We start from the raw sequence: 144179 nt of genomic DNA on the forward strand, positions 1-144179 counted from the left end.
TAAATACGCATGAGGCTTGTTTTAAAGCATTAAATTGCCTTTAGAGGTGTTATTGTGTCCTCTTGTTGGTTTACATCTGGAGCCCTGGGAGATGGGCTCAAGCATGTAAGTAGGCCCGGGCCCGCCACCCTGCCTTCCCGCTAGCTACACCTCTGCTCCTCTACAAATCATGAAGTAGGTAAAAAACACTGTGGATATCTTGGATACTGCTACTAGCCAGTGAAACAGGATTTTGGATGCCTCCTCCTCCTACAGAACACTTCTGGCAGGATCCCCTCCGTTAGACCGAAACCTTTTAGAGTTGTAAAGAATATAGAGCAGCACTATAGGAACAGATTATAACTATCCAATTTGTTACCCCAATGTCACGATCTGAGGGTAGTGGACTCACTAGGCCGCTCCGCCGTAGTAGAGAGGCAGCTAGCCAAGTCACAGTCTATGCAAAGTCTATACAAGTTCACATCACAAGGGTATCTGAGAAAGTCCAGCCGTTGGCAGGGGCTATGGCACGGATGGGGCTATATGTGGCAGGTTGCGCCAGACATGGCGGATGGTACCAGGAGTGGCAGATGACACCAGACGTGGCGTATACCAGCAGGCATGTCAGGTTGTGCCAGGGATGACACCAGACTTGGTGTATGCCAGTAGGCGGCACAACAAGACTCCAATACTAAACAGGCTCAGGAGCAAAACACAGCATGGGATACAGGATACAGGTAGCAGGAGCAGGATAACACTAAGGGACCATTAGCAATACGAACATGGGAAAACTACAACAACACTCAGGCAAGGAGTGGAAGGGCAAGGAGTGGACTTTTATAGTCCAGGATGATCAGGGATGGATTAGGAAATTCTTTTATAGTCCAGGATGATCAGGGATGGATTAGGGAATTCTTGACAGGTGCGTGCGCTGGCCCTTTAAGGCTGGGACCCCAACAATGAGATCAGGGCCAGACAGACGCGAGTGCCGGTGTCTCCTAGGAGGGAGACGCTGGCAGATCGCAGGGGTCTGTATTCACGGCCGTCACAAGGTATGGAACGCCCGTGAGAGTACCCCCCCCCCTTGCGCTTCTTCTTCTTTGGTCTGGAGCATAAGTGGAATTTCCTTATGATGGTAGGGGTATTGAGGTTCTCTTCTGGCTCCCAGAACCTCTCCTCAGGACCAAACCCTCTCCAGTCCACTAGATAGAAAGTTCTTCCTCCAACTCTCTTATAGTCCAGAATCTCCTTCACCTCAAATACATCAGCAGAACCGCTGGGAGCGACTGCAGACCTAGGAGCTTTACTGAAGTGGTTCAGAACCACAGGCTTAAGGAGGGACACGTGGAACGAGTTGGGAATCTTGAGAGTAGGAGGCAACCAAAGTTTATAGGATACAGGGTTAATTCTTTGCAGAACTTCAAAAGGACCGAGGAACCTGGTAGCGAATTTGTGAGAGGGCATCTTGAGACTAATGTTTCTCGAGAATAGCCAGACTTCAACTCCGGGAGAGAATTGAGGAGGAACTTGTCTTCTCTTATCAGCATGCTTTTTCATGCGGTGCACTGCCTGGAGGATTGCAGACTTCGTTTGCTGCGAGATGTGAATAAGAGTCCCAAAAGAAGAATTTGCTGCTGGGACCTGAGTCATGGCTGGTACAGGAAGAGGAACTCGAGGATGCTGGCTGTACACAATGCAGAAAGGGGAAGAGGCAGTATTCACTTGAGTGATTGTTATATGAGAATTCCACCCAAAGCAGAAGTTGTACCCAATTGTCATGTTGGGCGGAAACGAAATGATGGAGATAATTCTCCAAAATTTGATTGGTTCTCTCCACCTGACCATTGGACTGTGGGTGATAGGCAGAAGAGAAGTCCAGCTTAACAGCTAGCAGGTTGCACAGGGCTCTCCAGAACTTGGACGTGAACTGTACACCCCGATCCGAGACAATATATAGAGGAAGTCCGTGCAGACGAAAGCTGTGTATTATGAACAGATTTGCCAGGCGAGGTGCAGACGGAAGACCAGTCAATGGAATAAAGTGTGCCATTTTAGAGAAACGATCCACCACTACCCAGATTGTAGTACATCCAGCTGAGGGGGGAAGGTCTGTGATAAAGTCCATAGCGATATGCTGCCAAGGTGCATCAGGAACAGGCAGGGGAAGGAGCAGACCAGTAGGTTTTCTAGCACATAGACTTATTCGAGACACAGTTAGTACATGAAGAGACATAGTCCGCAACATCCTTAGGCAGCGTGGGCCACAAGTACTGATGGGTTATGAAGTCCTGAGTCTTTCGAACACCTGAGTGTCCCGCCAGTTTGGAGCTGTGTCCCCATTGGAGAATTCTCTTCCTGTCTGGAAGGCGGACAAAAGTCTTCCCGGGAGGGATGTCTCTAATTTTCAACAGGCTAGAGATAATAATCCTAGACGGATCTATAATATATTGAGGAATCTCCTCAGAGTCATTGCGTTCTGCTGGAAATAATAATTTAGAGAAAAAGCCACAGGCCACCATATTGCTCTTAGAGGTTTTTTTACATAGTAGTGCTCCAGCACCAACGGAAGATGCATCCACTTCCAGAAAGAACTGCCGAGAAGCATCAGGGTGATGGAGAACAGATGCTGAGGTGAAAGCGCTCTTGAGCTAGTAAATGCAGATTCTGCCTCCTGAGGCCAAACCTTGGCGTTCACCCCCTTCTTGGTGAGGGCTGAGATTAGAGCAGTCATAGATGAGATGTTCGGTATAAATTGCAGATAGAAGTTTGCAAATCCCAGAAATCTTTGTATGGACCGAAGACCAATTGGACGTGGCCATTCTAAGACAGATCTCACCTTCTCTGGGTCCATTTTGAGGCCACGGTCAGATACAATGTAATCCAGGAAGAGGAGAGAGATTCTCTCAAACACACATTTCCCAATTTTAGCATATAGGCGATTCTCCCTTAAGTTGGCGAACATGCCTCCGATGTGTCATCAAATCAGGTGAGTAAATCATGTCATCCAGGTAGACCACCACACAGACATACAGCAGATCCCGGAAAATGCGGTTTTCCATTCGTCTATTTTTCAGATACGAATCAAGTTATATGCTCCGCGTAGGTCCAGCTTTGGGAATACATTTGCCCCATGAATTCTATCAAAAAGTTCTGAGATGAGCGGCAGAGGATATTTATTCTTTACCGTAATTTGGTTCACACCCCGGTAGTCGATACAAGGACGAAGAGATCCGTCCCTCTTCTTTACGAAGAAGTATCCGAATCCGGCCGGAGAGGATGACTTCTGGATGAACCCTCTCTCGCGGTTCTCCCTAACGTAGACAGATGTGGCTAGGGTCTCTGGCAGAGAGAGGATAAACTCAACCTCGAGGTGTTGGGGCGTCAGGACGTATTTCGACAAGGCAATCGTAGATGCGATGGGGAAGAAGAGTCTCTGCTTCCTTCTTACTAAAGACGTCTGAAAACTAGCATACTGTGACGGTAAATGGGAGAGTGACTGAGGCAGTGGAGGCAAAACAGGACAAACCTGTGGCAGGCAACGGCTAAAGCACCTGGGTCCCCATTGGAGAACCTCTCCAGAACTCCAGTCGAGGACCGGAGTGTGTAGACAAAGCCAAGGCAGGCCCAGCAGAACAGGGTTGATTGCTTTAGGCCTTATTTACACAAACGCTGCGCATCTCGGACGTGAAAAAACTTTTTCAAGTCCGAGGTGCATCCGTGCTCAGCGCTGCGGGACGCGATGTCACACGTCCCCCATAGTTGAGAGTCTATGGTGGGATGCATGATGCGCGAAAAGAACGGACATGTCCTATTTTCGCACGGACCCTTCACACGGTCCGTTGAAACAACGGCTGTGTGAACGGCCACATTGAATTACATAGGTCCGTGGGACGGCTGCTGTTTCAACGGTCGTCCCACGGACATTTAACACGTTCGTGTAAATAAGGCCTTAGGGAGCACGAGGAAGGTGATCTGTTCCGAGTTGAGAACCGAGACATTTAGTGTCAGTGAAGAAGAACTGTGGGTAGATGTAGGCGAACCAATAAATCCTGCTGGATGAAATTTTCAGCTGCTCCGGAATCCAGATAGGCAGAGGAGGAGTGGGATGTCTCTCCAGAGATGATTGTCACAGGAATAGATAATTTGGGAGAGGCTTTGACATTTGGTGTTGCCCCACCTTGGATTGTCTCTCCAACCAAACCTAGGTGCTAGAGTTTTGCGGCTTTAGTGGGCATTGGCGCACGAAATGGCCTTTAAGGCCGCAATACAGACACAGACCTGAGAAGCATCTGCGCTGTTTCTCCTGCTCAGACAATTTGATTCAGTCTACCCGTGTAAGTTCCTCAGGTAGAGCAACAAGAGGAGGCAGTAGTGGTCTCTGGAATGAAGTTGCCAGTCTGCCGAACCTCCTGAGCACGTTCCTGGATCCTCATGTCGACCCGGGTAGCCAACAGGATAAGGGCATCCGGGATAGAAGGAAGATCGCGGGATGATAACTCGTCCTGATGTGCGAGGACACTCCCTGACAAAATGTCGCCACCAATGCCTCATTGTTCCAAGCCAACTCTGCTGCTAGAGTACGGAAGGAGATAGCATACTCTCCTACCATGAACTCTCTTTGCTTGAGGGTTAGCAGAGTGGGCGCTGCATGGGATGTTTGACCTGGCTCCTCGAACACAGTATGAAAAGTACTAGGAATAACGCCAGGTTTGAAAATTCAGGGTCCTCTCGTTCCAAGATGGGGTTTGCCGACCATGCCAGAGCCTTACCAGCGAGGAGGGAAATGATAAACGCTACCTTGGCCACATCAGAGGGGAAGAGGGGAGCATGCACTCTAAAATTGATGGTACATTGGTTGAGGAAACCTCTATAGGCTTTAGGATCACCGTCATAGCGAGGTGGTAGAGGCAGCGAAACTGTAGATCCGGAACGACAGCAGGAGTAACAGGCAGTGGCGCGGCAGCAGCAACCTGAAGCGCAGCAGGAGGCTGATCCAAATCGGGCGATGATGAAGTTTACAGCCACAAGGAGTTGATCCAGGCGTGCACGCAGATCACGTATATCCGATTGCATTACCTGAACCGCGGTCTTAGGTTCTCCAGCGGATTCCATGGCCTGAGCGTACTGTCATGATCTGAGGGTATGTGGACCCACTAGGCCGCTCCGCCGTAGCGGAGAGCAGCTGGCCAAGTCACAGTCTATGCAAGGTCTATACAAGTTCGCAGCACAAGGGTACCTGAGAAAGTCCAGTTGGTGGCAGGGGCTCCGGCACGGAAGGGCTAGATGTGGCAGGTTGCGCCAGATATGGCAGATGGTACCAGGAGTGGCAGATGATACTAGACGTGGCGTATACCAGCAGGCATGGCAGGTTGCGCCAGACGTGGTGGATGATACCAGGGATGACACCAGACGTGGTGTATACCAGCAGGCGGCACAACACGACTTCAATACTAAACAGGCTCAGGAACAAAACACAGCACAGGATACAGGTAGCAGGGCACGGGAACACTGGGAGCAGGATAACACTAAAGGACCATTTGCAATACGAACCTTGGAAAAATACAACAACGCTCAGGCAAGGAAGGGAAGGCCAGAGCCTCTTTTAAAGTCCAGGATGATGAGGGATGTTTTAGGGAATTCTTGACAGGTACGCGCGCTGGCCCTTTAAGGCTGGCACCGGGCGCGATGCGCACCCTAACACTGAAATCAAGGCCGGAGTGCTGGCGTCTCCTAGGAGAGAGATGCTGGCAGGATGCGACCGTCACAAGATAAGGAACGGCGGCGGTCTGCGACCACGGTTGTGACACACAATAGGTGTAGTAAATGTTACACTGTGCCATCCTAGTTTAAGGTAATTTAGGAAGACTCAAAAAAACATGCATTGAGCAGATGAAACGTTGCATCATCTCTGTTTCACATATGGGAGAATAAATCTGGATTCTTGAAATCTTTGCTGGAGTGCTGCATCCTTTTCCTTTTTGCATATATGGACAGTGATGTCAGGGGCAACCCGAAAGCCAGAGTCCCGGGCAGAACACTAGTAGAGCTCTTCCTGGGACTCCAGCTCAGCTCCTAACATCATTGTCCATATATGGACAGTGATGTCAGTGGCAACTCCAGAGCCAGAGTCCCGGGCAGAGCGCTACTAGCATTCTGCCTGGGACTATAGCTCTGCTCGTGACATAGCTGTCCATATATGGACAGTGATGTCATGGGCAAACCCAGAGCCATAGTGCCGGCTACTAGCGCTCTGCCTGGGACTCCAGCTCTGCTCCTGACATCACTGTCCATATATGGAAAGTGATGTCATGGGCAACCCCAGAGCCAGAGTTGCTCTGCCTGGGACTCCAGCTCTGCTCCTGACATCGATGTCCATATATGGACAGTGATGTCATGGGCAACCCCAGAGCTGGAGTCCTGGGCAGAGCGCTACTAGCGCTCTGCCTGGGACTCCATCTCTGCTCCTGATATCACTGTGCATATATGGACAGTACACAAGAAAATAGTGACAGAACACTGCGAACACTAATGCCACTGAGCTACTAAATATAAATAAATATGCATTACTGTTAAATCTACTTACAATAGGGAGGTTCTTAGCGTACATTTTCATCAAATTGTGTGAGCCCATCTGCCACGACAAGGCGACCTCTGAGGTGGAAACCTACACTGCACATACACCCAGAACTGGGACTAAACCTACATATTCTGGGGGATAGTAGATACTAGCATTAAACTAACTAAAATCACCCACGGCAGAATGGGAGGAGTGCAAGATCAAAAAATGGAGGCAGTCACTAACCCCACATATATGAATCACATAAACAACACACAAGTTTAAACAGCACATTCAAACAAAATGAAAGAAAAGTGTATACACGTGCAAGAAAGCCTGTGACTGCAAATTTATACATTCGCCGAAGTACTCCTCCTTCAACCTGCTCTCTCCTCTTCCGAGGGAGCTACGTAGCCCCACGGGCCACAGATGACAGCCTCAGTGGCCACATGTGGCCCCCGTGTTTGAGGCCCCTGTTCTAGAGAGACCATTGGCAGTCACTTATGTGAATGGACAACATCTGCCCGATCCTATATTGTTCATGGCAAAACCGCTGAGACTTCAAGTCTGCATCCCCCATGCGGAACAGATTGTTTTCTTCGTCCTGCCTAAAGCGGTCAACCCTATTGTGCTGGGCCTGCCTTGGTTTCGTTTACATGCTCCGGGTCCTATTTATCAGCAGCAGTGACCGCAGGACACTTTCTTCATGCCAGTGTCTACCTCCCCAGAGAAGCCGACACACGCGGCTGCAGCTCCCCTCGGTGTTCTGTAGGGTGTGCACGCGCTTACTCCTGGCCTTAAGGGGCCAGCGTGTGCACCTGTGTTTAGTTCCCCAGCCAATCCTGTTACACCCTGGAATGTAAAAAAGGTTCTGTCCTTCCTCTCCTTGTCTGAGCTTTGTCGTGTCTGCCCATATTAGTCTTTCCTGTACCCCGTATCCAATAAATGTGTTTCCCGTAGATGCAGCGGAGAAGAGGACACTTTAGGGCCTTGTGCTGCTTATAGGGCTAGTGAAGAAGTCAAAGATTAGGCAATACTGGAGCGCAGATATTTTGTATAATACCCAAAAAACCTGGCCTGTGCATAAAGGATTGGTTCAAAGCGTACCACACCAATCCATGGATTCATTTTATTATTCATTTGTTATTACATCCTCCTATTATGCCCTGATGTACTCGGCACAGCTTACATATACCCTGATGTACTCCGCACAGCTTACATATGCCCCCACATTATAAGCTGAAATACAGTAAAACCCCAAGCAAAATCTGCGCTCGAAAAGCATAACTGGCGGTCTATCTGAGCCTGTCAGTGTCCCCAAACAGCAATTTATGACCACATACGGATGTAGCTGTCTTTATCTTGACTCTGATAACTTGCTGCAGCATTATATCACACAACAAAAGCCATTGAAAAGTCATTGAAAAAGTCAAGATAAAGGATCTTGCTACTGTGTATTTAAGGCTTTGTTCACATCTGCATCATTGTGCAAGGGTTCCGTAGTTTTGACGGAATCAATAGCGTAGTCGACTACGCTATTGATTCCATCAAAACTATGGGAACTTTGCACAACCAAGACAAATGGAAACCATTGGCACTGGAATCAGTCACCATTGAAATCAATAGTGATGGAAATGGAAACATATGGATTCCGTTTGTGTCAGTCAGGGACCTGTTCCGACAGAAAGCTCAGACGGAACGTCGGTACGGGACCCTGGCACAGATGTGAATGAAGCCTTATGCGTTAAAAGTCAAGATAAAGATGGCTACATCTGTATGGGGTATTACTGTATGGGGTGTGTGTCTCCAGTGGTACAAGCTGGACACAACACATTGGGCACTGAAATGGCATATATGTGGAAAATGGCTATTTTTAATCTGCAACATCTATTTTGTACTAATTTTTGCAAAACACTTTGCAAATGCTCACTACACTTCTAGATGAATTCCTTGAGGGATCTAGTTTACAAAATGGGGTAATTATTCAGGGGTTTCCTCTGTACTGGCACCTTAGCGCAATACAACATGGTGTCAGAAAACTAATCTTGTAAAATCTCCACTCCAAAAACCAAATGGGGCTCCTTCCCTTTAGAGCCTTGCTGTGTGTCCAAATAGCAGTTTACGACCACATATAGGGTATTGCCTTACTAAATTTCGCGGTGTCTTTTCTCCTGTATTCCTTGTAAAAATGAAATATATCGAGCTAAAACGACATTATTAGAAAAACTGTAGATTTAAATTTTCATGGCCCAATTCTAATAAAATGTATAAAACACCTGTGGGGTCAAGATATTCAAATATTCACTATAACCCTAATTTAATTCCTTCATTGGTAAAGTCTCGAAAATGGGGCCACACTGGGGAATTTCTTCTGTACTGGTACCTCAGGAAGCTTTGCACATGCGACATGGCGCCCAGAAACCAAATCAGCAAAATATGCGCTTAAAAACTAAAAAAAAGCTCGATTAATTCCTCAATGTAGTTTTCTAAATGGAGTCACATTTTAGGGGTTTTTATTGTACTGGTACTTCAGGGGCTCCGTAAATGTACCATGGCACACAGGAATCAATCCGGAAAAGAAGAGGTCTGTCCTCAAGGTCTCCAAACTATACAGAAATCTCTTGGATTTGCCAATTTTTACAGTTCATCCAAAATTTCTAGTCTCTTACTGCTCCCATCTCAGCTCTTACCAAGAAAGGAGTGAACACTAAGGACTGGACTCCTCAGGCAGCGTTGGAATTCTCCAACCTCAACAGCGCCTTTATTTCTGCCTCTGTTCTTCATCATCCAGATGTGAGTGGACAGTTTTCCTTGGAGGTTGATGCCTCTTCTATCAGTGCCGGAGGACTCTTGTTTCAAAGTAACTCCAAGGGTAAGCCAGTATCACGTGGATTCTTCTCCAACTCTTCTCTTCTCTCCTGCTGAGCGCTACTGTTCCATTGGGAACCGAGAATTACTTGCTGTCAAGTTGGCCTTGGAGGAGTGGAGACACCTGCTGGAGGGGGCTGCTCATCCCATCATCATCTTCACAGATCACTAAGATCTTACATATTTGCAGTCTGCACAGCGATTAAATCCTCGTAAAGCCAGGTGGTCACTGTTATTCACCAGATTCTGATTCCTTCTTCACTTCCGCCCTGCGGACAAAAACATTAAGGTAGATACACTGTCTCGGTTATTCGAGACAGACGACTCTGAAGAAAGTCCTCAACACATAATTTATCCTTTCAGGATTATTGCTGTAAACCCTCTACAGATCAAGGACATTAATCATGGAAAAATTTGTGTTCGCCCTGCAAACAGGAAAATAATTCTCCACTGGGGACATAATTTCCAACTGGCTGGGCACTCTGGTGTCCGTAAGACTCTGAACTTTATTGCTCATCACTACTGGTGGCCGACACTACCTAAGAATGTTTTGGATTATGTTTCCTACAGTACTAACTGTGCCTTAAACAAATCTACCCATTCCAAACCTGCTGGTCTGCTCCAACATCTGTCAGTGCCTGATGCCCCCTGACTTGTCTTCCCTCAGCCCCTCATCAGGGGGAAATTTGTTCATCCAGCAATTTTTTCGTCTGCACGGTCTACCCCTCCATATTGTGTCTGACTGGGGTTTACAGTTCACATTCAAATTTTGAAGAGCCCTATGTAGTCTGTTAGATGTGAAGCTAGACTTTTCTTCTGCTTATCACCCACAGTCTAATGGTAAAGTGAAAAGTATCAACCAAATACTCAAAAATTATCTTTGTCATTTTGTTTCTGTTCAACATGACAATTGGGTACAACTTCTGCCTTGCGCGGAATTCTCTTACAATAACCATACAAGTGAGTCTACTGCTTCTTCTCCATTCTTCATTGTATACAATCAGCATCCACGAGTTCCTCTTCCTGTGCCAGCTTTTTCTCAAGTGCCTGCAGACAATTCTTCCATTGGGACTTTTCTTCACATTTGGTAGCAAACCAAGTCCGCAATTTTTCAGGTAGTTGATCGCATGAAAATATATGCAGATATAATATAAAGAACATTCATCTTAAGATCCCTTCCCACAAATTCGCACCCAGGTTCCTCGGCCCCTTTGAGGTTTTACAACACATAAATCCTGTGTCCTATAAGCGTCGTCTGCCTCCTACACCCGAAATTCCCAACTCATTCCATGTGTCCCTCTTAAAGCCTGTTGTCCTGAACCCTTACAGTAAATCTCCTGGTTCTACAGTTGCACCCAACGGTTCTTCTGACGTATTTGAGGTAAAGAAGATACTGGATGAAAGACCTTCTATCTGATGGACTGGAAAGTGTTTGGTCCTGAGGAGAAGTCCTGGAAGCCAGAAGAGAACATTAATGCCCCAACTCTCATCAAGGAATTCATGCTATGCTCTGGACCTAACAAGAGGGAGTGTAAGGGGGGGGGGTACTGTTGTGCCCATGGTCGCTGACTGCTGGCCCGTCATACTCACCGGCATCCGTGACCACAAGACACTTGGAGCTTGCCAGCATCTCCCTCCCCAGTGACACCAGCACATGCGGCTGTAGTTGTCTACTGCTTCCTACTGTTTATCCTAAAGTGCACACGCGCGCTCGTTTCTGGCCTTAAAGGGCCAGTGTACGGACCAGTAAAATGGTCCCTACCCAATCCCAACGCACCCTGGACTATAAAATGGATACTGCCCTCTTCCTCCTCGACTGAGCGTTGTTGTTGTTGTTGTCTACCCATGTTCATTTTACAAATGTTACTTTCGTGGTATTCTGTGTTCCCGTATCCAGTAATTGTGTTTGTTCCAGTGCGAAGTCTAGTTTCGGAGTCAAGTTTTGTCATCTGTGCCAAGTGTCTGCCACACCAAGTGCTCTTGTCCTAAAAGACTTTTATTGACTATTGTTTGGCCAGCTGCTACTCCACTATGGCGGAGCAGGCTAGTTGGTCCACATACCCCATAGCCGTGACATATACTGTATGAAACCAACTAAGCCAATCATATCTCGAATCTTATCAACAAAGAAAATATCATCAAAATAACGTTTAAACATTTATACATTCCTATGATAAGGGTTACAGACAGAATAGATTAATTTATCCTCCCAGACTGTCAGGTACAGGTTAGCATAACTGGTGCAAGTTTCAATCCTATCGCTATACCAGCGGTTTGGAGGTAATATTTTTCATCATACCAAAAGTAATTCCTATTAAGGCTTAACTTAATTTAAAAAAAAGAATAAAATTGACTTGTGCCGGGGTATATTTTCATCACCTTCTAGTATAACCACTATAGCTTCAAGGCTCAAAATATGTGGCATGCATGTGGAAAGCAATGCCAACATTTGAGGTACATAATTTTGTGTTCACACCACCTTTATCCTCCTTGTGCCGCAATACACTTTTTAAGACCATATACACCACTTTCATTTTTATGGTCCTAGCCAATCCACCATCACGAACGCTCAGTATCTCTACCCTCCCTTTGCCTTTACTCCATAATTGTAAACATTTATTACATAAATCAAAATACATTGCTTTGCCCAAGTTTCATTCACCAGGGTAACTACTACATACACCATGCCCCACAGAAATATTTACATAATAGCCTTTTACTTCATACCCAGTAAAAACGAAACATAATTTCACTTCTTTTCATATTTCATCACCGAGATGTATGCCACTTCCACCACTACACTGATGTGGTGCCGGCCATACCATCTGAGGGTCTCTCCAGACACCCCCCTCTGACACCATCGCCAAGCAGTACTTACCTCTGGTACTGTACATCATACCCTTCTCGATCACAAGATTTCTATTCAAAATCAAATAAATAAATTACAAAATTAATAAATTTCAAAAATTGCAATGAAACTAACAAATGCTACGAGCAAACATTTGCTAGGCAATATTCTTACAGGATATCGCCACCTGTATACACACACATCAAATTCATGTCCTCTGGTCATCGCCTCTGAACAGTACGTGTATCAGAAAGTTAAGAAAACACAATGTAGCCAAGTTTTTGAATTTCATAAACCGAGACAAATTACTGGAACTTGTGATGAAACAGGGGCTTCTGAAACACACCAACCAAGATGTGAGAGTTCCTGACTTTTCGTAGGAGTTACAAAAACAGAGGCAGCGATTTACAGAGGCCACAAAATTTTGAGGGATAAAAAAAAATTGTCTATTTTATGGTATACCCTGCCAAACTCAGATTGGTGCACAATGGATCTGCAGTATTTATAGACAAACTGGAAGAAGTCTTTGCCTGGTTGGAACATCATGGAATCTGATTCCTTTGCTCCTGTATCTCCCTATGCTGTAAAGAACTATAAGGAGCCTCACACAAAAGATTGTTCGGTCCGTGATATACGGTCCATGCGTCGGCTGCATTTCCCGGACCGAACACACGGCAGGGAGCCGGGCTCCTAGTATCATAGTTATCTATGACGCTAGGTGTCACTGCCTCTCCGCAGAACTACTGTCCCGTACGGAAAACATGATTACAGTATGGGACAGTTGTCCCGCAGCGAGGCAGTGATACCTAGCGTCATAGATAACTATGATGCTAGGAGCCCGGCTCCCTGCAGTGCGTTCGGTCCGGGAAATGCGGCCAACTTACAGATTGTATATCACGGACCCAACACGCTCGTGTGTGGGAGGCCTAACAGTGCTTTACGCCGTGGAACGTGTTCCTAATTTTGCTCTTCTGTGAAGATTTCGATTTTCCTCGCTGAGGTCTTCAGTCGTGATGGGTGTCGGGAAATATACCAGGACTTTAATATATTACAGTAATACTCCTGTCTTCCATGTTATGGCTCTATTGAGCCTACTAGCTTTCTTTGAGAATCCTTGCTGCATTCTAGGGGAAGGGGTTTTCCCCTTTTTGCTAACCATTTAAGCATACCTTGTAGTTCTGTTTCTTGCTACATGCTGCAATTAGGTAGGAAACCTATCTCATGTTCGGGGGGGATGGGTAGAGTGGGTTTGGGTTGGGTTTATTTGTTTTTGTCCATAATTGTCTGCTTATATGTACTGACCTCTGGGAGTGCTGCAGTTTGACATTCCCAAGGAGGCCGTGGCTTCTCTATTCCACCCATGTGTATTATAACCATCCGGGTCTGTATTGACCTACATTTCATTCATGGAAACGTTACGCCATCTTAAAATTATCTCCTGGAATTTGCGGGGACTTAAACCCTTCCCGCTCCAGGACCTACTATTAGGTCACGCTAAGTACAATGTTCGTGCTCCGTGACCTAATAGTAGGTCATGGGAATAACCGCCCCCCCCCCCTCCCGGCACTTTTATGAGCTGTGACAACTGCTGTCACTTACAGCAGTTGTTACATCTCCTTCCCCAGGGACTGATCGAGTTGTCCCCGCCGATTAACTCCTTAGAAGTTGCATTCAATAGCGATCACGGCTTCTTAGGTGTTAAAGCATCATTAACGTCCCGCGACATGATCGTGGGCGCCAATGGTTGCTATGACAATCGGAGGACTAACAATGGCCTCTGGCTATGCCATCTATGGAAGCTTAGTAGGTCCTGACAAAGTCAGGACCCACTATGCTTGCTGGTGATGAGTAGCTGACAGCTCTAATACACTGCACTACACATGTAGTGCAGTGTATCAGAATTGCGATCAGGGCCTCCTGCCTTCAAGTCCCCTAGTGGGACAAAAAAAAAAGTTAAAAAAGTTGTATAAAAATAAAAGTTTTAAAGTAATAATGAATTGCAATATTTGTTGATAAAGAGTATTCGTTCAATTTTTATAGAATGACTACCTGTAACAAGGATTGAAAATAAAAAATAAATTTCATTGAATATAGTTTAAAACGGGCTATTTGCCAATAAACTCAGTAAACAGGCATAAGTAGTTCTCATCAGGCTGAATTGGGTGCGTAACTGACACTGAGCAGCTGCTCAGTTAACAATACCATATAATACACTCTCCTCAAGCACAGCAATTCTGACGTTGACTACCACTAAAGATTGCACCTATATAAAGTGTCCCTACGCGTTTCTACACTCTCAATTGTCAAGAGTGTGTCCTCAGGGGTCACAAACACTGATATTTTTGTATTCACCAGACAGTCCAACAGTATATTAAAGGACTCAACCCAGTGTGCGCTTATCAGATGTTTTTTGTGTACTGCCGGACAGCACTTAAAAGTGCTGTATCGTGTCTCCCGGCGTGCGAACGACACTGATATTAGGCCGCTCGCGTTCCGGGAGAACGCCGAGATTAAACAGACTAAGTCCCGCCCACAGCATCGGCGTCATCCTGCTTTATCCAAAATTACTGGTCTGTCTGACTACCCCCTCATACCTCAAAGAGTTAGAGGTTATGCCTCTAGATCAATACTATGATATATATGTTTATTCCCGCTATGCCTGCTATGGTGCTCTTACAGGGGGTGAATGCTTTGCACACAATCCCCCTGCTTTGTTGTTGTTTTTTTCACTTCTTTTTTTTCACTTCTGGGTCTTTCCCAGAATTGACACCCGTTATCTTTTAAGATTGGTTCAATGCATATGGTGGTTATTGCTCACAGATCCCCTATATTAGGCTGCAGCCTTCCTGTCTCTTCGTTCTCTACTCTACTTTTTACTCCAGTCTTTATGTAAACAATCCGCTTGGGCTTCCTTGGTAACTAGGGACGCTAAGACGTCCCACGTATCCCATTGGCGGCTCACTGACAGTGGGACCGTTCCAAGTCACGGACGTCCTGGATGGTAAGTGGTTGCGGTCCCCGATGACGCCGATGCTGTGGGTGGGACTTAGTCTGTTTAATCTCGGCGTTCTCCCGGAACGCGAGCGGCCAGATATTAGTGTCATTCGCACGCCAGGAGACGCAATACAGCACTTTTAAGTGCTGTCCGGCAGTACACAAAAAAACATCTGATAAGTGCACACTGGGTTGAGTCCTTTAATATACTGTTGGACTGCCTGGTGAATACAAAAATATCAGTGCTTGTGACCCCTGAGGACACACTCTTGACAAGTGAGAGTGTAGAAACGCGTAGGGACACTTTATATAGGGCAGGTGCAATCTTTAGGGTGTGTTCACACAGAGTTTTTTGCAGGAGGTAAATTCCTCCTGCAAAAACTGCTCAAGACGGTTTTTGCACAGTGGTTTGACAAAAACTCGTCAAAACACTCGTCGAGGCGTTTTTTTCCTCTTTCTGACTTATTGAAATGGGGTTTTGGAGGCAGAAACCGCCTCAAGATGGGTCATAACGCTTCTTTTTACCGTGACGCGTTTTTTTTACTCGCGGTAAAAAAACTCGTCCAACTCCCATTGAAATCAATGGGAGGCATTTTCGGGCGGTTATTGAGGAGTTTTGCGGCACGGTTTCCGCATCAAGAAACTCATCAAAAAACTCTGTGTGAACAGGGCCTTAGTGGTAGTCAACGTCAGAATTACTGTGATTGATGAGAGTGTATTATATGGTATTGTTAACTGAGCAGCTGCTCAGTGTCAGTTACGCTCCCAATTCAGTCTGATAAGAACTACTTATGCCTGTTTACTGTAATTATTGGCAAATAGCCCGTTTTAAACTATATTCAATACAATTTATTTTTTTGAATAAAAAAAAATAAATATGAAAATCATGTTCAGCCTCCCAAAAAACAAGTAAAAATACAAAGACAACATCATTCTTTATCAACCCAATACTTTATCACAAAACATAAAACAGACCATAAATAACAGTCAAAGGCAGAGTCTGTTAATAAATAAAAATAAACTCTTTTTGTAATTTCAGATCAAATTACAAATGATACAAGTCAGGAGGGGATGGTGAAACAGTTGATGGACTTGCCTCCATTCGCTCAGACGGTGGTTGCGCAGCACGTTGCCAAGGAGGTGAATTTCCGCAAGGATCGTGTGGATGGTAGTACCCACCACGATTAAAATTTGGAGGTTACGGAGCTATCTAGTGTTGAAAATATGGACGATGTTGCGGAATAGGAGGAGGTGGTGAAGTATAACTCTGTGGCAAATGTGACTGAGGGGTAGTGTGGCCAACTAGCCGCCAGTGTTCAAATGAAGGAAAGCACTCAATGGGGTCATTGGGGGGGGGGTGTTTCTGCTTCAAATATGATCATCACCGAGGATGGAGTTCTCAGGCGACGCTCCACAGGAATACGGCACAAAAAAGGAACCATGGACCGAACAAATATGTTTACCTTATCCTCAGGCTGATGTCGTGACAAGTAATTCAAAACCCTTGTGCCCACCTGGCTCGCTGTGGATGGCTCCACTCTTTTTTCTTTTTGGTGCAGCTCTGGAGCGAGAATTATTCTCTGGAGTGTTCGGGCTCTGAACACTTGGCCCAGGTGATGTCACATGAATCTCGCAATCCTGTTGTTCCTGTTCTGGACTTGTGGTGTCTTGCACAACTCTCCACTCCATCATCTCTGTACTGTCGTCTTCCTCCGTATCGCCCACTAGATGGTCCTCAGAGCTGATATTTAAAGAGAATTTATAGATATTAATATTACATTGACATGTTTTTTTGCATCAGGATCAAAATCTGCAATTGTGTCCAGGAGACCCCTTAAAGACATTGGTGCAGGTGGTGTGAAACAAATATCTCAGACATTTATTACATATTTAGTGCGACATTGAATTTTTCCCCCAGGCAGGGGAAAACTTTGAAACGCAATTTTTTTATATTTTAATGGATACTTACGCCCAAAGTTCCAAAACGGATTTGAGAAAGGCTAACTGCGGAGAAAACTGATATGCCCTTTTTTTTGCTCGGAGCGGAACCACTCTTCCCTTTGGTGTTCATTTCATGTCGGTATTGGTCCCTTGTGCTTCTCCACCTGACTTTCACATCATCAACTGAAATATTAAAATAAATATCGAACTGTAAAGTCATGAAAAAAAATAAAGTGTATATGTACTATGCAGCCCACATTTATTTTCTTTCTTTCAAATATTTGACTCCGTCTCTATAAGGGCCACATGCTGCACAAGTAATCAATTATTGACCAGACCCATGATCAACAGCGACACATGACAAAAGGGGCAAAAAGATACTGTGTCTATATGGAAAACATGGCTTGAAAAAAAATAAAAAAGAAATCGGCGTTTTTAAAAAAAATAGTGCAGCTACATACAATATTTACAGGCTGAACTATGCTCCTACTTACCAAAGTTATTTCTTTCCGCAGGACTGGCACTACTCCACTGTAGTGAACATGGCTTTTGAAACAGCCTCCCATGCCATGTCTTTCTTATGACGGTCATGGTACAAATCAGACCTGGTGTCCTACAACTCAGTCCTCTCCTGGACCAAAATTATTAACCTCTCAACGTCAATTGGCTGAGGCATCACTGATTGCTTGAGAGCTTGCTGCACACAAGACTGTTTTGTTCCTCCTCTGCCCACAGTGTAAACAAACACTTCCTGGCTTTTGTTCTAAAGTCCCAATGTGCTTTGCGACTCTGCATGACTAACGCGCTGGACACGGATGATACAAGTGTTCAGTGCGTTGTTTTCACGCACTCATACACTTCAATGGGCGAGTACGATGCGCAAACACGCACTAATATAGGACATGCAGTGAGTTTCACGCAACGCACTCAAACTGCGTAAATAATAAGAACTTATTTGAATTGGGCTGGGAATTTAAAAAATATATATTTTTTCCAATAATATGTCATTTTAGCTCAAAAATTCTTATTTTCACAAGAAATAAAATACTCCATTTTGTTGCCCAATTTTTCCTGAGTGCGGCAATACCCCATTTGTGGTGATAAACTGCCGTTTGGGCCCATGGGAGGGCTCAGAAGCAAAGGAGCGCTATTTGTTCTTTGGAGTCCAGATTTTGCTGGATTGGTTTTCGGGTGCCATGTCGCATTTGCAGAGCCCCAGAGGTATCAAAGCAATAGAAACCAACCACAAATGACCCCATTTTGGAAACTACACCCCTCAAGGAATTCATTTATGGGTGTTGTGACCATTTTGACCCCATAGTTTTTTCACAGAACTTATGTAATGGCAGGAAGGAGGTGAAGGGAAAGTGAGCCCTAATCTACCCACCGCCCTGTCCCTGCCTACTTGCAACGACCCGCCCTAGGCGACGGGGTACAACTGGGCGGCGGTCCCTACGCTGTCTAAGTGCATGGGAGAACAAACAGGGAACACGCAAGGGAAGGGGCAGTAGCCCACGGAACGCCGCGAGGAAACGGAGCGGTGAAAGAGCAGTCCGGACCAGGATGAAGTGGAGTATACCCAAGTGAGCACGGAGAAGGAAGCAAGCCAGAGGCAAAGCAAAGCAGGTTAAGCGGAACTGCAGCAAGGCAGAAGCACGGCAGAAGCAGGCTGGAGCAAGCAGCAGTGGGGCCAGGAATCCAGAAGAATTACAAGCACTGAGGAGGGGAACACGGCAGGTAATAAAGGACAGGGGGCGGAGCTAACTCCGACTGACCAGGCTGCGATAGGCTCTCCCACTCCTGAGCCTGCCACCCTGGTTGGTGGGAGATGGTGTCAGTCGAACAGGTCTGGCCTCAGGTGTGGATTGATTAATCCCAGGAGTATACCTAGACGTAGTACCTGGCAGATCCCTAACAGTACTCCCCCTTTTATGAGGGGCCACCGGACCCTTACTAAGAGGACCCGATTTAGTAGGGAAGAGAAGGTGGAACCTCCTGATCAATACCCCAGCGTGAACATCACGGACAGGTACCCAAGTCCTCTCCTCCGGCCCGTATCCTCTCCAATGGACCAGGTACTGGAGGGAGCCCTGGACCATCCTACTGTCCATAATCTTGGCCACCTCGAATTCCACCCCCTCAGGGGTGAGAACGGGAACAGGAGGTTTCCTCGAGGGGGACCAGGACGGGGAGCAGCGTTTAAGGAGGGAGGCATGGAAGACGTCATGTATGCGAAAGGATGGGGGCAGTTCCAGACGGAAGGATACAGGGTTGAGGACTTCAATGATCTTATAAGGTCCAATAAATCGGGGAGCAAACTTCCTGGACGGAACCTTAAGGCGCAAGTTCCTGGACGACAACCAGACCAAATCCCCGACGACAAACCGGGGGTTAGCAGAACGTCTACTATCCGCCTGAATCTTTTGTGCGCTCTGGGACGCCTCTAGGTTCTTCTGAACCTGGGCCCAGACAGTGCACAGTTCCCGATGAACATCCTCTACCTCAGGATTATTGGAACAACCAGGGGAAACGGAGGAGAACCTTGGGTTAAACCCGAAATTACAGAAAAACGGGGAGACCCCTGACGAGTTACTGACCCGGTTATTCAGGGAAAATTCAGCAAGGGGAAGGAATGAGACCCAATCGAATTGGCAGTCAGAGATGAAACACCTTAAATATTGTTCCAGGGATTGGTTAGTCCTTTCCGTTTGGCCATTAGTTTCGGGATGGAAGGCAGAGGAGAAGGACAGATCAATCTCCAACTTTTTACAAAAAGCTCTCCAAAATAAGGAAACAAATTGTACCCCTCTGTCAGAAACTATATTGACTGGGGCCCCATGGAGACGCAGGATGTGTTTCACAAACAAAGAAGCTAACGTCTTGGCGTTAGGTAGCTTCTTAAGGGGCACAAAGTGGGACATCTTGCTGAAGCGGTCTACTACCACCCACACCACCGACTTGCCCTGAGATGGAGGCAAATCGGTGATTAAATCCATGGAGATATGGGTCCAAGGTCTCTGGGGAATGGGCAAGGAACGTAGTAGGCCCGCAGGTCGGGACCTAGGGGTTTTGGACCTAGCGCAAACCTCACAAGCGGCGACGTAAGCCCTAACGTCTTTAGGCAACCCAGGCCACCAAAAGTTTCTGGTAATGAGGTGTTTGGTGCCCAAGATGCCAGGATGACCAGATAGAGCGGAGTCATGGTTTTCCCTGAGTACCCTTAGCCGGTATTGCAGGGGAACAAACAGTTTGTCCCCAGGGACGTTCCCGGGAGCTGCACCCTGATCAGCCGCGATATCAGAAGCTAAATCAGAATCCGTGGCAGAAACGATTATACCAGGGGGTAAAATACAAGCAGGATCCTTCTCGGAAGGAGGATTGGCCATGAAACTACGTGACAGGGCATCAGCCTTAATATTCTTGGACCCAGCCCTATAGGTAACCAAGAAATTAAATCTGGTAAAGAATAGTGCCCACCGAGCTTGTCTAGGATTAAGCCTCCGGGCCGATTCTAGGAAAACCAGATTCTTGTGATCCGTAAGGACCGTTACTTGGTGTCTGGCCCCCTCCAGGAAGTGCCGCCACTCTTCAAAAGCCCATTTAATGGCTAGAAGTTCGCGGTTGCCAATATCATAGTTACTCTCCGTGGGCGAAAACTTCCTAGAGAAGTAAGCACAGGGGCGGAGATGGGTGAGGGAGCTGGTACCCTGGGACAAGACGGCCCCCACTCCCACTTCGGATGCGTCAACCTCCACAATAAATGGCTCCTCTTGGTTGGGCTGAATCAGCACGGGGGCCGAGATAAAGCACTTCTTGAGGGTCTCAAAGGCCTGGACGGCCTCAAGGGGCCAATGGAGGACATCAGCACCCTTGCGAGTAAGGTCCGTAAGAGGCTTAGCGACGACCGAGAAGTTGGCAATAAATCTCCTGTAATAGTTGGCGAACCCTAAAAAACACTGTAACGCCTTAAGGGAGGCAGGTTGGACCCATTCCGCCACAGCCTGAACCTTGGCAGGGTCCATGCGGAATTCATGAGGAGTGAGGATTTGCCCTAAAAATGGTATCTCCTGTACCCCAAAGACACATTTTTCAGTCTTAGCAAACAGATTATTCTCCCGAAGGACCTGGAGCACCTTCCTGACATGCTCCACGTGGGAGGACCAGTCCTTGGAAAACACCAGTATGTCATCAAGGTACACAACAAGAAAATTAACCAGGTAATCTCTATGGGGGGGCAACACCTCGGAGGCCTCCTTAGAAAACACATCGGCGAAGTCCTGAACAAACTCAGGAAGCGTGTTTACCTCCTCCCGGGGAGAAATAGAGTTAACAGAAAGACATGACATGAGACATTCATTACCCCATTTGGTGAGATCCCCAGTATTCCAATCAAACGTGGGATTATGCAACTGCAACCAGGGGAGACCTAATACCAGATCAGACGATAATCCCTGCATCACCAGTACAGAGCACTGCTCCAAATGCATGGAGCCAACCAGGAGTTTAAAAACAGGAGTATGCTGAGTAAAATAACAATTAGCAAGGGGAGTTGAGTCGATACCTACTACAGGGATAGGATAAGGTAAATCAATAAATGGCATCTTTAGAGACATAGCAAATTCCACAGACATGATATTAGCAGATGAGCCAGAATCCACGAAAGCACTGCCCGTGGCAGACCGGCCAGCAAACGAGACCTGAAAGGGAAGGAAAATTTTATTGCGTTTCATATTAACGGGAAATACCTGTGCGCCCAAGTGACCTCCCCGATGATCACTTAGGCGCGGAAGTTTTCCGGCTTTTTATTCTTGCGCCTGGGACAGATGTTCAGTAGATGCTTGTCGTCCCCACAGTAGAAGCAGAGACCATTCATTCTGCGAAACTCCCTACGTTGTCGAGGGGACATGGAGGCCCCGAGTTGCATAGGTACCTCCGAGTCCTCCGTGGAGGGGCGAGGAGACGGGACCTCGGGGGGGATCGCAGAAAAGTCAGAGGGGAGCACATTGAAGCGTTCAAGCTGACGTTCCCTTAGACGTCGGTCAAGTCATACTGCTAGGGCCATAACCTGGTCAAGGGAGTCAGAAGAGGGGTAGCTAACCAGCAGATCCTTCAGGGCGTCAGATAATCCTAACCTAAACTGGCACCTTAGGGCCGGATCGTTCCACCGAGAAGCTACGCACCACTTTCTAAAATCAGAACAGTATTCCTCAACCGGTCTCCTACCCTGATGTAAGGTCACCAGCTGACTCTCGGCTAAAGCAGTCCTGTCAGTCTCGTCGTAAATGAGTCTGAGGGCAGAGAAAAAACGATCAACAGAGGAAAGTTCAGGGGCGTCAGGAGCCAAGGAGAAGGCCCACTCTTGGGGCCCTTCCTGGAGTCGGGATATGATGATACCCACCCGCTGGTTCTCGGAACCTGAGGATTGGGGTTTTAGGTGGAAATACAGTCTGCAACTCTCCCGGAAGGAGAGAAACGTCTTACGGTCCCCTGAGAACCGGTCAGGTAACTTGAGGTCGGGTTCTAGAGGTGAGGTGAGGGGTACTACTAAGGCAACGTCACCCTGGTTGACCCTCTGGGCCAGGGCCTGGACCTGTAGGGAGAGGCCCTGCATCTGCTGGGTCAGGGTCTCAAGGGGGTCCATGATAGCGTCAGCGTAGGAGAAATGGTAGACTAGGTATGGGCTTGTAATTATGTAATGGCAGGAAGGAGGTGAAGGGAAAGTAAGCCCTAATCTACCCACCGCCCTGTCCCTGCCTACTTGCAACGACCCGCCCTAGGCGACGGGGTACAACTGGGCGGCGGTCCTTACGCTGTCTAAGTGCACGGGAGAACAAACAGGGAACACGCAAGGGAAGGGGCAGTAGCCCACGGAACGCCGCGAGGAAACGGAGCGGTGAAGGAGCAGTCCGGACCAGGATGAAGTGGAGTATACCCAAGTGAGCACGGAGAAGGAAGCAAGCCAGAGGCAAAGCAAAGCAGGTTAAGCGGAACTGCAGCAAGGCAGAAGCACGGCAGAAGCAGGCTGGAGCAAGCAGCAGTGGGGCCAGGAATCCAGAAGAATTACAAGCACTGAGGAGGGGAACACGGCAGGTAATAAAGGACAGGGGGCGGAGCTAACTCCGACTGATCAGGCCGCGATAGGCTCTCCCACTCCTGAGCCTGCCACCCTGGTTGGTGGGAGATGGTGTCAGTCGAACAGGTCTGGCCTCAGGTGTGGATTGATTAATCCCAGGAGTATACCTAGACGTAGTACCTGGCAGATCCCTAACAACTTATTTGAATTGGGCTGGGAATGAAAATAAAATTATTGGGGGGCGTGGCTTGGCTGCCGGACTGAATGGCTGCTTGAAATCTCAGCTCCGTACTGCCTTACCGACATTCAGCGACTACTCAACGCATAATACCTCCTTTACACCCTGAACTTAGCGTACCGGAGGATAACACCGCCAGGCATGCCCAGAAGAGGGAAAGCGGTGTCCAGACCGGCGAGACCGGCGAAACTGCTGGATTTTTACTTTCCACATGACAACCAGACGGCCCAAAATGGCGCCGATGCCTGTTCACAAACAGGCTCACTTACCTCAGCTCCGAGATCCCCGCACTCCACGTCTCCACCTCGCAGAAGCAGCTCTGTTCCGGCTCTGTCGCCCCACACGCTGACAGCTTCTCCTCAAGCACGAGCGTTACCTCCAAGTGTGATGCTGCAGGAACTGAGAGGCCGCCATCTTAGGGAGCAGACACGTGAAACCTCGTCCTCCTCAACTCTATCTCATACATCCAGGAGCCCTGCGAAACAACAGAAGAAGGGCCCTCACTTCTCTCAGACCTCAGTAAGACCGGACAAAGACGGACATGAAGATGAAGGTATGTCCTCGGGATCCCCAGATGTTTTAACTGACATGCCATCTTCAAATAACCCTGTCACAGAATTAACCCTCAAGACTATGCTGCAAGCTCTGCAGCAGTCTCTTTACTCTGGTTTTGCTCATTTACTTAAACCTATGTCAGAAGCGTTACATGCAGTGGAGGATAGGGTTCAGCATATCGAATAAAAAATGAGTGTCTTTGCAGCTTCTCATAATGAGCTTATAGATGCCCATTACGACTTGGAAGCAAAAGTGTCACAAATGAAAGCTAAAATGGCCGACATAGAGGACCGTTCCCGACGTAATAACGTCAAATTTAGAGGGATCCCTGAAGACATAGCACCTAAGGATCTGACCCTTTATATTCAAGAGTTCGTCAAGTCTGCACTACCTACATGCACAACTAGAGATCTGATTATCGACAGAGCCCATAGGGTTCCTAGACCTAAGCATCTCGCTGACGATGTTGCAAGGGACGTCCTGGCCCGCTTCCACTTTTTCCACGTGAAAGATAATTTTATGAATGCCGTCAGACAAAAGGAGACTCTTCCTGCGCAATATAACCAGATAACCGTTTATGCAGACCTATCTGCTGTCACTCTACAACTTAGGAGAGAACTCTCCCCCATCACTTCTGCGCTGAGAAACCACAAGATCCTATACAAGTGGGGATTTCCAGTGCGTTTAGTGATCAACAGGAATGGATCCATGCACACAATCAGAAACGTTGGAGACGTAGCGCTACTCCTTCAACAGTGGGGTATTTCCGTTGCGGAGGTCATCCCAGAATCTATGAAGAGAGCTCCCCCACAGCCTGTGCAGGATGACTGGCGAGTGGTCAACCTCCGGAATCGTCCGCGACGTTGAGATACACCCTATGGCAGGAACACTGCTGGGCTTCTTGAGGCCTGGAAAAGCCGGTTTGCAAGCGGACTGTTCCCCCCGCACATGTCTGAACCTTCAAGCTGTTCAGACCTTCCTTTGAGAAAGTATTTACATGCTTTTGTTTTGTTACATTTTGTCTGTTTTTTGCAGCTATTTTTATTTCATGTATACATATATGGCCACCAAAATGCATACTTATCATTAATTACTAGAACATACCATTTCTGTAATGAAAAATTTATGAGTCTTATACCTGAGGACAGCCAAGCCCAATTTCCCAGCCACCACAATAGGTAAAATAAATAACTTTTATTCAGCTACGTATAGCTTGGACAGACCACATGAATAAATTTAAAATTGTCAGCAGCCGAGAACCGGGCACACATATGTGTTATCTGACTTAACAGACACATATAGTAATTGGCATAGGAGTATCAGTGTTTTCCCTATCCAGTTAGAATTGTATGGTAACTAATAAGCAACAGTAGGTCCGGGGATCCCTGAGGACGCTACTTAGTAGCGAAACATGTCGGGGGGGGGCTGCTAATATTTTAAACACTGCCGTCGACCGGACCTACTGTTGCTTATTAGTTACCATACAATTCTAACTGGATAGGGAAAACACTGATACTCCTATGCCAATTACTATATGTGTCTGTTAAGTCAGATAACACATATGTGTGCCCGGTTCTCGGCTGCTGACAATTTTAAATTTATTCATGTGGTCTGTCCAAGCTATACGTAGCTGAATAAAAGTTATTTATTTTACCTATTGTGGTGGCTGGGAAATTGGGCTTGGCTGTTGCAGACAGCCTTTCTTTGTGTAAATGTATATTGTGCCCGCCAGCCACTAAGGGTCACACTCTTTTTTGTTTTTATACCTGAGGAAGCTTATAGTCAGCAGATCGTGCTCTTTTATAATGGCTCTTAAAATTGGTTCTCTAAACGTGAATGGCCTTAATAGTCCGCATAAGAGGGCGTATATGTGGAAGGAGGCGCAACAATTAGCATGTGAAGTTCTTTGTATACAAGAAACTCACCTTTTGAAACAAGATGCTTATCGCATCAAACACCCTCAATTTCCTTATGTTTTCCAATCACACCACTCTACCAAAACCAGAGGAGTGCTGATGGCTATAAGAAACTCAGTTGCTTTTCAAGAAATAGAATTGTTTGTCGATCCTAACGGTAGATATATCTTCCTGATTTGTCTGATTAAAAATGTAAAATATTCCCTGTTAACGCTGTATGCACCTAACACTCATCAGATGAGATTCCTACACAAAATCCACAGATTAATTTCCAAACATAAACAGGGACATTTAATTATATGTGGGGACTTTAACGCCGTTACGGAAGTTGACATAGACACCTCTTCACACTCCCGTCTCTCAAGAGTTGCCCTGGGTGATTGGTTCTGGGGGGAGGAGCTGTACGATATCTGGCATATGCAACATGGCTCAGAACGAGATTACTCGTTTCACTCCCAAGTACACAATAGCTACTCCAGAATTGACATGTTCATAATAGATAAAACTACACTTCTTCTGTCTCAAGACACGACTATTGGAAGTATTCAGTGGTCGGACCACGCTCCAATTACTCTGACGATTGCTGAATCGTATAGTACTCCTCCAGATTTCCTTTGGAGATGCAACTCTTTTCTCTTATCACATCCTACTTATAAAAAAGACATAGAAAGAGACCTTCACGAGTACTTTCAACAAAACGATACGCCAGATGTCGGGATCTCCTCCCTTTGGAACGCGCATAAAGCATACATCAGGGGTACTTTCATCCGATTAGGCCACACTCTCCGGAAAGCACGGGTAGCAGAGATATCTTCAATATCAACTGAGATGCGCATTTTAGATACAAAAAACAAAATATCACCTTCGACCGAAGGGGCCTCTCAATTATTCCTCCTACGCCAACGCCTTCGTCTCTGCTTACTATCTGACTATGAGAAAAACTTAAGGAAAACCAAAGCTCGATATTACTCTCAAAACAATAAGGCAGGGAAGCTATTAGCCGCTCGTCTCAAAACGCAACATCAAAAAACTAGAATCCCTTACTTGATAGATCATCATAATCACAAAAAAATTATTGATCCCAGAGACATTGTGGATCAATTCCGCAAATATTACTCAACCCTCTACAACCTAAAAGATGACCCTTTCATTGCTTGCCCCAATCCCCCGGAGATACTCGACTTTCTCAGGAAGGCATCTTTGCCTAAATTGTCAGTAGAACAGCTGGACTCCCTAAATGCCCCAGTCACAACGCAAGAAATTATGCAAATTATTCGTTCCCTTCCACAAGGCAAATCCCCAGGCCCAGATGGCCTTTCAAACTCCTATTATAAAACCGTATCCAACATATTAGTTCCTTACTTGACAAAAAAATTTCAACATGCCATGGATATTGGTTCCTTTCCGAAAGAAAACCAGTCGGCCATTATTGTCACTCTCCCTAAACCAGGTAAAGAACCAGATGTGCCCCAAAATTTTAGACCAATTTCGCTTCTGAATTCAGACTTAAAAATATATGCCAAATTAATTGTAACGCGGCTTTCCCCCCTCTTGACCACTTTGGTGAGTGCAGATCAGGTGGGCTTTGTTAAAGGAAGGCAAGCGTCAGACAACACAAGAAAGATTTTAAACCTAATTCACCTTATTGAAACGCGAGCTACACCAGCTTTGATGCTGGCCTTAGACGCCGAAAAGGCGTTCGACCGTATTAACTGGTCATACGCCTTTGCGACCCTTCAAGAGATGGGATTCAAGGACACAATATTGAGGGCCATTGGAGCTCTGTACTCGGCGCCTACAGCGAAAGTATACACTAATGGAATCTTATCCACGGAATTTAGTATATCTAATGGTACCCGACAAGGGTGTCCATTATCTCCAATAATTTTTATATTATCAATGGAACCGTTAGCTCAACACATTAAACTCTGCACGGAAATTCAGGGAATACAGTGTCGAGACAAATCACATACTATTTCGTTATATGCAGACGACATTATCCTATCCTTAACTGAGCCAGAATCTTCATTGGCTTCATCTATGGACATTATTAATGCGTTCGGAAAAATCTCTTACTATAAATTAAATGCGAAAAAGTCACAAATACTTCCTTTCCACCTAGACTCCTCTACATTACATTTCCTTAAAACTAAATACCCTTTTGACTGGCAACCGAAGGGCATTCGGTATTTGGGTATAACTTTAACTTCCTCCTTTAGGGACCTTTATGAGGCTAATTACGAACCACTTTTAAAGACTATTCAAAATGACACGGAACGGCTTCTGAAATTTGAAACATCATGGCTTGGCAGGATTGCAGCATACAAAATGCTTTTACTACCCAAACTTTTATACCTATTTAGAACCTTACCTATAGCCCTTCCTAAGAGATTCTTTCAGATGGCGCAAAAAACCCTCTCCCAATTTGTTTGGTCAAGACACCAACCAAGAATTTCCATGCACTTGCTTACTAAAGATAGAAAGATAGGCGGTCTGGGCATACCAGACATTCACAGTTACTATATTGCTACTCAAGTAGCACAAATATCTAGCTGGTGGGACATGGAAGAAGTTAAACAATGGGTACAAATAGAAGCCTCCTACACCTCGCCCCTGCCACTAAAATCAACTTTATTCTTGCAGTTCTGGGAACTACCATATCCCTGCCCAATATCCCCATTGACAAAAGCTACTTTGGAATGTTGGACTTACATTCAACATAATACACCCCACCGTGTTCCTTTACTTAAAAGATATATTCCCTTAGAATTCTTTATGCTGATAATTCCTAACCTATCTTTATTATCATGGATTGTAAAGGGTATCAAAAATGTTTCCTCATTGTTTGAGAACAATCAATTGGTGAGCTTTGAACATCTCAAGTCTGAATTTTCTCTATCCAACTCAGATTTTTTCAAGTATTTACAAATAAAACACTGCATTATGAGTAACAACAATCTGGATGCTTTATGTAACTTTAAACTATTTGGCCACTTCTCCAGACGTGTTAAGGGTTTAAAGCCCATATACAATACGATTAACTCTCATTATTCATTCACTAAATTCCATCTGCTGAAGTCGTGGGAAAGAGATTTAGAGATGACATTTGATGATACAGACTGGTTGGCCTCCTTTAAACTCATACATGTAGCCCTCCCATGTATTCAACATGTAGAAACAGCAATTAAAACCTCTTTGAGATGGTACTTCACTCCTGACCGATTGCATCAGATGTACCCTGAATCAACGTCTGCATGTTGGAGGGGCTGTGGCAAAAAAGGCACCCTTTTTCACATTATGTGGCAATGTCCCAAAATAACAGGATTTTGGACACAGGTATTTGAGCTTTTGGTTCAAATATTTCAATGTCCAATCCCATGTGCTCCTCAATTAGCATTATTATCTCTTGATCTAGATTCTTTCCCCTTTATCGTGAGATGCTTGATCTGTAAAATTTTGGTACTGGCTAAGCTAGTGATTACACGACATTGGAAGAAGACAGATGCTCCTTCAATAGATGAACTCATACTCTCACTCAAAACGACATATGCATATGAGAGAATAATAGCCTTGGGTAATTCTTCATTCTCCAAATTTAGCCTATTATGGAACCCCTGGTTTAACAGTATATTCCATAAATAATAATGAATGATACTCTGTATAGAAAATGAGCAAAGATACGCTGTTTTCGGACTGTACCTGTGGTAAGATCCCAAATGCATATCTAGTCAATGGTATACAGATATTGTCTATAATATCAAGTATTGCTGCAATGTTTTTGTGTGTTCCCGGTTTTTTCCTTGTTACTTGTTTTTTATGCTGATATTTCACTAAGTTCGCACTGATATTGAGATCATATGCTTCAATGAGAAATATGTGAAGGAACTTTATATACCAATGCATAATATGTTTATGTTTCATGACTTATGTAAAAACTCCAATAAAAACTATTGAAACGAAAACAAAATTATTTTTTTCAAATAATATGTCGTTTTGGCTGAAAATTTCTTATTTTCACAAGAAACAAAATACCCCATTCTGTTGCGCAATTTGTTCTGACTGCCGCAATACCCCATTTGTGGTGATAAACTGCCGTTTGGGCCCATGGGAGGGCTCAGAAGGAAAGGACCACCATTTTGCCTACTGGGGATTTTCTAGTGCGAAGTCATGTATGCAGAAGCACCTGAGGTACCAGTACAGTTGAAACCCGCAAGAAGTGACCCCGTTTTAAAAACTACACCCTTAAGGCATTTATCTAGAGGTGTAGTGAGCATTTTGACCGGAGACATACACCCCATAAACTGTAATGTGGGTTCTCCCGGGTATGGCAATACCCTACATGTGGCTGTTATCAGCTGCCTGGGCACACAGCAGGGCTCAGAGGGGAAAGACGAGGGGGGATAAGCTGTGCGGAGTGCATCAGGGTAAGTAATATTGGGGTAAATTATGAACCAAGGGATGTATGATAAATTTTAAAACACTCTTTCATACAGAGCTCTGGTTATTCGGGACACGTGTCACATTGATATATTGTGTCATCCCTTATCGCCCTCTTATAGCAGACTTTGCACCTCTTTTGACTTTTTCCCTTCTTGCCAGTTTGGGGAACTTCTCCTGGAAAGTGTTGCCGCCCTGGTACGATGCGTGTGGCCTCGCTTCCAGAAGTACTGGGTGCCCCCCCCTTCTTGGTCCCTAAAGATTAGGTTCTTGATAACCACCTCTTGAAATTCCAGGAAAGTCCCCGTCTGGCCTGCACATCGACGTAGCACGTACGCATTGTACAAAGCCATCTGTATGATGTGCCCGGCCAGCTTCTTATACCACACCGCATGGCGCTCTAGGGCTTCAGGATTTGATCTGACAAGTCCACCCCTCCCATGTACCTATTGTAGTCCAGGATGCAGTCTGGTTTGGGGGTGGCCTTTCCTTCATATATCCTAAACCTGTAGGTATACCCTGATGCACTCTCGCACAGCTTATACATCTTCACGCCATACCTTGCCCTCTTACCCGGCAGGTACTCACGGAATTGAACCCTCCCTTTAAAATGTACCAGGGACTCATCAATAGAAATACACTTCTCGGGGGTGTATGCTTGGGAAAACCGGGCACTGAAACGGTCTAATAGGGGTCTCCGTTTATACAAACGGTCAAAACTGGGGTCATCTCGGGGTGGGCACGGCTCATTATCAGTATAATGTAAGAATCGAAGTATTGCCTCATTTATTTATTTTTTTGGGTTACAGTTCTGAAGTTGTTTTGAGGGGCCCATATATTAGAAACCCCTATCAAACAACCCATTTTAAAAACTAGACCCCTCAAAGTATTCACAACAGCATTTAGAAAGTTTATGAACCCTTTAGGTGTTTCACAGATATTTAGAGCAAAGTAGAGGTGAAATTTACATTTATTTTTTTTGTCATTAAATCCTCTTTATACCATTTTTTTTATAACACAAAAGGATTTATCAGAGAAACGCAAATTAATACGTATTGCCCAGAGTCTGCAGTTTAGAGAAATATCCCACATGTGGCCCTCGGGCGGTAATGGACTGAAGCACCGGCCTCCGAAGCAAAGGAGCACCTAGTGGATTTTGAGGCCTCTTTTTTTTTAGGCACCATGTCCGGTTTGAAGAGGTCTTGTGGTGCCAAAACAGTGGAAACCCCCCAAAAGTGACCCCAATTTGGAAACTAGACCCCTTGAGGAATCCATTGTAGTTTTCTTGGGGTGCATGCGGCTTTTTGATCAGTTTTTATTCTATTTTTAGGTGGCGTGGTGACTAAAAAACAGAAATTCTACTATTGTTTTTTTATTCTATTTATTTTACAGCGTTCACCTTGCGCTATAAATGACATATTCACTTTATTCCGCGGGGCGATACGATTACGGCGATACCATATGTTTATAGTTTTTTTTTATGTCTTATGGCGTTTGCACAATAAAATATGTTTTGTAAAAAATCATTCACTTTTTATGTTACCTTATTCTAAGCGCCAGAACTTTTTTATTTTTCCATCAAGAAAGCCGTGCAAGGACTTATTTTTTGCGTAACGAACTGTAGTTTCCATCAGTACCATTTTTCGGTACATGCGACTTTTTGATCTCTTTTTATTTAATTTTTTGGGAGGTGAAGTGACCAAACAATTTTCTTTTACGGCGTTCACCGTGCGTGATAAATAACGAAATAATTTTGTAGTTCAGGCCGTTACGGACGCAACGATACCAATTATGTATAGTTTATTTGTTTGTTTATATATTTTTATTAATAATAAATGACTGATAAGGTAAAAAGGGGGATTTTTACTTTTAATACTTTTAAAACTTTTATTTTCTTATTTTTACACATCTTTTACACAGTAAAGTTTTTTTTTTTTTTTTTTAAACGATCATTTTTGGCTAAGTTATGAGCAATTTTATATTTATGCAAATGAGCCTTTCTAATGGACAACTGGGCGTGTTTTCTGTTATTTCCAACTGGGCGTGTATTGTGTTTTTAGCAACTGGGCGTTTACTTCTTTCACTGCACAATCACACTGTGCTGTGGCTCATGCTGGGCTGGAACAATGAGAAGTGTAGGACACTGATTAGTCACTGATTGGTCAGCCAGCGTCATACACTCCTCTGTACAACACCCAGTTGGTAAAAAGTAAAAACACACCCAGTTGTCCACTGAGAAACTCATTAGCATAAATCTAAACTAGCTCATAACTTGCTCAAAAATGATCGTTTTTCAAAATAAAGACCACTGCTGTTCTCTACATTACAGCGCTGATCAGATTATGTAGGAGATAGGGCACTTATAATCTGGTGACAGAGCCTCTTTAAAGAGGCTCTGTCACCAGATTTTGCAACCCCTATCTGCTATTGCAGCAGATAGGCGCTGCAATGTAGATTACAGTAACGTTTTTATTTTTAAAAAACGAGCATTTTTGGCCAAGTTATGACCATTTTTGTAGTTATGCAAATGAGGCTTGCAAAAGTCCAAGTGGGTGTGTTTAAAAGTAAAAGTCCAAGTGGGCGTGTATTATGTGCGTACATCGGGCGTTTTTACTACTTTTACTAGCTGGGCGTTCTGAAGAGAAGTATCATCCACTTCTCTTCAGAACGCCCAGCTTCTGCCAGATCACGCTGTGACGTCACTCACAGGTCCTGCATCGTGTCAGACGAGCGAGGACACATCGGCACCAGAGGCTACAGTTGATTCTGCAGCAGCATCAGCGTTTGCAGGTAAGTAGCTACATCGACTTACCTGCTTTTTTTTTTTTGTAACAGGGATAATGGCCAGCAAGATTGGAGGTTTTCTTCAGTGCACAGTTTGCCATATGTATGCACGACTGGAGCCTGAGTTCCAGGGTGAATACCTCTGTGGCAGATGTGAGCATGTTGTTCACCTGGAAGCTCGCATTAGAGATCTGGAGGAGCAAAATGCAACACTGAGGGCAATAGACAATCTTGAGCGAAGCATGCTGCTCACGGAGCATGCAGTTAGTGGGTTAGAACTGGAGGGTGAAGACATGGGTGAGCAGGATCAGGTAAGTAGCTGGGTTAATGTAGTTAGGGGCAGTAGAAAGGGGTCAAAGAAAAGGAAGGCCGATCCGGTTTCTGACATTCCAAGCAAAATTGCCAAGTTGGGTGATGATGCGAGGGTGTCAGTCTCAGAAATGGCAGCCCTAGTGGATACTGATCTCCCTAATAGCCGGGAGGATAGCCCAGCTAGTAGTCGGCGGGATGGTAATGTAGGTAAGCCAAGGCAATTGATAGTCGTAGGGGATTCTATAATCAGGAAGACGGATAGAATAATTTGTCGCCAAGACCACCTCAACCGAATGGTTTGCTGTCTCCCTGGTGCCAGAGTTCGGCATGTGGTGGAACGGGTGGACAAATTGCTGGGAGGGGCTGGTGATGATCCAGCTGTCGTGGTCCATGTCGGTACCAAGGACAGAATAAATGGTAGGTGGAGGAGCCTTAAGAATAATTTTAAAGAACTAGGCGACAAGCTGAAGGGAAGGACCTCCAAGGTTGTATTCTCAGGAATACTGCCTGTGCCATGCGCATCACAGGAAAGACAGCGGGAGCTCAGGGAGTTAAATGCATGGATTAAGTCTTGGTGTAGAGGAGAAGGATTTGGGTTCCCAGAGCACTGGGTTGACTTTTCATTGGGGTACAAACTGTATTCTGCAGATGATTTGCACCTAAACGGAAGGGGGTCCGCTGTGCTGGGGGAGAGAATTCTAGCTGGGGTGGTGGAGTATTTAAACTAGGGCTGAGGAGGGAGGTCAATGTAGAAAAAAAGGGGTAGCCAGGTTAGAGAGGGGTCAGACTATATTGGTGGGGGGAGAAACAGAATGTGGGGAGAGGACTAGACAACAGGATAAGGAGATCCTTTTGTTACAGAACAGCAGTGTAAATAAAAATGCCCAAATAATGTCAAATCACATTTCTGATAATAAAAGTGAAAAACTGAAAGGCAAGTTAAAGTGTATGTTCACAAATGCCAGAAGTCTAGCAAGCAAAATGGGGGAGCTGGAGGCCTTGATACTGGAAGAAAATATAGATATAGTTGGTGTTGCTGAAACATGGCTGGACTCTTCACATGACTGGGCTGTAAATCTACAGGATTTTACACTGTTTCGGAAAGACAGGACAAATAGGAAAGGTGGTGGTGTATGTCTGTATGTGAGAAATGATATGAAGGCAAGTGTGAAAGAGACAATAGTGAGTGAAGATTGTGAGGAGGTTGAAACCTTGTGGGTGGAATTACAAAGGGAGGTAAACACTGAAAAAATTACTTTTGGTGTAATCTATAGACTCCCCAATATAACTGAGGAGATGGAGGGTCAGCTATATAAACAGATGGAGCGGGCTGCACAGGCGGGTACTGTAGTGATAATGGGAGATTTTAATTTCCGGGATATTAATTGGTGTCATGGTTTGGCTTCAATTGCAAAGGGGAGACATTTCCTCAACCTGTTGCAGGAAAATTTTATGGGCCAGTTTGTGGAAGACCCAACTAGAGGTGGAGCTCTGTTGGATCTGGTCATTTCTAATAATGCAGAGCTTGTTGGGAACGTCAATGTTCGTGAAAACCTCGGTAACAGTGATCACAATATAGTTACATTTTACCTATACTGTAAAAAACAAACGCAGGCTGGGAGGGCAAAAACATTTAATTTTAAGAAAACCAATTTCCCCAGGATGAAGGCTGCAATTCAGGATATAGACTGGGAAGAACTAATGTCAAATAATGGGACAAATGATAAATGGGAGATTTTCAAATCTACTTTGGGTTATTATAGTGCAAAATTTATTCCTATAAGTAACAAGTATAAACAACTAAAATTAAATCCCACATGGCTTACACCTTCTGTGAAAGGGGCAATACATGACAAAAAAAGGGCATTTAAAAAATACAAATCTGAGGGTACATCTGCAGCCTTTGTAAAATATAAAGAGCTTAATAAAATCTGTAAAAATGTAATAAAATTAGCAAAAATACAAAATGAAAGGCAGGTGGCCAAGGATAGTAAAACAAATCCCAAAAAATTCTTCAAGTAAATAAATGCTAAAAAGCCAAGGTCTGAACATGTAGGACCCCTAGATAGTGGTAATGGGGAGTTGGTCACAGGGGATCAAGAGAAGGCAGAGTTACTAAATGGGTTCTTTAGCTCTGTATATACAACAGAAGAAAGAGCAGCCGATGTAGCCGGTGCCAGTACTGTTAATACATCAGTTTATATAATGAATTGGATTAATGTAGATATGGTCCAAGCTAAATTAAATAAAATAAATGTGCACAAGGCCCCGGGACCAGATGGGATACACCCTAGAGTTCTTAAGGAGCTTAGTTCAGTTATTTCTGTCCCCCTTTTCATAATATTCAGAGAATCTCTAGTGACTGGTATAGTACCAAGGGACTGGCGCAGGGCAAATGTGGTGCCTATTTTCAAAAAGGGCTCTAGGTCTTCCCCGGGTAATTATAGACCAGTAAGCTTAACATCCATCGTGGGGAAAATGTTTGAGGGGCTATTGAGGGACTATATACAGGATTATGTGACAATAAATAGCATTATAAGTGACAGCCAGCATGCTTTTACTAAGGACAGAAGTTGCCAAACTAACCTAATCTGTTTTTATGAAGAGGTGAGCAGAAGCCTAGACAGAGGGGCCGCTGTGGATTTAGTGTTTTTGGACTTTGCAAAGGCATTTGACACTGTCCCTCATAGACGTCTAATGGGTAAATTAAGGACTATAGGTTTAGAAAATATAGTTTGTAATTGGATTGAGAATTGGCTCAAGGACCGAATTCAGAGAGTTGTGGTCAATGATTCCTACTCTGAATGGTCCCCGGTTATAAGTGGTGTACCCCAGGGTTCAGTGCTGGGACCACCATTATTCAACTTATTTATTAATAGCACTATTTCTATTTTTGCAGATGACACCAAGCTATGTAATATAGTTCAGTCTATGGAAGATGTTCATGAATTGCAAGCGGATTTAAACAAACTGAGTGTTTGGGCATCCACTTGGCAGATGAAGTTTAATGTAGATAAATGTAAAGTTATGCATCTGGGTACGAACAACCTGCATGCATCATATGTCCTAGGGGGAGCTACACTGGGGGAGTCATTTGTTGAGAAGGATCTGGGTGTACTTGTAAATCATAAACTAAATAACAGCATGCAATGTCAATCAGCTGCTTCAAAGGCCAGCAGGATATTGTCGTGTATTAAAAGAGGCATGGACTCGCGGGACAGGGATGTAATATTGCCACTTTACAAGCATTAGTGAGGCCTCATCTAGAATATGCAGTTCAGTTCTGGGCTCCAGTTCATAGAAAGGATGCCCTGGAGTTGGAAAAAATACAAAGAAGAGCAACAAAGCTAATTAGGGGCATGAAGAATTTAAGTTAAGAGAAAAGATTAAAAGAATTAAACCTATTTAGCCTTGAAAAAAGACGACTAAGGGGGGACATGATTAATTTATATAAATATATTAATGGCACATACAAAAAATATGGTGAAATCCTGTTCCATGTAAAACCCCCTCAAAAAACAAAAAGGGGGCACTTCCTCCGTCTGGAGAAAAAAAGGTTCAACCTGCAGAGGCGACAAGGCTTCTTTACCGTGAGAACTGTGAATCTATGGAATAGCCTACCGCAGGAGCTGGTCACAGCAGGGACAGTAGATGGCTTTAAAAAAGGGTTAGATAATTTCCTAGAACAAAAAAATATTAGCTCCTATGTGTAGAAATTTTTTACTTCCCTTTTCCCGTCCCTTGGTTGAACTTGATGGACATGTGTCTTTTTTCAGCCGTACTAACTATGTAACTAGGGAAGAAATATCACATTCTCTTAAAGAGGCTCTGTCACCACATTATAAGTGCCCTATCTCTTACATAAGGAGATTAGCGCTATAATGTAAGTGACAGTAATGCTTTTTATTTTAAAAAACGATCTGTTTTCACCACTTTATTAGCGATTTTAGACTTATGCTAACGAGTTGCTTAATGCCCAAGTGGGCGTGTTTTTACTTTAGACCAAGTGGGCGTTGTACAGAGGAGTGTATGACGCGGACCAATCAGCATCATGCCCTCCTCTCCATTCATTTAGGCAGCGCATAGGGTTCCTTTTAGATCGCTATGTGCTGTCTTATACTAACACATTAACAATACTGAAGTGTTTAGACAGTGAATAGACATTCCACGGGATGTCTATTCACAATTTCTGCACTTCGTTACAATGTCTGTGGTAGTTACAGCAGAGGAAGCGTAATCTCTTTGTAACTTGTCATCTACAGCGTAATCTCGCGAGATTACGCTTCCTCTGCTGTAGCTACCACAGAAACAGTAACGAAGTGCAGAGATTGTGAATAGACATCCCGTGGAATGTCTATTCACTTTCTAAACACTTCAGTGTAGTTAATGTGTTAGTATAAGACAGCACATAGCGATCTAAAAGGATCCATATGCGCTGCCTAAATGAATGGAGAGGAGTGCATGACGCTGATTGGTCAGCGTCATATACTCCTCTGTACAACGCCCACTTGGTCTAAAGTAAAAACACACCCACTTGGGCATTAAGCAACTCATTAGAATAAATCTAAAATCGCTAATAAAGTGGTGAAAACAGATCGTTTTTTTTTAAATAAAAAGAATTACTGTCACCTACATTATAGCGCCGATCTCCTTATGTAGGAGATAGGCCACTTATAATGTGGTGACAGAGCCTCTTTAAGCTCTCATGGTTTCTCCAGGTGCGTATGCAATAAAAAAAAACTTCTTTAAAACAGTTTCCAGATTTTATAAGATCTCTGCTTTTCTTTATCATTTTTGACTCTTAAACAACTCAAATACTGGAGATGTGGTGATTCTAAGGGTACAATTCCACATTTATGATGGAGCTGTACAAAGATCCGAGACTACTTGCCTAATATCAACGATACAGTAAATTGTTTATGCTCCAACTCTATTTGATGATGGTCATCTGGGTCTCACCGCCCGCCTAAAAATGATCTCACCACTCACCTGATTACAGCAGCCAAACTGCTTATTCCACCGAGATGGGGACCATGGATCCAACTACGGTTGCCATACGAAGAGAGAGGGTCCATTAAATTTGAAGGATGGAGGAGTTGGGGAGTCCGGAAAATAAGAATAGGAGCCTTTTTCTTAAAACCTGGCAACCTTGGCTGGATCACGTCAAAACTCTTCAGGGTACTGCCCAGACTGCTTTATAACCGATCTAGCTCTAATAATCCTTTAACCCGTTAGCGACCGCCCATAGGTGTTTTTACGGCGGCTACTAACAGGCTTTATTCTAATGCAGTGGCCTTTTTACGGCGCTGCATTAAAATAAAAAAGGCTGCCGTGAGCAGTTAAATCTCGCTGCTCTCAGCTACCAGAGGTAGCTGAGGGCTGAGAGCAGACCTGCTCGAAAGGGCGGGATCTAAATCCATATAGATCCCACCCGTTTAACCCCTCGGATGTGGCACTCAATAGCGAGCGCCACATCTGAGTAGTTTTAGTAGGGGGGGCTCCCTCTCTCACCCCACCGGCACACCCGTGATGCGATTGCAGGGTGCTGGTGAGTTCTATGGCAGTCAGGGGCCTAACAAAGGCTACCAGGACTGCTTCTAGTTAATGCATGTTAGGCCATGCACAGAAGTATTGCAGTGTATTATAAGAGCAATCAAATAATCACATAATGAAGTCCCCTAGTGGGTCTAAAAAAAAGTTTAACTCCTTAACGCCGAAGGACGGATATATCCGTCCTCAGCAGCTGCTAGTTTGCGCAGGAGGACGGATATATCCGTCCTGTGAGGGCGCGGGTACTGCCACTGTACCCACGCAATCAGTGGCAGGAGCACGGCTGTTATACACAGCCTGGCTCCTGCTGCAACTGCCGGAATCGAAGCGCGCTCCGATTCTGGCAGTTTAAGCCATTAAATGCCGCTGTCAATAGTGACAGCGGCATCTAATGTGTTTGACAGAGGGAGGGAGCTCCCTCTGTCACTCGATCGGTGCCCCCGCAAACAAATCGCGGGTCGCCGTCGGTTTTCCATGACAGCCGGGGGCCTAACAAAGACCCCCAGGTCTGTCTTCAGCAAATGCCTGTTAGGTGATGCCGGAGGCATGACCTAACAAGTTGCCTGTCAGTTTTACACTGACAGGCAATAATGCTTTGGTATACTAAGTATACCAATGCATTATATATGTGATCAACAGATCCCATAGTGAAGTCCCCTGGTGGGACTTAAAAAAAAAATGTCAATCAGTTAAGTAAAATTTGTGAAAAAAAAAAAAATGACAGTCAAAATCAAATAAAACTACTTTTTTTGCCCAAAAAGTGGTTTTATTTAGTAAAAGTGGCAAAACGAACAACACATACACATATATGGTATCCCCGCGATTGTAACAACTTGACCAATAAAATGAACACATTAATTAAACCGGCGGATGAACGGCGTCCAAAAAAAAAAGGGTTTTTATTGTGCAAACGTAGGAAAACATATAAAACCTTTACATATTTGGTATCCCTGTAATCGTGCCGACCCATAGAATAAAGCTAACATGTTATTTACGCTGCATAGTAAACAGCGTTAATTTATAACGTGAAAATTAATGCTGGAATAGCTGCTTATTTTCAATTCTCTCCTAAAATAAAGTTAATAAAAGTTAATCAATATATTATAAGCATCTAAAAATGGTACAATTACAAAATACAACTCGTCCCGCAAAAAACAAGCCCTTATACGGCTATATCGACAGAATAAAAAAAAAAGTTACGCCTCTTGGAATGCGACCGTGAAAAAACAAAAAATAATCCTTGGCGTCGGAAGAGAGAAGACACATCTGCTCCAGGCGTCCGAGAGAGTACAGTTGAATCTGCAGCAGCATCACCATGTGCAGGTAAGCATAGTAAACTCCTTAGAGACGAGCATATTACCCTTTTGGATGCCTGGAGCAGATGTATCTTCTTTGTTCAACGACAAGGCTGAAGGACCTGTGGGTGACGTCACGCTGTGTGTCTGCAGTGAAAGAATCTGGGTGGGAACGATGAGAAGTGTATGACGCTGATTTGTCAGCGTCATACACTTCTATTCACAACGCCCAGTTGGTAAAAACACAATACACGCCCAGTTGGTAAAAACACAATACACGCCCAGTTGGTAAAAACACAATACACGCCCAGTTGGTAAAACGAGAAAACACGCCGAGTTGTCCATTGAAAAGCTCATTTGCATAAATATAAAATTGCTCATAACTTGGGCAAAAATGATTGAATGAATGAAACTTTGCTGTTATCTACATTGCAGCGCCGATCACATGCAATAGGAGATCGGGATTTGATAATCTGGTGACAGAGCCTCTTTACGTTATTAGAATTGTCATTAGCCTTTCGACAACTGTACAGTAGTGCCCAAGCGGACCAGTTTTTGGCTTTAAGGCTATGTTCACACGCTTAGCAAAAAATGTCCGACAATAAGGAGCTGTTTTCAAGGGAAAACAGCTCCTGATTTTCAGACGTTTTTTAATCAAACTCGCGATTTTCGCAGCCGTTTTTGGAGCTGTTTTTCTATAGTCAATGAAAAACGGCTCCAAAAACGTCCCAAGAAGTGATATGCACTTCTTTATCGGAGGCGTCTTTTTACGTGCCGTTTTTGGAAAACAAGGCGTATAAAAACACCCCGTCTGCTTCCGTTTTTTTAGGCGTTTTTCGAGGCGTAAATGCCCTGAAATACGCCTGAAAACACTCCATGTGAACATACCCTAAGGCCCTGTTCACACAGAGTTTTCTTACGAGTTTTTGGCGCGGAAACCTCTCCGCAAAACTCATCAAAAACCGCCAGAAAATGCCTCCCATTGATTTCAATGGGAGGCGGACGAGTTTTTTTACTGAGAACGGAAAAACCGTGTTGCGGTAAAAAGAAGCGACATGACCCATCTTGAGGCGGTTTCTGCCTCCAAAACCCCATTTCAATCAGTCAGAAACGGGGAAAAAACGCCTCGACTAATGTTTTGACGAGTTTTTGTCAAACCACTGTGCAAAAAATGTCTGGAGCAGTTTTTGCAGGTGGAATTTTCCTACTGCAAAAAAACTCTGTGTGAACACAGCCTAAGGGCTTATTTAGACGAACATGTAATACGTCCGTGCAATGCGCGTCTATGGGGCCGTGCAGACTGTCCGTGAGTTTCACGCAGCGTATCCGCTGCGTAAAACTCACGTCCTATATTTGTGCATCACGCACCCATTGAAGTCAATGTGTGCGTGAAAATCACGCGCAGCACACGGAAGCACTTCCGTGTGACGCGCGTTATTCGCGCAACAGCAGTAAAACTATGAATGAAAACAGAAAAGCACCACGTGCTTTTCTGTTTACAAACATACAGCGTGTCATAATGATGGCGGCTGCGCGAAAATCACACAGCCACGCATCTTATGGTGATGACACACGGAGCTGTTAAGTACCTTTTGCGTGTGCAAAACGCCGTGTTTTTTGCGCGCGCAAAACGCACACGCTCGTGTAAATCCGGCCTAAGATTGCAGCGGTTTTAAAAACAGCCAAGTAAAAAAACGGCAGCGCAAAAGAAGTGCAGGTCACTTCTTGGGATGTTTTTGGAGCCGTTTTTCATAGACTATATTGAAAACAGCCGTGAAAAACGCGAGTGGCTTAAAAAACATCTGCAATTCAGGAACTGTTTTCCCTTCCATATTTTCAGACGTTTTTGGTTAACCGTGTGAACATACCCTTAAATCATTTTCTGTTTGCACACTCCCAAGGGTAGCATGGAGATCTGCTGGTGTCACACCTTGGCCTTGGTGTCTGTTGCTAAGCAATACTCCAACAATATTGATATTGCGGCTCTGGATACATATACACCTCTGCTGCATGCAGATTCTACACACTGCTCTGCTGCATGCAGGGTCTACACACTCTGCTCTGCTGCATGCAGATTCTACCCACTCTGCTCTGCTGCATGCAGATTCTACACACGGCTCTGCTGCATGCAGATTCTACACACGGCTCTGCTGCATGCAGATTCTACACACGGCTCTGCTGCATGCAGATTCGACACACGGCTCTGCTGCATGCAGATTCTACACACTGCTCTGCTGCATGCAGATTCCACACACTGCTCTGCTGCATGCAGATTCTACACACTGCTCTGCTGCATGCAGAGTCTACACACTGCTCTGCTGCATGCAGATTCTACATACTGCTCTGCTGCATGCAGATTCTACACACTGCTCTGCTGCATGCAGGGTCTACACACTGCGCTGCTACATGCAGATGCTACTCTGCTCTATGCAGATTCTACACACTCTGCTCTGTTGCATGCAGATTCTACACACTCTGCTCTGCTGCATGTAGATTCTCAGGGCCGCCATCAGGAATTTCAGGGCCCCATACAGCTTAATTTTTCGGAACCCCCCTACCGTGGCAGCGCCTGTTAACGGTACTCCGTCCAGCACTATATCATGCTACCCAGGGCCGCCATCAGGGGGGTATTAGGGGTACTGATGTGAGGGGCCCGGCCAAACCTAATTGAAAGGGGGGCCCGGCAACTGCCGCGACTTGCCTTTGGTAGAAAAGACACAGGCCCCTGCAATGGGGCTCGTTTTTTTCACCAAAAGAATGTCGTGAGCTGCGGGGCCCCCCCTCTCGTCATGGGGGCCGTCAAACACCGCCCGCGCGACAGATCACGCGCACCCGCAAACTCCCATGCGTGCGCACTCGCAAACTCCCGCGCGTGCGCACTCGCGAGCGTCCGCGAGCGCGCACCGGCGACCGACTGGAACCATGCACCGAATTTTGAGGCAGATTTTGACCTGCCCACACTATCTTGCCGCGTTTTTTGCCCACGGCGATTGAGGACAGCAGACAAAAAATGCCACGAAAAATGCATTTTCTGCCTCCCATTGATTTCGATGGGAGGTCAGTGGCGGAACAGCGGAAAGAAAGGATGTGCTGCTATTTCTTTTTTCTGGCTCCTATTGATTTCAGATTAAATCAATGGGAGGCGGTTTTGGAAGTTGTTTGGTGCTGATTCTGACGCAGTGTCCGAGTCAATATCAAGGCCCAAAAACTCTGTGAACTGGGCCTTATTGTTAGGGCTTATTCAGACGAACGTGTAATACGTCCGTGCAACGCGCGTGATTTTCACGCGCCTCGCACGGACCTATGTTACTCTATGGGGCCGTGCAGACTTTCAGTGAGTTTCATGCAGCGTGTGTCCGCTGCCTAAAACCTCACCACATGTCCTATATTTGTGCATTGTTCGCGCATCACGCACCTGAAGTTAATGGGTGCGTGAAAATCACGCCCAGCACTTCCGCAGCAGTATAAACTATGAATGAAAACAGAAAAGCACCACGTGCTACAAACATACAAACAGAGTGTCATAATGATGGTGGCTGCGCGAAAATCAGAAGAGAGAGACGCTTCACCTAAACTACGGCCAGGGCAAGTCTAAACTTATTTTTCCCGGCAGGATTCCCGCAGCGGACATGCCTCACGAAACCTGCACCACTATTTGGTGCGGTTTTGCGGGCAGAATTCCCTGCGGCTACCGGGGCGGATAAGCTGTGGAGTTTTACTCAGCATATCCGCCTAGTGTGTTCCTACCCTTATGATGTCGCTCCTGGAGCTGCTGCCGGTCTCTAAATAGGCAGTTGGTACAGTAGAATTTGGAATTACTTTTTTTTGTGAACAGCTTAAAAAAATACAAAACTTTTGTGTTAGGGCCTGTTCACATCACCGTTCGCTTCCGTTCCGGGGTTCCGTCTGAGGTTTCCGTCGGGTGAACCCCGCAACGGAAAGTGAAAGTGACAGCACAGCTTCCGTTTCCGTCACCATTAGCGCAGTCGACTACGCTATTGATTCCGTCCGAAAACCAGCCGGAATGGTGACGAACGGAAACCATTAGCGATGTTTCCGTCACCATTGAGGTCAATGGTGACTGAAACGGAAGCTGTGCTGTCACTTTCACTTTCCGTTGCAGGGTTCATCCGACGGAAACCTCAGACGGAACCCAGGGAACGGAAGCGAACGGTGATGTGAACAGGCCCTAACACAAAAGTTTTGTATTTTTTTAAGCTGGTTCACAAAAAAAAATAATTCCAAATTCTACTGGACGAACTGCCTATTTAGAGACAAGCAGCAGCTCCAGGAGCGACATCATTAGGAACACACTAGGCGGATATGCTGAGTAAAACAGCTTATCCGCCCCGGTAGCCGCAGGGAATTCTGACAGCAAAACCGCACCAAATAGTGGCTCAGGTTTCGTGAGGCATGTCCGCTGCGGGAATCCTGCAGGGAAAAAAAAGTTTAGACTTTCCCCGGCCGTAGTCCTGGTGACGCATCTCTCTCTTCTGAACGTAGCCCCGCCTGCTGGGGTGACGCTGCAGACCATGTGTCCGCTGCAGCAGTCACATGGGATGAAACGTCATGACAGGAGGCCGGGCTGAGCTAAGAATAGAGGATCGTGTCACCAGGACTACGGCTGGGGTAAGTCTAAACTTTTTTATCAATTTAAAAAAGTACCTTTTTTTTTTCTCATTTGTGATTTTTGCGGCAGAACCGCAGCATTTACGCAACAGAGAAGCAGCGATTCTGCAGCATAAATTGACATGCTGCGGCTTAAAAAGCCACAATGCAGGTCAATTTTTTTTGCAGCGTGTGAATGAGATTTGTTCAAATCTGCGACTGTAATACGCTGCGGATGTTCCACAATAAAATGTGTTGCATAAAATCCGCAGTGTTCACGCCTAGTGTGTTCCTACCCTAAGGCCGGAATTACACAAGCGTGCGCTTTTTGCGCGCGCAAAAAACGTGGCATTTTGCGCATGCTAAAGGTCCATAACAGCTCCGTGTGGCAGCAGCGTATGATGCACGGCTGCGTGATTTTCGCGCAGCCACCATCATTATGTCACTCTGTTTGTAGCACGTGGTGCTTTTCTGTTTTCATTGATAGTTTATACTGCTGCGGAAGTGCTGGGCGTGATTTTCATGCACCCATTGACTTCAATGGGTGCGTGATGCGTGAACAATGCACAAATATAGGACGTCGTGAGTTTTACGCAGCGGACACACGCTGCATGAAACTCACGGACAGTCTGCACGGCCCCATAGAGTAACATAGGTCCGTGCGAGGCGTGTGAAAATCACGCACGTTGCACGGACGTATTACACGTTCGTCTGAATAAGCCCTAACAATAAGGCCCAGTTCACAGAGTTTTTGGGCCTTGATATTGACTCGGACACTGCGTCAGAATCAGCACCAAACAACTTCCAAAACCGCATCCCATTGATTTAATCTGAAATCAATGGGAGCCAGTCATGGAAAAAAGAAAAAGCAGCACGTCCTTTCTTTCCGCTGTTCCGCCACTGACCTCCCATCGAAATCAATGGGAGGCAGAAAATGCATTTTTCGCTGCGTTTTTTGTCTGCTGTCCTCAATCGCCGCGAGCAAAAAACGCAGCAAAAAAACGCAGCAAGATAGTGTGGGCAGGTCAAAATCTGCCTCAAAATTCTGTAAGGAATTTTGAGGCAGATTGTTTTCTGCCTGCAAAATACTCTGTGTGAACAGGGCCATACTTAAACAGCACTTTGAGACACTTTTCTCACTGTGTCAGAAGAGCTGCTGGCTCCCACTCCAGTCCTCTTCAGGCAATGTCTTCCAGGCGATGTCTTCGGTCCAGACGTCCAGTCCTTCACCTCTAGCCAGGCTCCAGGTAAGTTCTGTCCATGTGTGTCCGCGGCTGCGCGCGCTTCGCGCTGCGCTCGCGAGTGCGCACGCGCGGGAGTTTCCTTGTGTGCACGATCGGTCACGCGCGCGGGCGGTTAGACGGCCCCCATGACGAGAGGGGGGGGGGGGGCTGCAGCTCACGACATTCTGTGGTGAAAAAAACAGGCCCCATTGCAGGGGCCCATTTTTTTCTACCAAAGGCAAGACGCGGCAGTTGCCGGGCCCCCCTTTCAATTAAGTTTGGCCGGGCCCCTCACACCAGTACCCCTAATACCCCCCTGATGGCGGCCCTGTAGATTCTACACACTCTGCTCTGCTGCATGCAGATTCTACACACTGCTCTGCTGCATGCAGGGTCTACACACTGCGCTGCTACATGCAGATGCTACTCTGCTCTATGCAGATTCTACACACTCTGCTCTGTTGCATGCAGATTCTACACACTCTGCTCTGCCTCTGCTGCATGCAGATTCTACACACTCTGCTCTGCTGCAGGTGTCTAACATATACAGAAAACTCCCATGTACAACAATGACAATAAATCCCTGCAGACTGCATTGAACCGTTCTCCTGAGGCTCACGTCACACAAGGCCTAGGGTATGTGCACACACACTAATTACGTCCGTAATTGTCGGACGTATTTCGGCCGCAAGTCCCGGACCGAACTCAGTGCAGGGAGCCGGGCTCCTAGCATCATAGTTATGTACGATGCTAGGAGTCCCTGCCTCTCTGCAGGACAACTGTCCCGTACTGTAATCATGTTTTCAGTACGGGACAGTTGTCCTGCAGCGAGGCAGGGACTCCTAGCATCGTACATAACTATGATGCTAGGAGCCCGGCTCCCTGCACTGTGTTCGGTCCGGTACTTGCGGCCGAAATACGTCCGTCAATTACGGACGTAATTAGTGTGTGTGCACATACTCTTTTTGCCGGCGTGGTGACACTTCACGTAGAAAACTCTTGAGACGCCCAACCCGGAGTCTGACTCCTCCCCGACATGTGACTGATCACATGGTCATGACGTCGTCAGGTCCTTTGGCTTACTAGGATCTAGTATCTTCCCTACCCCTGGAAACAAGCAGCATGACAGCCCATAGGGAGTGAAGCAGCCACACTAGTCCCGGCAGCAGAAAGGTCAGTAAAGTGCACGGTCCGCATGAAGAATGACGTCTGTACGGCAGGTGCAGGGCGAGCACACAGTTCTTAGAAATACGGATGTGGCGTCTGCTGAGCCTGGAAGGAACATATAGACTTGCATTCTCTATACGGATCAATGACACGTTGTGCTCTATGCCGTTTGGGAATAAGTATATATTCAGAAGATGATGACATATGAGAGTCCGGTAGCTGGGGCCCCCTTTGAGGTTCCCAATAAAGGGGTCCTTGTATACTGGTAGACACCTTCAGTTCTTCATTACAACAGCATGAAAACCTATCATTTCAACACAGCAGGGACAATATGGTGCAATTTACGAAGACTGGAAATTTTATTTATTTTATAAGCCAGTCTTAATAGAAAGAAAAGTTGGATTAAACTGTGACACATTTATTAAGAGGCAAAAGCCTCTTAATAAATGTCTTGCATCTTTCAGTCAGTCGGGCATGCGCCATACATCCCCCCCCCCTCCCTACAGCCCAAAAAAGACCCCACATACTCCTCTTCTGCTCCATTCACTCCAGCGTGGCTCGTACAAGGTACTGATGGCGATTTAGCGTCAGGGCCCTACGTGCAATGAAGCACTCCACTTCATCAGTGCTGCGTCACATACAACCTCCTGACGCTGCCTGACATACGCACGTTTTATGAGCCACGTCCTGTCATGCTAAGGGAGCCGGACGGGACCCAGAAGACAAGTGAGATGGGCATAATCTTTACACTATATTTTATGCCAGTTTTTTACTCTAAATTATAATTTGTTTGTTTGGTTGATGTGGCCATGCCCCTTTTTCTGAGACAACATCCCCTTTCCACAAAAGTGGCGAGGGTGTGGTCAAAAAGTCATGAGTTGCAATTTGAAACTCAAATTTTGGGCCCATTTGCAACTTTTCTACTCCAGAATACTGGTGTAGAAAGGTCGATAAATTACCCCCATGTGCTGAATACACAATAAAAGTTATCACTAATAGAAAATTAACCATACCAAAATCATAAAAATAAATGCACAATAAAATTGAAAACCTACAGGGCAAAGTGATTACAATCACAACTCAAGAGGTAAAAACAACTCCGGCGGGGCCCTATAGTGGGAATAGCGTAATAATACAAGTTGAATAGAGTAAAAGTAATATTTTATATATATTATATATATATACTCCAGATCTGCCTATTTTTGTTCAAGTTGAATAGAGTGGACCGCTGTACTGCAAAGTGTTCCTCTACTTATTGGGAATGTCTCAAGTAAAAGATGTGGCCAGTGGTGTCATAAAGCCGCACTTCAATACTTGTTAATGTAGCTGAAACATTACTGTCGTACGTTGAATTTGGGCACAAGGGCTCGTCTCCCCATATAGGAGATAGCTGGCTTGTTACGCTCACAGTACAGTACAGAAAAGTAGCATCAAAAAGTAAATCCCCCCCCCCCCCCCAATATGTCTATAAAATACTGATATAAACACATCTGCAGCATTACTGTGAACAGTAACGTGATCATAATAAGACACCACAACCTGTACAGGCTCCTCCAGCTTAAAAAAAAGTCAAGGATGACTAATATTTTTAAAGGACATGGGGAAAAAAAAAAATTGTCAATTTTTTCCCAACCCACAGAAAACACCGCCAGGAAAGTCACATAGAGGGCATAGAAGTCTAGGACATGCTGTGAGTTTTTCACACGCTCCGTAAAAAAACCAGATGTGTGAATAGCTCCATTGACTTGTATGGGTCAGTGTGAAACGGACGAGAAATACTTTCATGAAAATAAGGCCTTAGAAACATTATTCTTGGACTCTGCTATGTCCATTCACATGTTGCGGTTAATCTGCGGTTCGAACCGCATAAAAAAAAGTATCTCAAAATCTCACGTGTTTTTACCACGATTTGGTGCATTTTTTTATGGTTCTAACCGCAGCTCAACCGCATTGTGTGAATGGACTTAAAAATGTTGACCCAATTCCATAAAAAATTCCTATTGGACAACATTTCTTAAATGGCACAAAAATAAAAGGAATGAGACAATATCCGATGTTGAAGCTGGGAGGACAGAAAATATTGAAACACATTTGGTAGTGAAAGCCCCCCTACAAAAATAGGCGCTGTCAAATCTATTTGTTTTTTCTAGGTTTCCGACCGTTGAGTGTGTTTTCAGAGAGCTTAAAAATCTTCTCCCCAAACGCAGCGGGGAATTAGAAAACAGATCTAGAATTTGTCTGCACACTGTTATTTTGTGCCTAATGCTATACTTGGTATGATTTACTAAACTGCGTGCATTATGTTAGATGCTTGTGAGGTAATATTACTGGAATAGGCAGCTGTCACCTGCAGACAACTCTAAACTTAGACATGAACACCCACATGAAGATTTTCGCAATCACTAATTACCGTGGTTTGCCAAGTATTGCTTTGAGATTTTTTTTCACACTTAGGATATATTCTGTTTAAAGGTCTAGTATTTAGTGGGGTGCACTGGGCTCGTGTCCCCCACTATTATTACCTCCTTTTATTAGGGTCACTAGGGTTATGCCTAGCTGCCCTACCTTTTCCCTTGTATTTCCCTTGTATTCGCTTTCTATTGGCCTTATTATCTAACTGTCTGTGCGCTAGGGTTGTCACAATGCCAGAATTTGAACTTCGATACCAATACTTTGTGCAGTATTGCGATTTCTCGATACCAAAACGATACTTTGTCAACAATAAAAAAATAAGTTCTTCCCTTTTCTGATGTGAGGCACGTGGTGTGATGAATTTTGAACCTCCATGTGCCTCACATTAAGGCTGGATTCACACGAGCGTGGCGTTTTTGCGGACGCAAAAACGCGGCGTTTTGCGCGCGCAAAAACCACTTGACAGCTCCGTGTGTCATCAGTGTATGATGCGCGGCTGCGTGATTTTCACGCAGCCGCCATCATAGAGATGAGGCTAGTCGACGGCCGTAAATAGTCACTGTCCAGGGTGCTGAAAGAGTTAACTGATCGGCAGTAACTCTTTCAGCACCCTCGACAGTGAATTCCGATCACAATATCGAGCAACCTGTTAAAAAAAAAAAAAGACATTCGTACTTACCGAGAACTTCCCTCCCGGCCGTTGCCTTGGTGACGCGTCCCTCTCCTGACATCTGGCCCCACCTCCCTGGATGACGCAGCAGTCCATGTGACCGCTGCAGCCTGTGATTGGCCTGTGATTCGCTGGAGCTGTCACTTGGACTGAATTGTCAACCCGGGAGGTCAGATTGGAGGAAGAAGCAGGGAGTTATCGGTAAGTCAGAACTTCTTTTTTTTTTTTTACACGTTCATGTATATTGTGATCGGAAGTCACTGTCCAGGGTGCTGAAACAGTTTAACTCTTTCAGCACCCTGGACAGTGACTATCTCCTGACGTCGCGTTCCGGAATTTTTTTTGCTGGGTTCGGTCAAAACGAGCTCGGCCGAACCCGGTGAAGTTCGGCTCGGTTGTCCGGGGTCGCTCATCTCAAAGACACTCCGTTTGGATGTTTGTAAACAGAAAAGCACGTGGTGCTTTTCTGTTTATATTCAGAGTTTGACAGCTCTTGCGCGAATCACGCAGTTCGCACGGAAGTGCTTCCGTGCGGCATGCATGGTTTTCACGCACCCATTGACTTCAATGGGTGCGTGATGTGCGCAAAGCGCCGAAAGAACGGACATGTCGTGACTTTTTTTCAGCGGACTCCCGCTGAGTAAAAATCACGCACATGTCCGCACGGCCCCATAGACTAATATAGGTCCGTGCAACGCGCGTGCAAATCACGGACGTGATTCCCGTTCGTCTGAATAAAGCCTAATAGTAATTTACTCCATCATGTTTCTCAGTCATAATGGACAACATTGGGTTAATGTGTGAGATACATTATGCAGTTAATTACTATTAATGTGAGGCACATGGAGGTTCAAAATTCAGAATACCTCGTGCCTCACAAGTGACAGAGCAGTCTTTGTTTTTAAAATTTTATTTACAGCGTATACATGATAAATGACGCTATCAATTTTAATGTGCAGGTTATTACGGTCGCGATGATACCAAATATGTGTGTATTATTTTATGTATTGAGACTTTTTTATTTTAATCTTTGTGTTTTTTAGTTGTTTTTTTATTAAACATTTTTTTTACTTTTTCTATTTTTAAACTTTAATGTACTGGCATATATCTATATGCCAGTACGTTATCCTGTGTACTGTAAGTACACAGGTGGTTGTTAGGACATACCTAAGTATGCCCTAACAGGCAATATGGTCAGACAGCCCCGGGGTCCTTCACTGGACCCTGGGCTGTCTGCCCATATATGGTATTTCCCTCAATCAAAGGGGTATCCCCCCTTCTCATTTTCCCCTTGAATGCTGTGGTCCGCTTTGATCAGGGGGCATTCAAGGGGATAGCGGCAATCAGAGGTTTCTCTGATCTCTGCCGTTAGAGCAAGGCTGCGACTGTGTATTACAGCCATTTCCCCTTTCCTAATCCTGTGCGCACTCTTGTGCCCTCGTGGTCATCGTGATATGATGCAGCTGGCGCCGCTGCTCTTTAGTGCAGCATCGGCCACATCACACCTTGCTATTGACTAAATTCACATGTTACAATAGTAAGCTGCGCTTAGTATCCAAATACATGACTTAATGGTATTGAACCATTTGTGGGTGCACGGCATAGAAATAGTATCGAAATTTCGATGCATTGTGCAACCCTAGTGTGCGCGGTGATTCTTGACACAAGTGTATAATAAAGTAAGGTTTATTACTAACCCAAAATCACACTCCGTTTTAAAACACAGTATACACAAAATGTATATAATCCCGGTATATTACAATCCTATCCTAGTACCCAACCACGTACCTAAATACACATATGTAATGCAATACACTCACGCTTCTGTGACCCTCCCCCACCTGGCTATAACTGTCCCTGTAACTAAGGGGTTAATACAATAAAGGGCTGTAGGGAAAGAGAAGGTTTGTGGGATATGGATGTGGGCTAAGGGCTAGGGTTATAGCATGGCAATAATGGGTTGTTGTAGTGCAGAGTTAGGATAGGGTTAAATGCAGTGGGAAGGAGCTGCAGGGGTTAATCTATTGCTGGGGAAGGATGCAGCCGCTTAAGTAGTTATGGTAGGGAAGGGTTAGATCCTGTTCACACAGTTTTTTTGGAGCAGAAACCGCGCCAAAAAATGAAAAAGTACGCCTCCCATTGATTTCAATGGGAGGCGGAGACGTTTTTTTCTCGCAAGCAGAAGAAAACGCTTGCGGGAAAAAAGCGTCATGCCCTTTCTTCGAGAGAGAGAAAGCGGTTTTCGCTGTGTTTTTTGCCCGCGACGCTCAATGGCCGCGGCCGAAAAACGCGGCAAAGAGAGTGCAGGCAGATTTTTCTGCCTTCAAAACACTCTGTGTGAACAGGGCCTTAGGGTTAGGCCCTAAGGGTATGTTCACACGCTTAGCAAAAAAGTCTGAAAATACGGAGCTGTTTTCAAGGGAAAACACCTCCTGATTTCCAGAAGTTTTTCGCTGCATTTTTTTTTTTACGGCCGTTTTTGGAGCTGTTTTTCTATAGAGTCAATGAAAAACATCTCCAAGAAGTGACATGCACTTCTTTTTGCGCGGCCGTTTTTCAAAACAGCCGCGTAAAAAAACGCCCCATCGGAACAGAATGCCGTTTTTCCCATTGAAATCAATGGGCAGATGTTTGGAGGCGTTCTGCTTCCGATTCTTTGGCCGTGTGAACATACCCTTAAACTGTTAGTCTTGTAGCTTATTGGTGGCTTCAATGGTTGGTGTTGCTGGAGCCTCTTTTGAAGGCAGGTCTTCTTTAGTGGTATCCAGCTTCTCAGGTGGGGGCTGATGTGCAGGTCTCCTCATGCAGGGGGGGGTTTCATGAGTTCACTAGAACTCGGCTGTTTAAGCCCAGTGCGTGCACTCCTGTATGACATCAATGTGTCAAACTCATGCTTGTGCAGGAAGAGGGGGGGGGGGGCAGGCCGTGGGAATACATCCTTTTGTCACCTGGCCGTTTATTCTCCGCTGCAGTGAAAGTGACTAAATAAGGCCCCATACACACGACCGTAAAAAACCTCAGTTTTTGCGGACTGCAATTGTGGTCCGCAAAAACCGACCCATTCACTTCCATTGAGCGCGGACACCTTTCCGTATCGCTACGTATCTCCGTTCCGCAGAACTGTGCCGGGAATTGTGGAGCATGTCCGTTCTTGGTCCGCAATTGCGGCACGGACTCTTCCATAGAAGTCTATGGTGGAAGCCAAAATTGCGTATGGCTACGGAGGTGCGTCCTGTATATGCGGATGACTATCCGTATTTGCGAAGTGTTGCTAAGCGACACAGAGGATTTCCCATCAACCAGGCCTCCTATTTTTTTTGCGGATCCGTATAAACGGATGCAATACGGACTGTATTTGCGGATACCATTCAGCAGAAATGGGTATGTTGCTGATGACTATAAAGCAATACGGAACCGTATTTATGGTCCGTATTTGCGATACGGTCGTGTGCATGTTGCCTAAAACTTGACATGGCAGCTGGCTGTGTCTTGTCCTATGTCCTGAGGCACTTTCTCACAGGTATATGTGTGAATACACACCTAAGTCTGATGGAACGATAGAGATATACTAGTCCTCAATGAATTTCGAATATCAAAAAGTAAAGTTCGTGTGAGAGCTCAGCTGCTTCGTTTCTGTACGGCTTTTTCCGGAAAGTCGATGTATCGGAGTACGGACTCATAGACTTTCTATTGAGTCCGTACACCGATACATTTATTTCCGAAAAAAGCCGAACAGAAACGAAGCAGCTGAGCCCTCACACGACTCTTCAGCTTCTTCGTTCTAGCGATTGGTGGGGGTCCCCGTGCTCGGATCCCCACCAATACAAACTTCTGACATGTCACTATGACATGTCAGAAGTTTGTCAAACGTTTAGCTACACTTTAAAATAAAAAAATGCTGGAAATAGATCACTCTGTGTGTAATGAATCCATAGAATATGTGAGTTTCACTTTTTGAATTGAATTACTGAAATAAATTAACTTTATGATACTCTAATTCATTGAGAAGGACTAGTATCTCTCTCTTTCTCTCTTTCTCTCTTTCTCTCTCTCTCTCTCTCTCTCTCTCTCTCTCTCTCTCTCTCTCTCTCTCTCTCTCTCTCTCTCTCTCTCTCTCTCTCTCTCTCTCTCTCTCTCTCTCTCTCTCTCTCTCTCTCTCTCTCTCTCTCTCTCTCTCTCTCTCTCTCTCTCTCTCTCTCTCTCTCTCTCTCTCTCTCTCTCTCTCTCTCTCTCTCTCTCTCTCTCTCTCTCTCTCTCTCTCTCTCTCTCTCTCTCTCTCTCTCTCTCTCTTTCGTTTTATCTTTCTCTCGATATATATATAAAACACTTCGCTTTACATATTTAAACGGTGCAATCAGGTGGCGTCTTGTTTTTACCACGACTGCAGCGAAAACGCATCAAATTGCAACTGCGTTTTCACGGCAGTTGCTCTAAAAAAGCAACTTAACAACACCATTTGAATATACTCTTAGGGTAAGGACACACCTAGTGGCCGCTGTTCACTGAGGCCGAAAACCACATCGACTTGCTCAAATCGACCCAGTTTTCAGATGCTTGCTTGTTAAACGGGTTGTCCAGGATTAGTAAAACATGGCTGCTTTTCTTCCAAAAATGTTCATCAGCATGTTAACCCCTTAAAGAGGCTCTGTCACCACATTATAAGTGCCCTATCTCCTACATAAGGAGATCGGCGCTATAATGTAGGTGACAGCAGTGCTTTTTATTTAAGAAAAACGATCTATTTTCACCACTTTATTAGCGATTTTAGATTTATGCTAATGGATTGCTTAATGCCCAAGTGGGCGTGTTTTTACTTTGGTCAGCGTCATACACTCCCCTGTACAACGCCCACTTGGTCTAATCAGCATCATGCACTCCTCTCCATTCATTTAGTCAGCGCATAGGGATCCTGCTAGATCCTTATGTGCTGTCTTATACTAACACATTAATGATACTGAAGTATTTAGACAGTGAATAGACATTCCACGGGATGTCTATTCACAATCTCTGCACTTCGTTACTCTGTCTGTGGTAGTTACAGCAGAGGAAGCGTGATCTCGCGAGATCTCACTGTAAATGACAGGTTACAACGAGATCACGCTTCCTCTGCTGTAACTACCATAGGAACAGTAACGAAGTGCAGAGATTGTGAATAGACATCCCGTGGAATGTCACTGTCTAAAACTTCAGTATTGTTAATGTGTTAGTATAAGACCGCACATAGAGATCTAAAAGGATCCCTATGCGCTGAGTAAATGAATGGAGAGGAGTGCATGATGCTGATAGGTCAGCGTCATACACTCCCCTGTACAACGCCCACTTGGTCTAAAGTAAGAATACGCCCGCTTGGGCATTAAGCAACTCATTAGCATAAATCTAAAATCGCTAATAAAGTGGTGAAAATAGTTTTTTTTTAAATAAAAAGCACTGCTATCATCTACATTATAGCGCCGATCTCCTTATGTAGGAGATAGGGCACTTATAATGTGGTGACAGAGCCTCTTTAACCCCTTCCCGCAAATCGGCGTTACTGAACGTCCTTTTTAGCGGTGCCTTCCCGCTAACAATCATAGTTGCACGGGACCCATCATAGCTGCCCCGTGTCGGCGATCGCTGTGGTTGGTCAGTCAAATGGGACAGACCAATCACAGCTGTCAATGACGAAACAGTGCCGTTTCCCGGCTCTGAGAAGCTCATTGCGTGTCAGATCTTCTCAGAGCCGGTCATCGGTGTACTGTTCTGTTCGTGTCAGAGTGTTTCTGACAGAAAAAACGGTTAAAAATAGAAAAATAACTCCTCTATACTCACCCTCCATGCCCTTCAGCTGATTCCTGCCTAGTGTGAAGGACCCTGTCAGATCTGTGGTCCCTGTCAGATCTGTGGTCCCTGTCAGATCTGTGGTCCCTGTCAGATCTGTGGTCCCTGTCAGTGTCCCTGTCAATTTTGTTTAAAAAGTTCCCCAATTTTACCCTATACTGACCCCTAGCCCCAGCGTCTGTCACTTGATAATCCTGCTTACCTGCTGACGTCCGTCACCTGCTGACTGTTTACTTGCGGTCTTCTGTCCCTACCTACTCCGGCCTCTCCTGAATTTTTAGGGAGTTTAGTTTTCTTGTTAAAAAAACCAAAAAAATAATTTAGCAATTGAAGGGAGTCTTGTTAGGGTTAGCGCTACTTTATATAGGCTCATTACCTGACCTCTGTGTCTTGTCACCACCTGTGACCTATACAGTGCGCTCCGTCCCGCTCCTGTATTTTTGGGGATCACTTTTTAGTTATATTGTTTTTAGGGAGTTTTATTAGTTATTATTATTAGTTATTATACACTGTACCATACCAATATGGCCCAGAGATTTTATAGTCCAGAGGAGGCGTATGCCATGTTATGCTCCGACACCGACTTTGCAAGTGAAGATGAGATGGAATTTGTTATTTCATCATCATCGAGCGAGTCTGATGAGCCCCCCGCACAGCGCAGAAGAGCAGTTGGTCCTGCGCAGCCGGATTCAAATGAGGCGATGTGGGTACCCGCTGTAAATTATACCCCTCAGGTTCCCAACTTTACTGCCTCCTCAGGGATCCAAGTAGAGACTGCGGGGTTCAGGGAATTAGATTTTTTTAATTTGTTCTTTTCTGAGGAATTTGTTTCTGCGATGGTCCAGCAGACCAATTTGTACGCAGAGCAGTTTATGGCCAGCAATCCCACCTCATATAATGCCAGAGTTCAAAGCTGGACCCCCACAGACCCAGTGGAACTCCGAAAATTTTGGGGCCTATTGTTAAATATGGGCCTCATAAAAAAAACACGTATCCGGGACTACTGGTCCTCTGATGTACTGTACAATACACCCCTCTACAGTACGGTGATGAGCAGAACACGTTTTGAGGCCCTGCTCAAGTTCTTACATTATAACGATAATTCCCGTTGCCCACCACCCCAGGACCCCCATTATGACAGGCTATATAAGATTAGGCCTGTCATCGACCACTGTAATACAAAATGTTCAGAAAATTACACCCCTGAAAAAAATATAGCGGTCGATGAATCCCTTGTAAATTTCAAAGGGAGGCTGCACTTCAGGCAATACCTCCCAAACAAAAGGGCCCGGTATGGCATAAAATTATACAAGGTGTGTGAGAGCGCCACCGGGTACACACACCGTTTTAAAATTTATGAGGGGAAAGATTCAAAAATTGAAACCCCAGACTGCCCCTCCTTTCTTGGTATCAGCGGCAAAATAGTTTGGGACCTGATACACCCTTTACTTGGTCAGGCGTGGACAATTATTATAACAGTCCCTTTCGTCCAGATCCACTGTGGCACAATCCAGAAGAATCAGAAGGGCCTTCCCAAATCCCTGCTGGAGCAGACGTTGTAGAAAGGGGAAAGTAGTGCCGTCTGCAGCAATAATCTGCTCTTTATTAAATTTAAGGACAAAAGGGATGTACACATATTGTCCACCATTCATAATGCTAGCAGCAGACCTATTCTAGTACGTGGATCCAGCAACCCAACCACCAAGCCTACCTGCATCCTGGACTATAATCGCTTCATGGGTGGGGTGGACCTATCGGATCAAGTGAGTACGTGGATCCAGCAACCCAACCACCAAGCCTACCTGCATCCTGGACTACAATCGCTTCATGGGTGGGGTGGACCTATCGGATCAAGTGATCAAACCATATAGTGCCATGCGTAAGAGCAAAACATGGTACAAAAAGCTGGTCGTCCACCGCACGCAAATTGCATTTTATAATGTGTTTGTGGTGTCCAGGTATGCAGGCAATCGTGAAACCTTCCTGCAATTCCAGGAGAAACAGAACCGATAAAAACAAGGTGACATATACGAAAACACAGAAAAAGGCCATACTTACAAATGGACACAGCCAGGTCAGAAACGCTGATGAAGGAGTGAGCAGGTGCTTTAAATAATAATAGCCACTCCCACTGGTCTTGAGGGGAGTGGTGTGTGTGGTGCATGGGATGTGTAGTAAGAAATAATAAATGAATAGTGTGTGTGCAAGTGTAATACTATGAGTGAAATATAGGGGGCAGTAATGAGTGAAGTGCCTCAATAGAAATAAATGGATAATGGGGTGTAAGTGTGTGAAACATGGAGGGATAGTGTGTACGTCATGAGGCACAACGTGTATAGCCAGGTAGAAGCCTATTTGTGACGCCTTGATAGTTCATAGAGCGGGCTACCCTGCTTGCTATGCCAAACAACAACACACCATGCTCTCCCAGCATCAAAGACCCGGCTGTGTCCAAGAGAAGCGAATATATGTAGTAATGAAAAATACCTGGGGTATTGGTAATCATCTTGGCCAAAAGGACGCAAGCTCGCAATCCACGACAAGGATCCCCAGACTTGCGAGTCCCAAACTCCTTAAAGAGGCTCTGTCACCAGATTTTGCAACCCCTATCTGCTATTGCAGCAGATAGGCGCTGCAATGTAGATTACAGTAACGTTTTTATTTTTAAAAAACGAGCATTTTTGGCCAAGTTATGACCATTTTTGTATTTATGCAAATGAGGCTTGCAAAAGTCCAAGTGGGCGTGTTTAAAGTAAAAGTCCAACTGGGCGTGTATTATGTGCGTACATCGGGGCGTTTTTACTACTTTTACTAGCTGGGCGTTCTGACGAGAAGTATCATCCACTTCTCTTCAGAATGCCCAGCTTCTGGCAATGCAGACACAGCGTGTTCTCGAGAGATCACGCTGTGACGTCACTCACAGGTCCTGCATCGTGTCGGACGAGCGAGGACACATCGGCACCAGAGGCTACAGTTGATTCTGCAGCAGCATCAGCGTTTGCAGGTAAGTCGATGTAGCTACTTACCTGCAAACGCTGATGCTGCTGCAGAATCAACTGTAGCCTCTGGTGCCGATGTGGCCGACACGATGCAGGACCTGGGGCAGGAAGTGAGTGACTTCACAGATCTGCACTGCCAGAAGCTGGGCGTTCTGAAGAGAAGTGGATGATACTTCTTCTCGTCAGAACGCCCAGCTAGTAAAAGTAGTAAAAACGCCCCGATGTACGCACATAGTACACGCCCAGTTGGACTTTTACTTTAAACACGCCCACTTGGAATTTTGCAAGCCTCATTTGCATAAATATAAAAATGGTCATAACTTGGCCAAAAATGCTCGTTTAAAAAAAATAAAAACGTTACTGTAATCTACATTGCAGCGCCGATCTGCTGCAATAGCAGATAGGGGTTGCAAAATCTGGTGACAGAGCCTCTTTAAATGGAACAGAGAGAAGGTCATAAAGGCTCTAATATTTGGAAACCCAGAAGGGGAGGGTACTGCAAGTAATGTGAATCGCATTATTCCAGGCTTCATTTTCCAACAGAAATACCCCCTACCGAGAAAAAAAGAAGACCCCCAAAAAAATGTAGGGTGTGTACAAGAAGAGGGATCAGAAGAGACACCACCTACCAATGTGATACCTGCCCCACAAAACCCGGCCTATGCATAAAAGAATGCTTCAGAATTTATCACACCTTATTAGAGTTTTCAATTATGTTTTATTCATCAGTCCCCTCTTTCTTCATATTGGCCATTATAAAGTAATTTCATTTATTTCCCATTTTCTGCCCGGTGACTAAAAATTTGAATAACCCCAAAACAAAACTACAAATTCTCACTATACCCCTAGATGAATACCTAGGGTGGTGTCGCCTTACAATTGGTCACGCAAAATTAGAATAACTGGTAAAACCTTAAAACAAAACTAAAAATTCTCACTATACCCCTAGATGAATACATTGGGGGTTGTAGTTTTTAAATGTTTGATTTTTTTTGTTCTGCCTGTTATGATAATGTCCTGCCATAAAAAGCAGTTATTTTCATTCTTAGTACTTTTTTACTTTTTGGTGAAACGGGCATAGCTCTTTTTATTTGGAGGGTATACGAGCTGTTCCTGATCAGTGCAGTTTGGGCTTGTTTTACGGTTTTGTGCAACTTGTTTTACCCGATAATACTGCTGGTAAAGCTGACGATAATTTGTGGATTAGTGATCCTTTACTGTATCTATACATACGGTGTTGGACACTGCGCCTTTATATATTCTGCAGGTGATTGGTTGTTTTGCGCACATTTCAGTTCCTACCTTGCCAGGCAGGGATCTGTTATGGAGTGCCAGCGTCACTTGGCACGTTTGTCCCTCATGTAGGGATTGATTGTGCTAATGAGACAACCAGTCATTTAAAAAATAAAATAAAATTATATAGCCCAATGGCTGTCCTTTTATTATGTGAACATTCTGAGTATTTGTTTGCTCCACTTTTCAAATATATTGCCTTTCACTTCAAGGCAGTTTCATATATTTTTTTAAATTTTTTCAATCTAACTTACTATATATCATAGTGAGATGCTGTTCTTAACTCTACGGACTGACACATTTGTTGGTCATATGCTTTTTTAGCACAAAATAGTTATTTGTACAGGCAAATGCAATGGTTTGGGACAAAAAAGACAACCTAAATAACACCTAAAACTTTGCGATCAACATGCTCAAAATACCCCTAGATAAATACCATAGGGGTGTAGTTTCCAAAATGGGGTCACTTTTGGGTGGTTTCCACTGTCCAGTACATTGCAAACTCGACATGGCACCAAAAATCATTCCAGTAAAATCTGCACTCCAAAATCCAAATGGTGCTCCTGCACGCTCTGGCGTGGGTCTAAACAGCAGTTTATTACCACATATGGGGTATTGTAGTAATCGGGAGTAATTGCTTTACAAATGTTGGGGTGTTTTTTCTCCTTTATTCCTTGTAAAAATTTTAAAATTCAATTTTTTCAGAAAAAAAGTAGATTTGCATCTTCACAGACTAATTCCAATAAATTTAGCAAAAAAACTGTTGGGTCAAAATTCTAACTATACCCCAAGAAAATTCCTTGAGGGGTGTAGTTTCCAAATGGGATAACTTTTGGGGGGTTTCCACTTTTTAGGTCCCTCCAATGCGATGCAAACATGACATGGCACTGAAAACCGTTCCAGCAAAATCTGCGCTCCAAAATCCAAATGGTGCTCCTTCACTTCTGAGCTCTGGCGTGGGTCTAAACTGTTTATCACCACATATGGGGTATTGCCGTGATCGGGAGAAATTGCTTTACAAATGTTGGGGTGCTTTTTCTCCTTTATTCCTTGTAAAAATTTGAAAATTCTATGTTTTTTTCAGAAAAAAAGTAGATTTGCATCTTCAATAAATTGAACAAAAAAACTGTTGGGTCAAAATGCTAACTATACCCCTAGAAAAATTCCTTGAGGGTGTAGTTTCCAAAATGGGGTAACTTTTGGGGGGTTTCCACTGTTTTGGCACCACAAGACCTCTTCAAGCCTGACATGGTGCCTAAAATATAGTCTAAAAAAAGGAGGCCCCAAAATCCTCTAGGTGATCCTTTGCTTCTGAGGCCTGCACTTCAGTCCAGTAGTGAACTAGGGCCACATGTGGGATATTTAAAAAAAAAAAAAGTAGAATCTGGGCAATAAATATTGAGTTGCGTTTCTTGGGTAAATCCTTCTGTGTTACAGAAAAAAATGTAATACAAATTAATTTTGGCAAAAAATATGAAATTTGTAAATTTCACCTCTAATTTGCTTTAATTCCTGTGAAACGCCTAAACGGTTAATGCACTTTCTGAATGCTGTTTTGAATACTTTGAGGGGTGCAGTTTTCAAAATGGGGTGATTTATGGGGACTTTCTAATTAAGGCCCTCAGTTCTGAAGTGGTCCCTGAAAAAATAGTCTTTTTGACATTTTCTGGAAAATGTGGGAAATTGCTGCAAAAGTTCTATGTCTTGTAACGTCCTAGAAAAATAAAAGAACGTTAAAAAAATGATGCAAACATAAAGTAGACATATGGGATATGTGAAATAGTATTACCACACAAAATAGCTACTATCTGTTTTATAAGCAGATACATTTAAATTGAGAAAAATGCAAATTTTTGAAAATTCTCAAAATGTTGGTGTTTTTCACAACTAAATCTTAAATTTATGGCCCAAATTTTTTCACTAACATAAAGTACAATATGTCACGATAAAACAATCTCAGAACCGCTTGGATGGGTAAAAGCATTCCAGAGTTATTACCATATAAAGTGACACATGTCAGATTTGAAAAAATGGGCCTGGTCCTCAAGGCCAAAATGAGCTTGGTCCTGAAGGGGTTAAGGACATGGACTAGTTTGCACGTTCAGGACGCAGCTCCATTTTTCAAATCTGATGTTTCCTTTTATGTGGCAATAACTTTGGAATGCTTTTACATATCCAAGCGATTCTGAGACTGTTTTCTCGTGACACATTATACTTTAAGTTAGTGGTAAAATTTTGTCACTATATTCAGTATTTCATTTTGAAGAAACACCAAAATTTAGAGAGAAACTGCAAAATCTAGCATTTTTCTAAATGTAAATGTATCTGCTGTGGTATAATATATCTTGAAAGACAGATAGTTATACCGCACAAAATAAATGCTAATTAACATCTCCCATATGTCTACTTTAGATTGGCATTGTTTTTTTTAACATCCTTTTTATTTTTCTAGGACGTTACAAGGCTTAGAACTTTAGTAGAAAATTCTCACATTTTCAAGAAAATTTTAAAAGGCTATTTTTACAGGGACGAGTTCAGTTGTGGAGTGGTTTTGAGGGGCCCATACAATGCAAACCCCCATAAATCGCCCCATTTTAAAAACTCTACCCCTCAAAGTATTCAAAACAGCATTTAGAAAGTTTATTAACCCTTTAGGCGTTTCACAAGAATTACAGCAAAGTAGGGATGAAATGTACAAATTTCATTTTTTTTTATGCAGAAATTCATTTTTAATCCTTTTTTTTTTTCTTTCTGTAACACAGAAGGTTTTACCAGAAAAATGCAACTCAATATTTATTGCCCGGATTCTGCAGTTTTTAGAAATATCCCTCATGTGGCCCTAGTTTGCTAATTCGCTGAAATACAGACCTCCGAAGCAAAGGAGCACCTACAGGATTTTGGGGCCTTCTTTTTATTCGAATATATTTTAGGCACCATGTCCGGTTTAAAGTGGTCTTGTGATGCCAAAACAGTGGATAACCATCCAAAAAAGACACCATTTGGCAAACTACACCCCTCAAGGAATTTATCAAGGGGTATAGTGGGCATTTTGACCACACAGTTTTTTTTGCTGAATTTAGTGGAATGAAGCCATAAGGGAGAAAAATCTCTTCAACATTTGAAATTCTCCAGATTACAGCAATACCCCCAAACTGCTGTTTGGACACACGGCAGGTCACAGAAAGGAAGGAGAACCATTTGGCTTCTTGAGCTCAAGTTTTGCTGCAATGATTTTTGGGTGCCATGTCACATTAGCAAAGCCCCTGAGGGACCAAATCAGTGGAAACCCCCCAAAAGTGACCCCATTTGGGAAACTACACCCCTCAAGGAAATTATCAAGGGCTATAGTGGGCATTTTGGCCCCACAGTTTTTTTGCTGAATTTAGTGGATTGAAGCCATGAAAATCTAAATTTTTTTCCAATAAAACTTTTCTATTTATACAAGGCATAAAGGAGAAAAAACTCCACAAAATATTTGAAAATAAATTTCTCCCGATTACAGCAATACCCCATAAGTGGTTATAAACTGCTGTTGGGACACACGGCAGGGGTCAAAAGGGAAGGATCACCATTTGGAGCTCAAATTTAGCTGAAATGGTTTTCGGGTGTCAGGTTTGCAAAGTGCCTGCGGGGCCAAAACAGTAGGAACCCACCCAAAAGTGTACCCATTTGGGAAACGACACCTCTTAAGGAATCTATCTAGGGGTATAGTAAGCATTTAGACCCCACTGGTCTTTTGCAGGATTTATTGGAATTAGGCCGTAATTTTCACAAGGGATAAAGGAGAAAAAGCACCCCAACATTTGTAAAGCAATTTCTCCGGAGTACGGAAATACCCCACATGTGGTCATAAACTGCTGTTTGGACACACGGCAGGGCTCAGAAAGGCAGGAGCACTATTTGGCATGCAGATTTTGCCGGACTGGTTTTTGGGTGCTATGTCGCATTTGCAAAACCCTAAGGTACCAGTGTACAGTGGCAGTCCCCAAGAAGTGACCCCATTTTTGAAACTTCACCCCTCAAGGCATTTAACATTTGCCTGGACATATGACGCGGCTCAGAAGTGAAGAGCAACATGCGCATTTGAGGTCTGTTTTGGTGATTTTCACAGCATTGGCCCTTAATTGCAGGGCTCTTGAGGTCAAATAGTAAAACAAACCCCCGAGTAGTGACCCCTATTTTGGAAACTACACCCCTTGAGGCAGTTTAAGAGGTGTAGTGAGCATTTTGCTCCCACAGGTGTTTTTCCATTAGTAATTAATGCGCAGCTGATGGTGCAAAGTGAAAATTGCAATTTTCCCCATATATACCATTTTAGTGCACAATATGTTGTGCCCAGTTTGTGCCACCGAAGACAGTAGTAGTTGTTCTTTTTGGGGTTTTGCTGGTATTTCAGTTTATAATGTGGGGGCATATGTAAGCTGTGTGGAGTACATCAGGGCATAATAAGGGTATGTTCACATACAGTGTTTTCAGGCGTATTTTGGGGCGTTTACACCTTGAAAAACGCCTGAAAAAAACAGAAGCTGAACGCCTACAAACATCTACCCATTGAAATGAATGGGAAAAACAGCATTTAGTTCATACGGGGCGTCTTTTTACGCCTCTGTTTTAAAAAACGGAGCGTAAAAAATGCTTCGTAAAAAGAAGTAGCATGTCCCTTCTTAAGGCTATGTTCACACGGAGTATTTTGACAAGTTTTTTGACGCGGAAAGCGCGTCGCAAAAACGACCCGAAAATGCCTTCCATTGATTTCAATCGGAGGCGTCGGCGTCTTTTTCTCGCGAGCAGTAAAACTGCCTCGCGGGAAAAAGAAGCGACATGCCCTATCTTCGGGCGCTTCCGCCTCTGACCTCCCATTGACTTCAATGAGAGTCAGAGAAAGCGTATTTTGCGGTGTTTTATGCCCGCGGCGCTCAATGGCCGCTGGCGAAAAACGCAGCGAAAATCGGCGTGCAGGGAGAGGAAAATCTGCCTCAAACTTCCAAACGGAATTTTGAGGCAGATATTCCTCCTGCAAAATACTCTGTGTGAACATAGCCTAAAGGTGTTTTTTGGAGCTGATTTTCCATTAAACACTATGAAAACACCTCAAAACACGCCTGAAAAGGAGCTTCAAACTAAGGCTGGACACACAAAAAATGGGCTCATATGGCAATTATAATAGGGGGCTAGGTGCAATGTGGTTAAAGCATCCTCCCTAAATACCAAGAAAAGGCAACTCCTATGGATTCATATATAAACAGAAGGAGATCAAGGAGCTGGATAGCCAAATATAGTAAAATTAAATACCTTTATTAACACATAAATACATATAAAATGTTAAAAAATACAAAAGGACAAAAGGACTCTGTAGTTCCAAAACCGCACAACAGGGGAGACTCCCAGAAGTAATCCAGGGCAAGATGAACAAACAATCTAGGTACAAAGTATGAGACAAGGGCACAATGTCAACCTTCACATACAAAGAACAGGGTGAAGAGTGGAGATGAATCACCTGAAAAACATGTCCACAGACTGAAAAATTAGCCACCACCCCTCTATTTAAAAAGTCGTCTTACCCATAGTGAATGGACCGAGAGAGTCAATCAAGTGTGCTGTTTAACCCCAACGTGCGTTTCGCGGTCTGCTTCCTCAAGGGGTGTGACGTATCAAAAATTGAGACAGCATTATATATGGTGTGCGACAGGTGTGCTTACTCGGTTCAATTACCACCTTCCAAGGAACAACGGCGCGCATCCCCTGCCGAAAACCGGAAGCGAGGCATGCCCCACTTCCAGGCGCCGTAGCGCACGCCCTGAATCCCCGACGCGTACAGGGATCCCGAGTATGCGCAGTGCGCCAAGGGTGGCGGGAGCGAGGCAATGCCACACAGCGGAGTCGTACAGGAGATGCGCGCACCTCATTGGAAGGTGGAGAGAAGAGACGATGTACTGCCAGAGAAAAGAAAAGTAAGTGACATATATAAAGAGTGTGAATCGGAGCCATCCTAGTGGAACAATAAATAGATAGAAATAGGTAATGAGGATGTGGTACCGAAAATAGTAAGATAAGTGATTAACAATTGGAAAAATACATATGGTACTCAAAAATAGTGGCACTAACATTTAGGTGTGGTAAAGGTTATGCATAGAAAACCCTAAACATTCATGGTGATTATAAAACTGGATTAGGACTGAGGGCAAAGAGAAACACATTCAGTGTCCGCAGATGTAAGGGAGACGCTAAGTCTCGTGTTAAAATAAATGATGAAAAATGGCTAAAAAAGAAGTGCAGAGATAAAATCACATAAACCAACATGTGTATATATAGTGCGGACATTATAATAGCGTAATTAGCGCATAAATATACAATATTAGTCATCAAAATGACATGGAACGAGCCGTCAGCCAAATCTAACGGTAGGCACAATGTCACAGATCTAAAAAATAAGTATTAACAATACAAAGGAACAGCAAAGAAAAATACAAAACTATTGCTGTATTAAACACATATATTGTGGTCAGTACATAAATAGAAGGTGTGCAGAGAAACATATATATGTATTTTTAATATCACAATATTTTCTTCTTTATTCTTGATAGTAGAATCCAGTAACGACTTTCAAGGTCTCGTCAAAGACAAATGCTGTCACAGAGTTAATGTATCAAGTGCCTATGTCACAAAATTAAGACACAACAGTTAAAAGAAAGTTACATTAAAAGCAAATGGTGGTAAGGAGATTTATAGAAAAGGGGCGAAATTTAATTGTTCATTAAGCCCACTAGGGGTCATAGTTCCCAGTTTAACGATCCACATACACTCTTTTAGAGCCAATACCTTCCTCAGATCACCCCCTCTGATGCCACAATGTATGCGGTCAATTCCGCGAATCATGAGAGACTTGGGATTACAGCCATGGTATTGTTTGAAGTGTCTAGGCAATGTTTTAAGTTGTCTATAGTCGCTTATTGCCTTCGCTCCAAAGATATTGCGTACGTGTTCTCTGACGCGTATCCGCAACTGTCTGGACGTTAGACCTATATAAATTTTAGGACACCCACAAAGTGCTTAATAAACTACGTGTGTAGTTCTGCAAGAGATATAATCTCTAATTTTGAATGTTCTCATACCATCTGCAGTCGAAAAATCGATAGCTCTACTGGTATTAGGGCATGCACTACAGTCGCCACATGGATAGCATCCGATTTTAGGTTCGTGAGAGCTGAAGGGGTTAACGTGTTTCGGTATATTATGGCTTTTGGTAAGGAGATCTTTGAGGTTTTTACTTCTCTTTTGCTGTCATCATCGGTTTTGAGGGTAGGCATTGTGCTAGAACGGGTTCCGATCTCAAGATGGGCCAATGTTGTCCAAGGATCGACCTCATTTTGTCCCATTGACTATTGTACGTTGTGATAAATCGAACATTATTATCTACGATTGGGGGTGTTTTCGTACGCAATAAATAGTCGTGGTGTTTTTCTAGCTCGATTGTACCCTGATTTGATAAGGCGTGTGCTATGCCCTCTATCCTCAAATCTGGCTTTGAGATCACCTGCCTGCTTTTCAAACAACTTATTGGTAGAGCAAATCCACTTCATCCTGATGAATTGCCCAACCGGGATGGCTTTAACGGTTGACCGTGTATGGAAAGACGTAGCGTGCAGCAGTGAGTTTACTGATGTGGATTTCCGGAAGACATCAGTCTGGAGGAAACCATCAGCATCAGCAAAAATCCCTATATCAAGAAAATCTATCTGTTGTCTATGGGATTTGTAAGTTCACACACAGTTTTTTGCAGGCGGAAAATCTGCCTCAAAATTCCGTTTGGAAGTTTGAGGCAGATTTTCCTCTGCCTGCGCGCCGATTTCCGTGCTGTTTTTCCCCCCGCGGCCATTGAGCACCGCGGGCATAAAACGCAGCGGAATACGCTTTCTCTGCCTCCCATTGATGTCAATGGGAGGTCCGAGGCGTAACCGCGCGAAGATAGGGCATGTCCCTTCTTTCTACCGCGAGCCGGTTTTACCGCTCGCGGGAGAAAGCCGCCTCCCATTGAAATCAATGGGAGGCATTTTCGGCCGTTTTTTGGCAAGTTTTGCGGAGCGGTTTCCGCGTAAAAAAAACTCGTAAAGAAACTCCGTGTGAACATACCCTAAAAGAAGCTTGATTTTCAGCTTCAAAAAACGCCTGAAAATCAGAGGCTGTTTTCTCTGAAAACGGCTCCGTATTTTCAGACGTTTTTGAGTTTGCGTGTGAATAATGCGGTAAATAAATTATATTTCAGAGATATGTGGCCAGTATCGCACTGATAAATGGTGCCCAATCTTATCTGCTTTTGGACACTGCACATTTTGTGTCGCCATATTCTGAGAGACAGAACTTTTCTATTTTTCAGTCAAAATAGCTGTGTAAGGGCTTGTTTATTGCGGGACAGTTTGTAGTTTTTATTCGTACCGTTTTGGGGTACATGGGACTACATAATCACTTTTTATTCCATGTTTTGTGAGGGGTGGTGATAAAAAAAAATAGCGATTATGTCATTTTTTTTTTTTTTTGTGGTGTTCGTGTGGGGAAAATAACATTATAGTTTATAGAGTGGGTCGTTACGGACGTGGTGATACCAAATATGTGTACATTTTTTTTCCTATAATAAAAGACTTATTATAGGAAAAAAGGCAGTGTTTGTTTTTATTAACTTGAAACTTTTTCTTTTTACACATTTTTCATTCAACTTTTTTTAAACTATTTTTTTTGTCCTACTTTGGGACTTGAGGGGCTGCATCTCTAATCTTTACTCTAATGCATTGCACTACCCATGTAGTGCAATGCATTACAGCTGTCAGTCATTCACTGACAGCAAGCCTATTAGGTCCCGTCTGTGGGCGGGGCCTAATAGGCTATTATCATACGTGGCAGACCGGGAGGCTATTATTAGGCCTCCGGTTGCCATATCAACGATCGGCATCGTCACGAAGACATTGTGTCGATGCGATCGCTACAAACCACTAAAATGCTGCGATCGTGGCATCTAAGAGGTTAATGGCAGGGATAGGAGCTGACACCAGTGGCTGATGTCGCAGGCTCAGCTTCTGAGCCTGCGCCATCTTGTTACTGCGGACGGATGCTTTTTAGGCCCCCCCCCTCTGGGCCGGACCTAGCAGGCTTCCGTACATGGCAGACAGGAGGCCTCCGGTCTACCGGAGCTGTCATCGGAAATAGAGCTGCTAATAAACACCATAGATGCAGGGCTCGCTTTTGGGCACTGTATCTAAGGGGTTAATCGGCCGGATTGGAGGCTAGCTCCAGTCCTGGCCTTGAAGCAGTGATAGCGTTAAGCTACTACTGCTTTAAAACTGTATCTGCAGACGTGTCAGCAGACACAGTACCCTGTTAATGCGCTGACGTAATAGGCCGTCAGTTTGCGTTAACAGGACAACGCTTGTGACGGACTATTACGTCACATAGAGTTAAGGGGTTAATGAGATTTGTTAAATTCTCATCCACTTGCCTGTAACAGCCCTTTGCTGCGGATTCTCCATCCGCTAATCTGGAAGTAAAATGTGCAACAAATCAGCTACCTGTGTGGGTCCCCTAAAGCTGGGTTCAAATGTCATGTTTTTTTGCTAAACTGCGCCATTTTGGTGAGATTTAGCAAAATTGAATTTTGTGTCAAAATTATGCTGTTTTACCACAGTTAGTGTATAAAAAAAAAAAAAAGAAAAAGCATTTTGACCATTTGTGAACCCAGCCTAAAGAAGTATTCAGACGTTGCAGTTGAGTTGTAATTAAAACTGCATTGAATAACCACATCCGAAAAGCACGTGCATTGTTACCGTGATTTCAATTGCAGCGTCTGAACACACCCTAAGGCTTTATTCAGACTAACGTAAAATACGCGCGTGCAACGCGCGTGATTTTCACGCGCGTTGCCCGGACCTATATTAGTCTATGGGGCCGTGCAGACATGTGCGTGGTTTTTGCGCAGCGTTGCTCCGTTGCCAAAAAGGCACGACATGTCCGTTGATTCAGCGTTTTCAACGCATCACGCACCCATTGAAGTCAATGGGTGCGTGAAAACAACGCAGGGCACACGGAAGCACCTCCGTACGCACAGCATTTTTCACGCAACACTTGTTAAGTCTATGTAAATGAGTTGAGCAGACTAGACAAAACAACTACAAACCAGGAAGTTGCTTTTCACTTTCTGAGCACATGCGCACAGTTTAAACTGACATCTGCAGCAATAGTAGTTTTTTAACCTGTCAAACCACCCAAAAACAACAAACACGGGCCAAAGTGTGAGGTAACGTGAAATCTTGATGCGAACATGTGCTCACAGCAAGCAGGTGTTGGAGAAGGTGTCTTTTTGTAGGCTGCCCTCTCCATTACCCCACCCTCCGATGTTTTGACGCGCGTAAAAAACGCATGCCATACGCGCGTTAAATACGCTATCACGCTGCCCAAACGGATGCCACACGCAACTCCAACGCAACCGAAACGGCGCGTTTTTCACGCGCGCAAAAACGCAACGTTCGTGTGAATCCAGCCTAAGGATGAGAACACTCGTAAGCGGCAGTTCACGCGTGGCGGAAACCACGCCCACTTAGTGGCAAATGGCCGCACAATTTTGTTGGTAAAACTGTAATGCTGCCAGCAAAAGTCGTGTGGCCATTCAGCACCGTATGTAGGCGTGGTTTCAACCACCAGTAACTGCCACTCCATGTATTTTCACCCTAAAGGCTTTTTTTTAGAACAGGAACAACATGGCTGCTTTTGTCCAAAAATGGCACCTCAGCTGTCCATGGGTTGCAGCTCCATAGATGGGACTACTGAGCTGTAATGGCACACACAACCTGTGGACCGAATTGGTGTTGTTTCTGGAAGATAGCAGCCATGTTTTCCTAATCCTGGACAACCAGGTTGCTTTTCGAGAGGTGTCATTCTGGGTTGCTTTGTTTTGCTAGTGCTCCCATCCTCTTAGTTGAAAATGCTTAGAGGTGTGCATTTTAACCCCTTCCCGACATTTGACGTACATGTACGTCATGGAAAGCATTGACTTCCCGCAAAATGCCGTACATTTACGTCAAACGTTTGGCACCGGCTCAGAAGCTGAGTCGGTGCCCTCATCGTCGGATCTCAGCTGTATCTTACAGCTGACATCCGACTGTAACGGCGGGGACCGAAATTAGCTTCGATCCCCGCCATTAACCCCTTAAGTGCAGCGCTCAAACGCGATCGCTGCACTTAAGGTGTTTGCAGCTCATCGGAGCCCCAGCAATGAAATTGCCGGGGTTCCGGTGGCTGCAATGGCAACCGGAGGCCTAATACTGGCCTCCCGGTCTGCCTAGCACCGAAGCCGGTCAAGATCCGCCCGGCGGCGGAGCCTGATCGGCTTCCGTAGCTGCCGGCAAGATGGCGCCGGGTCAGGAGCTGATCCGGCGTCATCAGCGGTGGAGGTCAGCTGTACTGTACAGCTGACATCCACCTGTAACGGCAGGAACCGGAGCTAGCGCCGATCCCTGCCATTAACCCCTTCGATGCAGCAATCGAAAGCGATTGCTGCATCGTAGCGGTTACTAGCAGATCGCCAGCCCTGACAGGCAATCGGGACTGGCGACTGCTGTTATGGCAACAGGAGACACAATGGTCTCCTGCTCTGCCATTACGGAAGCCGATTTAGGCCCCGCCGGGAGGCGAAGCCTAAACGGCTTGCTGTCAGTGAATGACTGACAGATCTAATACATTGCACTACATAGGTAGTGCAATGTATTAGAAAAAAAAAAATCTGACCGTTGGACCTTCAAGTCCCCTAGAGGGACTTGAGAAAAAGTGTAAAAAAAAAAGTATAAAAAAGTGCAAAAAATAAAAGTTTGAAAACAATAAAAGTTTCAAGTAATCAAATAAAACACAATCCCCCTTTTACTCTTATCAAGTCCTTTATTATTGAAAAATAATAATAAACCATATGTATTTGGTATCGCTACGACCGTAACGACCGGACGTATCAAAATATTATATTATTTATTGCACGCGGTGAACAGCGTAAAAAAACCCCGTAAAAAACGTTAGAGTTTCTGTTTTTTGGTCACTTTGCCCTACAAATATTACAATAAAAAGTGATCAAAAAATCGCACGTATCCAAAAATGGTACCTATAAAAACTATAGCTCGTCCCGCAAAAAACAAGCCCTCATACACCTCCGTCGATAAAAAAATTAAAAAGATATGGTTCTCACAACTTGGCGACAGAAAAAATACATTCTTTTTACAAAAGTAATTTTATTGTGCAAAAAGTTGTAAAACATAAAAAAGTGCTATAAATTAGGTATCGCCGGAATCGAACTGACCCGCAGAGTAAAGTTAACATGTAATTTATAACGCATGGTGAACGCTGTATAAAAAAAATGAAAAAAGCTGTGCCAGAATTGCATTTTTTTGTTTACCTGGCATCCCAAAAAATAGGATAAAAGGTGATCAAAAAGTCGCATGTACCCAAAAATGGTACCAATAATAACTACAGCTCGTCCCGCAACAAACCAGCCCTCATACCGCTACGTCTATGAAAAATAAAATTAGTTATGGCTCCAATAAGTCAGGAAATAAAAAAATATGCACTTGTGCCCGAGGGGAACATTTCTTCTGTTTGAAGAGGCGATTTATCAAGGACCTAAAATTAGGGAACCAGGAAGGGGAGGGGAGGGCCCAAACATATCCGCTGGAAGCGACGGTGCCCGTATTATACCAGGATAACACTTTCCCAGCAAAATTCCCCAAACTACAAAGGCGCGGAGTGTGGACCAAAAGGGGGATAAGAAATGACACCATTTATCAGTGCGACACCGGCCTGTGCAGAAAGGATTGCTTCACAGCGTAACACACATCTATGGATCATTTTTATTTTTTTATACCACCTGACTATGCCCCTTATATACTCCGCCCCGCTTACATGTACCCCCACATTATAAAACACCAGCAATACTCAAACAAATATAGTACCAAGCAAAATCCGCTCTCCAAAAGCCAAATGGTGCTCCCTCGGCCCTGAACCCTGCAGCGTCCCCAAACAGCAGTTTCCTTCAACATATATGGCATCGTCATACCCGGGAGAACCCTTTTAGCAATTTTTGGGGTGTGTGTCTCCAGCGTCATAAGCTGGGCATGACATATTTGCCACTGAATGGCATATCTAGGGAAAAATATACATTTTTAATTTGCACCATCCACAGCGCATTCATTTATGGAAAAGACCTGTGGGTTGAAAATGCTCACTACACCCCTTAATAAATGCCTTGAGGGGTGCAGTTCCATAGTGGGGGTCACTTCTCAGGGGTTTCTTTTTATTATTTCACATCTGAGCGTCTGCAGTTGTGAACCAATACTTTGTAAATCGCCAAATTAGGCCTCCACTCCGCATGGTACTCTTCACTTCTGAGCCCTGTCATATGTCCAGACAAAAGATTAGTGCCCCATGTAGGGTGTTTCTAAAACCGGGAAACACCGCATAATAATTAGAGAGCTGTTTTGTTATGGTGGCACAAGCCGGGCACCACATATTGGCATATCTATGGAAAAAAATCCCATTTTCACTCTGCAACATTGAGCGCACACTAATTTCTACAAAACACCTGCAGGGTTAAAATGCTTACTACACCCCTTGGTAAATGCATTGAGGGGTGTAGTTTCCAAAATGGGGTCACTTCTGGGGGGTTTCCACTGTTTTGGGCCCACAGGTGCCCAGAAACCAATCCAGCAACATCTGCACTCCAAATGGCGGTCCTTCCCATCTGAGCCCTGCGGTTTGCCCAAACAGCAGTTTATGACCACATATGGGGTATTGCCGTACTCGGGAGAAATAGCTTTACAAATGTTGGGTTCTTTTTTTCCTTTATTTGTTGAGAAAATGAAAAAATTTGCGCTAAAGCTACGTCTTATTGAAGAAAAAGGACTGTTTTTATTTTCACTGCCTAATTCTAATAAATTCTATGAAACATCTGTGGGGTCAAAATGCTCACTACACCCCTAGATGCATTCCTCAAGAGGTGTAGTTTCCTAAATGGAGTCCCTTTTTGGGCGTTTTCATTGTTTTGTCCCCTCAGGGGCTTTGCAAATGTGACCTGGCCTCCGCAAATCATTCCTGCTAAATGTGATCTCAAAAAGCCAAATAGTGCTCTTTCCCTTCTAAGCCCTGCCGTGTGTCTAAACAGCCGTTTATTACCACATGTGGGGTATTGTTTTACTCGGGAGAAATTGCTTTACAAATTTTGTGGTGCTTTTTTCTCCTTCAGGCATTCTGGAAATGAGAAAAAATTAGCTAAACCTACATTTTATTTGAAAAAATGTAGATTTTCATTTTCACAGCCTACTTGCAAAAATTTCTGCAAAAAACCTGTGTGGTCAAAATGCTCACTATACCCCTAGATAATTTCCTCAAGGGGTATAGTTTCCAAAATGGGGTCACTTGTTTGGGGTTTCCACTGTTTTGTCACCTCAGGGGCTTTGTAAATGTGACATGGCCTCCGCAAACCATTCCTGCTAAATGTGAACTCCAAAAGCCAAATAGCGCTCTTTCCCTTCTCAGCCACGCCGTGTCTCCAAACAACCGTTTATTACCACATGTGAGGTATTGTTTTACTCGGGAGAAATTGCTTTACAAATTTTGCGGTGCTTTTTCTCCTTTAGTCCTTGTGGAAATGAGAAAAAAAATCGCTAAACCTACATTTTCTTTGAAGAAATGTTGATTTTAATTTTCACGGCCTACTTCCAATAATTTCTGTAAAAAACCTGTGCGGTCAAAATGCTCACTACACCTCTAGATAATTTCCTTGAGGTGTCTAGTTTCCCAGATGGGGTCACTTTTGGTTGATTTTGACTGTTTTGGCACCGCAAGAGCCCTTCAAACCTGACATGGTGCCTAAAATATATTCTAACAAAAATAAGGCCCCAAAATCCACTAGGTGCTCCTTTGCTTCTGAGGCCGGTGCTTTAGTCCAGTAGCACGCTACGGCCACATGTGGGATATTTCCTAAAACTGCAGAAACTGGGCAACAAATATTGAGTTGCATTTCTCTGGTAAAACCTTCTGTTTTATAAAAAATTTTTTATTAAAAATGTATTTCTGCAGAAAAATATGAAATTTGTAAATTTCACCTCTACTTTGCTTTAATTCCTGTGAAATGTGTAAAGGGTTAAGACATTTTCTAAATGCTGTTTTGAATACTTTGAGGGGTGAAGTTTTTAAAATGGGGTGACTTTTTTGGGGTTTCTAATATATAAGGCCCTCAAAACCACTTCACAACTGAACTGGCCCCTGTAAAAATAGCCTTTTGAAATTTTCTTGAAAATGTGAGAAATTGCTGCTAAAGTTCTAAGCCTTGTGAGGTCATAGAAAAATAAAAGGATGTTCAAAAAACGATGCCAATCTAAAGTAGACATATGGGTGATGTTAATTAGCAACAATTTTGTGTGGTATAACTGCCTGTCTTACAAGCAGATACATTTAAATTGAGAAAAATGCTAATTTTTGCAATTTTTCGCTAATTTTTGGTGTTTTTCACAATTAAATACTGAACATATCGAGCAAATTTTGCCAGTAACATAAAGTCCAATGTGTCACGAGAAAACAATCTCAGAATCGCTTGGATAGGTGAAAGCATTCCGGAGTTATTACCACATAAAGTGACACATGTCAGATTTGAAAAATGAGGCTCTGTCAGGAAGGTCAAAAGTGGCTAAAGAGGGAAGGGGTTAATGTCTTGGGATCAACCATGCTTTGAAATCCTTCCATTTTATGTTTCTAATCACCAGTTATAACAAGTACCGGTACAGACGCTTCACCTTCTTGTAAACAGATGTGAATGTCATTATGGCTCTGTGTTCAGTTGATTACATAAGCAGTCAAACTCCATGTGAGATTCCCATGCCAGGCCAACAGTATGACTTCGTGCACACAACCGTATTTTTCATCCGTAATTACAGACCCGTTCGGTTCTATTGGCCGCACACCTTTCCATATTTTTACGGTAGTTACAACACACTCTCCCATAGAAGCCCATGGGCGCTTCTGTAAATACGGACAGCTATGGATGTGCATCCGTAAACTGCCGATATTTACAGAATCGTTGCTATGCAACATGTTGGTGACATTATTTGCAGCCTCCTTTTTTTTTATTTATTTTTTTACGGATCAAATAGGATTGCACTACGGACCTTATTTGCGGATACCGTTCCGTATATACGGATAAGTTACGGACAACTACGGATCCGTATTTACGGATAGATGAAAATACGGTCGTGTGCATGGGGCCTAAGTTAGGTTAACCAAGTACATCCTCGTCCTGCTGCCCCAGGGACAGATTTACCCCTTAAAATCAGTTGTATTTAAGAGTTACTTTTCTTAGTCCTGTTTATGGGAAAACTAGGTAATAATTACGGTTTCCAGACCCATGACTGGCAAATCTGTTTAGTCATGTATTGATATGGGAGTCGGCAGTGGCGGATTAAGTAGACCATGGGCCCCGGGCTGTTACCCAAACTTGGGACCCCCTGCCGCGCCAGAACTATTTTTAACACTACCTTTTTGGGTAAGCATTAACAAATGGGTGTTACAATTCCTCTTGTCACAGGGCTGTGTACCTACATACTGACAGTATCACACTGTGCAGGGACACGTCCTCCTGACAAGGGGAATTGTCTATCAGTCCTGGACTGCAAAAATACTTTTTTGTGAAATACAAGGATTTCCTATAATAAACATGTCAGGAGAGGTGACAGATTCTCTATAAATCTAGTGACTCACAGGTGACGACGTCTCAGATTCTAGTAGTTTTTTTCCTCTTTTCTTCTCCATCCGGTCCAGAGCTCATGACGACGACTTCTGGCCATGACTCCTTTCTGCAGATTTTGCCACTCAGATGTCTTCGGCTCCTCACTTTTCCCACATTTCCACACCTATAAACGAAAATAAAGTTATCATGGTGCCACATACTGTGCCCCTAAATATAATAGCACCAAGCACTGCGCGCCTGAATATAATAATACCACACACTGTAAAACATCACATACACACAGCCCCCTGTACATAGTGCCACACACAGCCCCGTGTACATAGTTCCACACACAGCCCCCTGTACATAGTGCCACACACAACCCCTGTAGATATTACACACCCCCATAGATAGCGCCACACACAGCCCCCTGTAGATATCACACATCCACCCCGTAGGGAGCGTTACACACAGCCCCCTATAGATAGTGCCATACAGCACCCTGTAGAGAGCGTCACAGAGCCCTCCCCCTCTTGTAAATAGTGCCAAAAAGCCCCCTATAAAGAGCGCCACACGTATACCGCTGTGGATAGCCCTTGTATATAGTGCTACACAGCACTCCCCCCCCCCCCCCCTTGTATATAGTGTCACACAGCACTCCCCCCCCCCCTTGTATATAGTGTCACACAGCACTCCCCCCCCCTTGTATATAGTGTCACACAATGCTCCCCCCCTTTGTATATAGTGTCACACAGCACAGCCCCTTTGTATATAGGGCCACGCAGCGCTTCCCTCTTGCATATAGGGCCACATAGCACCCCCACTTGTAAATCGTAACACAGAGCACTCCTTCCTTTGTATACAGGCCCACACAGCTCTACCCTCCCCCTTGTATAAGGGGCCACCCAGCACTCCCCCTTGTATATAGTGTAATGGAGCAAACCCCCCTCCTTGAATATATACACAGCGATAGTCCCCACCTAAAAAAATATATATAGTTTACTTATCTTACCCTGTGGTGGCCGCTCCAGCTGGACACGTGTGAATCCTCCGGACTAGACGCATGCGCAGACCAGCGTGATGCAGTACCTCATCACGCCGGCCTGCGCAGGGAGTCTTCCCAGCGCCTTATAGGCTGCAAGCCGAACGTGACCGGCTACAGCCTATAGTATTCATTTGTATCTCAGTGCTGAGGACTCGGATACAAATGAATGTGACTGCCGCTAGCACCGGGGCCCCCTCCGGTGCTAGCAACGCCACCGGGCATGAGGGGGCCTAGTGTGATAATGTGCGGTTCGGCCGGCCATGGGCCGCCCGAACTGCCCTAATGATAATCCGCCACTGGGAGTCGGTGAAGTACCTCTGCATAAGTAGGTGTAAATGCCATCCAAATCCGGGAAACTGATGTCAACCCTTTTACTAGCCATATTCGTCAGTGGCTTATTAGTATTCAGTTGTTTAATATTACAGGGTTTTTCCCATCTCAGACATTTATAGCATATCCATTTATGACTTTGGGACCCGCACCTATATCGAGAACAGGGGTCACTCGACCCCTTTCACATATGATGAGGTGCTGGACACCGATTTCAGACGGAGACTATGTGGAGCGGCATGCGCGCGGCTCTTTTAATTATGCAATTATTAGCTGAGAGCTGGTTCCTGCATCTATTATCTTGTGGATATGCTATTAATGTCTTTGATGGGAATAACTAATTAAAGGGAAATTTCTATCTGTGATGTATTTACTACAGTTTCTTTATACAATTGCTTATCCTTTTGCATGATCACTTGTATGTTTTCCACTGTCTTGCAGGGCCTATGATGGATCCGGTCCAAGTATTGAGTTTTCTATTGTTTGTTCTGCTGTCCTTGGGGAATTGCTCAGAAGCAAACAAGCAGAAGAAAGACACAGCTTTTGAAATCTGTATCCCTTTACTGTTTACATATATAGCTTTTGTATTCATGGAGTAGTGAGGGCTGTACATTAATATTTTTTGCCTTTTTATGGTGTAAGATTAGTATACCATCTTCCTGCCACAAGAATCATTCTCTTTCATGATCCTAGATATTTTGAGATACGCATGTTAATCCCTAGATAAGGCTACATTGACACGAGCGTGTCTGTTTTGCGTGCGCAAAAAAAGGGTATTTCCTGAATTTCATGTACGTCGCGTATGGCATCAGTGTTCTTTGGGTGTGGCATCCGTTTTTCTTGTTTTTTTTATTTCTTGGCAACTTTTAGCAACTGATGCGTGAAACACTGACGCACCCATACACTTCAATGGGCGATCACGGTCGCAAAAATACATCAATTTAGGACATGCAGTGAGTTTCACGCAACGGACACTCGCGTGAAAACTCATGCATGTGTGAATAGCCCCATTGAAATGCACGGGTCCGTGTGCTGTCAGTTATTTCAACAGACTACACATGGACAAGGAACACGCTCGTCTGAATGAGACCTAAGTTATATAATACATATTGCAGAAAGCATATTAAGGATTCACACATGGTACGAGAAAAACAACTATTATTTGGCATAGATGTATTCTTACTTTTGCTGAACTGCTTCTGAAATCTCTTCTTAATGCAAAATTATTGGCAATTAAGAATCATGTAATAACATCACACAAATCTGAGAAGTTACCTAAAGACTATCACGAGTGTCATGTCAGGAACAAAATAAATTGTGCATAGTTGCCAATGTTTGATTTTTTTATTTCCCCCAAGGACACTTAGGGTGTGGCTTATTTGGTGGGTGTGTCTTATGGGGTGTGACTTATCTGGTGGGTGTGGCTAATGGGCGTGGCTTTCTTCACAGAATTTCTGCATGCAAATAAGCAAACATAAATTTCTGCACTAGTTTGTCTGACAACGACTATGGTGGCCAGTATCGCTATTTGGTTATCTGATTGTATACAGGCAAGTGATGTCTCACTCTATCACTAGGGCTAGGTGATATGAGCTGACAATTACTACAATTACTACAATTACGCTAGACAATTACTAGCGTAAATACCGGTGTAGATAGCGCCACACTCAGTGCCTCCAGTATATAGCGCCACACTCCGTGCCCCCAGTAGATGACGCCACACTCAGTGCCCCCAGTAGATATAGACAGTGACGTCAGTCCCTTTAGGAGCAAAATCCCCGGCTAGAGTGTCGGCAATGTTCTGGCCGAAGATTCCGCTCCAGGAGGACTGAATGGCAGAGCAGGGAGCGAATAGTTTCCTGCTCTGCCATAATATTCAATTGTATCTGTGTCCTGAGGACGCAGATACAATTGAATATGGTAGTTGCTAGGACTGTCTCTGTAGATTCAGGACAGTCCCGGCAAATTCGGGACTGTTGGCAACTATGATTGTGTATCTATCTTCTGAAATCCATACATGTATCTTTTTCATTCCAGATGGAGTTAATTCTTGAAGGAAAAAGAATGCAGCAGCCACAAGTCCAGATTCTTTTAGAATTAATAAAAATAAATCACCTTTACATTAAAGGGGTTTTCCTCAACCAATTAATCCAATCCTGTTAAACTAAACATGTCAAACCTAATCTTTTTGCAATGTACTTGCATTTGAAAAGATGTTCCTAGCGGCATATCTCATCTTCGATCACGCGATGCCTCGCTAACCCGAAATTCTAGCTTCCGCCTCAGTCCCATCCATGAGCTCTAACTTCCGTTTTCCGGCAGTCTGAGTGTACGGTCCTGTCATAAATGACAGAACTGTACACTGTGTTAATGTACCATGTTCTCTTACTCCTATTAAGAGCATGTGTGGTTGATACACTCAGTGTCCAACACGCTTGCTCTATTCCAGGGTTCAGCAACCTTTGGTACCTGCCATGCTTTCACTGTGTTCAGCGCCGTTGTATGCTGCGGCGCTGAAGAAGGGAGACTCGGGGGGGCAGAACGGGGAGACAAAGGGCCAGAGTGACACAGTGGCAGAGCGGGGAGACACTCTGGCATGCTCTCCCTGTGTTCAGTGCAGTTGTATGCTGCGGCGCTGAACACAGGGAGAGACTCGGGGGCAGAGTGGGGAAAGACAGCTGGAGAGACACACTGGCATGTCCTCCCCTTGTTCAGCGCTGTTGTATGCTGCGGCGCTGAACACTGAGATACAGGGGCAGAGCGACACAGTGGCAGAGCGGGAAGACACTCTGGCATACTCCCCCTGTGTTCAACGAGGAGACAGGAGGAGAGACACACTGGCATGCTTTTCTCATGTTCAGCGTCGTTGTATGCTGCGGCACTGAACACTGAGAGACGGGCAGAGCGGAGAGACACACTGGCATGCTCTCCCCGTGTTCAGCGCCATTGTATGCTGCGCCGCTGAACACAGAAGGAGACACAGTGGCAGAGCGGGGAGACAGTGGCAGAGCGGGGAGAGACAGGCGCTGAGCGGAGAGACACACTGGCATACTCTCCCCGTGTTCAGCGCCGTTGTATACTGCGGCGCTGAATACAGGGGGAGAAACTACTAGTGGAGGAAACATTGATTCATGGGATTTGTAGTCTTTATTCACTACAGGAAACGGCCGGTCACAGCAAAATGCGATATAAATAAACTGGAAAATAACTTTAACCCCTTAAGGACACGGCCAATTTTAGCCTTGAGGACAGAGCAATTTTTTTTACATTTCCCTCTTTGCATCCCGACGCTCATAACGCTTTTATTTTTTGTACGACATAGTTGTATGAGACATTGTTTTTTGCGGCACGAGTTGTACTTTATGTACGTACCATTTTTTGGTACAAATACATTATCGTTTAATTTCTATAAATTTTTAATTAGATTAAAATGAAGAAAAAAAGCAGTTGCGCAGCAGTTTTAATATTTTTTTTTTTTTACACCATACACCGATCATAATAAATAATGGTATACATTTGTAGTACAGGTTGTTACGGTCGTGGCGATACCAAATATGTCTATATTATTTCATGTTTTGGGACTTATATTTTAAAAAGTTTATTTATTATAAAAAATGTGTGTTTCTCTGTATTTTTTTGACTTTTTATTTATTTATTTACCATTATTTTTTTTTTACATTCATTTAACTTTTTTTGTTAATCCCATAAAGGGATTTATCATTTTGATTTTTATTTTGTAACTGTGATGTACTGGCATAGATCTATATGCCAGTACATTAGCCTGTTACTGATCGTACACAGGCAGTTGTTAGGACATACCTCAGTATGCCCTAACAACAGGAAATATATTCAGACAGCCCTGGGGTCCTTCACTGGACCCTGGGCTGTCTGGCCATACGAGTTGTGGGCTTTGATCGCGTCACAGTTATATTCTGTGACGCGATCAATGTGCAGTCCCCTCTCTTTGAACGCCGCGATCAGCTGTCATCGCGGCGTTCAAAGGGTTAACAGCGGAGAGAAGATGTTTCTCTCCTCTCCGCTGTCAGAGCGGGGCCGTGGCTGTGTATTACAGCCGTTGCCCCGCTCTCGATCGCACACACAGAGACGGCAGGGACGGCTGTCACACAGGACGAGTATGCTCGTCCTAATGCGCGAAGTGCTCGCCGCTCAGGACGAGCATACTCGTCCTGTGTCGGCAACCAGTTAAGGGGGCATAGAATGAAGAAATTGAGCCATAAAAACAGGTGGGGAACATAGGTTGAACAGAAGTAACAGATATCATCTTTTTAATTTAATAAACATTTATGTCGGAAAACCCCTTTAATGCACAAATACATTTGTGTAGTATTCCAGTTTTCTATAGTATTTAACATATGAAGATAATTATTGGAAGTTTTACTGACTGTACTGTATTTCTAATCATTTTTCTGTGAAAGTTTGATTTCTGTTATTTAGGCCTTGACAGATTGCAGATAAGAAGCTTTTTGAGGTGAAGAGAAAGGATCAGATCAATGCCCTCAATAACCTCATTGAATTAAATGATGTCAACCAGCAGTACAAGATTATTGACATAATGCTAAAGGGTCTTTTCAAGGTGAGATTTTTTTTTCCATAACACTGACCTTTCTCCATTTATGATAAAAGCAGCACAGACATTAGCATTTTACTGTTCTGTGATATAATATATTTTAATCACTCTTAATTCCTCAGGGTGCTCGTACACATAGCAGTGTGTGTATATGTATGTGTATATATATATATATATATATATATATATATATATATATATATATATATATATATATATCCCAGAATTGCTGTTTTTTTAGTTAAAGGCTCCCAAAACAAATGTAATAAAAAAACAATGAAAAGTCGTATGTATCCCAAATTGGTACCAATAAAAACTACAGCTCGCCCCCTCAAAATAACAAATCTCGCACAGCTCCATCAAAGCAAAAATAAAAAAAGTTCTAGGTCTCAGAATATGGCAACCCAAACATTTTTTTATTTTTTTTTAACAAATTGTAAGCATTTAAAAAAAACTATAGAAATTTGCTTTCGCTGTAATCGTTCTGACTTGCAGAAAAAAGTTATCTTCTCTTATTTACTACACAAAATCAAAGCCTAAAAACCGTTATTTCCATTACACACGATATTTCTAAAAGTTTTTTAGTACATTATATGGTACATGGTGCCTTTAAAAAAAAAATACAACTCGTCCTGCAAAGAAAAGAAAGTCCTCATAAAGCTTTGTTTGCAAAAAAAAACGTTATGCTCTTAGAAGGCAAGCATGTAAAAGCAAAAATTAAAAAACAGAAATTTGATACGGTGGTAAGAAGTTAATGCGGGCCGATTAGGATATCAAGTGTAATCCGTTAGTGACCGCCCATTAGTATTTCTACGGTGGCCACTAACAGGCTTTATTCCATAAATCTCCCTGCTATCGGCTACCAGAGGTAGCTAAGGGCTGGGAGCATACCTGCTCAAACGAGCGAGATCGATATCCGTATCGATCCCGCTCCTTTAACCTCTCAGATGCGGCGCTCAATAGCGAGCGCCGCATCTGAGTGGTTGTGGAGAGAGGTAGGGGGCTCCTTCTCTCACAACACCGCCACCCTGCTATACGATCGCAGGGTACCTGTGTCTTCTATGGCAGCCGGGGGCCTAATAAAGGCAGTAACACACTGCAATACCGCAGTATATAAATAATAATATTCTATATATTAAAAAAAAAAACAATTGGAGATTTGATGTTTTCTGTGCATCCTGCCTTAACAAAATGTGATAAAAAGTGATCAAAAAAATCGCACGTACTCCAAAATGATACCAATAAAAACAAGTCGTCCCACAAAAAAAAAAAAAAGGCCACATACAACCTGCATTGGCGGAAAAATGAAAAACTTCAAGAAGGGAGAACGGAATGGGCTGGCACTGGCCAAATTCAGACACAATGTCTACCTGCGAGGAGATTTTCCTTCTGGATATAATGTGGAGTCGGCTTTTAATTTTGCCCATGGGGTGCTCGTCGACAAGTACAGCGCTGGTATTCAAGTAGAAAAGATCGAGGCACTCTCCTTTAGTGGCAATAAAACTTCTTTATTCATCAAGATCTTGCATGAAGTGGGATAAACCTTCGGCCGTTTCGCGCTATACACGCTTTTTCAAGGCCCTGGCGTCCCTTCCTTTTTTTTCTTATTATATACCTTGCTCCGTAATAGCATACATAATATAATTTCAAATTAAAATAGCGAAAGGAGTTACACACTATCAAACAATAAGGGTATGTTCACACTGAGTTTTTTTTGCAGGCAGAGAATTCTGCCTGGGAAAACCAGCTCCAGTTTTTTTATAATGCATTTTGCCGCATTTTTGTTAGGCTTTTTTTTTTTTTGCTATCTCTTCAATAGAAAGATGGAATAACCGCGAGCGTTTTTTTGCCGAAAAACATGGCAAAACGCGTTTATTTCCGTCTCCCATTGATTTGAATGGGGTTTTTGAGGCAGAAAACGCCTCAAGATAGGGCATGTCGCTTCTTTGTCCCGCGAGCGTTTTTTTTTGCTCTCGGTAAAAAAATGCCTCCACTTCCCATTGAAATCAATAGGAGTCAATTGCAGCCATTTTTTTGCCGCGTTTTTTGCCGTGTGAGCAGGGCCTTAGTTATACAGTATAACCAAAACATGCTGTGCACATAACATAAGAACAATTCTAACAAAATTTATGTTAGGAAAGAGCCAAGATCGTTACGGTCATTAAGACCGAGCGGTCCCAGTGCCTCCGTTTTTAAAGTAATCTCAGCCTTTTTTGTAACAAGGTTTTATTTCTATGGACAATTCCTGAAGATGCCTCGGTAGTCATTGCCAGGAAACTCATACAAATTTAGCATTAATCTAGGGCAGCCTTTTCCCGTTTCTAGGGAACTAACATGTTCAACAAATCTTTTTTGCAAAGGACGAAATGTCTTACCTGCATAGAATTTCTCACATGGACATAAAATTACATAAACTACATACTACATGCAAAACGGCCCTCACTAATAAATCTCTCAATTTTTGACATCTACAAAATGAAACAATTGGCCATCTGGTTTCGACCTTCGCCAGCAACGGATCACTCTCAACCAGATGCCAATTGTCCTCAATACTAGAACGTATAACGTTACTCATAGGACTATGACCAAAAGACAATACAATTCGCTTGTTGTCCTGGTTATTCATTTTTTGTTGACGTTTGGGTTGTAATAGGGACCATTGGCTCATTTTGTTTTCCCTTTCAAGCAATGAGGTGAGAGGGATACCCCGTGAAATTAATCTCTGACTAAGTTCTTCAGATTGTTAAAAAAAAAAAAATCATTATTTTTATTTCTCCCTAATCTTAAAAATTGGGCGTACGGGAGTGTTTCATCATGTGCGTAGGATGGTAACTATCGAACCTTAATGTGCTAGTTGCAGTAGGCTTCCGATATCCCTTTGTTTGCAATTGTCCCTCCTCTACACTCAAATACACATCTGGGAATGCTATCTCTTGATTCCCAGATTTATATGTAAAATTCATATTTATATTATTGTTATTGAGATACTTTATAAACTCCAAAAATTTGTCCGAAGTACCTGACCATACTATGAAAATATCGCCAATATAACGCAAAAAAATGTGTACATATTTGGCAAAAGGGTTCGATATATTATATATAATTTTTTGTTTCAATTCAAGAAAAAGGTTCGCGAAAGTGGCGGCAACTGGTGTCCCCATGGCCGTTTTGGCTATCTGGTGATACCACTTTCCATCAAATTAGGAGGAATTCTGATTTAACCCGAATTGTAGTGTCTCACAGATGTACTCAATTAAACTAGGTTATAGTATTCCGAACAATTGGCATCTGGTTGAGAGTGATCCGTTGCTAGCGGAGGTCGTGACCAGACGGCCAATTGTTTCATTTCATAGATGTCAACATTTTAGAGATTTATTAATGAAGGGCCGTTTTGCATCAAATAAAGAAAAAGGAGTCTGGCTGTCGACACTAGGACCGAAAGGCAATCACAGATGCGGTCAGTGTAAATTTTGCGACTGTCTTATACGTACCAGGTACCAAAATGTAGGGGCCTGTACGTTTTACATCAATGAATTAATTACCTGCAAAACGCAGTATGTAGTTTATGTAATTTTCTGTCCATGTGAGAAATTCGATGTAGGTAAGAGCATTCGTTCTATACCAAAAAAAATTGGGTGAAAATGTACGTTCCCTAGAAACGGGAAAAAGGCTGCCCTAGATTAATGCAACATATGTACCAGTGTCACGGCAATGACTACCGAGAAATGTGTTTTTCACACGCAAAAAATACAACTTGTCCCGCAAAAAAACAAGACCATACAGCTATGTCGACGCAAAAATAAAAAAGTTATCGCTCTTTGAATGAGATGATGGAAAAACATAAAAAAAGCTTGGTCATTAAGGCCTAAAATAGGCTGGTCACTAAGGTGTTAAGTACATAGTTTACATTTTGTCTACGAAAATTTAGTTTTTTTAGTGAGTGAAAAATTTTAGAGAGATCAATATGTGTAACGTTTGATGAGGAAATTAGAATTATTTGGTTTATTTATCTGCTCTTTATTGTGCGTTATGAAAGGTCCAGAATGGTTTAATTGTGTATTGTTTCAGGTGCTTGAGGACTCCCGAGCTGTTCTCATTGCAGCAGCAGTGCAGCCTGATAGTCCGTTCCCTGTAGATGAGAAAATTAAAGATGGTAAGAAATATTAGCTATAGCTGGATAAAAAGGGGTGTTGGATCATTTTGTAATTTCTAGACAATTCATTATATGACATGTCGAATTCTTCATTTTTTTTAAGGTATCACATGTTATTTTTTTTTGCTTAAAGGGGTTATCCGGGGACCAAAAATTGCTTTGCATTCATCTTTTTATGTAAAAAGAAGTCGCTTACTAATGTACTTAAATAAAAAGTTCAGTACTAAATGGTGCCATTCAAACCCGGTCAATTGTTCCCGAAAATCCTGGAGCTTTTCTAATATTGATGACACGGCCCCACGTGACTGAGGGCTTGCTTCCTGTGCTGTTCGTGTCGGTGTGTTATCAATGGCATTACCGCAAGGGGTGTCACATTGCTGGAGTCCCCGAGCAGAGCATCAGCTAGCTCTTTGCTCAGGACTCCTGCACTGCTCTCAGCATTTGGTCAGCAACTTCAGGGGTTTTCTATAGCTGGAGCTCCCGAGCAGAGCATCAGCTGATGCTCTGCTCGGAGGTGGCTCCGCTACTGCTGTCAACGTCCCTGTCTATATATGGACAGTAACAGTGACATTGGCAGCAATGCTGAAGTCCCCAGGCTGAGCATCAGCTGATGCTCTGCTCGGGAACTCCAGCTATAGCAAAACCCCTGAAGTCACTGACCAAATGTCGTGAGCAGTGCTTGAGTCCCGAGCAAAGCGCTAGCTGATGCTCTGCTCGGGGATTCCAGCAAAAGGCAATGTGACAGCCTCTTGCGGTCATGCCAGTGATAACACGCCAACATGAACAGCACAGGAAGCAAGTCCTCAGTCACGTTGGGCCGTGTCGGCGCATCAACAATATTAGAAAAGCTCCAGGACTTCCGGACACAATTCACCAGGTTTGAACGACACCATTTAGTACCAAATTTTTAATTAAAGTACATAAGCGATTTCTTTTTACATAAAGAATATGAATTCAAAGCAATTTTTTTTATTTTTTTGTCCCCAGATAACCCCTTTAATGTCCAACAGGAGGGGGGCTAATCCGCAAATTTTTCAGTTCGGTTTCAACATAAATAAGTAGCATGCGTCTTATTTTTGCAGGTTTTTTTTTTCGCTGCATGTGAACAGGGTTACAAAATACTTTGAATGCGAAATATACTTTGAATTGTCATCAAATTTGACACGGATTACGGCGTGAAATCCGTGCCGAAATCTGTGTTGAAACCTAAGGGTCAATGCACACGATGTATATTGCGTGCAGCAAAACCACAGCGTAATACAGTACGAGCATAGACAATGAGATTCCAGGTAATCATGTCCATGGTGAAGTATTTTTTGGGACGTATATTGACCCGCGGTGCATATTTTCAAAAACCGCAGCATATCAATTTATCCCACGATTCCTCTTGCGAATACTATCTCTGTAGTTCTACAGAAATATGCATGAAAACGCAGTGATTTACGCATCAGGTGTGTTTTTTTCCTGCGAATTTCTTGCAGTTTCCTGCGGTTTTGCTGCAACATGTGCATGTAGCCTAAACGTGTGAACGGGGCCTATTCTGCAGTGTCTAGTGTGCCTGCTTACTTTCTGTACTGAGGGGGGAGGAAAGCACAGGTAAGCAGTGTGTTAGGGTAAGTTCACACGCAGCTTTTTGTCAGGCAGAAAAAAAATCTGCTTCAAAATTCCTTCAGGATTTTTTAGGCAGATTCTAAAATGACTGTTTTTTTGCAGTGTTTTTTTTGTTTGTTTTTATCTATGTAAAATTAATCCAATGCAAAAATTGTGGGTGGCTTTTGGGGGGTGATTTGGTTTCCGCATCAGAATCCGCACAAAAATAGCTGTGTGAACTGACCCTTACTCGTAGGACGGAATACACATTTCACACTGCAGTACACAAAGTTATTTGTATTGCTAGTCACGGGTATGTATTCACCACCTGTAGAAATATCAGTGGGTCCCTGAGAAGAAATGTCTGAGCATGTGGGGAATACTTGACCTGCATAGTACAAACATGACATGAATATAGCCTGGGATTTCAGCAGTACAATAGATCTGTCATTATAACTCTGCTGACCCTACTCTAGCCTCCACAGCAAAGTTGAAAAATGAGCTTCACAAAATAGAATGTTTGTCTATTTTATTTATTTTTGTATATGCAGAGCTGTAAAAAAGTGCTGGCCTCTTGCCCGATTTCTTCAATTTTAATATAAGATACTGACAACACAAGTAAACACAAAAGGCAGCTTTTAAATGATCATTCCATTTAATTGAGGATAAAGATTTATTCAAAACCTATATTGTCCATGTGAAAAGTAATTGCCCCCCTAAACCTAATGGCTGGGTGTCCTACTCTTGGCAGTAACAACTGCAATGAAACATTTCCAATAGCTTCGCCCATTCTTCTTTGCAGAATTGTTTTACTTCGTTAGAGAGTTTTCGATCATGAACTGCCTGTTTAAGTTCTTGCCACAGCTTCTCCATGTGATTCAATTCAGAACTTTCACTTGGCCACTCCAAACCCTTAAGTTTTATTTTTTTAGCCATTTAGAAGTGGACTTGCTTGTGTGCTTTGGTTCATTGTCCTGCTGCGGAATCAAACTGTACTAGAGATTTAGGTCACAAACTGACGGGCGGACATTCTACACAAGGATTTCCTGATAGAGAGCAGAATTCATGGAGACATCAATTATGACAAGTCATTCAGGACCTGCAGGAGTAAAGTAAAACCGAGTCCGTCACACTACCACTACCTTGTTTGACTGTTGACAAGATGTAATGAAACCTTTTGACTCATCAGTCTACAGAATATTATCGCAAAAGTCCATCCAGATGTTTTTTAGCAAATGCTAGATGAGCCTTTGTGTTCTTTTTTGGTCAGCAGTGGTTTGCGCCTAGCAACTCTCCCATGGATTGCCCAGTGTATTTCTTATTGTGGAATTGTGTACATTGACTTTAACTGAGACAAGTGAGGCTTGTAGTTCGTTTAGATGTTAATCTGGGTTCTTTTGTGACCAACTGGATGAGTCGTCGATGCGCTCTTTGATATTTTGGAAGGTGGGCCACTCCTATGAAGGTTCACCACTGTTCCAAATTTTTGTCCATTTGTGGATAATAGCTCTCATTGAGGTTCGCTGAAGTCCTAGAGCCTTAACAATGGCTTTTTAACCCTTTTCCGACTGGTACAAATCAAAGTCATTGAAATCTATTTGAAGCTCTTTAGAAAGTGGGATTATGTGCTGCTCTATAGACCTCTAGTTTGCTTAACATTGTCAGACAGGTTCTATTTAAAGAGGCTCTGTCACCAGATTATCAAATCCCTATCTCCTATTGCATGTGATCGGCGCTGCAATGTAGATAACAGTAACGTGTTTTTTTTAAAAAAAAAAATATCATTTTTGGCCAAGTTATGAGCAATTTTATACTTATTCAAATGAGCTTTGAAATGGACAACTGGGCGTGTTTTTTTTTTTTTTTCGTATTTCCAACTGGGCGTGAATTGTGTTTTTAACTACTGGGCATGTTTACTTGTTTTACTAACTGAGCGTTGTGAATAGAAGTGTATGATGCTGACAAACAGCATCATACACTTCTCATCATTCCCACCCAGCTTCTTTCACTAAAGATACACAGCGTGACGTCACCCACAGGTCCTTCAACCTTGTCGTCGGACAAAGAAGATACATCGGCTGAAAGGCGTCCAAACGGTTAATATGCTCATATGGAGCTGTGGTGTCTTCTCTCTTCCGACGCCAAGGTTGAAGGACCTGTGGGTGACGTCACGCTGTGTCTGCAGTGAAAGAAGCTGGCTGGGAGTGATGACGTCACCCACAGGTCCTTCAACCTTGGCGTCGGAAGAGAGAAGACACCACAGCTCCATATGAGCATATTAACCGTTTGGACGCCTTTCAGCTGATGTATCTTCTTTTTCCGACGACAAGGTTGAAGGACCTGTGGGTGACGTCACGCTGTGTGTCTTTAGTGAAAGAAGCTGGGTGGGAATGATGAGAAGTGTATGATGCTGTTTGTCAGCATCATACACTTCTATTCACAACGCCCAGTTAGTAAAACAAGTAAACATGCCCAGTTGTTAAAAACACAATTCACGCCCAGTTGGAAATACGAAAAAAAAACGCGCCCAGTTGTCCATTTCAAAGCTCATTTGCATAAGTATAAAATTGCTCATAACTTGGCCAAAAATGATATTTTTTTTAAAAAAAAAACACGTTACTGTTATCTACATTGCAGCGCCGATCACATGCAATAGGAGATTAAGATTTGATAATCTGGTGACAGAGCCTCTTAAAGTGATGTTTAGATTCAACAGGTCTGCCAGTAATCCTGCCTGGGTGTGCCTAGTGAAATTGAACCTAATTGTCAATTGAATTTGGTTAAATGGTTAATGTAGTAGCTAAGGGGGCAATTACTTTTTCACATACGGCCAGGTAGGGCTGAACTTCAATAAATGAAATTATCACTTAAAAACAGCATTTTGCGTTAATTTGGGTTATCTTTGTATAATATTAAAAAGTAGTTTGACCTCAAACATTCAAGTGTGACAAATATGGAAAAATGGAAGAAATTAGGAATGGGGAAAAATCTGATTTGCCATAAAAAATGTGGTTTACATAATGTGTCCTTTTCTTAATGATGCATTCCCTTTTAATAATAATTATGTTCTTAACTTTACGTAAAACAGATTACAATAGGTCAGATTAGAAATATAATCGGTTATGAAACAGTTTCATGACTTGCTCGCATATAAAGCAAATAATGTCATCTGACCATGAATTGTATGGCAAAGAAATCAGAATGCGGCTAATGTCCACTTCATCTTGTGTTTCTTGGCAGGTTTGTTTTAAAATGACCCAGTCCAAAGATTTATTTTTTACTTTACATTGCAAATGTATCGTAAACCTACATCTTGCTCTACACCATTATGGTCCGGCCTACATTTCAGCCTTTTATTTTCTGCACTTAAAAATGGTCACCTGAGTCCCAAGTCTGGGACACGCTCCCCCCAACCCCATTTACTGCCCTCTGATGGACCTGCGCTGATGACGTTGGCGCCGCTGGACACCGGTGCCATTTTGGAGAGCGAAAAGTAAGGAGACCCGGATCATTCAGGAGCGGAGCAGCAGTAATGTTGACTATACATTTGCAATGTATGGTAAAACATTTTATTTGGACTGGATAGTCGCTCTAAGGGTATGTTCACATGGAGTGTTTTCAGCCATATTTCGGGCCATAAACATCCCGAAAAACGGCTGAAAAATCGGAAGCAGAACGCATCCAAACATCTGCCCATTGATTTCAAAGGGAAAAATGGCGTTCTGTTCCGATGGGTCGTTTTTTAAAAAAAACGGCTGCAAAAAAGAAGTGCATGTCAGTTATTGGGACTTTTTTGGAGTCGTTTTTCATTGACTCTATAGAAAAACAGCTCCAAAAATTTCCGTAAAAAATGCTCCGAAAATCGTGAGTGGCTTAAAAAAACGTCTGAAAATCAGGAGCTGTTTTCCCTTGAAAACAATCCCCGTATTTTGAGAAGTTTTTTATTTTGTGTGTGCACATAACCTAAAGGGAAGTCTTAAAACTGTTGACAGGGTGATCTAAGGAAAGGGGGACGGCATTTTAAACCTAGAGAACATTTTTAATTCCACTTGTGCGCCAATCGCAAGTGCCACTGTGGCGGGACTTGATGCGGAAGTGCTCCTGCACTGCATGCTGCAAGTCCTGCCGCTTTGCTCTGAGCGGTCTCCTGATTGGCCGCTAGAGCTGTCACTCAGGAAGAGGCACTTGCAACCGCCGCGCCGAGGAATCAAATGTCGGTTTCTCAGACATGCACCTTGCATGACCTAGAAAAAAAGGTATGTTTACAATACGCTTCCCCTCCCCTATATCAACCAGGTTCCTTTTAGTGGAAAAATTATTGAACATAGATTTGTCTTTCACATAGTAAGTGTTCTAGTACATGTTTTGATGAAAACTTGTTCAGGTTTTTTGATGCAGCTATTGAAGCCAAAACCAGGAGTTTATTCAAGTAAGAGGAGAAGTAGTATCTGTCATTTATACTTCCTCGTCCTTTATGATCCACACCTGGTTATAGCTTGTTCGTTTGTTTCTTTGTTTTTACCGCCAAATTGCGCTGAAGTAGCAAATTTGCGGTAGTCGTGGAAATAAAACGTGACATGACTTCTACGTCTAAATATATTAATAACTGGAATAGGGTATCCACTAATATTAATAAATAACTTTTATTGAGTATTCTTTAAAATCAACTAAAATGGTGACTTAAAAAAGTTCACATATGAATGAGGTCCCTAGTCCATGGGATATGCTCGTATTCACGATTACCTCAATGGTGGCTGTGTTTAGACCAGGGGTCTCAAACTCGGCAGGGTAAGTGGGCCGCATATAGAAAAAATGGGAAGTTGACAGGCCGCATTACTTTCAAATTTGATACAATACAAAATTATTGTTAATAAATTACTTATTTGAACTACTATAACACTATATTACTATAATAATAATACTACATTACTATAATAATACATTACTATAATAATAATACATTACTATAATAATACTACATTACTATAATAATAATACATTACTATAATAATAATACATTACTATAATAATACTACATTACTATAAAATTAATACTACATTACTATAATAATACCGCTAGGTTTAAAATTTGAGATATTTCTCCACGTGCAGTCCGGCGGCTCAGTTGGCAGCATTTGGCAGACTCATATGTCAAGATTGGGCAGCCCCTTTTTAGATAGTGCCGCAGTGCCCTCTGTGGATGCTGCCGCAGTGCCCTCTGTGGATGCTGCCGCAGTGCCCTCTGTGGATGCTGCCGCAGTGCCCTCTGTGGATGCTGCCGCAGTGCCCTCTGTGGATGCTGCCGCAGTGCCCTCTGTGGATGCTGCCGCAGTGCCCTCTGTGGATGCTGCCGCAGTGCCCTCTGTGGATGCTGCCGCAGTGCCCTCTGTGGATGCTGCCGCAGTGCCCTCTGAACCAAATGACTGTTGTGTTCGAGCATTACCAGTCTCTTATGTCACTAGCATCTGTATGTTCATAAACTCAGAAAATAAATATCTGATATAGACTATTATTGTAAAATGAGCAAGCACTGAATGACTTGAATGGTGCTCAATAATCATTTTCTTTAAGCTTTCTACGTCTAAACACAGCCCTCATTGGGGTAATGGGGTATACGAGCATATTCCATGGATTAGGGACCTCATTAATTTATTTATGTGAACTTTTTTAAGTCACCCTTTTAGTTGATTTTAAAGCATACTCCATAAAAGTTATTAGTAGATACGCTTTTCCAGTGATTAACTTTTGCCACGGGGTCTATAGAACCAATTTTTGGTTGATAACCAGTGATTATTTTCATACGTCTGAATATACCCTTAGTTCAGGATGACACATGCAGTTTTTGGAAAGAAAAGTTATGAAAAAAAGACTGATGCATCTCCTTTCTTTTATGTTTACTCCTGTGTTTGGCTCTAAAAACGGAGGCAAAAACTTCAATAAGAACTGCATTAGAATGGCGTGTATGATCTTGGCCTTTAGTGTTGTGCCTATTAGATAAATTAATATTATTATTATTATATCTTATTAACACCTTCTTTATGTAACTATTTAGCCTATTCACATACTGTGGAGAATTCTGCGTTCTTTGGTGACGTCGTACTACGTTTTCCCAAGATTGTTCACCATTATTTTGATCGAAATTCAAATTGGAACAACCTAATTCGGTGGGGTATCGGCTTTTGTAACCTGAGTGGCATCTTTGATGACGGTCCACATTCCCAGCTTCTTGGACTGGTATGCCTTAACCCACTATGTTGGAGAACTACTCTCTTATGTCCATGCATGTAAACATATTTGTCTCTGATTTCAGTTAGCTGGAGCAGCGCTCACAGCATTGTTCTCCTTTCTTCATTCCTTTACACGTAATGTGTTTCTTATTACAGCAATTCACTGCTGGATTAATATTGCGCTCCTTTTGCTTTATTTGAAGTTGGTATTATATATACTTTATAGGTGCAATATATGAACTGCTGCACAGTACAGTATATATACTGCCGCACATATTTCTGACCGCTACACTGTGGTTACATCTAACTTCTTATTTTAGATGTCTCAGGAGTTGGGCATCAGTGAAAAATCCCCCGACTATCGAAATCCTTTTAGGACTGAAAATATGGAAGTAAGTTTATTTTCCTTATTTGAATATGTGGATTTTAAAGTGCATTTATTTTTTAAATAAAAGCATTAAAGGGGTTGTCTGCTGTTTTTTTACAAAAAGAGATTGTCCAATCAGTCCCTCAACTTCAAGCTGATTACTGGAGGTAAGAAACCGCAATCGTTTAACCCCTTCCTGCCCTATGACGTACGTTTACATCATGGGTGGGAAGCGGTTACCACTAAATGCTGTATATGCCCACGCAATCCAGAGTGGGAGCTTCCTGTAATATGCAGCCTGGCTCCCATGTAACCACTCGGATCAGAGCTAGCTCTCATCCCGACTGTTTAACCACTTAGATGCCGCTCCATATCGACCGCAGTTTCCTTGTGGTTGACAGAGGGAATGGGGCTCCTTCCGTACCGCGTCCGCATTATGCGATTGTGGGCTTTTGATGGGTCGCTATGGCAACTGGTGGTAGGGAATAAATTACTATAGTTTTATTGAACATTTGGAAAACTGCTATTAAACTTATAAGCTTATTTTTGCTCGAAAAAACTGTCCCAGAATCACTTGGATAAGTAAATCCATTCCAAAGTTCTTACCACATAAAGTGACATATGATCGATTTTAAAAAATGGGGCTGTGTCCAAAATAGGCCGCTTCCTTAAATGGTCACTAACTTTTCAACAAACTTGCATGAATCAATAGTACAAGCAAATATAAGAAACGTTGTAATATATCTTATTAGAGGAAAATGCCTTTTTCTCAATTTATCAGGCTCCCCCTCCCTCCTCCTAACTGTTTACTCTGAATTTACAGCTAAATCAGTCTTCTCAAAATGAGACGGACTGCCAGCTCACTGAAGGATCAGGTTACATGTTGACATAGAAGTCTATTGTGAGAAAAATGAGGGTGCAGCGGCAGTGAGAGACACAAATATATGTTACTGCAGTTTCTAGTAAGTGTTACGTATACACGCATTTCACCGCATTGCTGGATTCACAACTCATTACTGCTATATGATGTCCTTCATACTGCTGCGGTTTCTGTGGATTTTCTACAGAGAGACAGGAGAGCAGGATTCTCCTCTTCTCTATATTGGTTTTATATGGGAGACATGTTAGCCGTTAGGCTCCACCCAATAGCTCAGGGAAAACTGAGATTAGAGCCTGCAGAGGAGGAAACTGCTAAATGCCATATTCAAGTAATATAATGGCCAGAAATAATGATATTCGTCATGTTCAGACATATGACAGCTTATTCTGAAAAGTCACCTGAAATGTTTGCTTTTAAGGGGTTTTCCACTTTCTGAAAATTGATGACCTATCCAACCGATAGGTAGTCAGTATATGATCGGTAGGTGTCCGACATCCAGACGCCGCACCGATCCGCAACTCCGGCTGCGTCCGTGCACCGGATGTTTGGAATGGGATGCAGTAGTTGGAACCGGAAGCAAATTACTTCGACCACTGCATAGCGGCTGTTCGGCGGAACTGCAGCTCTGCTCCTATTCACTTGAATAGGAGATGAGTTGCAATACTGCAACTCGGCCGCTATTCTTTGACCGGAGTCATCTGCTTCCGGCGACATCGTTCGGCAGCCGGAGTGCTGGATCGGTGCGGGGTCTGGGTGTCGGACACGTACCGATCATATACTGTTGACCTATGCGGTGGATAGGTCATCAGTTTTCAGAAAGAGGAAAACCCCTTTAACCCTCTCCTGCAAATGAACGTGACTGCACGTCCAGATTACAAGTGATTTACCACAGTCAGGCGTACTGTCACGTCCTCGCTTTAAACTGTTACTGTGTTAAGTGACATAGTGACAGCGCCAGGACCGCAACAGTCAGCGACAGATGCCGGGCAGGACTCACTGACACCGGGACAATCGGAATGGTCCTGTGCCAGCAAGCGCTGTGATTGGCCAGTCAGTACTGACTGGCCAATCACAGCATAGGAGGCAGGTTTAACAGGCATCTCCTTCTCTGACAAGCTCTTTTGTGTGTCACTTTCGGTCGTGTTAGTGAAGAGATCAAGCGATCAATAAATGTGAAGTGATAAAACCCTCAGATCTGCTTTTTTCTGCCCAGTGATCACCACCATTGGTTCCCAATGGTCATCTAATTAATCTATTCATTCACCCACAGTGCCCTGCTGTGACCTGTGCCCAGCCATCACCTGTCGCAGTACTCTGTCGCCATCGCCCTGCTGTGTCCCTTGATTGCACACTGCCTGAGTTCCCTGTTGGGTAGCAATGCCACCTGCCATCTAGATTTTCCCCTGGTTGGTAGGGTATCCTCATCAAATACAGCAGGATCGCTGCCGCCGGTCCATTCTCGTTGCTTACTTGGTAGTAGCGTTTTTTTTTTTTTTTTAAATATAAAGAAATTTGCGTAGTTATTTGTGGTTTTAGTTCGTTCCTATACTAATTAGCTGGGACGCGATTGTGAAATCACCCAATATGGCTTGAAGGGTTTTCACTGCCGAGGAAGCATATGAAATGCTTTGCTCCGATATGGACAGTGCAGGCGAAAGTGAAGCCTAGTTCGAGCTCTCATCCTCATCCGTATCAAGCGCCTCGGAGTCTGCATCCTCCCCGTCGGCCCAGAAGAGGTCCTGCTCTGCCTGAGCTGACGTTGGTAGCTGGAGTCCATTATACCCCCCAGGTGCCTGAATTTTCAGCCCCCTCAGGCATTCAAGTTGATACAGCAGGGTTTAGCCCCATAGATTATTTTAAACGTTATTTTTTTTTATACCCTTTTTCAATTTTAATGGTCCAGCAGACCAACCTATTTGCGGATCAGTTCATCTCCCAGAACCCCAACTCCTTTTATGCGAGAGGCCAAATTTGGAACCCCATAAACTCAATGGATTTGACGTTTTGGGGCTTATCTTTTTCAAATTCAAGAATTTTTATTTTATATCCACAGAAAGTAAATAAAATACAAATACAAAGATTCAAAAAGCATACAAGAAATACATAAAATCCAGCGAACAGGCAAAGATCCGTATGAATTTCAGTGTATAGACAGTCCAATAGAACCATCAGAGTCAAGGGGATGACTCTGAGCCGGAAAGAGGTGGGCCGGTCCAATGCGACCCCCGACAAAATAAATGCTGGCAACGTAGGCCTATGTTGGCGGTGGTTGCTAGCAAATGAGATGGACCATACGTGTTTAGAGGAAGAAGGACAGAAGAGATATAGAGAAGAAGCCAGTACAAAGTACTACAGATTAGAAAAAGGAAGGTGGGGACATGACGAACCTGGATCCTGAGTATTGATAATACAATAAAGGCAGAAGGTCATCCGATAGCTACAATGTCATTAGAAGATGTTGGTACAATTGCCAGAGGATAGGCACATTGGAAGAGAACCGACCTGAGGGAAGATACCACTTCCATTCGGTATAGCAGGGACAACATTAGCTAACTAATGTATGGTACATGGAGAACGAAAGGAAAATGTTCCACTGAAGTCAGGTGTTTATGTAGCGAGTGGTCGCTTCTGGAGTTTGGGCGATTGAGATCCTCCATCCTCTGCACCAACGCTACCTCCTGGAACCAATCGTCCAAAGTAGGGGGTTCTATTATTTTCCATTTGCGTGGAATGACTGACTTCGCTGCCTGTAATAAGTGTCTAAAGAGAGATCGTTTGTATGCATACATGGGCATGGGGAACATAAACCATAGCGTCGCCTGAGGGGAATCCGGAACCATGAATCCAGTGGTTTTGTGGATAAGTTTAAGTACCGCTTCCCAGAAGGACCTCAGTAGAGGGCAGCTCCACCAAATGTGTGTCATGGAGCCACCCGGTGCACCGCAGCGCCAACAGTTATCATGGACCAGGGAATACCATTTATTGAGTGCGGTAGGGACATGGTACCACCGAGAGACTATTTTAAAGCTGGTCTCTTGAGCACGGGTGGCCAAAGAGGCCTTATGGGAGTAGTAGAAGCAGCGCTTCCACTGTGCTTCAGTGAATTGTTTGTTCAATTCCCGTTCCCAGGCTGTGCAGTATGAGAGTGGCTGTTGTGAGCGTTTAACGTGAAGTGGAGGGTTGCATGTTTTTTAGTCGTAGTATAAAAATTTTCCAACTGGTTGTATTCATAAAGCTGTCTAGAGGAAAGCGTGGCATCTGATCGTGCCGAAGCCAACGGAAGTATAGTGGAGTCATTCAAAACATGCGAAAAGTGTAGAGGATGTTGGAGGGTGCCACCAAGGAATGAGCATTGGCCTCAACCTGGGGGGGGGGTGGGGTGTCTGGATTATCCGTGATTGGGGTCAGTGGGCCCAAGGTATCTATAAGAGAGCCATCTGACCTCATTAAGCGTAGTATTATAAGAGTTTGTGGGATAGTGAAGGAAGCCTGGAGTGTAACCCTTTTAAATAAGTGCAATGTCCAGGGGAAATTGGAGAGAGCAGCAGGGCACATAGCTTGGGCCAGGCGTACCCACAATTTAGAGTCTTGGTTTTGGAAAAGGTCAAGGATGTGTGCGTGTGGTGTGGCTAGATAATAAAGGCGTCAATCCCTCAAGACCCACCCCACCCGCCGCATCCATAGGGCAAGTGAAAACAGCCCTATTTATCCACGGTCAACCGGAGGACCAGATAAAGGATCCAAAACATTTTTGAATAAAGAGCCAGAATGACTAAGGGATGAAGATGTGAATGGTCTGCAGGAAATACAGCTGTCTAGGGAGCAGGTTCATTTTCAAAATGTTGATTCTCCCAAACCAGGAGAAGTCCCGTTTTATTCCAAGTGGTCAGATCTCTATGGAAAGATCCAATAAGGGAATAAAATGAGTGGAGTACAATTACGAAAGATCGTCCATAATATGCATTCCCAGATAGGTTATGTCTTTAGAAGGCCACGCAAGGGAAATTCGTTTTAAGAGTGGCAACTAGAGTGTCTGGTAGTGACACATTGAGGGCATCTGATTTGGATAGGTTGATTTTGAAATTAGACCAGGTTTCAAATCGAGACCGTTCCGACATCGAGGGAAGTGAGATATGCGGGTTCATGAGATAGACCAGAGGTCGTCAGCAAATGCAGAGCATTTATATTCTACTCCCCCCTATAGAAATACCCTGTATGTCCAGATTGCCTCGAATAGAAGCCAGAAGATGTTCCATAACCAGCACATAGAGAAGAGGTGAGAGGGGGCAGCCTTGCCTAGTACCATTATGTATGGTGAAAGGTTCTGACAGAGAGCCGTTAATTTTGAGCCGCGCAGAGGGACACTGATAAAGGGCAAAAATTCTAGCAATAAAGAAAGGGCCTAAGCCTATATGATGGAGGGTGGAGCAGAGAGCAGGCCAGGAGATTCTATCAAACGCCTTTTGGACATCTAATAAAAGAAACATGAGGGGGGTGTGATGGGATTGGGCATGATGGATAATGCCTAGGGTCTTGAGCATGTCGCGGGCCTCCCATCCAAGCACAAAACCCACCTGATCTCAGTGAATCATGGTGGGTAGATGTTTGTTCAGTCTATTGGCCAGGAGCTTGGCATAAATTTTTAAATCCACGTTAAGCAGAGAGATGGGCATACAACTGGGGGTCTTTACCCTGTTTAGGGAGGACCACGACATGCACCAGGGTAGAGTTAGGAGGAAACAGGACTTCATGGAAAATTGCGTTAAGGGATTAGAGTTAGAGGGGTGAGCGGTATATCTATCCGATCCCGGACTCTTTCCCCCCCCCCCCCCGCCCCCCGAAGATCCTTTATAATAGCGAGAATTTCTGGAACGGAGAAGTCTCCCTCCATGTCCATTATGTCTTCTGTGGACAAACATTGAAAAGGGGTGGAGGGAGATTCCTGGGCCCCGGGTGGAGACGGGGGGGGGGGGCGTAAATTATAAAGGCTGGAGTAATGAGCGTGGAAATTTTTAACAATATCAGGTGTAGTATGAGCTAAGAGGCCTGTTGTAGATTGCTCTGGCCAACATGCGGCCACTCTTGTCGCCATTTTCGTAGAATCTACTACAGCAAATTTGCAAAGTTCGTTTATGTGCCGAGTCTAAAAGATGTCTGGCCTCCTGTCGAGCACACTGTAGGTTACGCAGAATTGAGCTAGAGAGTGCATGTTTATGTGCCATCTCAAGAGAGGAGACTTTCTGTAGGGCAATTTTGAAGGCGTGAGCCCTTTCTCTCAAGTCAGGCACCATGCTTTATAAGGATTCCCCTAAGTACGCACTTGAGGGTTTCCCACTGCAATATAGGAGATGTGGTGTCAGATTGTTTCAGGTCAGAGAGACAGACCTCCTCCAGGAGGAGTCTCATTGAGTCTCCACGTCCAGGAAGTTTTAGTGAGAAATGGGAGTTGTAAAGTGCAAAATACAGGGGCATGGTCTGACAACAAAATATTACCAATGGATGTGGAAGTCACCCAAGGGAGAGCGGGATGTTGGATGAGTATATTGGCCAGGTGACTAGGTGCCATGCGGAGGAGAGTAGTAACTATAATCCCTATCAGTGAGATGTTGGAGGCGCCATGCATCGCACAGTTGCAGGCGCAGAAGAGCGCGTTTAACTTTTTTAACGGCATTGTAAGCCACACTCGAGCAACCGATGGAATTGTCCAGGGTCGGATCTAGGGTAAGATTAAAATATCCGCAGAGCAGTACAATGCCCCAGACTTAAAGGGAGGGCTGTGTCAATGAGGGCCGTTAAAAAGGATACTTGGCCATGGTTGGGGTCCTAAGCGTTGCCTCCAATTGTGAGAACTAAAATAATATAACCGGCTGTAGTGTCAACCGTATAACTAATAATTATTTGATGGGTAAGGGATTTATTAATAGCTATTGCAACTCCACGGGATCTCGCCAGTGAGTTGTTGTTAAGGTACCAGTGCGTATAGAATCTGTGTTTAATGGTGGGTGTGTGACCTTCCTTTAAAATGTGTTTGCTGAAAACAGGCGATGTGGACCTTACGTCTGTACAGGTGATGGAGTATCTGTGCCCGTTTCTCCGGAATGTTCAGCCCCTTGGCATTGAATGAAGCTACTGTGACATCCGCCATCAGTTCGATTGAGGAATCAGTATGCCGACCATATGCAATAGCGAGAAAAAAACATGGGTCCAGGTTCGTCAAAGGGGGAAGAGAAGAGGGAGGATAGCCGAAGAGAGGAAAGAGTGAGTGAGCCAATACGCCTTTTAACGGCGGCCACTAACGGGCTTTATTCTGATGCATGTGCCTTTTTACGGCACTGCATCAGGATAAAGTAAACAGAGCAGGGAGTGTCAAATCTCCCCGCTCTCAGCTACTAGAGGCAGCTGAGGGCTGGGAGCGTCCCTGCTCTGCCGGGTGAGATCGATATTAGTATCGATCTCACCCATTTAACCCTTCAGATGCGGTGTGCAATAGCGTGCACCGCATCTGAGTGTACGATCGATCGCCGAGTGTCTGTGTCTCTAATGGCAGCCGGGGGCCTAATAAAGGCCCCCAGGTCTGCCTGGAGCGACTGCCTGCTAGATAATGCCGGAGGCATGACCTAGCAGATGCCTGGCCGTTTTAAACGGACAGGCAGTAATACACTGCAATACAAAAGTATTGCAGTGTATTACAATAGCGATCGGAGAATAGCATATTATAGTCCCCTAGTGGGACTAGTAAAAAAGTAAAAAAAAAGTTTAATAAAGTTAATGAAAAAAAAAATGTGAAAAAAATGTGTCCCCTTACACAATGCTTTACTATTAAAAAAACAAAATAAAGTAAAAAAGTTACACATATTTGGTATCGCCGCGTCCGTAACGACCCCGACTATAAATCTATAACATTATTTAACCCGCACGGTGAACGCCGTAAAAAATGTAATAAAAAACTATGGAAAAATTGCTGTTTTCTGTGAATCCTGACTTTAAAAAAATGTTATAAAAAGTGATCAAAAAGTCGCATCTACTCAAAAATGGTACCAATAAAAGCTACAAGTCTTCCCGCAAAAAAAAAGCCCTCATACAACCGCATCGGCGGAACAATAAAAACTATACGTCTCTTCAAATATGGAGACACAAAAACAAATAATTTTGAAAAAAAAGCGTTTTTACTGTGTAAAAGTAGTAAAACATACAAAAACGATACAAATTTGGTATCGTTGCAATCGTAACAACCCGCTGAATAACGTTATGGTGTTATTTATATCACACGGTAAACGCCGTTGATTTAAGACGCGAAAAAGAGTGGCGAAATTTCAGGTTTTTTTCTATTCCCCCCCCCCAAAAAAAAGTTAATAAAAGTTAATCAATAAATAATATGTCCCCCAAAATGGTGCTATTAAAAAGTACAACTTGTCCCGCAAAAAACAAGACCTTATACAGCTATGTCGACGCAAAAATAAAAGAGTTATAGCTCTTGGAATGCGACGATGGAAAAACGTAAAAAATGGCTTGGTCATTAAGGTCTAAAATAGGCTGGTCATTAAGGGGTTAAAATACAAAAAAAACAACAACAAAAAAAGCAGTATCCGGGAGACTGCCGCGTGACCTAAGTGTAAACATTCAGGAAACCATAGGACACTAAGAGCGCCCTGGAATGGTCGAAAACCTACGAGGGGAAAGTAACAGCTATGTATCAGAGCCGTCGGTGCCACTGACCTAATGATAAAGTGGCTTTGATAGACTGGCAAAATAACTAAGCAACATGTGATTAAACAAGGACAGGAACTTCACATTGGTAGGGTCAGGTAAAGGGGGGAGTACTCTAAAGTATGTCCACATATGTGGGGAAACCGTGTACTAGGGCAAACTAAGGGTATGTGCACACACACTAATTACGTCCATAATTGACGGACGTATTTCGGCCGCAAGTAGTGGACCGAACACAGTGCAGGGAGCCGGGCTCCTAGCATCATACTTATGTACGATGCTAGGAGTCCCTGCCTCTCCGTGGAACTACTGTCCCGTACTGAAAACATGATTACAGTACGGGACAGTTGTCCTGCAGAGAGGCAGGGACTCCTAGCATCGTATATAACTATGATGCTAGGAGCCCGGCTCCCTGCACTGTGTTCGGTCCGGTACTTGCGGCCGAAATACGTCCGTCAATTACGGACGTAATTAGTGTGTGTGCACATACCCTAACAGTGGTATGCTATGTAGCCACAAAGCATTGAGAAATGTCCACAAATATAAAGCAGATCGAGCAGTCTCTAACAAAGGGGATGCTGCAGGTTCCTGTCATCTGGATCTCCTCCTAGGTCCCCGCTGAGGACGACCCTTTAGTTGAGATGGAAGGGAAGAGTGGTTGATTGGATGTCTGCTGGCAGTGTAGGACAACAAGAATGGCCAGTCCGCCAGAGACAGATGAGGGAGACGCAGGTCTCTCTGAAAGTGAGAGAGGTAGTCAGGTGACCTCCAGGTAAATACACGTCCTTCATGTCGGACTATCCGTGTGAAAGGGATACCAACGGTAAGAGAGGTTCTGCTCACGTAATCTCTCCAGTAATGGCTTGAGGATTGACCTTTGCGCCAGTGTGCGCCTGGATAAATCGGGTAGAATGCGTATTTGAGAGCCTTCATGCCAGATGACAGACTGCTGCCTAACCTGTAAAACGTGGGGACAGATTCAGGGAGCCCACGGATTCTAAGATTATTTCTCCTGTTGCGATACTCCATGTCGCCCAGATGTTGGAGGGTGGAGTGACGATGTACGGTTGATTGCAAAGAACTGAGAGTTAGGGAGTCTGCATCACGTTGTCTTTCCAGCGTCTCGACCCTAGTAGTAATGGAGGAGAGTTCAGTGCGAAATTGAGCTCATTCTAGTCTGCGATCCTCCACAATTTGTTTAGCTAAGGACCTCATGTCAGGACCTCATGTCATCCTTAGTGAGTATTGCTTGAACCAACTGACGTATATGTCCGATAGGGTTGCAGGCCTGTCGGCACCATGACATTTTGGATTATAAACCGGTACGGGCATAGGAAGAGACGTATCCCACTGGAAAATAGCAGGAAGTCCCTCGGGGGTTAGCTCTGTCCCAATTGGCTGTGAAGCGGTGGTCAGAGGCCCATAATGTTGGGAATGGCCAGTCGATAATGGCCATTGTGAGGGGAGCAAAGCTGCAGGTGCGGCAGAGGGGGAAAGGCCTGGGGGACTCCCGCAAGAGGAACTAGAGGACCACTCTGGGGATCTCACAGCCACCTGCTGACCTTGTTGGGAAATATAGGGTACTGGAGCCCTGGCGTTGCTAGGTGAGACAGGCATTAGGGGTGTAGAGCCCTTGTACTCGGTCTGTTGGCCATGAAGTCTGCTGTGCGATTTCCCCCATGGACGGAGGCAACGCCTCAGGGTGTGCGGTATGATGTCCGCAGGGCTCCGGTTGAAAGGAGGCAGACAGTGGCAATCCATAGAGAGCGCAGGGTCCCTCCAGTGACTGGGCCGCTTGTGACTGTGGCCTGGAGCAGGCATTATCCAAGTGCTGGCAGCCCACAGGCTGAACGCTGGCGGGAGGAATCAGATCTTCTGCTTAGCAGACCATGGGCTCCCGCAGGGATCTGGAGTCTTGAGGATACTGCAGGGCTGCCGCGTGGAGGGATCCGGAGGCACTGGTGAGCTGCAAGACGGTGGCCCCGAGTCCGGTTGGCTATCTTGTGCGGCTACCGCTGCAGACGTGGGTCGACGGGCAGCAGTCTCCCCAGAGTGTTGTGGGGGGAGAGCTGCCGACAATTCCCCTGGAGCGGGAGGGTGGACGATCTGGGCAGGCTCGAGGTTAGTGATAAGGTAGGGGGGGGGGATGAAGACTGTCGGCCATCTTGCGTCCGGGCCTGGGCCTCATGAACGCGTTGGCTCTGCTGCTGTGCCGGCACATTCCGTCCAAAGTAAGCCCTGATATCCCCTTGTGGGGATGAAGAACGAGTCGTGGGTCTCGTACTCCGTTTTTTAGATGCTGTCCCCATTTAAAAAGCTGGATGCTAGTCGATTTAACAAAGTATAGGCAGGGTGCTCAGGAGGACACGTCTTCAATCCTTCATAACTGGCCACGCCCTCCTTGGGGCTTATTTTTTAAGCTTTGGTCTCGTCAAAAAGCCAAGCATTAAAGACATTTGTTCCCTTGATTTTATATAACACCTCGCTTTACTGTAGAGTAATGAGCAGGATGCGATTTGAAGCTATACTGTATACTGCACTACGACAACAGTCACTGACTGCACAGGGCCCACGTTTTCATAGGCTCTCTAATATTAGACCTTTAATTGCCCACTACTATCAAAGTTTTTCCAAAGTTTATACCCCCCAACAAAACATTTGTGGTGGATGAGTCCTTAGCTTCTTAGGTAGTCAGGCAGTATCTACCAAATAAAAGTGCCGATATGGCATTAACCCCTCCCCAACCACCACACTTGAATTGACTAACTGCAGTACAATGGTCCTTGTGCTTGCAGCATATTAATTTACGTGTTTTACTAACTGAGCACACAGTGTTGCCCCTATTCTCGGCATCTCTCAGTACTGGCTGCTACTAGCGCCTTAGTACTGAGGGAAGACATCAGGATCGATTAGCCCCTTATATGCGGCGGTCAATAGAGACCACCAAATGTAAGGGGTTACAACACTATCTAGACCCCCACAACGCGATCGTGGGGTGTCGATGGCTGCTAGGGCGTGTAGATGTAGTTTAAAAAATGGGTTCATTTTTTGGAGTTTCCATTGGATTAGTACTTTAGGGGTTCTGCAAATGCATCACGGCACCTGAAAACTATTCCAGAAATATCTGTCCTCTAAAAGCAAAATAGCTCATCTTCGCTTCTGATCTGTGTCGTGTGCCCAAACAGCAGTTTACAGCCACATATTTGGTATTGCCGTATTCAAGAGAAATTGTGTAACAAACTGTGGGTGCTTTTTCTCCTTTAACCCCTTGTGAAAATTATTAATTTTAGGCTAAAGCAACATTTTCTTTGAAATTTTTATTTTTTACAGCCCACTGTATAAAACGCATGTGGGATCAAAATGCTCACTATACCACTTGAAAAATTCCTTAAGTGGTGTCGTTTCCAAAATGTCATCATTTGTTGGAGATTTCCACTGTTCTGGTATCTCATGGGCTTTGCAAATGCGTCATGACACCTGAGAATGATTCCAGCTAAATCTGCCTCCAAAAGCCAAATGGCGCTCCTTCCCTTCTGAGCCCTGCCATGTGCCCAAACAGCAGTTTCACCACACATGCGGTGTTGCCGTACTCTGTAGAAATTGCTTTACAAATGTTAGGGTGCTTTTTCACCTTTTATTTTTTGAGAAAATAAAACATTTTAAGCTAAAGCTATGTGTTATTGGGAAAAAAAAAAAATGTCACTGCCCGATGCTAATAAAATCTATGAAACACCTGTTTGGTCAGAATGCTTACTACACTAATAATTTCCTCAAGGGGTGTAGTTTCCCAAATGGAGTAATTTTTTGGGGTTTTCCACTGTACTGGTACGTTAGGGGCTTTGAAAATGTGACGTGGTGCAGAGAAACCAATCCAGCAAAATTTGCTGTCCAAAAGCCAAATGGCGCTCCTTCCTTTCTGAACCCCGCCGTGTGCCCAAACAGCAGTTTATCACCACATGTGGGGTATTTCTGTACTCTAAAGAGGTTGCTTTACAAATGTTGGGGTCCTTTTTCTCCTTTGTTGAGAAAATGAAAAATTTTGAGCTAAAGCTATATCTTATTGGAACAAAAATTTTATTTTTCATTTCCACTGCCCAATGCTAATAAAATCTACGAAACACCTGTGGTGTTAAAATGCATCCTCACTCTTGCATTGCATTACACTAATTACTCTGTTGTGCTTATTCGGTCTCACGCCAGGAGACCGAAAAAGCACAGTAATTGTGCAAACCGGCCAAATGAGAATGTAATCCCTGATGATGTAGGGGATACTGAAACGCATAGGATTATCAATTGGTGGCAAGGGTTCAGAGGAATATTTTACAATAAAGAGTGATTTGCGGTCTCCGGGTGGATGCATTTCCTAATACCCGAAGTCGCTTCTCCCCTTTCTGACCGCTTGCTTGTGCTTGTTTAGATACTATTGGGCTTACGAGCCAGTTTTATCAGTAATCCATAAAGATATATTTTAATTGTTCTTTCAGGCTGTGATAGTATTGATACATGTTGGCCAATGTCTTTGTTATCATAATTGTGGCCTTCTGTTTAATATAAGTGGTGTGTCATTTTAGCCAATGTCTACGTTAAAGTTCTGCTAATTTATCGATATATCTTGTGATTAAATTTATGGCTGCATCTGCCCCCTTTGATAAATTTGTCACAACCTACATCACTGCCATTAACTTTCACACTGGCTAAACTTCACTTTTTCTTCACCGGAATCTGTGTGAAGGAGAGATGCAACTTCTTTTCCCATATTTTACTTTATTATAACTTTTCTCATAAATGTGTTGAAAATCTGGCCAAGTAGTAAGCTATGGCATTTTTTACGTCCGTTTTACAAACTGACGTGCATGGTGCAAATGCTGCTAAATAACGGTGCAAATGATTAATAAATATGCCGCACAGCAGATTTGGACTAAAATGCACCAGAACAAAGATATATGTGAACTATAGTTTCTTGGAAATATGGGACTGTGCCTAAAAATTTATTGATTATTAAGTCGATTCATTATTGTATGAATTAGCATTATGAGTTTAATAGATGTAATTATGGATGTTTGTTTCTTAGTTTTTACCCAATACAGATGCCTTTCAAAAAGCGTTAAAAGAAGAGGAGAAGCGAAGACGTAAGGAAGAGAAACGGAAAGAAATCAGGAAAGGTCCTCGAATAACGCGCTCTCGGTCAGAATTATAATACTGAGTAGGGGGAACGTGTGCATATAGTGGAGAAAGTCTTATAGGAACATTACATGTGCCAAGATCATTCCTGTTTGAACAAAGATATAACAGAAAACTATTCTAATACTGGATTTAGGAACATGAGTAGAAGATATTACCTATGGCTCTGAGCCCTTTATCGTTTATTTGAATTAATATCAAGGTTTATTGTTTCACTCACCAGGTAATTTGATCTGTAAAACTGAACTGAAAAAGTTGTTTCAAAGGATGTTTAAAGGAGTAAATTGCGTGTTAACATTTATTTGTTTTAGAGTCCGATATTGTCCAGTGGTTCTAAAATCTTTCCAGGAGACACAGCAGGTTATGTTTTCAGCATTTGTCAATGTAAGACATATTTGTAAATCGAGTGAGGCCACGTGTATTTTTACAAAAATTGCTGCAAAACCGCAACAAAGCTGCTATGTGTAGACTCACCCTTAGAGTGCAACAACATGTTGCGGTCAAATTGCATCTTGCCGCCATTTGGTGCAAATAAGCACCAGTTTTGCGAAACAGTGCGTTTTTTGTTTTTTTTTAAAAACGCCACAGCAAAACAACACAATTTTGCCTTTATCTGACACAAGCGGGTCTGTCCTGTACTTTTCAGAAAGTATTAGGCCGTGTTCACATCCCGTTTAGCGTGTTTGCCAGGAAAGCTCCTAATGCACATACTAAACGTATCCATATGGTGAAATCTGCTCAAAGAAGGCCAAAACAGTGTCACATCGATAGGCTGCAGGACCAATTCAGATGCCCTGTGGTTTCAATCCCTGCTATTAGTTGGAGGTTGTTTTATCAGAGTCTATAGCCCCTATCCCATTCACAAAATAAGACTATAGGATAATATATAGACTGCTGAATGCTATGGAAACTGTGAAATTTAAATTATTTTCAGCAGCATTAAAGATGTTCTCCTGCAGGATAGATGATATATATCTGAGCGCTGGGGGTCTAATCACTGGGATCAGGAGAACGTGCCCCCCCCCCCCCGAGTCCTGCAGTCAACAGAGCGGTGGTTAGTATGCGTGTCCACTGCTCCATTTATTCTCCGAGGGACTGATGAAGACAGCGTTTGACTGTTCCTGTCAGTCCCATAGAGAATGAATGGAGCGGCGGACACGCTTGCGTTCTGTTCATGGTGGGATGGGGGGGCATTCTCCTGATCACTGCGGACCTAGCGTTCAGACCCCCCCCCCCTCCACCCCCCCCAGCGATCGGATATTTAACAACTATCCGTGTCTTTGGAGGGGGTGATCTTGTTATATTGTAATTTTGCATCATTTTCACAGATAAAGGGAGCTATTTTGATAGAATTTATAATAGCAAGTTGCTACTTAATTAGTTTTCCAATATTGTGGAGCTATACACTTACACTGATATAACTTATTTTAACTACATGACCACTGTATCTTGCTTTCCTTGCCGCCATCCCCCCAAAAAAAGAAAAACCACATCTTGTGTGATCGAATGCTATAACAGATCTTGAATAGGTACAGAAGCATTACATTTCTATGATTGTCCAGACTACGTGTTAATTTATACTGTGTACAGAATGAGACATTGTAGAACATATTTTAAATACTGCAAACACATACTACTTGTTCGCACTATATACAATATTTATTAATAGTGAATATGCTGCCTTTATTACAAGGGTTGTCCTGTTTTGTGTATATAAGCCATACTTTGTTTGCAAATTTTACACTTCTGGTTGCCGACGTTATATACACATTATTGAAATGTTCATCATACAACTCTTATTTTGTTTTTTAATGGTGATAATCTGGGGAATTTAAGAAAGATACTCTGCATATCTTTAGCAGTACTTAATCCTATGTGTTTGCGTTCCACAGTGATGTTCTACCAAGATTTCATAAATATTGATGTGACTAAATCTTTGTGAATATAATTTTACATGAGCATATACGCACAAAACTCGTCCTCCGCTGCAAAATTAGAAAAACATTCAAAGTGATAGACTAGGCAAAAGCTGAAAATACAGCTATTGGCCATAGTGGATGTGCCCACTCAGCCCCAAAGTCTAAGCTTTGTGGTCTCTGCAGAACTGGCAATCCATAGGTATCCATTGGAAAGCCACTACTGTAACCTATCTGTACATTCTGGACCCGGGCACAAGTTGTCATGGCCTGCCCAGAAACCTGTATAGGGATAGGAAATTCTTCATTGTATGCCCAAACTTTACAATGAGTCACTCTCTATAAAGGTTCCCAGACAGGTCATGACAACCGCTACCTGGGACTTCAGTGTTAGGGCAGGCTGCAAGAGCTCTACACAGTGATTGAATGGGCTACTTGCATCTCTGTGTGATTTTTTTTTTTTTTTTATTATTTTTTTTTTTCCCTAAATAAAATGCATTTACTGACAGATTCAGCTCAGAATGGTTTTCTGCAGCTTGCAAAAGGCTAGACAGCCTCTTTTAGAAGGATCTTCACTCAAAGCACACTACATTTAGCTACAGTAGAATGAATAGTAGGGGTCCAAAATAAGTAATGCTTGCCATGCACGTGAGAGAAAAGTTGGCAGATATTGGCGGGTTTGGCCGATTCTCAGTGGCAGATATTGGGAGAAAGACGGCTCAGGTATATTGAATATTAACATGCACTATGATTTGATCCCACGGGTGATAAGCTGCCGCCAGAGGTGTGTCTTCATTTGAAATAAACATGCTAAGCCGAGAATGCATTTCTATGGTGGAGTAGGCAGAAATAGCTGTCGGCAAACAGCTATCTTATGCTTTACTCTTCAACGGACTCCGGTCAGCCATTCGTGCACACTTTTTGATGTTTAATCTATATCACGAGGATTGCGTTTTATTTTTTTCTTACAGGTTGAATTCAACATGCAGTGTGTTTTCTTGTGTTTGTGATTGTGTTTTTAACATATCTGTGTATAAAAATGTGTGGCTATATAGTAAGGCCCTATTCACACGACCGGGAATCCGGGGTGTGTGACGGCTGTTTTTTTTTGTAAACCAGGCCGTCAAAAAATGGAGCATGCCCTCTTTTCGGCTGTTCTCCCGGCCGCATGGCTCCCATAAAAGTCTGTGGGGCCGTGTAAAGCACGGCTGTCACTCAGATGTGATCCGAGTGACGGCCGAGCTTTCTGCCGCTCGTTCGCTCTCTTCTCCTTCTCACAGTGTGAAGTGCATGTGAGGAGGAGGGTATTTTCTTGCTCCCTGTAGGAGCGGAATCCCCAATCCTTGGCCATAGCATTGCCGAAGCTGTGGCCAGGGATTCCGCTCCAGGAGAATTCCCTAACTTCACTGTCTATATATGGACAGCCACGTCAGGGACTTCTCCTGGTGCGGTCCCCTACTCCTGAAACTGAATCCCCGGCGCATTGGCCGGTGTTTCAGCTCCTGGACAAGTACCTGACTTCACTGTCTGTATATGGACAGTCACGTCAGGGACTTCTCCTGGTGCGGTCCCCTACAGTGGTGCTATCTACAGGAATGGAGGGTGGTGCCATCTATGGTGGGTGCTATGTAAAAGGGGGCTGTGTGACAATACTTACAGGGGGCTGTGTGGCATTACCTACAGGTGGCTGTGTGGCGCTACCTACAAGGGGGGCTGTGTGGCACCACCTACAGGGGGCCTGGGTGGCATTACCTACAGGGTGGCCGTATCTACAGGGGGCAGTGTGGGGAAAAAAATGTACAAATGAAATTCATTCGTTTTTAAAATGGACAAGGAAAAAAACTGATGCAAAACGAGTAAAAATCGGCAATTAAAAACAGAAACGTGGAACGGAAGCGGAACGAATACAAAACAGCAATTTTTATCGGCCGACACTCGGACCCTGTCGTGTGAATTGATCCTAACTGACTGAGGAAAAGCTGGAACACAGTTTATTATTTATTACTGCACAAGTTTAAATAATATGTTCAAAAATATAATTGTCTTCGAATGAAGACATTGATGTTACATTGATGTTACATAGTTAGTACGATTGAAAAAAGACTCGTGCCCATCAAGTTCAACCAAGGGATGGGAAAAGGGAAGGGAAAAATTTCTACACATAGGAGCTGATATTTTTTTGTTCTAGGAAATTATCTAAGCCTTTTTTAAAGCCATCTACTGTCCCTGCTGCGACCAGCTCCTGCGGTAGACTATTCCATAGATTCACAGTTCTCACGGTAAAGACGGCTTGTCGCCTCTGCAGGTTGAGCCTTTTTTTCTCCAGACGGAGGAAGTGCCCCCTTGTTTTTTGAGGGGGTTTTACATTTAACAGGATTTCACCATATTTTTTTGTATGTGCCATTAATATATTTATATAAGTTAATCATGTGCCCCCTTAGTCGTCTTTTTCCAAGGCTAAATAGGTTTCATTATTTTAATCTTTCCTCATAACTTAGATTCTCCATGCTCCTTCTTAGCTTTGTTGCACTTCTTTGTATTTTTTTCCAACTCCAGGGCATCATTTCTATGAACTGGAGCCCAGAACTGAACTGCATATTCTAGATAAGGCCTTAGCTTTGTAAAGTGGTAATATTATATCCCTGTCCCGTGAGTCCATGCCTCTTTTAATACACGACAATATCTTGCTGGCCCTTGAAGCAGCTGATTGACACTGCATGCTGTTATTTAGTTTATGATCTACAAGTGCACACAGATGTTCAGCTGTAATGTTTGGTTTCTGGAGTGCTGCAGTGATGATGACTTCTTATTATAGGACTAAAACACTGCAGCTGCTGCCTAGAGCAACCAATCACATTGCAACTGTCTTATTTTCTGGTTGGATTGTAAAAAGCCTATACACAGGGGTGACATTGAGGAATTTATAAGTTTCATACGCCAATCTTAATATAAAGGAAGCTGGAGTAAAATTCGCCTCTTTTTGTTTGTTTTTTTTAAAAGGTGCATACCTGTTAGTAATTTAGGCACATCTCTAGCCGTCCAATGCCCAGAAAGTTAAATCTACATATACGCCAGGAGCTAGTGTAAATTATGATGTCAAACCGCACAAAACCGACAATCTTAATCGCAAATTGCGACTCTTGTGCAGCTCGCAACTTTTCTATGCCAGCAAACTGGCATGGAAAAATTATTCCTGAGACCTGACATATTGTGAGTAAATGTATTCTATGATGCTTTGTGAAAGAGAGAAACATTAAGCACAGTGTGTATCTGCTTTGTGACAGAAAAATAATTGTTAAATGATTTAAATATTTATATATTTTAACGTTTGTTGTTTTCATTTGTGTTTGTAAGTTACATTTGTGTGAATTAAATACTAAATTAGTGCTTAGTTTAGTGATAGTCCTTATAGAGATTTCATATAAGTACAAAGACCTCCTTTAAGTTGCTGCTGTAATTTCAAAGCTTTGTTTCCTTTTAAACGAATATGACGAAATGTGTCAAACAGTAATAATCTGCAGAAGTGATAGCCTTATAGAACCATATTTTATATGCGGGGGGCTTAATCTAAGCCATGTTAAAAAAAAACAAAAAGGTACTTTGATATCCTTTCATGCGAAAAAACGAACAACTTTAATATCATTCTTTTTATAATGAAATGACAAAATGTATATACCACTCACACACAAAGCAATATAGCTTACTTTATCCCTTCAGTACAGGGTTAAATTGGAAACCACATGTACATTATACTATTTCTACAGATGTTGCTAGTTCACATCTCCTATTCCTATAAATATACTTTCTTTCCCTTCACTAATGATATCAACCTTTATCATGGGGTAGTCAATTATTTTTTTTTTTCCTCTACCAAAGTAGCTTTAGTTTAAAAAAAAAAAGCATTCCAGAATTCTTTGCCATTGCTATATTCGGGCCTGGGTTTCTTGACTGCTTTGCCAAGCATCTTTAAAGAGGCTCTGTCACCAGATTTTGCAACCCCTATCTGCTATTGCAGCAGATAGGCGCTGCAATGTAGATTACAGTAACGTTTTTATTTTTAAAAAACGAGCATTTTTGGCCAAGTTATGACCATTTTCGTATTTATGCAAATGAGGCTTGCAAAAGTACAACTGGGCGTGTTGAAAAGTAAAAGTACAACTGGGCGTGTATTATGTGCGTACATCGGGGCGTGTTTACTACTATTACTAGCTGGGCGTTGTGTATAGAAGTATCATCCACTTCTCTTCACAACGCCCAGCTTCTGGCAGTGCAGCACTGTGACGTCACTCACAGGTCCTGCATCGTGTCGGCACCAGAGGCTACAGATGATTCTGCAGCAGCATCGGCGTTTGCAGGTAAGTCGATGTAGCTACTTACCTGCAAATGCTGATGCTGCTGCAGAATCAAGTGTAGCCTCTGGTGCCGACACGATGCAGGACCTGTGAGTGACGTCACAGTGCTGCACTGCCAGAAGCTGGGCGTTGTGAAGAGAAGTGGATGATACTTCTATACACAACGCCCAGCTAGTAAAAGTAGTAAACACGCCCCGATGTACGCACATAATACACGCCCAGTTGTACTTTTACTTTTCAACACGCCCAATTGTACTTTTGCAAGCCTCATTTGCATAAATACGAAAATGGTCATAACTTGGCCAAAAATGCTCGTTTTTTAAAAATAAAAACGTTACTGTAATCTACATTGCAGCGCCGATCTGCTGCAATAACAGATAGGGGTTGCAAAATCTGGTGACAGAGCCTCTTTAAGCAGTATGAAATCAGACCATCCCTACTGAAGAGGCAGGTCTACAAGCTTTTGGGGAACCTCCGAGAACTCTGGTTGGGCACCACTGCTCTACACAGACAGACGTCTAGACTAGCCAGAAAGTATTTCTGTCCTGCAAAGCGACATGGTCCTGAAATCTGAATGCGGGGCCTTATCTAATTTCCTCATTAGTTTTTCTCCTTCCCATTATTTTAAAAGTATTAATCATACTAGTAGTTGGCAACAGCAATGAGACCCAATTAAAGTAATACCAATGCAGTTCAAAGATCAGATCAGATACAGAATATAGATTATAACCTCTAATCATAGGGGTGAACATTGTTTTACAAGCTGGCAATGAGAGACTGGTTTAAAATCCTTTAAACAGCCGTGTGTGTGTCATATATAAATGCTTGTACACTCACATTATTTACATGATATATTCAGATATCCGAACGTGCCAATCCTACAGTAAGAAAGGTCTAAAATGGTTACATCAACTTCCAAGGACACGTCTCAGGTCCTTCCTGAGCAGCAGATTTCTGTGACCCATTTTAACAAAAAAAAAGTGCGAAAATGTTTTACAGGACAAAGTCAGGCTGGTGGATGCTGCATGGATTATTAGATGTCCCTGCAAGATGATTGCAGAATTCAGTTGTAAAAATAATTTTCCAAGGCGGCACCCTTCATGTGGTACAAGTCCTCAATGATCCACAGCTACAGATCACAACAATTGTGCCATCTTCAAACTATAAACTTATTACTCATCACGTACTCGCACTCCAATAGTCCTTGGGTCAGAGATTGCCGTGGCATTAGCTTTGTTAAAAAAAAAAAGACTGCATACCATTATTGTTAAGTGTTTTGGGGCAGTGGCTTTTCGCAATGTTTAGTAATATAAATGAGAACAGTGTTCTAAACAAAAGCATTGTGGGCTATTCTTAAACTGTTGAGCATATATAGTTGCAAGAAATAGGAGTGAATCTTTTGGAATTACCTGGATTTCTACATTGATTACTAAGAAAATGTTGTCTGATTGTTATCCAAGTCCAAATTATAGACCAACACAATCTAACTAAACCATCAAGTAGTTGTACTGTTCACGTCTTTTATTGAACACATTGTCTTCCTGCACTATGGAGGTTTACTCAAAGTAAGTGAACCCTTCAATTTAATAACCTGTAGATCCCCTTTAGCAGCAGTCACCTTCACCAAACATTTCCTGCAGCTGCAACAAGATTTGGACAATGTTGAGGAATTTTGGACCATTCCTCCCTGCAAATGTGTTTCATCTCATCAATAGTTCTGGGATGCCTTGCGTGCACAACTGTCTTCAGGTCATGCTACAGCATTTCGATATAATTAAGGTCATCACTCTGACTTCACCATTCCAAAACCAAAATCTTCTTCTTTTTCAACCATTCTTTTAGTTGATTTACTTGTGTGTTTGGGTATTTGTCTCGTTACATCACCCAATGTCTCTTCTGCTTGAAGTCATAGATTTCTGCCCTACATTCCCCTTTAAAATGTTTTGATACACTTTTGACTTTAGTTACTTCAATGATCGCAAGGCATCCAGGCCTCTTCGCATTGGTTCCAAACCATGATGCTCCCTTCACTTGCTTCACAGTTGGGATGAGGTTTTTTTAGTGGTGTGCAGTTTTCTTTTCCTCCAAACATAGTGTGCTTTTGGGCTTTAAAGAGGCTCCGTCACCACATTATAAGTGTCCTATCTCCTACATAATGAGATTGGCGCTGTAATGTAGGTGACAGTAGTGGTTTTTATTTAGAAAAACTATTTTCACCATGTTAGGAGCGATTTTAGCTTTATGCTAATTACTTTCTTAATGCCCAACTGGGCGAGTTTTTACTTTTGACCATGTGGGCGTTGTACAGAGGAGTGTATGATGCTGATCAATCAGCGTCATACACTTCTCTCCATTTAAGCAGCGCATAGTAATCCTGCTTAGATCAGTATGTGCAGCCACATTTACATTACTGAAGTGTCTTGACAGTGAATAGACATTCCTTCCAGCCAGGACGGGATGTCTATTCACAATCCGGACATTTCGGTAATGTTTGTGTGGTACTTACAGCAGAGCAAGCGAGATCACACTGTAAATGACAGTTTATAGCGAGATTATGCTTTGCTGTGCTGTAAATCCCACACAAACGTTAATGAAATGTCGGTATTGTGAATAGACATCCCATCCTGGCTGGAAGGAATGTCTATTCACTGTCAAGACGCTTCAGTAACGTAAATGTGTAAGTAAGTGACTGCACATACTGATCTAGCAGGATCACTATGCGCTGATTAAATGAATGGAGAGTAGTGTATGACGCTGGTTGGTCAGCGTCATACACTCCTCTGTACAACGCCCACATGGTCAAAAGTAAAAACACCCAGTTGGGTATTAAGAAACTAATTAGCATAAAGCTAAAATCAAGGTAGTCTCTGGCAAATTTCAGACAGACCGCAGTGTTTTGTTGGATGGCAGTGACTTTCTTGGTTTTCTTCCATGAACACCATTATTTTATTTTTTTAATCAGTTCAAGTTTATTAAACAAATAATCACATCATTACAGGTCATTATGCAATCAACCAAATTAATACATCAGTACTTTACAGACCCAAGAATGTATTACCCTCATAACAATGCTCCCTACCCCCAACCCCCAGCCGTCCTTTTCGCTACAGGTTTCCATGCCCTATCCCCCACTCTTCCAAATTTCCAATCCCCTCCTCTCTCCCACTCCCTATGAACTCCCCTCCCTTCGTACTTCAAGACCCTAGTGTGGAGCCCCTCCTCGCCCATCGGACCTCTACAGTGCCCCATGTGTCAGTGTAGTCCCCTTGATCCTCTTGCCAGCTTAGCCTAAAACAGTCGCGCGGATTGTCAGGAGTTCCGAGGAAGCACACCCAGAGTGATCTATCCACCTAGCCCATTGCTTTTCAAATTTATTCTTGAACCCCCTTTTGGAGTATATCCTGTACTCCATCAGGACCTGATGGTTAATTGCACTTATAATTTCCTGTTTCGAGGATGGTTCTGCATCCAGCCAGTTTCTGGCAATACCCTTCCTAACCTAATATAGTATTTTCGCAATTGCCAAGCAATGTAGCCTATCCCCTTCCAAATCTCCAACATACCCTAGCAACATTACCATGGGATCCAACGGAATCTGTACCTGAAACACTCGCCCCAGTAACTCCAACATTTCTGCCCATAGAGTCCCCAAGATCCCACATGACCAGAACATGTGAAAGATGTCTGCTTTTTCCTCTGGGCACTGAGGGCATCTCGCATCCGCCCTTAATCCCATGCTTTTCAGAACCCAGGGGGTCCTATATACCCTATGTATCAAAAATAATTGGGACCTCCTGTGCGCTACATTAAGAGACAGAGTACATGATGATGCCAAGACAGCCTCCCAGCATTCCTCGGGAATAGGGCCCACATCTCTTTCCCACTTAGCCTTGACTGGTGCCATAAGATCCCCCAGATGCTCTGGCAGTAGCCTGCGATAGACCAACTAAATCAACCCACGTGATGTAACCGCTTTTGCGACATGTTCCAACACTCCCGTTGCATGAATCGTCAAGTCTACCCTTGCAGCTTGCGTCTGTACCGCATGCTGAATCTGCAGATACTGATAAAACGTGGGAGTACAGCTGAAACCCCTCCCTTAGTTGTTGAAAGGATTTGAATGTGTCCCCCTCGTACAACTGGCTCAATCTAATAATGCCTCGCTGTTCCCATCCCTGCATCCCTTCCAATGAGTACAATTCCCACAGATAGGGGTTCTGCCAAAGTGGGGTATATTTATTGCATTCCCCTATCTCCAACAATTGCTTACATTGCCACCATATCTTATGTATTAGAAGCAGGGTGGGTCGATTACTCGCCAACCTCTTATAACTGTGTGCTTCCAGTCCTGCCAGCGGATTTTCCCCACCCCCCAGATATGCTAAAATACGTGCACTTGACCCCCAGGTTTCTTCTCGCTCCCACCCCCAGAAGTGCTGACACTGAGCAGCCAAGTAATACACCCATGCATTGGGTAGGGCCAGACCCCCCTCCTTAGGCAATTGCAGCTTCTCTAGTTTAATCCTGGGCACCCCCCTTTTCCACACTAGGTTTCTAAAAAGGTTATGCAGCCTTCTGAACCAATATTTGGGGATCCACACCGGGGAGTTATGTATGACGTACAGCACCTGAGGCATTAGGATCATTTTAATCAGATTTGTCCTACCCAGAGCAGATAGCGGGAGCTTATTCCAAGCCTCCACTTTGGCCTTTAGCTTTGCCAGCATTGGAACCACATTTAGAGACATAGTTCTGCACTTGTGCCCTCACCTGAACCCCGAGATACTTAAACTGCGCGACCACCGGTACTACCACTTCTTCCTCCCTAGGCTGAACAGCTCCCAGATCCAAGAACATAAGAGCCGATTTCGACCAGTTAATAAGTAATCCAGAGTATTTCCCAAAGCGTTTGATCAGGGCCATAACTATCGGCAGGGTGTGCTCGGTATCCGCCAAGAACAACAGCATATCATCCGTGTACAGTGCAATTCGCTCCTCTACTCCCCCATATTTTAACCCCCGTATGTCCGCATGTTGTCGGACCGCACATGCCAATGGTTTCACCGCCATCGCAAATAACAGTGGGGACAAGGGACAACCCCGGCGAGTTCCCCACGCAAGTGCAAACCGATCAGAGAAGGCCCCATTCATCCGTATTTTCGCCATTGGGGCTACGTATAACAGCCTTACCCATATGATAAAGTTAGGACCAAATCCCATTTTATCTAATACTGACCATAAATAATCCCACTCCACGCAATCGAACGCTTTGGCCGCTTCTAATGAAAGAATGGCTCTCCCCCTAGGATTATCCGGAAGCACCTGCAAATTCAAGAACAGCCGTCTCAGATTCACTGCTGTCGACTTAGATGGCATAAAGCCGGCCTGGTCTCCATGTACCACCCCGGCCACTCCTCTAGAAAGTCTAAGCGCCAATACCTTCGCTATGATTTTAATATCCGCGGCCAGCAGGGACACTGGTCTATAGGATTCTGGCAGCTGAATATCCTTCCCCTCCTTAGGCAGAACCACAATAGTAGCTTCGTACATTGAATCCGGCAGCCGTCCCCTCTCAAAACTGTCCAGCAACGTACTTAGTAATTGAGGTTCTAACTCCTCCCCATATTCCTTAAAGACCTCCACCGGGATGCCGTCCGGCCCCGGAGCCTTTTCGTTAGCCAGTGCTCCTATAGCCGCCTGTATCTCCTCCAAAGAAACAGGTTCCTCCAGAGTCGTTCTCTCCTCCCCTCCCAACCTGGGAAGACCAATATCCCCTAGATACCCCTCCAACTGTTGAGTCGTGTGCTCTGCTCTTGAGGCATACAAATCCAAGTAAAATCGCTTGAAGACTGCCAATATCCATCCCGTGTCTGTTTCCAATCTGCCCCCCTCCCCCCTTATGGTATGGATATAATTGTTCTCCCTCTGGGCCTGTGCCATGCTGGCTAGCAACCGTCCCGTAGTTTCCCCCTCCTCATAATATTGGCGACTTAAAAACATCCTTTTGTAGTCTGCCCTTTCCAACTGGTGTTGCTTTAATAACCTCTGCGCCTCTACCCAATGCCTCAAAGTATCCGGTGTATTATCCGCAACATGTAGCCGCTCTGTCTCCGCCACCCTTTCCAATAATGTGTCTCCCAACTGTCTAGACCTGGTTTTTACTGCCGCAATGTGCTGAATGAACACCCCTCGCAACCATGCCTTCATTGCGTCCCATAATATCTCCTGTGGCACTGTGCCCGAGTTGAATTGAAAATATTCCTGTATTAAGTCTAGTATCTTTTTATTGTCTAACAACTTCAGCCAAAATGCATTTAGCTTCCAGCACCCCTGACCCCGTCCTGTCCTCTCCTCAGTCACTACCTTCATTAACAAGGGGGAATGGTCCGATAAAGCTCTCGGTAGGTACTCTATCTGGGCAACAAACGGCACCGCTGTCGGCGAGCACAAAACTAAGTCGATCCTGGAGAGAGACTGGTACGTTGAGGAGGCACAAGAGTATTGATGCTGACTTGGATGTTTATCCCGCCATATATCCCGCCAACCCATCTCTGCCATAAGACGCCCAAACGCTGTGCTCCCTCCCCCCACCGTGCCAAATTTATCCATATCAGTGTTCATCACAGCATTAAAATCCCCTATCAAAAGTAAAGGCACCTCCGGGAATCTAGACCGCTCTTCCACCACTTTCCTAATACACCCACTTGAAAAGGGAGGAGGAGCATACAGCACCACCAACACACATTCCCAATGGTAAAGAGTACAGTGCACTCCAACAAACCGCCCCGCCCCATCTCGGAAAGAAGAGTGACACATAAACGGTACTGCTCTGTGTATGAGAAGGCTCACCCCCCTGGAATAGGTAGTGTGGTAAGAATTAAAACTCTGACCTATCCATGCCCTATGCATCATGGAGACCGAGTCCCTCGTCATATGTGTTTCTTGTAAGCCAATCACCCGTGCCTCCTGTTGTTTGAGAAGTGCAAACACCGCCTGCCGTTTCCTTGAGTCGCGCAGGCTCCGAACATTCCAAGACAAGCAATTAAGTGATCCCATCATCCCTTAACATATCTTGATACGCCGTACCCTGTAACTGTAATTGTGCATAACTGACGGGCTGGGTCAAACTCCCCCCCCCCCCGTCCCTCCCCTCCCCCTTCAACCACCCCAATAAACCTACCCCCGTCAAAGCGTTGGGGCGACACATATCTTCTATCCTAGCCCAGAGCAGCAAACTACGGCTGGCCAACACTGCCCACCGCGCAACCAGTGAAACCATACTCTGCATTTCACTTTCCAGGTTCAACTGACCATTCCTCCCACTGCCCTTTGCAAATACACAACCATCCCGTCAACATATGCATTCCCTTCAATGTCCATAGACAATCCCCCCCACCCCCAGTCCTCAGCAGTAACTTAAAAAAGGCCTGCAAAGGCACCCAAGATGCCAAACACAGCCACGGGCCGTCAGTGCCAGTTCTTGCAGTAGGCTACAGCACCTTCCATATTCTCGGATCACGGGCGATGTCATCCCAGCCAGTCCACTCCATCTCAGCGCCGTACGGCCACATCCTCCGCTCTCAATTGACTCATGGCTGTCCAACCATCTAACCGCTTCTCTGTATTTCAAAAAATGACGTCGTGCCCAGGGCCACCACCCGAAGCCGAGCAGGATACATCATGGAGTATTGCACTTGCAACGCCCGGAGGCGCCATTTTATATCCATAAATTGCGATCTTTTCCGTTGCACTTCCATAGAGAAATCAGGAAAAAAGGATACTTTCACCCCATTAAAGGAGATATCTTGACGTTCTCTCGCTTTCCTCAGCATCTTATCTCTATCCTTGTAATGTAGAATTTTGATGAGAACGGGTCTTGGCGGTCGCCCCGGAGGACCGGGTCTGGTCGGCACCCTGTGCGCGCTCTCCACTGCAAATAGGGGTGTCAATTCTTCTCTGCCAAATGTGTCGATCAGCCATTTTTCAAAGAAATCGTCTGGATTCGACCCCTCCACACGTTCTGGAACCCCCACAAGGCAGACATTGTTCCGTCTCAGCCGATTCTCCATATCATCTGTCTTTGCTAGTAAGGCAGCCACAGCCTGAGAATGAGCTTGTACATCCAGCCGTATATTAGGTATAGCATCCTCCATCTCTGAGACTCTCCCCTCTACAGCAGTGGTGCGTTCTGCGACTTTTTGCAGGTCATTTCTAAGCAACAAAATGTCCTCCTTCAATCCACCCATCTGACACAATAAGGCAGTGAGAACCATGGAATTCTGTTTTACTGCAGCAAATATGTCCTTCAATGAGGGTTCCCACCTCCTCTCTCCATCCTGCCCTCCAGCACCTGCCTGATCCCGCATGGCACTGCTCCCCTCTTCCTCATCCTCATGTCTCCTGCCATAGGAGAATACCTTGATCCATATGAGGAGCCGCCAGCAGCCTGATCCCTTGCCGATGTTCCCTGTAGTGCAGCCGCACACCCTGCTCTCGGCGTGCGGGCGAAGCGCTCCAGCTTCTCTGCTGCGTCCTGCCTGAGGCCTCTGGTCCGGCCGTCCTTCTCGCCGGCCCCATCTTGGGAGCAGGACTCGCCGGCGGCGATTTCTGCATTTTGGAGCGGTTCATCACGGCCGGGCACTCAGGCACCACCACCTCCAGCTCTAAGGAAAGTACTGGAGATAGGTTTTTCCCCGAATTTCGCGGGTTATAAGGGGCTTACAGGATGGGTCAGCAGGAGCTCCGGTCACACACGTCCTCTCACATTCACCGCTTGGCCATGCCCCAACAACATTATTTTTTTATGTCTTTCTAATAGTGTATACATGAACAGTTTTTGTTTTTTTTCAGTTTGTAGAGTCTTCATTAGGTCTTCTTTCAGGATTGCCCATGTTGCTTTTGCCGTGATCTACTAAACAGCATGCCCACTCCTTTGGTAAACAATTTTGTCTAACCGTGGATTGATGTACACCCAGGTCTTTAGCAAAAGTCTTTAGAAATGCTTTGGTAGTCTTCACCAGCTCCATGCATCTCTCTAACACGTCTGAAAGTCGTTTGCTCCGAGGCCTGGTTCACAAAAAACAATCTTTTTTGAGAAGAACATATTTGTTAGTAACCAGGCTTTGTGTGCCTTTATTTAATGGGCAAAGCACCTGTGAAACCCACACTTCCAATCTCATTTCCTTAATTGAAACACCTTTTTCGAATTGGCTCTAGAAGTTAACACAGAGGTTCGCTTACTTTTTCTCCCTGCACTGTAGACTTGTTTGCTCAATTTGTTTAGTAAGAGATAAACAGTACAACTGTTTGTGTGCTATTAGATTATCTAAATCACAATAATAGATCAACACAATCAGGCCAAATTTTTATTCGTAGTCAATGCAATAATTCCAGAGGGATCGCTTACTTTTTCTTGCAACTGTAGACTCAGGGATATGATTGCAAAATCTGAAATCCTGGTACTTTCAAGACAGCGTAATTAATTTAGACAATTTGTTTGAAAAAGGTCTTAATCAGTCCGATGTAAGCAATATGCAAATACAGAAACTTAGACCTACAGGTAAATGTTAATCAAGTTATAAAAGAAATCTAAAATAAATTTATAGTAGCCTTGTGCGTTTTAAGGAATATTGTACCCCCTACAATAAATCATTAAATATGTAAAGACCTCCAGCAGTAACACAACTTTCTATTATAGCACATCGCACCCCCCCCTACACACACACACACACACACACACACACACACACACACACACCTGATTGTATAAAAGCGTCCAGAGTTTGATATATCATTTTTTTTCTTATTTTACTTCCTTACCCTAAAACCAGCCCCCTATTGTCTTCTGATCAGACATCATCTTAATTTTAAAATTTCTTTTTGCTTTCTCTACCTCTGTGCTTTGCTTCCATTCCAATGATGCCTCAGCAAAGCATCTCATGAGCAGGTGGAGTCAGTATCTTCTCTGCCTGTTTAGCTCTGGGGAGGGCAGTGTCATTTACATGTATGTTGGCATGACCACCAGAGAATTAAAAACGCGAATTCAGGAACATGTGAGGGACATTAAAAAGGCAGGAACAATAGAGGATCACAACTGGGAAGAACTCAATAAATTGAAAACTATTCCTCGACATTTCCGGGATTTCCATAATAATAGGTGGCAGGATCTGAGGGTTCATGGCATCGACAAAATTATTGTTGGATCACGTGGAGGAGATACTTTCCGCAAATTAGAACGGATTGAATGCAAATGGATCACTAAACTGAAGACCAGCTCGCCTCTGGGGCTCAATGAGAAAATGTCCTTTGCTTCCTTCCTTTATCTATAAAAATAAACATTATTTTTGGTCCTATAGCATCATATATCTTTTAACTTTTTAATCTGCATACATTTTGCTAGGTTGTTTGATCACGTTGTCTAGGGAACATCTGGTCGGTGTTTGGCTCAAACACTTGTTGTTTGGCTGCATTTATATCTGGTGGTATTTTATAATATCATTACTACTATTATTTTTTTGTCTTCCTATAGGGGCTACATGTATGTTCGTTTTGAGGTGTAATTGCTGGGCAGAATTGAACACAGAGGACCACATACTATACTCTAGAATTAAGCTTTTGGTTGACCTCTTTCATCATTATGTTTTGAATTTGTTCAAACTCTTTTGGTCCGGTAGCTTTTTCATGGGGTTCTCAACTGTATATATGTCTCCATGCACATACTGAACATCTATGTATATATATATTTATTATATATATAGATACTGTGTACATCTATATATATATATATATATATATATATATATATATATATATATATATATATATTTTTTTTTTTTTTTTTTTTTTTCAAATTTATTAGCACATTCGGCACATTAGATTTATTTATTTCCATATTGATTTTTATTATACACATTTTTTATATTCTTATATTTCTATATCTATTTCTTCACATTTAAGCCTACACATTATATTTATTTTTACACATATATTCTTTTTACACTATTTGCCGCTCACACATTAAACATTAAAACATAATATGGATTCATATACTTTTGTCACTATATTTTGGATACATATTGTATATCTATTCAATTGTTGTATGTATTATAATCCACTAAAACAAATAACAAAATGTACATTTTTAAATGTGTAATTTGTCACGTGCTTTTCACTTTATTTATTTATATTATTTATTTATTTATTCACTTCACTTTGCACTTTTTTTGCAAATTTTTTTTCTCGGTGTTATTTATTATTTTATTTATTTATTATCTTTTATAATATTAAAGATTACTTATTGTTTATATGATGTGCTATTTGTATAATGTATGTACAATGTTTAACATGTGGTCCTCTCAATATTCTAGATGTATGAACTGTTATTGTGTGTATTATTGTCCGTTTACAACTGTGGATCCTATAGTCTCACTATATTCTCATGCTAAATCTGGTCTTGCTCTTTAAATTGGACCTTTAACTGCTATTGTTTATGTTTATAATGGTTACCATGGTACAACACGTCATATATATCTGCTCTGACATCTGCTCTCGGCGTTTGCTGCGTACGCGCAAGCGCACTCCTCATTTCTGTTCGTGCCCATATCTAAGATGGCCACTATGGAATGATTCGTCATCTATACGCGATGACTTTCTGTCTTGGATTGCGCCTCTGATTGACGCGTACGCGCATGCGCGCATCTCACTCCTCGTACGTACTTGTCATCGTAAGTGGTGCCGGTTCGCTGCCCACTGATTGGGAGCTTGTGGGAGCTATGTGCCGGCCTCTTTTTTTGATTCACCAATGCATGACACCTGATATGCTTCAGGTGTTTTGTGTTGGTGATCTGTGCTACCATTCGCTATCTTTCAACACACCTTCCTTGCAACTCAGTATAGATACAACGGAGGTCACCTCACTAGCTAGTAGCCCTTGAAAAAGCTACCGCGAAACGCGCGTCGGGGCTCCTGCTGTGGACATTCATTTTCATTGATCTGGCATGCAATATATTGGTTGGTATGGCTTCTGGGACTTATTATGACTTTAGGTGATTTCCTCCTTTCTATACCTACATACTCACACTGACTACTCAGTGCTGGCTACTTAGTCTTTTTTGCATGTCATTTTTGACCAGGGTCTATATTATACTGTTCAGTCTTTGCATATCTTTCTGGAGATACAGCTCCAGGCTTCTGCTATATATATTTAGTTGATTATACACATTCATGGCATGACTGTCAGTATGACTCTTGTTTGGCATTTTCTGATTTATTGTATATATGCCATTTGTCAATAAACCTCATGTTGTCCACTGTGCATATTTTAATTGTTTGTGCTTTTTAGGTCTTGATGGCCAACATGTTCTTGTATTTATTGTAATAAAGGATTGGTTTTATATTTTTCCCTTAGGGGTGCTAATATCTGTCCTCACATACAGTTATAGGTATTTATCATCTCTCTAACACGTCTGAAAGTAGTTTGCTCCGAGGCTTGGTTCACAAAAAACAATCTTTTTTGAGAAGAACATATTTGTTAGTAACCAGGCTTTGTGTGCCTTTATTTAATGGGCAAAGCACCTGTGAAACCCACACTTCCAATCTCATTTCCTTAATTGAAACACCTTTTTCGAATTGGCTCTAGAAGTTAACACAGAGGTTCGCTTACTTTTTCTCCCTGCACTGTAGACTTGTTTGCTCAATTTGTTTAGTAAGAGATAAACAGTACAACTGTTTGTGTGCTATTAGATTATCTAAATCACAATAATAGATCAACACAATCAGGCCAAATTTTTATTCGTAGTCAATGCAATAATTCCAGAGGCATCGCTTACTTTTTCTTGCAACTGTAGACTCAGGGATATGATTGCAAAATCTGAAATCCTGGTACTTTCAAGACAGCGTAATTAATTTAGACAATTTGTTTGAAAAAGGTCTTAATCAGTCCGATGTAAGCAATATGCAAATACAGAAACTTAGACCTACAGGTAAATGTTAATCAAGTTATAAAAGAAATCTAAAATAAATTTATAGTAGCCTTGTGCGTTTTAAGGAATATTGTACCCCCTACAATAAATCATTAAATATGTAAAGACCTCCAGCAGTAACACAACTTTCTATTATAGCACATCGCACCCCCCTTACACACACACACACACACACACACACACACACACACACCTGATTGTATAAAAGCGTCCAGAGTTTGATATATCATTTTTTTTCTTATTTTACTTCCTTACCCTAAAACCAGCCCCCTATTGTCTTCTGATCAGACATCATCTTAATTTTAAAATTTATTTTTGCTTTCTCTACCTCTGTGCTTTGCTTCCATTCCAATGATGCCTCAGCAAAGCATCTCATGAGCAGGTGGAGTCAGTATCTTCTCTGCCTGTTTAGCTCTGGGGAGGGCAGTGTCATTTACATTTCCCCAATGTTCGAATTAAACTGAGATTGGAAGTACAGAACATGGAGCCTGAACTGTGATCATCTCCATAAAACTGCGACAGGAATCTGTCTAATCATCAGTAAATGTGATCGGAAGATGTGTCCCTCTTCAAAAGGGTGTTTGTTTTTCTTTGATATCAATGGGGGACGGAGGCGTTTTCTTTTCCCGCTGTGAATTTTAGCCGCTGGCAAAAAAAAGCATGAAAGCATTCTTCGCTGTGTTTTTTGCCCGCAGTGCTCAGTGGCTGCGGGCAAAGAACGCTGCGAGAATCGCGGCAAGGATTTGCAGGCAGGTCAAAATCTGCCTCCAAAAAAACTCTGTGTGAACAGGGCCTTAAGCGTTTTGGTAAAGCAAAGTAACCGTTGTCATAAAGTATGATATAACTTGCAACTCTCAACAGAAGGTATATAATGACTGATGGCATGATAATGCTAAGTGCTTGTGCAAATAGTAAAGATATTTTACATTACTTTATCCATTAGAGCGGACCTCTTAAAATGCTGCCCTATTTAAGAGCAGTATGTTACAGCTAAGGGTCTGTACTCCCAGTAGCAAATACAAAATAAAGGCTGTGCCATTTGCCTAATGAGAGCGATCAAAGAATACACTGGACTCCTAGTTATCTATAGTTGTAATATGCTTCACTTACATATGGCAGTATATTAAGATAACCGATCCGCTTAAAGGGTAAGACCGTTATTTAATGACGTAGACCATGTAAAAGTCCACTTACACAGGGCAATAATCGGCCGAACAAGCGGTCTTATTAACGCTAGTTTCCAATTATTGGCCCATGTAAACAGCAGCTAATCACATAGTTTGTGCAGCCTAGAAAGTCGTCGTTGTCGGCAGTGCCTCTCTCTGTGTAAACAGGATGTGCTGATAACAGTCATACAAACTGATGGGGACCGAACAATCATTTTAACAATCGTTTGTCCCTTACAGAGAGCATCGACCCATGTAAAAGGTCTTGTTAACGAGTGGCGATCGACTTGTTCATATCGTCATTCGGCACTCGATCTGCCCGGATAAACATGAATTGTTCATATCCTACGCCAATTTACTTAAGATGATTTTTGGGAAAAATTTTGTACGTGAAGTTTGAAAAACAGCCACAACTTTTACTCTGATGCGGTTTGAAATCAACAGTTATCTGAGACAGAATTTATGCCAAAAGGGTTGTATTTTATTAGGTTGCTAAGAACATATTAAATGTTGTTTTTCATAATGATGCTTGTGTTTTTAATTTCAATATTCTTTGTCCACATTTTTCTGAAAATATGATGGATGCCTTTTCTGACATTGTAGCAGTAATATTTATGCCACTTAGGAGTTCTTTTGATCTTCGAAATTACACAACTAACCTGTATACAATAAAGAAACACAATTTGCCATCAGAAAAACCGAGTTCCACTCCTTAAAATTATGTATTCTGGAATTAATCCGCACTGGATTTCTGACCTAAAAACAAAATTATGTTCCAAATTGTAGGTACACTTTAAGATGTGACAAATTCATTTGGGATTCCTGGTGCTGAGCATGACAATTACTGTATGTACAAAAGGTTCTGAGGGTTCATAATTTACATATATGGTGAGAAAATCTTTAGGCTGCTGCAACAAGTTGAAAGTTTAAAAAATAGTGACCACTCACTTCATGTATGTGTTCTTAACAAACTTGAATTTAACTGTATGTTCACACGCAGTAGCAAAATACGTCTGAAATTACGGAGCTGTTTTCAGGCAAAAACAGCTCCTGAATTTCAAACGTTTTTGCAAGTACTCACGTTTTTCGCAGCATCTTTTACAGACGTTATTGGAGCTGTTTTTCAATGGAGTTAATGAAAAACTGCTCCAAAAACGTCCCAAGAAGTGACAGGCTCTTCTTTGATGCAGGCGTCTTTTTACGCGCCGTCTTTTGACAGCGACGCGTAAAATTACACCCCGTCTGAACAGAACATCGTAAAACCCATTGCAAGCAATGGGCAGATGTTTGCAGGCGTAATGGAACAGTCTTTTCAGGCGTAATTCGAGGTGTAAAACGCCCGATTTACGTCTGAAAATAGGCCGTGTGAACACACCCTAATACTGCTGTAATCTTCAAAGAATTCACTGACCCACCTTATCTATGAAACTACTGTTTGGTTATAAAAGCTGGTAACAGCATGTTAGAACTAAATAGAAGTTTATTCATCCAGTTTGAGGTAGTTTATACGTCACTAGAAAAATATCACAAGTAATGTAATGGCAAGTGAACAGTCAGTTCTTGAAGTTGATGTGTCAATAGCAGGAAAAATGGGCAAACAGGATCAGAGCGACTTTGACAAGGGCCAATTTGTGTTGACTAGACGACTGGGTCAGACCATTTTCAAAATGGCAGGTCTTATGGGGGTGTTCCCATGTATTTGCAGTGGTTAGTATTCACCAAAAGTGGTCCAAGGGAGGACAACTGGTGATCGGGTCATGGGCACCCGAGGCTCATTAATGCTCATGGGAAGCACAGGCTAGCCCATCTGATCACAGAGAACAGCTACTGTAGCACAAATTGCTATAAAAGTTAATGCTGGCTAGGATAGAATGGTCTCCGTACACACACAACACGGTGCATCGCAGCTTGCTGCTTAGCCACAGACCGGTCGGATTGCCCATGCTGACAGATGTCTACTGTCGAATGTGCCTAAAATGGACATGTGAACATCAGTACTAGGTCATAGAGCAATGGAAGAAGGTGGCTTCGTCTGAGTCACGTTTTCTTTTACATTATGTGGGTGGGTCAGGCGCACCGCTTACCTGGGGAAGAGATGGCATCAGGATGCACTATGGGAAGAAGGCCAGCTGGTGGAGGCAGTGTGTTGTTCTGCTGGGAAACCTTGAGTTCTGAATTCATGTGGATGTTACTTTGATGCATACCACAGGCATAAATTTTGTTGTAGACCAAGTACACACATTCATAGCAACAGTATTCCCAAATGGCAGTGGCCTCTTTCAACAAGATAACGTACCCTGCCACACTGAAAAAATGTCAGGAATGGTTTAACCCCTTCCCGCCGCAGCCATTTTTCGGATTTTAAGTTACGTTTTTTTTTCCTCCCCACCTTCCAAAAGCCGTAACTTTTTCATTTTTCCATCAATATTGCATTATAAGGGGTTATTTGCGGGACGTGTTGTAGATTTTCACAGCACCATTTATTGTACCATCTAATGTAGTGGGAAACTGGGAAAAAAATACTTGTGGTATGGTTTAGGAAAAAAACTGTGATTCCTTAATCCTTTGGTGGTTTTTGTCTTTACGGCGTTCACCGTACAGTAAAAACGACCTGTGTTTTATTCTGCGGGTCAGTACGATTACACCGATACAACGTTTATATAGTTTTTTTTGTTTTACTACTCTTACAAGGAAAAAACTAATTGTTAAAAATAAAATTAGAGTTTTTTTTGCCATATTCATTGTCATGGGACAACCTCTTTAAAGAGGCTCTGTCACCAGATTATAAGTGCCCTATCTCCTACATAATCTGATCGGCGCTGTAATGTAGATAACAGCAGTGGTTTTTATTTTTGAAAAACAATCATTTTTGAGCAAGTTATGAGCAACTTTAGATTTATGCTAATTACTTTCTTAATAGACAACTGGGCGTGTTTTTACTTTTTACCAACTGGGCGTTGTACAGAGGAGTGTATGACGCTGACTAATCAGTGACCAATCAGCGTCATACACTTCTCATTGTTCCAGCCCATTGTTACAGTGTGATTGTGCAGTGAAAGAAGCTGGGCTGGAACAATGAGAAGTGTATGACACTGATTGGTCAGCGTCATACACTTCTCTGTACAACGCCCAGTTGTCTATTAAGAAAGTAATTAGCATAAATCTAAAGTTTCTCATAACTTGCTCAAAAATTATCGTTTTTCAAAATAAAAACCACTGCTATTATCTACATTACAGCGCCGATCAGATTATGTAGGAGATAGGGTACTTATAATCTGGTGACAGAGCCTCTGTAAATACACATGCCTGTTAAACTCGCATTAGGCCATGACTAAGAACATGTAATGTTTCTCATTATAAGAGGTTACTAGATGGATTTTAAACTGTTTTGCTAATATTAGATACCTTTGATGGAATTTTAAAGGCGTGCCGGATTTCCCCTAATTTGATTGATTTGGTGTATAATGGACAAGACAACCCATTACCCTGTTCCCGACCGCCCACTGTCTTTTGACGGTGCAGGTCCGGAGTCTACAGCGACGTCTTTTGACGTTGCTGCAGAAAAGGCTTATGAGATCTCCAGCGCGCGTTCATGCTCTAAGCAGGAGCTGATACGGAAACCCGGTGACGCGGTCGAACACTAGGCATACCCTCTGCATTCAGACCTAGAAAGGACCCCAGGGCTGTCCTATTTTGTAAGCTTGCTATTAGGGCACACTATGTGTTAGGCCTCATTTACACGAGCGTATTATACGCGCTTGCTTTTCACGCGTGTCGTACGCACCTATAATAGTCTATGGGGCTGTTTAGAGGATGCGTGAATTTTGCGCTGCGTGAGTGCGTTGCGTAAAACTCACGACATGTTCTATATTCTTGCGTTTTTCACGCAACACGCACCCATTGACTTCAATGGGTGCGTGAAAACAACGCATGCCACACGGACGGTTCTGCGTTGCATGCGCGAAAAACACGCAAGAGCTGTTATGTCCATTCTAATTAGTCTATAAAGCTACACAAAGCTACTCCAAACCAGGAAGTGCCTGCCTTTCAAGTGCGAGGGGGCAAGTCTAGCCAGTGCCAGGAGAGTTGTGTGCGGATAGTTTTGAGCGTTTCACAGCCATACTACAGCCATGCCGCGCGGGATGGATGTGGAGCGCCTCATCCTTTTTGTCCAGGAGCATCCAGCGATATGGGATACCAGATGTGAGGAGTATCATAACAGGACGGTGAAGGAGGACGCATGGGAGTTGGTGGCCAAAAACCTCTTTGGGCAAGAGTGGGAGACTGGCCGAACCCGGGACCGCACTCGGTTGGGTGAGTACCTGGCATTTTCTGTCAATGCCTGTCATGCCTATCGAAAACCTGGGCCCTGTATGTGTATTGCGCTCATTAGCACGAGAAACTTTGGTGGAGCAGGTGCTTCCCCACGTCCCACCGCATTGCCATTGCAGGGCCCTTCATTTTGAAGTGAGAGGTGATAGTTCTGATGGCGTGTTATGTTTTTGTTACATCCAACAGTCCAAGATATCAAGACACGGTGGCGGAGCTGCCGTGATCAATTCAGGCGAGAGATGGGTGACAAGGGACGCAGCGGAGATGGGGCATCTCGCAAACGGCCCTACATATATACTAAGCAGCTGATGTTCCTGAAGGACATCATGGATATGCGCACGTAAGCGTTTATGCCGTTGCATGAGTGTAATGTGTGTTTGCCAAGGTCCTGTCTGCCAACGTGTTGTTGTGGGCAATGTTAGATATTGTAGTCATACTTTTTTTGCTTCTTGTAGAACCACCGACAATTTGGAGGACACAGCAGAGGAGACTGACGTGGGGGAGTCTGTGGCCGAACCCCCTGCTCCCAATATCCTGCCACCCAGCCCCGAGCCGACACCCCAGGAGCCCGCACCAGGCCAGTCAGAACGGCCGGTTGCCTCTCCAGCCCAGGAGCGGCCCGTGCGAGCCCACAGTCGGCGTGTTCATGCCCCACAGCCCTCCACAGCTGCCCAGGTGGATACGCGGGTACTGGACTATCTCAGGTGAGCCGCAGAGGAGGATGGGAATGATGCCTTCGGCCGCAGCATTGTCCCCCTCCTACGCCTGGTGCCGATGGACCTTATGGGCCGTCTGCAGGCGTCGATCGTCACATTGATCGACGCTTGCAGACCGCCACACAATCCCCATATGTGTTTCACGGCAATAGAGCAGTGGCAAAATAATTACATGCCGCCACCCACGGCCCAGGTGCCTGGGCAATTCCACCCTGTTCCCCAGATGGTACGGCCGTATCCCTACATGCGCCCTATGGCTCACCAGCTGCCAGGGCACACATTCCACCCACCACATCAGCACCACTATGCTGGCGAGGGACAACCTACCCAGCTCCAGGTCCAGCATAGTGGTGCTGATATGCAGGAATATGCCTCCCCAGGACAAAGATACCAACACCTGTGAGTGTGTTGGTGGGAATATCTTTGGACGGCAATGTTGTGTGTGGTGCAAGGCTGCCCACGTTTGTTGTGTGCGCACGCTGTTGTTTTTTTGTTCGTTACACCATGTTCTTCGTGTGTATGTTCAGGTGCAAAACGTTTTAGTTGGCTCCAAAGCCATCAAGAAAAATAATCATGGTTAATGGTTTGCTTTCATGTTATTATTCATTTAGACCACACAACACAAGGTTTGCCACAATGTTCCTTTGCCTACACTCTCACACACCTCTGGCCTTTTGGACCAATGCATAGCCATGTGATATAAGGTTTTAGTTCATCTGTCGGGGTTTGACATAGCTTGAAAGCGATTGCAAAGTTTAGGTCCTGCCATGGGCCCCGAGGCAAACGAACTACACTTGCACTTGGACGGTCCTAAAGTGTAGTCGGCACAACAGGATATATGGGGAAAGTAACTCAGCAACTGTATAAAGTCCTGCTGAACCCCTGAGAGATGTAAGCTCGCAACGCGCGTCAAGGGTCCTCTGGTTTTGCGCGTCCCTAACCCAACCCCAAACCCACAAATACACACAATAGTTACATGGTCACATGACACGTGGGTAGTGAAGCCGCCAAAGAACATACACCCCTTCAAAGGTCTTCTGGCCCCCACGGTGCTGGTCCAGATGGGCACGCAAAATATGCTGCCAACGTATCACGCACGCGAAGGCCAGAAGAGACAGAACGCCCTTGAGGATTCACCGGGACATTGTCAGTGGTGCCTGCATGTGTCAGGATATATTCTGCATCAAAGTTAGCATCATTAATGCGGCAGAAGTTATGCAGAACTACACCCGCTTGTATAACACGTGTGACATTCGGCATGGACAATTGCATGGTTGAGAGAAATACACGCCACCTGTTTGACATAATGCCAAAGGCACATTCCACACAGCGCCGAGCTCGTCCCAGGCGGAGATTGAACATGCGCCGACGGTCATCCAAGCCCCTTCTTGCAAAGGGACGCATGACTTGCCTAGTGAGTGCAAAGCCCTCATCCGCAACGATAACATACGGGATAGGGGGGCCACTGGAGCCCGGGAGGATGGAAGGTTCCGGCACCGCCAGTCGCCTATTGAGGAGTCGTTTTCCCATTCTTGAAGAACGGAATATGCGTGCATCAGCGGAGCTTCCATACGAGCCAATGTCAACAATAGTGAAACTATAATTGGTGTCTGCCAAGGCTAACAAGACCATAGAAAAAAACTGCTTGTAGTTAAAGTATTGGGAGCCACTGCATGGGGGCTTTCTCACACGAATGTGTTTGCCGTCTAAGGCACCAATGCAATTCGGAAATTCTGTCGCTCTAAGAAATCCCTCCGAAATACTTAGCCACTGTTCTGTCGTGGGCTGCGGCATGACCGTGCTCTTTAACCTCTGCCACAACACGACACAGGTGGATGTGATAATGAACGAAATGGTGGTCACTCCCAAAAGAAATTCAAAATGCAACAAATGATAGCTATTGCCTGTGGCCAGAAATCTAAGAAAAAACGAGAAAGAAATACAAAGGCAGAACATATGTTAGTGGAGGGCTGGATAAGCAGACAGCGGCATGGTCTAAGTGCAATCCGTTTCACACATACCTCAAGGTCACAAGCAGCCGTTTTTCGGCCGAAATGCAGCGTCTCATGTTGGTATTCTGGTAGGTGAGACCAGAGCGAGTTTGCGCAAGAAGAAGGTCAAACGCGGCCACAGACATGCGGCAGAAGGCACGAAATTTTTCGGGATGCCGCCTTAACTCCTCATACAGGGTATGGAAATGGCCTTTTATAGTACGTTGCGCCACAAGTGGATGAACCCAAATGCGAGTTCTTACAGACGTCCGGTGCTGCAGCATGTGTCGCCATTCGCCAAACCGACGTGAGATCATCCAGAGAAGAAGCACACGTGCCAGCGATGGCGAAGCCATAATAGTTGGATGTCAAGGCAATTGCAACGTAAAGGGAAAAACACACGCTTGTTTCTGCAGAGGCGGAAAGAAGGTTCAAAACTGGGTTCTACCAGCAAGCAGGGGTTGGGCCAGCTGGCCTATTTGTAGGCAGGCGTCCCAATAATCCCCTCGGCGTTTTTTATGCGCGATGCAAACGCTAGTCCTGCGCGCGTAAAAAAACGCAACAAGCCTGCGTATACGCAGACCATACGCAATACAAACGCGCAAAAAACGCAGCGTTTTTTGCGCGCGCAAAACGCACACGCTCGTGTAAATGAGGCCTTACCCTAACAGCAGCCTGTGTCATATTGAAATAGTATAATGTATTCGCATACAGGAGTAAACTAATCCATTATAAGTATAAAATAAAGTTGTTAAAAAGTTATCCCTTCATGGGATTAACGAAAACAAATGTAACAAATTTTTTTTTTAAAAAAGTCATTATTTAGCACAAAATATATTTTATTGCCCATACATTGCATAAAATAAAAAACCTACACATATTAGGTAACTACACGACTGTAATAACCTGAAAAGTTATTTAACAGGTTATTTAGTGTGACACGCCGCTGTAATGCCAGGAACTGGAGCTAGCTCCGATTCCTGCCATTAACCCCTTAGATGCAGTGATCTAAAGAGATCGCTGCATCTTCGTGGTTTGTAGCGAATCGGCAGCCTGCCATGCGATGGCAAGGCTGCCAACCGCTACTATGGCAACAGGAGGCCTAACAATGGCCTCCTGTCTGCCATTACGGAAACCGATTAGGCCCTAACCGGAGGTGGAGCCTGATCGGCTTTCTGTCAGTGAATAACTGACAGTTCTAAAACATTGCACTACATAGGTAGTGCAATGTATTAGAACATCAAACAGTTGGACCTTCAAGTCCCCTAGTGGGACTAAAGAAAAGTGTAAAAATTTGTAATAAATAAAATAAAAGTTTAAAGTAATAAAATAAAACACAATCGCCCTTTTTCCCTTATCAAGTCATTTATTGAAAAAAATTAATAAAACCATACATATTTGGTATCGCCGCGTCCATAACTACCTAAACTATAGTGAACGCCGTAAAAAAAAAAAAAAAAAAAAAAAATTGCTGCCAGAATTCCTGTTTTTTTGGTCACTTTGTCTTCCAAAAATTGAAATAAAAAGTGATCAAAAAGTCGCATGTAAAAATGGTACTTAAAACTATAGCTCGTCTCACAAAAAAACAGGCCATCATACAGCTCCGTTGACAAAAAAAAAAATGAAAAAGTTATGGCTCTTACAACATGGCGACAGAAAAAATACATTATTTTTACAAAAGTAATTTTATTGTGCAAAAAGTTGTAAAACATAAAAAAGTGCTATAAATTTTGTATCACTTGAATCGTACTGACCCGCAGAATAAATGGAGTAGTAAGGGCATGACCACACATGGCGGAATTCCTCCGCAACTGTCCGCATCAATGCCGCACCTAATCCGGGTTGCGGATTACGGCTGCGGATCTGCACAAAATGTGCAGAAAATTGATGCGGACTAGCTGCTGCGGACTGCGGGAAAAGTGCTTCCCTTCTCCCTATCAGTGCAGGATAGAGAGAAGGGACAGCACTTTCCCTAGTGAAAGTAAAAGAAATTCATACTTACCGCCCGTTGTCTTTATGACGCGTCCCTCCTTCGGCATCCAGCCCGACCTCCCTGGATGACGCGCCAGTCCATGTGACCGCTGCAGCCTGTGCTTGGCCTGTGATTGGCTGCAGCCGTCACTTACACTGAAACGTCATCCTGGGAGGCCGGACTGGAGACAGAAACAGGGAGTTCTCGGTAAGTACGAACTTCATTTTTTTTTACAGATACATGTATATTGGGATCGGTAGTCACTGTCCCGGGTGCAGAAACAGTTACTGCCGATCGCTTAACTCTTTCAGCACCCTGGACAGTGACTATTTACTGACGTCTCCTAGCAACGCTCCCGTCATTACGGGAGCCCCATTGACTTCCTCAGTCTGGCTGTAGACCTAGAAATACATAGGTCCAGCCAGAATGAAGAAATGTCAAGTTAAAAAAGCAAGACGCATCCGCAGCACACATGACATGTGCATGACAGCTGCGGACTTCATTGCGGAACTTTGAATCTCCATTGAAGTCAATGGAGAAATTCCGCCATGAGTCCGCCACTGCTCCGCAACAGACAGAGCATGCTGCGGACACCAAATTCCGCTCCGCAGCCTATGCTCCGCAGCGGAATTGTACGCATCGTGTAAACGAACACTGCTAAATTAAAGTGAAAGTCAATGGAGAAACGGCTCCGCTGCGGATTAACGCTGCGGAGTGTCCGCAGCGGAATTTAAGTGAAATTCCGCCATGTGTGAACCCGCCCTAATAGTAATTTATGACGCGTGGTGAATGCTATATAAAAAAACGATACCAGAATTGCTGTTTTTTGATCACCTTGCCTCCCAAAAAAAGGATGAAAAGTGATCAAAAAGTCGCATGTACCTCAAAATGGTACCAATAATAACTACAGCTCATCCCGCAAAAAAAAACCCTCATACCACTACATCTATGAAAAAATAAAATTAGTTAAGGCTCCAATAAGTCAGTAAAGAAAAATATGCAGTTGAGCCACAGGCCTCCCCTTGTAAATATTGCCACACAGCACCCCCCTTTAGTAGTGCCACACAGCTCACCCATGTGTATAGCGCCACACAGCTCCCCCTTGTGTATAGTGTCATACAGCTTCACCTTGTGTATAGTGCCACACAGCTCCCCCTTGTCTATAGTGCCACACAGCTCCCCCTTGTGTATAGTGCCACAAGGCAATGGCGCATCCGAGAAAGTTGTATCAGACAGGGAAATGTCAATCAAACATGGAAAGTTGGGTTTGGAGGCAGGATTATGTGACTCTTCAGGATAGCAGCACCACCCCATGACCCTTTAATGAGTAATTAGCATATAGTGTGTGCCGTTTTTAAAGTTGATTTTAAAGATTTTGCTGCCTCTGAAAAAAACATACATTCGGAAATATTGTCAGGTCATGTATTACCGCATGGTGGCGATTCAAGGGGTTGAAATATACAATGAATTGAGAACAATTCCATCTGCCCTGCAATTTTGTTATTATAAATATATTCTATATAATTACATCTCCAGAACCAAGCTCTGACATATACGGCCCCAGAACCAAGCTCGATACATATACACAGCACCAGAACAGAGCTCAGTACATAAATACAGCACCAAAACTGAGTTCAGTACATATATACAGTACCAGAACAAACCTCAGTACATAAATACAGCCCCAGAACCAAGCTCAGTACATATATACAGCACTAGAGCCAAGCTCATACATACACTGCGTTCCAAATTATTATGCAAATTTTATTTTTCGACGATTTTCCTAAATAGTCGATGCAAATGACAGTCAGTATAATCTTCAAGCCATCAACCGTTGGAGTATAATGCACATTTTAATCTAATGATTACAGATTTTTTTTTAGAAGTAAAAAACTCAAAAGGCACTGTTTCAAATTATTATGCAGAACAGAGATCAAAACATTTTAAAGGTTGTAAAGAGAACTAAAATGGTAATTTGTTAAATTTTCAGCATCAGGAGGTCATATTTACAGAAATCAAAAGCTCTTTCAACCAAAAGCCAAGTTACATGTCAACATAGGACCCCTTCTTTGATATCACCTTCACAATTCTTGCATCCATTGAATTTGTGAGTATTTGGACAGTTTCTGCTTGAATACCTTTGCAGGATGTCAGAATAGCCTCCCAGAGCTTCTGTTTTGATGTGAACTGCCTCTCACCCTCATAGATATTTTGCTTGAGGATGCTCCAAAGGTTCTCAATAGGGTTGAGGTCAGGGGAACATGGGGGCCACACCATGAGTTTCTCTCCTTTTATGCCCATAGAAGCCAATGACACAGAGGTATTCTTTGCAGCGTGAGATGGTGCATTGTCATGCATGAAGATAATTTTGCTACGGAAGGCACGGTTCTTCTTTTTGTACCACGGAAGAAAGTGGTCAGTCATAAACTCTACGTACTTTGCAGAGGTCATTTTCACACCGTCAGTGACCCTAAAGGGGCCTACCATCTCTCTCCCCATGATTCCAGCCCAAAACACGATGGCCATTCACCAACCAGCCACTACTCCATCCATCTGGACCATCCAGGGTTGCACGGCACTCATCAGTAAACAACACGGTTTGAAAATTAGTCTTCATGTATTTCTGAGCCCACTGCAACCATTTCTGCTTGTGATCATTGTTTAGGTGTGGCCGAATAATAGCTTTATGCACACTTGCAAACCTCTGGAGGATCCTACACCTTGAGGTTCGCGGGATTCCAGAGGCACCAGCGGCTTCAAATACCTGTTTGCTGCTTTGCAATGGCATTTTAGCAGCTGCTCTCCTAATACTATTAATTTGTCTGGCAGAAACCTTCCTCATTATGCCTTTATCTGAACTAACCCGTCTGTGCTCTGAATCAGCCACAAATCTTTTCACAGTACGATGATCACGCTTAAGTTTTCTTGAAATATCCAATGTTTTCATACCTTGTCCAAGGTATTGCACTATTTCACGCTTTTCGGCAGCAGAGAGATCCTTTTTCTTTCCCATATTGCTTGAAACCTGTGGCCTGCTTAATAATGTGGAACGTCCTTCTTAAGTAGTTTTCCTTTGATTGGGCACACCTGGCAAACTAATTATCACAGGTGTCTGAGATTGATTACAATGATCCAAAGAGCCCTAAGACACAATACCATCCATGAGTTTAATTGAAAAACTAATAATTAAATATTTATGACACTTAAATCCAATGTGCATAATAATTTTGAACACAATGTATATACATCCCCAGAACCAAGCTCAGTTCATATATACAATACTAGAACCAAAATCAGTACATATATACAATAACAGAAGAAAGATACGTACATAAATACAGCACCAAAACCAAGCTCAGTACATATATACATCCCCAGAACCAAGCTCAGTATATAAAAACAGCACCAGAACCAAGCTCAGTACATATATACAGAGCCAAAACAAAGCTCAGTACATATATACAGCACCAGAACAAAGCTCCGTACTTAAATACAGCATCAGAACCAAGCTCAGTACATATATACAACCCCTGCCGTATAGGTTTGTACAGCGTAAAACTACAGCTCCTAGCATGGCCCGAACAATAGTAAGGATATGCTGGGAGATGCTGTTTCACAAAAAAAATTCATACAGCAACTACAGTGCTGATTAGAGGTGTCACGAGCACAGGGTATGTGGACCCACTAGGCCGCTCCGCCGTAGCGGGGAGGCAGCTGACCAGGTCACAGTCTAAGCAGAAGTAAATGGTAGACAGTATGCTTGGGTACCTGAAATAGTCCGGGCGGTGGTTGTGGCTTCAGCACGGATGGAGGCAGGTGCGGCAAGTGGCGCCAGACGTGGCGGGCAGTATCCGATGACACTTGACGTGGCATATGGCACTTGACGTGGCAGATGGCACTTGACGTGGCAGAAGACACTTGACGTGGCAGATGGCACTTGACGTGGCAGATGGCACTTGAACGCGGGTAGGCACAGGAACAATACGGAATACAGGAACGGTAACAGGGCACGGGTAACAGCTGGAACGGGAGACACTAAGGAACCATTTGCGAGACAGACTGGGAAAGACTAACAACGCTCAGGCAAGGATTAGAAGGCCAGGGGCCTTCTTATAGACCAGGAAATCGTGGCAGTTGATGGTGATGACGATTTCCTAATTGCGCGCGCTGGCCCTTTAAGGCCGGGCGCGAGCGTGCACGCGCACCCTACGGGATCCAGCCGAACGGAGCGGAAGTGAGTGCTGTCATCTCCTAGGAGGGAGACGGAGGCCAGCGCTCACAGATCCATGGCTGCGGGCGTCGGGAGGTGAGTAAACCCGACGGCCCGCGGCCTTGGGCGCTACAAGAGGCAGAATATACATTTACATTAAGTGACTCATCGGTGATGTCTCAGATTCTAGTTCTTTTCTTCTCCCTCCGGTCCAGACCCCTATGATGTATTTCTTCGGGCCACGACCCATTTCTGCAGTTTTCCGCTCAGATGTCTTCACTTCTCACTTTTGAAAATTTCTGCACCTTAAACGAGGTTAAAATTCTCAACACCTCTAAATGTAATAAAGCGCCATACACTGCACCTCTAATTATAATAGCGCCATACACTGTGTCCCTGATTATAATAGTACCATACACTGCATCTCTAATTATAATAGCGCCGTACATTGTTTCCCTGATTATAATAGTACCATACACTGTGTCCCACATGCACACCGTGCCCACTGTAGATAGAGTCCCCAGAGCCTCCTGTACATAGTGACCCCCATAGAGCCTCTGTAGATAGTGCCCTACAGAGAAGTCCCTGTAGATAGTGCCCCACATACAGCCCTCTGTAGATAGTGCCCACATATGGACTCCAGAGCTGCAAGGCAATAGTGCTAACCACTGAGCCACTGTACTGCCCTACATATAGCTTCCCCTATAGATAGTGTTCTACATATAGCCCACCTTTGTAGATAGTGCATCACATATAGCCCACCCCTGTAGACAGTGCCCTACATATAGCCCCCCTGTAGCTAGTGCCCCACAGGTAACCCACCCCTGTATATAGTGTCCCACATATAGCCCACCCCTATAGATAGTGTGTTACAAATAGCTTCCCTATAGATAGTGCTCTACATGTAGCCCACCCCTGTATATAGTGTCCCACATATAGCTCCCCCAGTAGATAGTGCCCCACATCCCCACATATAGACCAGCCCTGTAGATAGTGCCCCACATATAGACACCCTGTATATAGTGGCCCACATCCCCACATATAGACCCCCCTGTATATAATAGTACAACTGGAACGGGAAACACTAAGGGACCATTTGCAAGACAGACTGGGAAAATTAACGCTCAGGCAAGGATCAGAAGGCCTGGGGCCTTCTAATAGACCAGGAAATCATGGCAGTTGATGATGATGATTTCCTTT

General features: G+C 43.8%; 1 protein-coding gene across 1 annotated transcript; it reads left to right on the plus strand.

Annotated features, from left to right (window-relative positions):
• Positions 1–47209: 47209 nt before the first annotated feature.
• On the plus strand, positions 47210–109645 carry CCDC134 (coiled-coil domain containing 134). Its single transcript, XM_075833606.1, has 7 exons — positions 47210–47350; positions 79093–79203; positions 83124–83245; positions 87308–87392; positions 95035–95216; positions 95530–95601; positions 109235–109645. Exons 2-7 carry the CDS (start codon positions 79098–79100, stop codon positions 109358–109360), a joined length of 693 nt encoding a protein of 230 aa, XP_075689721.1. The 5' UTR covers positions 47210–47350; positions 79093–79097; the 3' UTR covers positions 109361–109645.
• Positions 109646–144179: the final 34534 nt, after the last annotated feature.

This window comes from Rhinoderma darwinii, chromosome 7 (genome assembly GCF_050947455.1).
Source record: "Rhinoderma darwinii isolate aRhiDar2 chromosome 7, aRhiDar2.hap1, whole genome shotgun sequence".
Lineage (NCBI taxonomy): Eukaryota > Metazoa > Chordata > Amphibia > Anura > Rhinodermatidae > Rhinoderma > Rhinoderma darwinii.

What these genes read in the sequence shown, in the direction of transcription:
- CCDC134 (XM_075833606.1), top strand. Translation starts at nt 79,098, where the DNA reads ATGATGGATCCGGTCCAAGTATTGAGTTTTCTATTGTTTGTTCTGCTG. An exon ending in AGACACAGCTTTTGAAATCT is followed by an intron (nt 79,204 to 83,123) that starts GTATCCCTTTAC and finishes GACAGATTGCAG; the next exon opens with ATAAGAAGCTTTTTGAGGTG. An exon ending in ATTCCCAGCTTCTTGGACTG is followed by an intron (nt 95,217 to 95,529) that starts GTATGCCTTAAC and finishes TTCTTATTTTAG; the next exon opens with ATGTCTCAGGAGTTGGGCAT.